We start from the raw sequence: 125,518 nt of genomic DNA, 5'->3' as shown, positions 1-125,518 counted from the left end.
TTTCAGCCAACCAAATTGTCAGACCCGTTTCTAAGCCCCAGAGCTACTTTCAATGCAGAATCCCTGCTCAGTGTGCCCACATCAATAAATTTGCCCTGACCCAACTTTAGGTTTCTTCTACCATTATTTCACACACTTTGTATCCATTCCCACACATACTCTCTGGATTTCTGTCTGTATAAATTAGAAAATCTAAGTAGTTCTTTTGGAATGTAGTGCACCTCATGGGTCACACTTTGCACCTCACTTTTAGTGGCCTGCTGGGACTTGTGTCTAATTACAGGTTGCTATAGATAGAATGAATGCTTGTGCATTCTAAAGAGAACCCTTGCCTCTTCTGTTATGCGACATTACACTGAGAAGAGGACTGTCAATAAGGAGGCAGGTCCTCACCAGACACTGAACCTGCTACCTCCTTGATCTTGGACTTCCCAGCCTCTAGAGCTGTAAGAAATACATGTCTAGTGTTTATAAACCACTCAGTGTATGGTATTTTGTTACAGTAGTCCAAAGAGACTAAGACATTGCCTAGAAGCAAAGAGGGGAGGTGGGAGTGGGTCCTGAGGAGAATCAGTATCATCTTTCAAGGCAACTGCCTTGAAAGAGGGGAGGCCATTATAGTTTCCCCAAGCAATGCAGAGTTAATCTCCACAGGTGGGAATAGAGAGGCTGCTTCTATGGGCAAAGACGAATCAGAATGAATGGTCATAGGCTCCCAACTCCATCAATTTTCTCACATGTCGGCATTCCAGTTTTCAGGACCTCATTCCTTTCCAGTCAGTGCCTTTATCTTAACAGTAGACACCTGGGAGGCTGGGAATGCCATCTGTGTTATAAGTCAGCTACTCCCATGATGAGGTTCGGAGTTTGGCTCTCAGCAATATCAGCTGTGCCATAGGTGATAAATGTCTCTTTCAGGGCAGACACTGTGAGGTCATTTATATGATGTTTGAGCTGGGAAATTGAATTCCTGATCTCATCTTTTTCTTCTTCTACTTTGCCCCATGATGCCAGGAGCAACCAGCCAATCTCATTACATATTTGTTGGTTGACAAAAATGTTTTGTTCTTCTTACAAGTTGATTAGGTTGATGAGGGTATCCAATGGTGATATTTTGCATCTCTCTATTGCCAGGTCACACCGTGGACTCTCAGTGCTCTCTTTACTAATGGAGACAGTCATTAGTGTGCTTAATTCTAATCAGATTGGACAGTCAATTCCAGAAGCCCCAAAACCAATTCAGAAAATTAATCTTGAAGATTCTAGTCCTCTAAAACCAGACTGGTACCAAAATCTATATTAGTCAAGGTTCTCCAGAAAAACAGAATGATTATTTATTTATTTGATATATATTTAAGGAATTGGCTCATGCAGTTAGGGAGACTGTCAAGTCCAAATCTGCAGTATGAGCTGGATAACCCAGGAGAATGAATGGTGCAGTTCCAGTCCAAAGGCTGGCAGCATGGAGACCCAGCAAAGGGGAGGGTGCAGGTGAAGTCTGAAGGCAGTCTAGTGGAAACATCCCTCTTGCTCTAGGAAGCTGGTCTTTTTGCTCTATTCAGGCCTTCAGCTGACTGAGTGAGCCCTACTCACATTATGGAGGACAAGCTGCTTTACTCTACCAATTAAAATGTTAATTTCCTATGCAAACACCCTCACAAAAAAAAAAAAAAAAAAAAAAGCCTAGAATAAAATTTGACCAAGTATCTGGGCATTCTGTGGCCCAGTCAAACTGACACATAAAATTAACCATCACAACTATTATTTCAAACATATCACATTATTCAAAATGAATTTTATAAAGACAATGAGGGAAAGGAAGCACTTGGTAATCCAGAGAGCAATCACGGGCAACAGTTTCTCAAAGATTCTTTTTAAAAAAATTTTTTTTAATGTTTATTTATTTTTTAGAGAGGGAGAGAGAGAGAGAGACAGAGTTCAACTGGGGGAGGTGCAGAGAAACAGGGAGACACAGAATCTGAAGCAGGATCCAGGCTCTGAACCAGCAGCACAGAGCCTGACGTGGGGCTCGCAACCGTGAACCACAAGATCATGACCTGAAGTGAGACACTTAACTACCTGACCCACCTAGGCGCCCCACAAAGACTCTTTTCTATAATTACAATGTTAATAGGGCTTTAAAATAAATTTATGAATGTTTAAAAATACTGGTTTCTATATATTTCATATTATCTTCATATTAATGTAATCCAGATGTCAGCTGGGGGCCTTTCTCTGCCCCCTTCAGGCTTAGGCAAAAAACCTAATGTTTCAAAACCTAATAGTTCCCAGCCTTTAGAAGTTTACAACCTGGTTAAATATTCCTTCTAATTTCCAATACTTATAAATTCTCCTCACCTCTTCTGCTTCTTGAAATCTGCTATGTTGCGTAGCTCTGTGGGTTTAGACAACAGTGACCCCAACATGAGACTCATCCTCTTTTTTGATTTCAAAACAAAAAAAAACAAAACAAACAAAACAAAACAAAACAAAACTGACACCCATCCTGAGTTTAGTAGATTTTACTGGAAACACTAGGCTGAGAAAGGTATCTCACAACACAGCCTGTATCTTCCTGCCACTTTCAGGTTCCCTCTCTTCTCTACCTTTCACTCTCCCCTTTTCTGCCCAAAATTTCAATTTTTGTACCTAATTTATGCAAAGCAATTTTAGCACCCAGTGAATTAGTTGTGTACTCCTCAAATGTTGTTACTGGGTTGTTTGTACTATTTCCTTGGCAAGGGATAGGAATTTAGCCCAAACCAGCTTAGGGGAAAAGAATTTATTGGTTCATGGAATTAAAGGAGAGGTTTAGCAACCAAACTGCAGGAAGACGGATTTAGCTGTATTCAAAAGCCACCGGAAACAGGGACTTAAATCTGCTTCTTTGGTTGCAGACTGGCAATAAATCCCATTCTTATCTTTCAGCTTTCAACCATATGGGAGGGGTGCCTTACCTTCCTTATGGTTCGAAGTACAAAAATGCTCAGCAAGGACTCCCAATGGCCCAACTTGCCTAGGTGTCCATACCCCCATATGATGTGTGAGTTCTAAGAACATAGCACCTCCCAAGGAAACCAAATACTTGAGGAGGAGGAGCTATTTCCAGGAGACATAAGAGATTTCACCATAGACATTAATACTCTGGAATAGTTTTAGCTGTTCTTAAGTAAAACATGGGATAACAATTTCTCTAATTTCCACACCAACAGTTTAAACAAAGTGGCATCAGATCACAGAGGAGGATGGGGCAATGAATATTGCATGCCAGGTAGCAAGGAGAAATACTTTCAGTGGCCTCTTGAGGTGAGCCTTTAGGATTGAGTGTGATTTGTGGAGCCAAGAGGGGATTCCAGGGAGAGAGACTTCCAAGCTTGAGCAAATGGACATAAATACCTCCTCTTCCAGACCTCTCTTTTTATATGCTGGAAAAATGTATTTGAAGCCACCACAAAACAAAGGATAAAAGTATCCTATTAGAGCAAGGATAGAGGATTACATGATCTTTAGTTGGACTGAAACAAAAACTGTGTGAATAAACAGGTGACTAAATCCCCCTACAAATTGACTTTCTCATGTTACATAAAGATAATAGTACCTTAAGGCTCGAGTTACGATTAGATGAGATAATCCCTTAGCCAATGCTTTAACACAACGTAAACGCTCAAAAAAAAAAAACAAAAACAAAAAACAAACCCCACTAGATATCAGCAATTGCACTCATAAATGTACCTGGAAAGTTGAATTAAATGCTGAACTCCGGTTACATTCCATTTTTTTAAGTATTTAGAGTGAACTTATGCAAACCAGTCATCATGACGGCATAATATTAAAAAGTACTCCTTTTAATAGTCCAGGTATGTACAGTATCACAAAACCGAGAAAAACCAGGAAGCAGAAATAACGAGTGGGTTTACATGCTGTAGTTCTACTGTGACTTGAGATAGGTTTGAAAGAGGTGATCAAACCCGCCAAGAGCTCCCCTGGGATCTGCGGAGCGCCAGGACTCAGCTATCCCGGGAGCCCGGGAGCCGGGATAGCTCAGCGGGAGCCGCGGCGAAGTCACCGCCTGGGCCCCTCCCACGACTCAGACGCGTCACAGCTCTGGGACTGGCCCCACCGACCGCAAGGGCTCTGAACCCGGCAGGGCCACCCCCTTCACCTTCCGGCCGGCGGCCGAACCCCGCCCCCAACAACAGGCCAGTTTACGCACCAAGCGGCGCAGCCGTGACGTCACTTCCTGTCGCCGGCGCGCACGTGGGAGGAAGTGCTAGTGCCCGCGGTTGCCGCTGCTGCTTGTGTCTCTGGTTACGTTCGTCCGCGGGTCGGGCGGCCGCCTCCGAGCTGGGCAGCTGCTATGGGAGTCCCGGCTTTCTTTCGCTGGCTCAGCCGCAAGTACCCGTCCATCATTGTCAACTGCGTGGAAGAAAAGGTGAGGAGGCTCCTGACGGCCACCCCGCTAAAGCCTGGCGCTCCGGCACGTCTAGGCCGCGGCCCTTGGCGCCCGCCGCCTGCCCCTGGGTCACGGTGCTCGGTCCCGCGCGGCTCTTTCAGCCCTGCGGACTGCGGTGGCCCGACACGCGGTTGGGCGCCGGCACCCAGAATCTGGACCCGGGCCAGCGGGAGGGGCGGGGCGAGGGCCGAGAGGGATACGAACTCGCCGGAGGGCTGTTACTCCCTCGCCCGCTTTCTCCCCCCGGACCGGAAGGCCCCGCCCATGGCTTTGTTTCCTCCGGCACCGCGCGTTGTCGTTTCTGGAGAGACTCAAAGTCTTTTAGGCCACTTCTGGCGAGTCCGTTGAGTTAGCTGGTTAGGGCTGCACGGATGCTGATCCCGGCCTTTAACAGCCTTGTAAAGTAATCCCCGGCGGCGGATTTTTGTTTACTGTTCGTGACAGAAAGGTTTTCTCCTAGTGTGAGAGGCTATTTGTTGCTGTTTAACCCTACGTCGAAAGCAGCACCTTAGAAACGTCTAGGACAAGATAGAAGTCTGATAAGTGCCCCCTTCTCTAGGCAGTATGCTTGTAAAAATTTTCGGAATTCCTGAGTGCACTCGAACAATACACTTTTTGTTGTTACTTTGTTAATATACATGTAGACTTGTGCTCATTCTTTAGTTTTGTGTTTACTGTTTCCGTGTTTCCAGTCCAAGTTTGGTTTTGTACTCTGAATTAGAATTTCTGGATTGGGAAGATTCAGGGACACATCATGCTTCTCACCCCTTCGTTTTTGAAGGAAGTACGCATCCGTCACTGTGAAAACATTTCTTTTGCTAAAGCTGTTGAGGTCTTGATTTTTGCTGATTTTCTATACAAGGAGGAATCGAAAGCTTTGTTTTGATGATATTCCTTGTGTTTTTGTCAGAGAAACTGTTAACCCGAATGCTCATTTCCTTTGTTTTTAAAACTTTCATCAAGCTTTACTAACTTGGATCTTACTCCGTTTCTACTCTGCAGTGATAACCACTTTTAAGTGTTTTCGTTCTAAGTATCATGTTTATACCTGATTTATTTGTTTTGGATCTAGCTGTGGAATTCCAGCTGTGATAGATGAGGGTTTAGGCGCTCATGCAGCACCCCCCCCCCGCCCCCCCCCTTCTAATATTAGTACGTCACCATGTTTCTTCTATGGGTAAACTTGATAGCTTTAATATGCCTTTTTTTTTTTTTATTGGCTCTCCTATATAAAGTATACCTTGAGTTTTCATCATCTAAGCTTAAGTATTAGCTTTTCTACCCCTGCTGCCCTTGTTCTTTACCCCAAGCCTGTCAGCTACATTTTTCCCTTATTGGCATCCAAAATTAAATTGTCAGGGCATTGGCTATACTGGTTTGTTTTAAAAGCTGAAAAAATCAAAAAGTGTTGTCGATTATTGTCACGATGCTGATTTAGGTTATGTGCTACTTTTGTCTTAGTGTTGCTAAGTTGCTTCTCTCTTTTCCTGTTTATATGGTTCCTCATCCAAACTGCCGGTTGTCTCAGGTATTCTATCAAGTCCTCTTCTTGGAGACTGCTTTTTGAGGTCTTTTATTTCTGTGCTGTCACACCTGGTTATTTATTTAGGCTTGCTGGAAAACTGCTTCTTGAGGTTTTTAAAAATTCCTTTCTTCTGTTGGAGGTAGTTTTCTGGTCATCATCTTTGTTGGCTTAAATCCTTCCTTGGTTTTTATTTTTAGTTGAATTCTTAAGAAATGTTATGTGAGATGTGAGTTTTCTGAGTCCATTCTATCCTTGTACACATCATTAGCTAAGCATAGTTTGAGTTTGAAAATTTGTTTCCCTCAAAACTTTGAAAGCATTGTTCTTTTGACTTCTGTCATTCATTGTTGTTGATGAGAAATTCGATGTTAATGTGATTTACTTATTTAACCAATACTTATGTAGTGTTTTACATGTACTAAGTGCTGTTCAAGGCACTATACAGAGAAGTTTATTAAATCCTCATAATAACCATATGACTGCTACTGCTTATTATTATTACTTACTACCGGTGAGAAAACTGAAGCACAGAGCACTCAAGGTCACTTGGCTAATGGGTGTTTAAAGCCAGTGTCAACTGGGAAGGACCACGTTCTTTATTTCTATGTTCTGCTTTTATTCTTTTGTAGTTGATCTATTTTTCTTTCTGGATTTTTAAAAAATCTTTATCTTTGGTAGTGTAAACTTTCATGATTATGTACAGGTTTTTTTTTTAAAAATTAAATTCATTTTGAGCAGTACTTGGTTGACTTTGAGTCTGGACACTTGTGTTCTTCAGTTCTAGAGAATGCTCTTTGATTTTTTTTTTTCTTGGCCTTTTCCTCGGCCCTCTTAATTCTGGATACTGGTCCTCCGATTGATTTTTCTTTTCTCTCTGTTCTCCACTTCCCCTCTCCCTTTTGCAGCTTTATTGAGGTGTAATTGACCTACGGCAAACTGTGCATATTTAAAGTATACAGTTTAATAGATTGACAAATGTGTACGTCTATGAAACCATCACCACAAGTAAACATAACTTTAAGACATTCCATCTGCCCCTTTGTTTTTTCTCCTTAAAACCCCTCCCTGTTGCCAATCTTTTTTTTTAATTTTTTTTAAAACATTCATTTTTGAGAGTGAGAGAGACAGCACGAGTGGGGAAGAGGCCAAGAGAGAGGGAGGCACAGAATCTGAAGCAGGCCCCAGGCTCTGAACTGTCAGCACAGAGCCCAACGCAGGGCTCAAACTCACGGACCTGGAGATCATGACCTGAGCTACAGTAAGATGCTTAACAGCCTGAGCCACCCAGGCGCCCCTGCCTTGTGAATCTTTAATCAACCCTGGTGTCTCTAAGTTTTCCTTTTCTACAATTGTATATCATTGCTTTGATACATTGTTTCTTCTCATGCAGGTATGGAGTGCCTGCTACCTTACATACCACAAATATTGAGATACTGTTTTTCATTTTCATTCAGTAACATTCTAATAGACTCTTTGGCTTCTTTGGCCCATTAGTTATTTATAACAGTGTTACTTAGTTTTCAAATATTGGGGATTTCCAGACATTTTTTTCTGTTCTTGATTTCTAATTTAGTTCACTGTCAGAGAACATACTTCGCATAATTTTAGTCCTTTTAAAGTTTATTTGCTTTGTTTTATGGCCCAGAGTCTGGTCTTGGTAAATGTCATTTTGCCTTAAAAGAGATACAGGTTCTGCTGTTGTTGAATGGAGTGTTCTATAAATGTTATCATGCTGGTTGATGGGACATGGAAGACTTGAATAACATTTACTGATTTTGTCCTTTCAGTTACTTGATAGGAGCATGGAAATCTCCTGGTATATATAATTATTTGGATTTGTCTGTTCTTGTTTCAGTTCTGTTGGTTTTTGCTCCTTGCATTTTGTAGCTTTTTTATAAGGTGCATAAATGCTTAACATTGTTATGTATTCAATGAATATGCTCTTTTATCATCATAAAATTATCTTTTTTATCCCTGGTAATATTCTTTGCTCTGAAATCTTTGTTCAATATTAAGATAGCCAGATCTTCAGACTAGGGTAGCATGGTCTATTTCCACTCTTTTTTAGTCTCTTTGTGTCTTTATATTTAAAGTGTTTGTGTTTATAGGCAACATACAGTTGGGTCGTGTTTTTTAATGCTATTTGATGATATCTGCCCCTTTTTTATTGTGGCAAAATACACGTAACATAAAACTTGCCATTTTAACCATTTTTAAGTGTAGAATTCAGTAGCATTAAGTATATTCACAATATTATGAAAGTATTGTCATTATTAATTTCTATAACTTTTGCATCATCCCAAACAGAAACTCTGTACCCATTAAACAATAATTCTCTGTACTTCCTCCTCCCCTACTTCCTGTCTTAAGAATTTGCCTACTTTACGTACCTAATGTAAGTGGAGTCATACACTTTTCATTTTGTGTCTGGTTATCACTTAGCATAGTGTTTTCAAGATTTACACATGTTTGCATGTATCAGAATTTCGTTCCTTTTTCAGGCTAATACCCATTGTATGTATATATCACATTTTGTTTGGACGCTTGGGTTATTTTTACCTTTTAACTACTGTGAATAATGCTGCTGTGAACATTGGTGTACAATGATCTGTATACATATCAGAGCTTAGGGTAGATGTCCATAAGTGGTCCCTACTGTCAGTTCTTTGGGGTGTATACTTATGAGTGGAATTGCTGGATCTTTTGGTAATTCCTTTTACCTTTTGAGGAACTGCTTTTTCTAGTCTCTACCTTGTAAGCGAGGCACTTAGAATATTTACGTGTATGGTTAGATTTAAATTTGTCATGTTTTCTGACTCATCTGGTCCTTGTTTCCATCTTCCAATTCCTCTGCTTCTTTTGGATTGAGTATTTTTTATGATTTCATTTTTTCTCTTCTTTTGACTTTTTAACTACTCTTTATTCATTCAGCCATCAGTTTCTTCACTTTGCATCCTTGGCTTATACAGTCCTTTGTTCATTAGATTTCTCATCTTGAAAAAGTGCCTTAAACTCTCCTAAAGTCTAAAGAATTAGTGCTTCTTGCATTCCACTGCACTGCTCCCTACAGTCTGGTCATTTCTGTGTGAGAGCTGAAACCAGGCAGAGTGTTGCCTTGTTTGACCTCAGTTGGGAATGTGCATGTTGGTGGACTCAGATTTTTTACCGCTCTGCTAATGTTTGTGAATGAATGTGGGAGTGCTGCAAATACTGATTTGGGGGTTACCAAAAAATGTTTAGTAAGGAGGTGAATTTGCAAATACGAAATTCATGAATAATGAAGATCAGTGGTATGTATATCACACAGGGTGGTTGTGTGAATTAAATCACTTTAATATAAGTGCTTCAAACATTGCTTTGTACAGAAACACTTGATATTTCAAAATTTTATTGCTAAATTAAGTTTCAGGAGTTTGTATGCCCAGGTAAAAGTGGGGATATTTTTGTGTCTAACTCTTGTGTAGTGTAAAATTGTGCTCTGTTTTCACATAGTGAAATCCAGGTTTCCTACCCTGCTTTTTTTCTCTTCTGTATGATTGAGTGAATACTTTTTTTTATGACAGGCACTACTTTAAGGGCAGGAAGGACAATAATTAAGGAGGCTATTGGTCCCTGACTCTGCATTCACTTTTCATCAGTGTAATATTTTGGGGGGAGATGACTACGTTTTTAGGCAGCTTTATTTAGATATGATTCACATACCATACAATTCACCCATTTAAAATTTAGAATTCGGTGCGTTTTTTGTATATATTCACGGATGTGGGCAACCGTCGCCACAGTGTTAGAACATTTTCATCACTTCAGAAAGAAACCTGTACCCTATAGCTACCAACCCACTATTCCCTGCCCCTACTACTCCTATCCCTAAGCAACCACTAAGCTATTTTCTGTCTCTAGATTTCTCTACTGTGCCTTTCATGTGAATGGAATCATACAGTATGTGTTTTTTCTGGCTGACTTCTTTCATTTACTAGGTTTTCAAGGTACATCCATGTTGTATCATGTATCAGTACTTCATTCTTTTTTATGAGTAAATAATGCTTCATTGTGTGGATATATACATATACCACATTTTATTTATCCATTTGTGTGTTGATGGACATTTGGTTTGTTTCCACCTTTTGACTTTTGTGACTAATGTGCTACGTTTGTGTACAGGTTTCTGTGTGGACATGTTTTCACAGGTATATACTTAGAATTCCTGGGCTACGTGGTAACTCTGTGTTTGGTTATTTGAGGAACTGCCAGACTATTTTCCAAAGTGGCTGCAACATTTTAATTACCACCAGCAGTGTTTCAGGGTTCTAGTTTCTCCACATTGTGGCTAACATTTCTTATCTGACTTTTTTATTTTGGCCATTCTAGTGGGTATGAAGTGGTATTTCACTGTAGTTTTGATTTGTGTTTCCATTAGGACTGAATGATACTGAGCATCTTTTCATGTGCATGTTGGCCATTTGTATATCTTCTTTGGAGAAAAGTCTATTCCTGTTCTTTGCCTGTTTTTAAATTGGGTTGTCTTTTGACTGAATTATAAGAGTTTTTAGAATACATGTTCTGAACACAAGCCCCTTAATAGATATATGACTTGCAAATCTTTTTCCCCATTTTGGATTGTCTTTCCACTCTCTTGACAGTACACTTTGAAGCATGAAGTTGTTAATTTTGATGAAGTCTAGTTGCTTGCACTTTTGGTGTCATATCAAAGAATCCATTGCCAAATCCAAGGTCATGAAGATTTATGTCTGTGTTTTCTCCTGAGAGTTTTATAGTTTTAAGTTTTAGCTCTTAAATTTAGGTGTATCATCCATTTTGAGTAAACTTTTGCATGGGTCTAACTTCATTCTTTTGCATGAATAAACTATCCAATAGTTACAGCACCATTTGTTGAGAACTATTCTTTCCTAATTGAATGGTCTTGACACCCTTTTTAAAAATCAGTTGACCATAAGTGTATGGGTTTATTTCTGGTCTTTCATTTCTATTCTGTTGATCTCTATGTTTATCCTTGTACCAGTACCATGCTGTCTTTGTTACTGTTGCTTTGTAGTAAATTTTAAAATCAGGAAGTATAAGTCCTCCAATGTATTCTTTTTGAGGATTATTTTGTATATTCTGGCTTCCTTGTAATTCCATATGAATTTTAGAATCCACATCAGAGTACAGACTTTATATTTCTTTGGTTAATTTTAGTTCTAGCTTTTGGATACTGTTATGAATAGAATTGTGTTCTTATTTCTGAGTTCATTACAAGTGTGCAGAAAGTATTTTTTTTAATATCATATCCTGTAACCTTGCTGAACTCATATATTCTAATAGTTTTTTAGCAAAGTCCTTAGGATTTCCTATATACAAAGTCACATCATGCAGTTTTATTTCCTCCTTTCCAATATAGGTGCTCTTTTTATTTTTCTTGCTTAATTGCCCTGAGTGAAACCTCCATGACAATTTAGAATACAAATGACAGAGGACATCCTTGCCTTGTTCTTGACCTTAAAGGGAAACCAACTACTTCATCACCATTTAATATGTTAACAGCTTTTTTATAGATGCCCTTTATAGAAGGAACTTACTTTCTATTACTTTCTACTTACTTTCTAGTTTGTTGAGTGGTCATTTGGTTTTTGTTTTTATCACGAAAGGGTATTGGATTTTCTCAAATGCTTATTCTGTACGTAATGAGATGGTCATGTTATTTTTGTCTTTCATTCCACTCTTGTGACGTATTGCTTTAATTGATTTTTTGATGTTAAACCAACTTTGCATTGCTAGGATAAATCCCATTTGGTAATGGTGTGTAATTATTTTTATGTATTGCTAGATTCAGTTTGCTGATATTTTGTTGACTTTTACATCGTAAGAGATACTAGTCTCTTACAAAACCAGTAGTTTTGTTTTCTTGTGGTGTCTTTGTCTAGTTTTGGTATCAGGATAACATTGGCCTCATAAAATGTGTTGGAAAGTGATTCTTCCTTTTTTGTTTTTTGGAAGAATTCGTGAAGAATTAGGGTTAATTCTTTGAATGTTTGGTAGGATTCGGTGAAGAAACCATCCAGACTTGGACTTTTCTTTGTGGGTATATTTTTATTACTGGTTTTACCTCATATTGTAGGTTTATTGAGATTATTTCTTGTGTCATTTTTGTAGTTTTTCTGTTAACTTGTGCATCTCATCTAAGTTATTTAATTTGTTGGTGTACCATTTATGATAGTTTTTGTTTCTGTAAAGTTGTCAGTAATGTCCTCTTTTGTTTCTGATTCTAGTAATTTGAATCTCTTTTTCTAGGTCAAACTGGTTAAACATTTGTCAATTTTGTTGATCTTTTGAAAAAAACAACTTTGGTCTCATAGATTTTTTTTTTCTCTTTATTTTGTGTTTTATTAATGTCTGCTATAATGTAATTTTTTCTGGCTGTCTTTGGGTTTAATTTGCAATTGTTTTTCTAGTCTCTTATGGTGGAAGTTTAGGTTATGGATTTGAGGTCTGTCTTAATATAGACATTTACGGCTATAAATTTTCCTCTGAACACTGCTTTGGCTCTATAGCATAAGTTTTGGTATGTTGTATCTTCATTTTCATTCATCTCAAATTATCTTCTGATTTCTCTTTTAATTTCTTCAACCCATTGGTTGTTCACGAGTGTGTTGTGTAATTTCCACGTTTATGAATTTGCCAAGTTTCCCTCTGTTATTTTCATTTCATTGTGGTTGGAGAACATATTTTGAATTATCTCTCAAAAAAAATTTTTTAAAAAGCTTCATGTATTTAAAAAGTATTTTTTACAATAGCTTTTTATTTTGTTTTATTTTATTCTATTCTATTTATTTTTTAAGTAGGCTTTACGCTTAATGTGGAACCCAACGTGGGGCTTGAACTCAGGATCCTGATATCAGGGCCTGACTTGAGATCAGTAGTCAGATGCTTAACTGACTGAGCCATCCAGGCGCCCCTCTTTTATTTTTTAATGGAAGTATAGGTAACATACAGTGTTGTATTAGTTTCGTGTGTACAGTGTGATTCAACAATTGTATACATTACTCAGTGCTCATTAGGATAAGAGCATTCTTAACCCCCTTTATATGTTTTACTCATCCCCTCATCCACCTCTCTCTGGCAACCACCAGTTTGTTCCTGTATTTGAGTGGGGGTTTTTTTTGTCTTTTTGTCTTTGTTCATTTGTTTCTTAAATTCCACAAATGAGTGAAATCCCGTGGTATTTGTCTTGCACTGTCTGACTCATTTCACTTGGCATTTTACCCTCTAGGTCCATCATGTTGTTACAAATGGCAAGATCTCGTTTTTTTTAATGGCCAGGTAATATCTCATTGTGTATGTATACCACAACTTCTTTATCCATTCATCTATGGATGGACAGTCAGTTCACTTCCATACTTGGCTGTTGTAAATAATGCTGCAGTAAATGTAGGGGTACATATATCTTTTTGAATTAGTGTTTCTGTTTTCTTTGGTAAATACCCACTAGTGGAATTAATTGGATCATATGGTAATTCTGTTTTTAATTTTTTGAGGCACCTCCATACTGTTTTCCACAGTGGCTATACCAATTTGCATTCTCACTAAGAGTACACAAGGTTCCTTTTTCTCCACATCCTCGCCAGCACTTGTTTATCTCTTGTGTTGTTGGTTTTAGTCATTCTGACTGGTATGAAATGATATCTCATTGTGATTTTGATTTGCATTTCTCTGATAATTAGTGGTGTCGAGCATCTTTTCATGTGTCTGTTGGCCATTTGTATTCTTTCTTTGGAAAATGTCTATTCAGGTCTTCTGCCTATTTTTAAATTGGACTATTTGGGGTTTTTTGGTGCTGAGTTGCATAAGTTCTTCATATATTTTGGATATTAATCCCTTATAGGATGTATCACTTGTAAATGTCTTCTATAAAGTAGGTTGCCTTTTTGTTTTGTTGATGGTTTGCTTCACTGTGCAGACACTTCGGTATAGTCCCAGTAGTTTTTCGTTTTTAAATGTTTATTATTTATTTATTTTGAGAAAGAGATAGTGAGCAGGGGAGGTGCAGAGGAGAGGGATTCATTCATTGGTCTGTTCTATTGATTTTTTAGTCTTTATTTCACTTATTCCAGCTGTAATCTTTATTCCTTTCTTGCATTGGGTTTGGAAAGCTTCATGTATTTTGATGCTCTGTTATTAGTTGCACACTTTTTTTTTTTTTTTAATTTTTATTAGTTTGAAAGAGAGCATGTGCAGAGTGTGTGTAAGTGGGGGAGAGGCAAAGAGAGAAGGAGAGAGAATCCCAAGCAGGTCCATGCTGTCATTGCTCCACGAGAGACTTGATCTCACAAACCAGGAGATCATGATCTGAGCCAAAATCTAGAGTTGGGCACTTAACCCACTGACCCACTCAGGCACCCCTATGCATGTATGTTTTTAATTATTACATTTTCTTGATGGATTGACCATGTTACCACCATAAAATATCACTATTTCTGGTAACTTCTTTTGTTTTAAAGTTTGTCTGATAACTAGTATAACAACCATTCTAGTTTTCTTGTGGTTGCTGTTGCATGGTATCTTTCCCCATCCATTGACTTTCACTTTTTCACAAACTGAGATCATGAACTGAGCTGAAACCAAGAGTCAGATGCTTAACCATCTGAGCCATCCAGGCAATGCCCAGCCACCCCCAACCCCCGCCCAGTAGTTTAATTTTGCTTTTGTTGCCCTTTTACTGAGGAGACATATCTAAAAAACTGTTTTTTTGCAACCAATGTCAAAGAATTACTGCCAGTGTTTTCTTCCAGGAGTTTTATGGTTTCAGATCTCACATTTAGGTCCTTAATCGATTTTGAGTTTATTTTAGTGTGAGGTGTAAGAAAGTGGTCCAATTTCATTTTTTGCATGTAGCTGCCAGTTTTCCTAACACCATTTGTTGAAGAGACTGTCTTTTCTCAATTGTATATTCTTGCCTTCTTTGTCATATATTAATTGACTGTATATGCATAGGTTTATTTCTGGACTCTCTTCTGTTCCACTGATTTATATGTCTTTTTGTGACAGTACCATATTGTTTTGATTACTATCACTTTGTAAGTATATCTTGAAATCTGGGATTGTGATACCTGAAGCTTTCTTAGTCTATCTTAAAATTGCTTTGGCTATTTGGGATCTTCTGTGATTCCTATCTAGCTCTGTAAAAAATGTTGGCATTTTGACAGGGATTGCATTAAATCTGTAGATTGCTTTGGATGGTGTGGACATTTTAACATTATTGGCATACTCCTCTCAAGTTCTACAAACATATTTATGATAGCTATTTTAAAATCTTTTCTGTTAAATGTGACATGTGGACACTTTCACAGGCAGTTTTTGCTGCCTGCCTTTTTCCTGGCGTATGGCTCATACTTGGTCTATTTTTCTACATGCCTAGTAATTTTTTGCTGCAAACAGGATATTTTAGATAATATAGCACTTTCTAGGTACTGGTGCCTCCTCCCTTCCCCATTCCAGGGCTTGTGTGTTCCTTGTGTATTTACTAGCTAGCTTATTGTAGTGAGATATGTTTCTTTCTCATGGCATTATGCATCTAATATTGCTCCTTGGGGAGGTGCAGTTTGGGGCACGCCCATAACCACCCTGAGCTGACCGTGGTACAGGTAGGGCTCTCTCCCATCTATCTGATCACACCCAACAGTTAAACTTTACTAATTATGGCCCATTACTCTGTCAGTTTCAGCAGTGCCCTGGGTCATAAATTTCTCTACAAACTAATGCAGTCACACTGGATCCTTCCAGGGATTAGTTTTTGAGATTAAATTGGGTATTTGTCTCAGCCATCTTATTCCCTGGTTCTCTCCTGCAAACTAGCTGGTTTAGGAAATCTAACTAGTGGAGTCTAAAACTCAGTTCTGTAGTGTGGTATTTGACTTCAATAGTGGGAACTTCCAATACAGGGGAATCTAAGGCGTAATTCACGATTTTTCTGATGTTGCTGTTAAATGCTATGCAGGCTTAAACAAAAATACATCTACTTAACTATGACTAACAGTAGTGGTTTCTGCCTCACATTTGAGGAGCCAGAAAGCCTTGTAAGGTTGGTATGAAATTTTTTTTGACGGGTTTACGTTAAAGCTTATGGAATGTATTTTTATACGGACTCACTATTTGTGTATTTGTATCATCTTTACTTTTTAAAGTATATTTATCTTGATTCCTTGACATTTTTATCAAATATAGGATAATTTATCAACTGCCTGTTTAGAATGTATATACTCCTTTCTCCATGAAGTGGAGGAGGAGTGGGCATCCTGCTAGGCACAACTGCCTAGACTGCCAGCCCTCTGGGTGGGTGTGCCCCTTGTTCCTCCAGGGACCCACTGATCAGCCAGGGTACTGCATTGCCCTTCCTCTCAAGCACCCATCTTGCCTGGTCCTTGTGGAGCCTGAGTGTAAGCGAGGGGGTAGTGAAGGGTCTGAGTGAGCCTCCCAGCTGTTACTGCTGCTGGTGCTGATGGATCATCTAGAGGCTGTCCCTTGAGCTCCCCTCTGGGCTTGGAGCCCCTTGTGTTCTCCCACTTCTTGGCAAGAGCTCCTCCCTGCATTTTTCAGACTGTCAACCCTGAACAATACCAATAATTAGTCTGTTTTATACCTTTCTATAAATGGTACTATATATATATTCTTCTGCAGCTTGGTGTTTTTGGTTTTGTTTTTTGTTTGTTTTTGGCCCAGCAATATACTTGTGACCATCCTGCCCTATTTTTTGAATCTCACTTGTGTCTGGCATTTAGTATATGGACATCCACATAATCCATTCTGTGGGCTCTTTTTTCCCCCTAATTAAGTTGACCTTTCATTTTTATTTCTTTTTTTTTAAATAGTTTCGAGATGTAATTTATATACCATAAAGTTTACCTATTTAAAGTGTACAGTTCAGTGGTTTGGTTTATATACAGAATTGTGTAACAGTCAACATTATCTATTTTAGAACATTTGTATCACTCTCCAAAGAAATGCTGTCCCCATTTGCATTCATTTCCTATCTCCCTCAACCTTGCCCCACCCTCAGATTGAAACTCCTCTATTTCTGTCTCTATAGATTTATCTATTCTGGATTTTTCATATAAATGGAATCTTCTGTGGTCTTTTGTGACTGACTGACTTCCACTTAGCAGAATGTTTTTGAGGTTCATCCATGATGTAGCATGTACATGATGGGCTTTTAAGTTCACGGTTTTTTGCTATTACAAATGATGTTTTATGTGTGTTACGGAACTTTTTAAAAAATGATTTTATTAACAGTGATTTCATATGATCTCATTTTTATCATTTGCTGAAACTGTTAGAAAAAAAACAAAGGTAGTATTAATTACAAAGATACAATTGAGTGCCTCCAGGAGTGAGTAAGATGTAGTGCTTATCTTTTTAAGAACTCACAGTGTAGTTGAGTTAGAATGACTAATTGTAAAACCATGGAAGTGCTACAAGTGAATAAGCAAAATTCTGAGGAAATACAGAAGGAGGAGCAGTTTTCTGAGAGATCTGTCCAAAGAGTTATAAAGTAAGTGACATTCGATCGCAGTCTAGACCGTGGAAAATTAATAAGGTTTCAGGAAGTGGGTGTTGGTATGGAGGCAGAAGGAGAAGCAGTGTGCAGAGGCACTGAGGGATGCATGAGGGTTTTCCAGGAACTTAGAAGAGATAGGGTTGGTCTGAATGGTACTTTGGTAGGACAGAAAGCTAATAAGAGTCCAGGCTCATTGGTCTGTACTTGGGAATCATTGAAAACCTCAGGCAAGATGAAGATGCAGCCACATTCGTACTTTAGAATGAAAACTCTGACCGCTTGTGGGGTTGCCTGGAGACAGGAGAGTCTAAGGGTGAAGCAGTCCATATGAAGGCCATTCAGATCTTTGAGGTGAGTGATGCAGTGACAGCCATGGCAGTGGGGCTGAGAGGAAATGAAGTGGAGAGGCATCTTTTGGGTTAAATTGACAGGACTTTCTGATAATGGGTGGGAAGGGAAAAGAATTCTAAGATGACTCCCAGGGTTTCTCACTTGGACACTTGAATGATTTGAGAGTTTGATAGCTGCCCACTTTCCACAGACAAAATATCTGCTTCAATTTGCTTTAAGGAGTAAAATAACATCTTACAATGTAAAGATGACTTAAAGTGTTTTGTTTCCAATTCAGAGGTGAAACATGGGTTCATACTGACCCTAGGATGTGTTAATTTTAGACTTGAACAATCAAACTACTCTTATCACTTCCTCATAGCCAAAAGAATGCAATGGTGTCAAGATTCCTGTTGATGCCAGTAAACCAAATCCAAATGATGTGGAGTTTGATAATCTCTATTTGGATATGAATGGAATCATCCATCCCTGTACTCATCCTGAAGACAAGTACGTAACCCATTTTTGTCACTGGTACTAAAAGTTACAGAGGAGTACTGTATTAAATGACACCGTCTGCTTGTCCTTCTAGGCCAGCCCCGAAAAATGAGGATGAAATGATGGTTGCGATTTTTGAGTACATTGACAGGCTTTTCAATATTGTGAGACCAAGACGACTTCTTTATATGGCAATAGATGGAGTGGTAAGTTCACCTAGAATCCTGTTTTTGTTTTTGCTGGGTTTTGAGTGTGTAGAATGAAAGTCAGCTAAATAATAGTAAAGGTTGACTGTGGTGAATTTGAGACAGCGTGATCGTTCTGTCAGTGTTTTGTGCCAGATTGTGAGATGCTGGGGATTAGTGGTGACTGCTCTTGCTTTTGAAGGACTTAACACTAACAGGACAGAGATAAGCAAGGTTACTTACTTGTGGGCTTTAGGTACTAGATAACACCTGCAGGGTGCTGAGGGAAGAGGAAATCAGTGCTACTAAGGGAATTAGGAAAGAGGAGTAATTTTTGTCTCCTCCCCTTCCTTTCCGCCTGCCTTCCTTCCTTCCTTCCTTCCTTCCTTCCTTCCTTTTCCTTTTTAAATTTATTTTGAGGGAGAGGTAGAGGGAGAGAAAGAGAGAATCCTAAGCAGGTTCCACACTTGGTGCAGAGCCCAAATCTCACAGCCATGAGATCATGACCTGAGCTGAAATCAAGAGTCTGATGCTTAACCGACTGAGCCACCCAGGTGCTCCACTTTTGTCCCATTTCTTGAAGCATAAAGAATAACAGGTGGGGAGGGGAGTGGAATTGCTGGAATAGATGGGAAGAAAGAAGACCTTCCAGATTTCTCAAAGCCATGCCTTTAATCACACTGACAAATTTGGGAAATCATAGGTGTTTTAGATCAGAAAGGGAAATAGAGCAATGACTTGAGAACGCCTTACTTCAGGAATTTGGGTTTTATCTTATAGGCAGTGAGCAGTCATCAGAATGCTTTAAGAGGGCAGTAACTTACTTACTGACCTAGGATGATAAACCAGCTAGCTTAGCTTCTAAATGACCACATTATATATCAGAGTTCAAGGAAAATTAAAGTAGATTATAACCCTAAAATTTATTTAGCTGTATACAAATAGACTCTCTTTCTTTTAGATTTAGTAATCCTAATAGATAATAGAATGATTTTGAAAATCTAGAAAACTTGGGGTACGAGAAGATGAACTTTTCTGTAAGGTTCTCTTTATTCAATGAAAAATCTTAGCTACTTGATAACTTATTAAGTTTCTGTTAAAGTGCAATAAAGAATAGAGGAGATAAGAATATCTTATTTGGAGCATATTCTAATTCATATTAGTGAAAATTCTTGAAGAAAATCTGTCAGTTTACATCCAGTGTATCCTTAACTGCTAGGTCAAGTATAAACTATGTGCATATCTGTATGAGTGTCTGTATGTCTGTCTGCATGTTTGTTCACTCGTGTCTATAACATGGTTTTGTTTAAATATAAATGTAGATCAAAGAACTTGGTACTTAGATTAGATGTAGGAAAGGGAACTATTTAAAGAGAATTTAATAGTTTTAATACAAAATAGAACTATTTTGTAGGAAAGGGAACTATTTAAAGAGAATTTAAAATAATTTATTTTATGTAGACAGGGTACTCAAGAGTTCCTTCCAACCCCAAAACGAAGTTCAGGAACTTAAAAACTTTAGAGTCCAGTTCACTTCATTCAAACTTATACAGTGATTTTAAATTACATTTGGTAAGAGTGATTTAAAAGTATTGCCTGTTAAAACCTTGTTCCCTCTCTACCTGCTTTGTAGAGATGGAGTGGTAATCATTCCTACCTTATTGTGGGAAATACAAAATAGAAGTGCCTTGGGGCGCCTGGGTGGCTCAGTTGGTTACATGTCCGACTTCACCTCAGGTCATGATCTCGCGGTCTGTGAGTTCGAACCCTGCGTCGGGCTCTGTGCTGACAGCTCAGATCCTGGAGTCTGTTTCAGATTCTGTGTCTCCCTCTCTCTCTGACCTTCCCCTGTTCGTGCTGTGTCTCTCTCTGTCTCAAAAATAAATAAACGTTAAAAAAAAATAAAAAAAAAAATAGAAGTGCCTTGAGGTCCTACAGATTAAGAAGTAGTTTTCTGTTGCTTTCATGGGGCATGGTGAATCCCATGTGGAGACCATCCTTCCTTTTAGGCATGGATGTAAGGTCTTCCCAGTCTTTATGTACTAGTAACTACTCATCACATGCTGGCTGGGTCTTTGAATAAAGTGAGCTGCTGTTCTTGGGTGCCTTGAAGGACTATAACCCAGTGGAAGTGGCATTGGGTCGTGGGCTCTGCAGTATTAAGTGGCTTCTTAGGATGTTTGTCTGTTTGACATGTCACTCACCTGACTGAGGTCAGCTTTTAGGCTCTTGGTCCAAAATTTAAGTTCTCAGGAGTTATTATCTGTTATGAAAGGATAATGTATATTATTTTTCCACTTTAGTATACTATTTTTATAAGGACAACTGATTGAAAATAATGTACAGATTTAGTTGGACATATTTCCAATAGCATCACATGACTATGAAATAATGTTTTCAGGCACCGCGTGCTAAAATGAACCAGCAGCGTTCCAGGAGGTTCAGAGCATCAAAAGAAGGAATGGAAGCAGCAGTGGAGAAGCAGCGAGTCAGGGAAGAAATACTGTCAAAAGGTAAAGAATATGCATCTCGAAGTTGGATTTCTTACGAAATATATATAGAATGGGGAGGGTGTGTGAACTTTCCCTCGGAACAGGAATGATTTTAATTTAATTAGGATCCAGAATATCCACGGAAGATTTATGTTCACTGTCAAAAATAGTTAATGGACTCCGTCACTCCCACTAACAAACTTTTCTTTTCCAAACTCTGTAGTAAAAGGGAAACTTGGGAATAAAAAGGAAGGAATTCTGGTAGGGAAAGGAGATGGTCAATCCCTTTCAAGGTGAGCACAGCTCTTCAGCTAACTTTTATGTATCTGTAAAGGAGAGATACATTAAAAGTGCTTCTTACTTGTTTTTTCTGTGTGGGCTGGTAGAAAGCTACAGTTTTGCATACATTTTCCTCAAATCAGTCTTGGTAGCTTGCTTATTGCTTCTTTTTGGAACTCAGAGGTCTGTGAGAGGAGGCCCAGGATGATGTGATCCATATTTACAGGCTTTCACACTTCAGTATAGGTGGATGCAACAGGCATTGAGGCAGTGAAGTACCCAGGGTTCCCTTGATTTGGGGGAGGTTTGGGGGATGATTTTTGTAGTTCCTCTAGAGCCTTGGAATTCCTAGTGGGTACATAAGGGAGAGAAGTGGGTACTAATGGGTAGAAGTTGCCAGAGTCTTGGAGGGGAAGGAAGGTCAGGGAGTCCTGATACTTAGTGGGACCGGTTCTCTACTGAGACACTTACCTGTGAACTGGGTGTGGCTTTAGCAGGATGATTTGTTTGGTGTTTTGTTAGGTAAGGCAATCTGCTAGACCAAGAAAGCTATGATTCATTGGGTGAGGATAGTGTACTTTGCCAGTGAAAAAGGATACGCTAGTATGGTCAGCTCAGGCCTGCAATTATGATACATTTTCTGTTTGAATTTGCTAGACGTGTGCAGCTGCATAGTAACTATAGCTGCATCTTGTGATTACTATGCTAAAACGTGTTTGTATTTATGAAAGATAGTCTTTGATTTTAAAGATGTCTTGTTTCTTGAAGATGTTTTGAAATATATTTGTCTTGAAAAAAGTAATACGACAAATAGGACTTTTATATCCCAAGTGATAATTTTATGTCTTATCATATAAAGCTGTAATAAACTCAGCACTTTAATTTTGTTTTTCTAAGGTGCCTTTATCTCAGGAATTATCGTCAAAATGAGAACTCCTAACCTGTGTGTGTTTGTGGTGTGTTTGTGTGTGTGTTCTGCTGTTGAGGGCATCATGAAGAATACCATAATTTTCATATTTCTATATTTTAGTATCTTTTTGTATACCGTATATTGTTTGATGGTCATGTTAAATGTTGTATTAAATTTGAAGGGATGAATCTTACTTTCTTCCCAAAATGGGGAACATTTATTCCTCGGGTGACAGCACTTCCCTTTCTTTTGTATTTGAACTGGTTGTTTTTCTTGTTCTGGTTTAATACTGGGTAATTTACCTCACTTTTTATGGGGAGAACAAAATATTGCCTCTTTTTTCTCTAGGTGGCTTTCTTCCTCCAGAAGAAATAAAAGAAAGATTTGACAGCAACTGTATTACACCAGTAAGTAGTCTCATACTTTGCCAGCTATTGCTAACTCTTAAATGGTAGGTTAATTTATTTCCTTCTATCATTTTAGGGAACTGAGTTCATGGACAATCTTGCTAAATGCCTTCGCTATTACATAGCTGATCGTTTAAATAATGACCCTGGGTGGAAAAACTTGACAGTAAGTTTCACATTTTAGTACTTGAGAAAGATAAGAGTGATCATTTTAGGCTGTACTTTGATTTGACTGATACTGTCTTTTTTTTTCCCCCCTGTAAAATGCTGTTGACTGTTGGAGGAAAGAGAAGCTTCCAGGGTTATTAGAGATGGGGTGCCCTGCATGGTCCAGTTTTAGACTGCTGAATTTTCTCTCAATGCCAATTTTGTCCTCTTACCATCACTATGAAGCTGTAAAATGGGACCTGTGATTGATAGATAGATAGATAGATAGATAGATAGATAGATAGATGTGTGTGTGTATATATATATATATATATACAGGAAAGCAATTTTTAAGTTAAAATTTCTGTTGTTATAAATTGAAATGCAGCAAGATTAAAGTTATGGGACTGCCTTTAAAGAATAGCTGTGTTCTCCTAAGTGTTTAAGTAAAATTTAAGTGAAGAACTTTTATGTAATTTTAAGTACAAAGATGGTTTCACTATAAACTAGATATAGTAAATTACATTTAATGGGTATCTTTTATTGATTACTCCCAGGGCTTATATAGTTTGTGGCTATATCCTTGGGTAGCAGTGAGAATACTAGAAATTTATAAGCTGATCAATTCTTCCTTAGCTAAATTTGACCAAAACATTTCATTTTTGTAGTCCATGTAATAAGTTTACCAATGAAACAGTTTTGGTGTTTTTTTTTTTTTTTTTTTTTTTTAATGTTTATTTATTTTTGAGACAGAGAGAGACAGAGCATGAATGGGGGAGGGTCAGAGAGAGGGAGACACAGAATCTGAAACAGGCTCCAGGCTCTGAGCTGTCAGCACAGAGCCCGACGTGGGGCTCGAACTCACGGACCGCGAGATCATGACCTGAGCCGAAGTCGGCCGCTTAACCGACTGAGCCACCCAGGCGCCCCCAGTTTTGGTGTTTAACACACACACACACACACACACACACACATTATGAAAATTTCCCAGTTAATGACACTATCTTAGTAGAATTATCCCAATTTATTTTAAGGTATTCAATTTTGATTTTTTTGTGCTAGAAAATTGGGGATGAACTGAAAGTGTTAAAAACTGTTTTTTATAGGTTATTTTATCTGATGCTAGTGCTCCTGGTGAAGGAGAACACAAAATCATGGATTATATTAGACGACAAAGAGGTAAAACTTCCTTATAAATATTATGTTACATGTTCTATTAAAAAGATAAACCACTGTATAGAAAATATATTCCTGTGCTATAAAACACATTTATAAAAATATAATACATCTTTCTCCCCCCTCTTTAGCCCAGCCTAACCATGACCCAAACACTCATCATTGCTTATGTGGAGCAGATGGTAAGTTTATTCTTTGGGTTTGATTCTCTTGGATTAAAGCAAAACAAGCTGATGGGTTTGTGTGTAGTAATGGATTATTCCTGATTGCCTGGAAATTCTAAAATGTCTTGCTTATTTTATGTTTGAGAAGGAACTGGTATTGTTTAATCTGTGATTAATGTTTATTTATATATTTTTCAATCTTTTGATACTGCTGCACATACTGTTCAAATGGAAGGTTTCCCCAAGTGTTGACTCTTGAATGGTAGTCCACATTCTGTGCCCATGTGTCTGGAGGACAACTTGTTAGCTGAGAACAACTAAGAAGTTTTGGCTTTTTGGCTTTGCCACTTCTATTTATGTGTTTGGGCTTTTCTTTGTGTTGGTGTCTTCTGTCATGGTGGTGTCCTCTATCGTTGTTTGTGGTAGGGTCTTCTCAAAGTGCTCACTGTTCAGTGTTTTGTCATTGTTGATTGATAGCTGATCTCATTATGCTCGGCCTTGCTACACACGAACCCAACTTTACCATCATTAGAGAAGAATTCAAACCAAACAAACCCAAACCATGTGGTCTTTGTAATCAGTTTGGACATGAGGTCAAGGACTGTGAAGGTTTGCCAAGAGAAAAGAAGGGAAAGGTAAGAACTTTGAGATGTTAGTTCTGTCATTTAAAATTTTTCTGTTTTATTTTTTGTTGTAATAAAGTCTATGTAACATAAAATATACTGTTTTAACCATTTTTAAGTTTACAGTTCAATGGCATTAAGTATATTCAGGTTGCTTCATTTTTAAAATGGATTAAAAAAAGACTTTAAAGAGCACCGACTAGTTGATTCAGTTTTTACCTACTTGCTCTGTTACCCCTCACAGAAATGTGTCTTTTGGAACTCTTTAAAGGAAACACGGTTTGAAAAGCATGCATGCATTCATTCTTTCTACTCTCTCCGTTTTTTCTAACATAACTTATTATATCTACACGAGTCTTAGGTCTCCTATTAATAACACTTCTTGCACATGATTTGTTTGTAGAAGTATTTGTTTCAAATGGTTATTTTTCTTAAAAAGAAGTATAAATCAGATATATTAATCTTGATACTATTAAGTTACCTCTAGTTCCTACATATTTTGGGTTCACTTGTCACTTGATTATATTCAGTCCCCTTTGAATGGATTTTTATCTGATTTAAGAATATGGTGCCTCTTTAAAAGACATGCTGAGTGAAAAAAGAAGGTAAAAAATATACTATATATTCACAGAGGAGGGTCTAGAGGCATATACCTTGAAATGTTAATATTGGCTGGCTCTAGGTCGGGGTTGATAAGCTACAGCCCTCCAGATTTGACAAATGATCTAAGAATGGTATTTACATTTTTAAAGAGTTGTAAAAAGAAAAACATGAAAGAATATGCAACAGAGACCATGTGTGTGTCCTGTAGGCTAAAATGTTTACTATCTGGTCTTTTGCAAAAGCGTTTGCTGATCCCTGGTCTAGGTGTGATTGGGATTATGGATAATTTTTTAAGATGGTTTGGTGAGTTCCATTTTTTTTAATACTTGTAAAATTTCTCTTTAGAGAAAGTCACAATATTTATTGAGTTGGGAAAAATGAGAAGGTTTAGAGTATACTTGTTTAATCTTGATTCACTTTCCTGCAGCATGATGAACTTGCAGATAGTCTTCCTTGTGCAGAAGGAGAATTTATCTTCCTTCGTCTTAATGTTCTTCGTGAGGTATGTAGCAATAAACACTGGGATCGGTGCTCTGAAGCAGGGTGGCTTTTGATAGCTATAATGGCAGCATTTCTTTCTCGTTGTAGTATTTGGAAAGAGAGCTCACCATGGCCAGCCTACCATTCACATTTGATGTCGAGAGGAGCATTGATGACTGGGTCTTCATGTGCTTCTTTGTGGGAAATGACTTCCTTCCTCACCTGCCATCATTAGAAATTAGGTATGTGTGTTTGTGTAAGTTTTCACACTAGTGTTTTAGCCGTCTTGCCTTTACAGTGCACACTGGTCCTAATGCGTAATGTTTGTTTCCTGGTGGCAGGGAAGGTGCAATTGACCGTTTGGTTAACATATACAAAAATGTGGTACACAAAACTGGGGTAAGTTCACTCTTGAATAATTTCAAAACAGAAGTATTTGCTTTTATAAGAAGATCATTTTACATGTATTTTATCACTTACAGGGTTACCTTACAGAAAGTGGTTATGTCAATCTGCAAAGAGTACAGATGATCATGTTAGCAGTTGGTGAAGTTGAGGATAGCATTTTTAAAAAGAGAAAAGATGATGAGGTAAAGTGTTTCTATTGCAGTAGCTAAATTGCTCCTGTCTCTAATAGGCTATGATGATCCTGTGATTGTACTTTTAACCTCTTTGAGTGCGTTCTTATATTATTATAGTGTATCAAACACCAACATAATCATGAGTGGTCAGTGCTTTATTTTATAAAGGTTGTGATGCTTGCTGTGTGGAACTATGTATTGTACACTGTGTGAGTTGCATTGTAATTTTTTCTTTCTTCATGATCTTAAGATATAAATCTAAACACCTGTCTGATCAGTAGGCTATGAAATGAGGATGCCAACATTAGAAGAATGCTGGGATTGAACTTGTGGCTGCCATGTTTTATAGAAAATATTTATGCCCTGGAAGACAGGTTAAGACCAAGGAACTTTGTACTCTGGTAGTAGAGTGTAGGGAATCAGGGTTGGACTGCATCAGCCAAGGCAGAAGCACTTGGAAGCACTTGGAAATTGATTACATGTGATAGGGTAAATGCTTAGGTGAGAAGTCTGGGTTTCTGGCTCAGGCAGTTGGGAGATTCCTGGTGCCATTCACTGAGATAGCAAGCACTTGGGGTAGAGCAGGTTAGGGTGGGGACAAGGTGGAAATTGAATTGATTTTGGAGATACTAAGTTTGAGAGGCCATAGGACACTGGAGAGGAAAAAGTCCATGAAGCAATTAGATGGATTTGTGTAAAGCTCAGGGCAGAAGTCTTTTGAAAGGAGATTGGAGAACTATTAATTAGCAGGTGGGGGGTACTTCAAGCTATGGGTGTGAACTTGAAGTCCCTGGGAGCCTGTGTGGAGTGAAAGTGCCTCCAGCAGAAACCTTGAGAAACATGGACATTTAAGGAGGGAGAGGGACCAGTTCTAGAGAGAGGGGAGGAAATCCCTAAAGAGAAGAGAAGCCATTTGTGTTGTCTGAGGTGTCCAAGAAAAATGGACAGGCCCCTCACTAAGGAATCTACTCCTGAAATCATTTTTGCACTATATGCTAACTAATTTGGATGTAAATTTTAAAAAGTTGAAAATAGAACAAGTTAATTAAAAAAAAAAAAAAGGACAGGCCCCTAGTCTGTGGCCAGGGGTTTGGAGGCCCTCGGAGTCAGTGAGGAGGAAGGGCAGCAGCCTGAAGGCAGAGGGGCTTGGAGGATGGTTGTGGGGGAGGGTTAAGGGGGGCAAGGCAAACAGTGGGTAAAATAAGCAGATAATAGCTTCTTAGAGAATGAAGGAAGTCCTTTCAGATCTTAAGCAAATTCATAGGCCTATTTTGAGCAAATAGCAATATAGTAATATTGCTACATTGCTTTGTGACCTCCTGTCAGATTCAAACATGTCATTATATCTGACAATATTTTCTTCAACTTTCTTTACTGTAGCTGGTGATCTCTTTCTTAGAACTTTGGGTACCATTTTATGTAGCAAAGTGAGTGGACTGTAAGCATTCCTTCCAAAGCCTTTGGTACTTGGTAATCCACTGTGGTGGCAAGAAATTTTCACATGTAAGGTTCAAATAACAGAACTAACTTTGGGATATCAAATGTCTACCAGAATAGCCATTTTTAATTAAATCATCAACAATTACAGTGGCTCCACTTGACCCACTTCCATTTACGCTTAAGAAAAAAACCGTATGTACTGTGTACTACTTGATATAAAAACTTTTATTAAAACCGCGCTCGTACATGGCTTTAGCAGACTTTGTACTAATAAATATTGGTGATATTTGGCATTAGAGCAGGATTATGGGATTTGATAGATACCAAAATACTTAATATGGTTTCCAACTGGACTAGCAGAGAGGGTATTTTACAGCTTTGGATCTTTTTTGGTGTTCCTTGACATCATACAGTGTTCATCAGCAAGGTTGGTCTTTGGGGAAATTTATGAACCCTCAGAAATTCAATGTAAAAGTATCCGGGTATATGTTTTTTCCTGGAAAGTGTGTCTGTGGCTTTTGACTGATTTCCAGAAGAGTTCATAGCACAAAATAGATGGTAGAAAAGTGATGCTTCAATATTTGTTACTAAAATTGAGCAGTTGAAGGTGATGCTTTTTATTTTATAAGCTTTTATGTTTGTTTTGTTAAGCACAAATGCTCATTTATTCAGCAAATACTCAGCAAATATTTATTAAGTATTTATCATGTGCCAGATAGTATTCTGAGTGTCATTGATATAACAAAAAAATACAAAAAGCTGACAAAAGTTCCTGATCTTATGGAGCTTACATTCTTCCAGAAGTGGACAATAAGCACAAAAACTAAGTAAAGTATGTAATATGTTAGTGATGAGTGCCATGAAGAAAATTAAAGCAGGTGAGAAAATATCTGGGAAGGTGGATATGAGGTCATTGCAGTTCTAGAAAAGGTGATTAGAGAAGGCCTCACTGAGAGATGAATTTGAATAAAGACCTTAACAATGTGAAGAAGTAAACTATACAGGTGTTTGTAAGAAGAGCATTTCAAGCCGGGGGGGAATAGGCTGTGCAGAAGCTGTAGGGAGTGTACCTAGGATGTTGACAGAACAGTAAGGACCCAGTATGTCAAGAGCAGAGGAAACAAGAGGGAAGTGACAGGAGAAGAGATCAGAACAATGATTCAGGGCCCATTCTGGGAAGATCCTGTAGGTCATTATGAGGACTTAGCTTTCATTCTACATCAGTGGAGGGCTTTGAGTATAGAAGTAACAAGATCTGGCACATGTTGTGAAAGGATTGATCACTCTAGCTGCTGTATTGAGACTATATGGAAGTAGTGAGCCTAGGTAGGAGGCTCTTTTGCAGCAATCCAAGGGAGCCAGCATGGTGGCAGTGGAGATGATAAGAGGTAGTTGAAATTTGAATATGTTTTTTGGTAGAGCCACTGGATTGGCTGATGTTAGGTTGAGAGAAGCAAAGGTATCAAGAATGACTCCAAGGCATTTTTGTCTGAGCAGTTGAAAAATGGTCTGAGTAACTGATAAAGAAGACTAGGAGGTGGTGGAGAGGTCCTGGTTGGAGACTCATCACCATTTAGATGGTGTTTAAAGCCATGAGACCAGATGACTATTCTCATGAGAGTAGAAAAGTCCAAGTATTAGGCACAGAGGAACACTAACATTAGAGGTTGGGGAGTCAAGGAGCAAAGGCGTGCAGCAAGAGTGAAAGAGGAGAACCAGGTGAGTGTAGTGGCTGGGAACCCAAGTGAAGAGCATGATTCAAGATGGAGAGTCATGGTCAGATGTGGACTGAAAACTGACTAGTGAATTTTACAGTCTGTAGCTCACTGGTGCCCTAGACAAGAGACATTTCATTAAAGATGGAGAGGAAATCTTGTTTAAAGAAATTGGTGCATTTCATATCTTCGGAGGTTTTAAGGTAGTCATTCACCATATATCCAACATTCAGCTTCTCTTTTGACAGAAAGTACAAATTAAAGATCTTATTAAGGATGTTATTTTGCAGTTGGCATTACTGATCTGGAAGGGCAGAGAAGTGCAGCTAGTAAGGTGGCGGTCAGTACAGTAATTCTAGCCCCTGTTTTGGGCTGTCATAGAACCTCAATTGACATTCCAGTGCCTTGATTCTCACAGAATCTTGGGCATGGGGGGAATGCTGGGGCCAGGGAGGCCTTTGAATGGCCAAACAGTTAGTGGGAAACAAGATCAACCCCAAATCCTGTTTAATTGAAACCGTGACTACATTTTGAAAATGAGCAGAGGGGAAGAATCCATGCAGAGTGGACCCTTTCTTGTGGATTAAATTGGCTCAGAATGAGCAGGGCAGACATCTGAATTTCCTTCCTTTCTTTCATTAGATTGACTTCTTAGAACCTGGTGTGTGGGGCAGGGAGGTGATGTTTGTATAGAGCCCCACTTCTCTCTTTACCCACTCTGTGCCATGCATGCTACAGAATTAGGAACTGTCAAGCCCTTTTTAGGTAACACAAGCTCATTATTAAATTGTCAGTTTGTTTTTAAATGGACATCTTGGTTATTAACTGTATTCAGCTAAAACTTAGAATTATTTGTTTTCTTACTTACTTGCATCTTCTCCATATTGACAGCCTATTTGCTCCAGGGTGAGACCAAGAGTCTTTGTCATGACTTGCATTCTTTCCTGAAATGATGTCAAAAGCTTAAGTGAAAAAAATTAAGAGGAACTAATTATATCTAAACTCCATTTAGAATGATCTGTGTCCGTCAAAGGTTCTGATAAACAGCACTTTGAACATATGGTCCATTGCCTAGTTTAATTATATATGTCTAGGTTTCTGGGGTCTTCCTTTAAAACTTAAATTGTTTCCCAAATCATTCCTGGTAATGTTTAACTCTGACATTTTTGTGTAATTATTTGACAGAATATGTGGATTTTATACTTTTAGGACAGTTTTAGAAGACGACAGAAAGAAAAAAGAAAGAGAATGAAGGTGAGTTTTAATTAATTTCGTAAGATGGGCAATAGCATAAGTTTACTGTTTGGGAGAAAGATGTTCATTGCAGTTGCTTTATTTCTTCTCTAATAGGAGTTGGTTAGGGATGTAATGTCTACCCAGCTGCTGTCTTGCCTAGAGAAAGAATGCTAGTGTTTTTTCTAAGCTCTGGAGTCTGAAAGGATGCACTTGATGGGCATGGGGCACTTAGCTATTTGAATTTTTTTGTCATTATCAGGTATTGTTTGTGTAATAAAAGCAGTCAACCCTTTATATCCTCTTAAAAGTTACTGCATTCTGTCTACATCTGTCAGGTTAATCTTCCTGAAACTGTTGTTTCTCTGCTTGGAAATGACCAGTGATTTTTGTAGTCCCCTCAGAACCCACTTCTGTCTCAGTCTGGCATGCAGAACGTACTCTGATCCGGTCTGATTGTAGCCGCCCGGCTTTTCCCTCCTGTCTTAATGTATCACGTCCCTCCTGACTCAGAGCATTGCCTGCACTTGCAAGCTCTGAGTGGATTTCTGACTTCACGACTCCCTCACATCTTAGCTTTTCCACCAGGGCCTCTCTTAAGGCCTCCACCCTCATCCAGGATTAGCAGTCCTTTCTCTGAACTCTGCTGCTTTTGCTTGTGATATTTGTTTTCTTACTTCTTGCATAATGCTCTGTAGTTACTTCTTTAGTTCTTCTTTTTCTTGCTTCTTTACTAGATTTTAAACTCATGGAGTTTAAGGACTGCCTTTTATTATTATTACTATTATTATTATATTTTTTAAGTTTATTTTTATTTATTTTGAGAGAGAGATAGAGAGCAAGTCGGGGAGAAGCAGAGAGAGAAGGACACAATCCCACAGTCTGTGCTGACAGCGTAGAGCCTGATGCGGGGCTTGAACCCACGAACCGTGAGATCATAACCTGAGCTGAGATCAAGAATCAGATGCTTAACCGACCGAGCCACCCAGGCACCCCATTTATTTTTATATTTTATTAGAAGTAAGCAAGTTGGGGACTCTGGAAGGGAGAAAAGTAGAGTTCCTTATTGTTAGAGGTATGTTCAAAACCACTAGATTCAGAGGGCATATTTGATTTCTACCTTATGTATTGCTATTTTCTTTCAGTCAGTACTTGTGTAACAAGTGTGTTGTATCAGTCAGCCACAACTGTCACTAATTACAGCTCTAATTGGAAGTGAAGAGTTAAATTCTAGCAAGGTGAAGGGTAAATAAAAATGGTTTTTCCTAAGTATAGATTAAACTCTTGATTAGTTTTTTTAACCTTAATAGTTATATTATTTTCCTGTGCCTGAAATTGTTTCTTGAATGTGTTTTGAAATTGTCAGGAATTGTAGAATAGCTTAATGAGACATCAGTAGATTCTGTGTATCAGAACAATGTATTATGTACTTTTAAAACAGTTATTAAATGTTACAGAATATTGTTTACAGGGTGAGTTACCATCAGATCAAATTGTGCTAACAGTTTGTAAATGCTAACAGAAATCCAGTTCCTCCTTTAAGTGCTTACAGTGAGACTCCTGTTCCATTGCCTTCTTTTCTTCCTGTCATCTGTGTTGTGATGTAATTTTAATTTCTACATTTGTTTCCACTTATGTTAGAGAGATCAACCAGCTTTCTCTCCTGGTGGAATATTAACCCCACATGCCTTGGGTTCAAGAAATTCACCAGGTTCTCAAGTAGCCAGTAATCCAAGACAAGCAGCCTATGAAATGAGGATGCAGAATAACTCTGTAAGTGACTTACTTTCATGTGGCATTGAAAAGTGGTGACCATCAGAGGTCTCTTGCAGTTGTGTGTGAATTTTGTCACTCAGCCTGGAGTTGTTTTGTAGTTTTCTCAATTTCTTTTGCCTTGAGATATTTTTAACTTTGCTGAATCCATGATTATCAATATGTAAATATCTAAATAACATGAAAGAAAAGAAAATGCATGCAAATATAGATAGCTAAGAGGCTGTAGGGTTTCTGTAATGCAACCAAAGGTACTGGGTGCTAGAAGCTTGAAGGGGACAAGAGAGAAAAATGGGTTTTCCCCTTTCTTTCCAGGGATCAGTTATAGACATTTTACAGAATAATCCCAGTCTGTCAAATATAAGCACTTCTCACTGCCCAAACCCTTACCCTCCAACTCAGGCATGGAATAGATTTGAATATATATTTTAAGGTAGCTCTCGCTATCCAAATTCTGGTTGCTCTGTACTTAGAAACTCAGGAACTGAATGGATTTGCCACCTGCAGTCCTTCCTTGTTTAAACTTGGTGATCCAAACTGAAGAAGCAGATCATCTCAGCCAGCAAGGCTGTACTCTGTCCAGTAGCTTCCTGTTGTTCAGTGGCAACACTGAGCACAGAGCACATGACAGGGCAGCAGCAGGGGTGAGGGAACAGACCACGAATTGAAGGACAGCAAATAATCAAAACGATTGCTTATTTCAGGTTGGTAGGCATAAGAGAGAAAATGTGTACTATAGAGAGAGGAAATATGTTTTGTAAGGCTTGAGATCTAATTAAATTTTTGTTATATATTCAAGGAAATTGTATAAGTTTTGATATTTAAGTTTCATTATTCTGTTATCCTATTGATGCTCAAATCCTTTATTACAGGGCAGTCCTGTTTGTGGAATCTTTGCCATACTAGGAGACTGATTTATATTCTCGCCAGTTTCCATTTTGAAGTTTTAGAACCTTAGATTTCGAATTTGGGAACTGAGATTTTGCATCTCCTGAGAGAAGCAGCCTGGGTTTCTGTTCTGTTTTTTGTTCTGTTTGATTTTTGTGTTCTTGTCTTATTCCTTTCACCATTAACAGTGGGATATGGAGGGTCAGTGAAGGATTGTGATGAGACACTTGAATAGAACAGAAAAGGCTGATGTCCATCATTTAATAGTGACTGCCTTCTCCACAGAGTGGAACTAAGTGACTTGTATTGTCAGACACCATGTTGATGATACAGTGCTTTTTTTCTTAATCTCAGGGAGTACGGCAGAGTTAAACTTGGCCAGCTGTGATTGCTTTGAGAAGGATTCCAGTATCATACTAAAGCTCCACAGGACTAGACCCACCATTGATTAATAATGTCTGCCATGGGAGTAGGAGTAGGGAGATTGGTGATTAGGTTGCTTATTTGATCCTATCTTAATTCCCCTTGACACAGTTATTTCTGTTGGAGTCTTGGCGTAGAGGGTTTTTCATCTAGGATGTTATAAATTTAAGGAAATCACAAGGCTGAATTACCAGTTCATTTAAAGGGTGCCTTTTGAGTTACAGAGTTTGTGCCTTTTTTTTTTTTTTTTTTTTAAAGCTGTTGGACATGTCCAGTATTGAGTAGTGTCTACTTGATGGTCAACGTTGTTAATGTTTTACTAGCTGGCTTCTGTTTCCTCATAAATCTGTGTTTTTAAGTTTTGCATTCTGAAAAGTATGGTTTGACTATATCTGCAGCCATTTGATAAGATTTGATTGCAAAAAAGAGTTTTTTAAAAAGGAATTTGAATAAATTGGTATAAATCTGGTATGTTCAGGAAAGACTATTTTTGTTGGTAGAGAGCAAAAAAAGAGCAGTAGAGATTTGGTATTAAAGAACAAGCTACTTCTTTTTGTTTTCCGTTGCAGTTGTATTTGTTATCTAAAGATAGTTTTCTGTTTGTTTTTTTTTTATCTTGTTTGTCAGTTTGGGAAAGTTTGCTTTTTATCCAACTTCTTTGTACTTAGATGATTGCTATGAATATCATCTCATAATTTAATCCAAATGGATTTAGCGTTGGGTTTGAAAAATAAAAGTGATGACTTCTTGAAAGGTGACCCACCTTACGCCATGTAGGCAGCCTGTGTTGTTGATCTTTCATACGTATCGTTCATATCATTTTCCTTTAATCCTCGCAATAACCTCCAAAGAGAACATTATCCCATTTCAGGTTGAGGCTAACAGAGGTAAGTTGTCTAAGGCTGTATAACCTGTAAAGGTTGGATTTGGTATTTCAAACTCAGATCTGTCTGACTGAAAATACCCATCTCAGTTTCAAGTACAACCGCACCTTCCTGAATTTATTTTTATAGTTTTGTGTGTTTTTTTAATGTATTGGCCATATAGTATCATGAAAAAAATGGAAATTATACATTTTTAAAAGAAAGTTATAAGCTCTGCTTTGTTGTAACTTTTTTTGACCTATGGTGTAAACTATATTCATAAAGTAATTTAAAAATAATTGAGTTTACTCACAACATCTAATATACTCTGTATAACAGAAGAAAAACCTTATCATTAAAACCTTTTCTGCCACTTGTGTTTTTGGTCATAACATTAAAAACTAAAGTTGCAGAAAATTTTAATTTTTTAATGAAATACTGAAATACTTTATAGAGTGTTCACTGTGTTTCCTGAGTTAGTTACAAAGGGAAGATAATACTGAATTTAAAGTGGTATCCAAGTCTTTGAAATACTAAATCTCCATTTTTCTAAGTTACTGATAGATTTTTACTTGTACATTGAATTTTAAAACATTATCAATAATTTTATCACTTACCTGGCAGAGTGTCTTTAAACTGTTGATTTCCTGATGGTTGCGTGAGGTTGAGCACTTACCATTTAACTTCGTTGTCTCCAGCATTGATTATATTGTATATTATTAATTTATGTATTTATATTTTCCCCCTCCCAACTTTGCTATTTGTTTGGTATAAAGTGGTTGTGAATTCATAATGTGAGGAACCACCAAAGAAAAAATAATCAAGCCCTATAATTTTTAAAAATTTATAAGATTAAATTCTTTTTTCTTCTGAAATAATTTTTATTCTAATAATGTTCAGATTCTTTTGAGTTTAAGCATAGGAAGCTTGGAACTATATTATTCTTTTTTGAAGAAGTGGCGTAGGCCAAGATAATAAGTCTTTGTATTTTCTAAATATGTTTACCATATCTATTTAATAGCTTTAAAAAATGTATTATCATGAAACATGATTGTAACAGCAGTTGGATGTAACTTCTTGTGTGAAATGAATAATTAAATCCTTTCTCTGTAATGTTATAATTGTTTGCAGAGTCCTTCAGTGTCTCCTAATACAAGTTTCACTTCTGATGGCTCCCCATCTCCGATAGGAGGAATTAAGCGAAAAGCAGAAGACAGTGACAGTGAACCTGAGCCAGAGGATAATGTCAGGTGAAACCATTTTTTGGTAACACTTTGTTATCAAATTGCTGAAATAGATGCTGTCTAATTAATGCTATTTAGCTTAGAGCAGCATTGCCTTCAGATGCTTGCCTGTGATCTTTTTATCCACCAGTAATTAATGTGGAGGGTTAGAATAGTCAGTAAATTCCAGTGAGATGTGTAAGCTATAGCTGTTAAACCTAAGTATCTAGATTAGTATGCGTGCAGGTTTTTGTCCTCCAAGCCACTTTTCCCTCTGAGACCAGGCACTGGATCGGCTAGACATGAGGTGTTTAGCTCTGATTATGTGATCTGAATGTTACTGTTTTGAGATTAAATCTTCAGGCTGCTTAACACAGAAAGTTCAGTTACACTTGGATACTTAATATAGTTTGCTTTAATCTCAGTTGGAAAGGTTCTTCCTCAAATGAAATATGCAAAAGAGATAAACATGTATATTTTTTAAAACCACAGACTTCGATCTGTACAATTAGATTTCATGACAGGGAAGTTTCCCTTTAGCTGTATACTTGAAATTTGTAATGAGAAATTTTGATTCTTTATCCAGAGATTTGAGATCATTATGTAAGATTAACAGCCTCTCATGTAATTAAATCCGTATTTCAACCCTGTGTTCCAAGTGCAAAAGGCAAACAATCTGAATGATTGTAACTAATTAAGAATTTAGCAAAATGATGTATTTCAAAGTTAAACAATAGTGGTCCACAACTCATGCTTCTTTTATAGGACGTGGATGGTATGTTTGCATTTATGATGAGAAACTTCTCAAGTGTCATATATGGTTCTGTATTTTCCTAACGTCCTTTGATGTCAGATTCTGAGATCTTTGGTGACTTGTGATTGAACATTTACCTGATCCTCTGTTTCTGCAACTCTGGATTTTCCTCTTAGAGTATGTTTTCTGTTTTATTGTGTAGCCATCTTGATCAATACCAGCTTAATAGTTAACTTGATTTATTAGTACTTTACTGTGTAATCCCGGTACTGAGAATAGTCAAGGTAGAACTGCTTCTATTAAGAAATGCTTGGGACCCTTAACATGTATTTCATTAATATTTTCTGTAAAACAATTACAGTCCGCATCATAGAGGGTATTTCTCCTAAGTGATGTCCTGTGAATCCTTGGGGCAGGTGGGAGGGAATTAAAATTGATGTGGTGTATTCTGGAACATGACTGCAATTTGTAAGATGTGGCACATGGTAGAAAATAGCCCTTAATGAGAATCATCTTGATGTTCTTGATCTGTCTTGATTTGTTTTTTTAGTGTTCTTTGGCTTCTTTGTGTTCTTCGATAAAATGTTTAAATCTTTCAGAGAATGAAAAATGAGTATTTAAAAAAATATATATATACTTTTGAGTGAAAACGTATAGTTCACATGTATTGTCAGTGGCAAATGAGAATTTAGTGAATTAGAAGTGAACCTACTTCTAAGTTTTACCAGAACATGCATATGTGTGTTTATGTGTCCTTCCCTTAAGCCAACAGCTCTTAGCTGAAAGAAGAATAAGGCCCATGGATGGGGAAAGTAGATATAAACATAATTTTCTGCCTGGTTCCTAGATTATCTTATAAACCATTTTTACCTTTTAAAAAATTACACATGCAACTCTTTTTTTTTTTTTTTTTAAGTAATTTGATTGACTTCCTTTATTTAGTTTAAATGTATTTTACAAACGGAGGACCTTGAAATATCTTCAGTATTTGAATCTTAAAATGTCGTTTTAGAATTGGTCCACAATCAAAAAACATGTAAAACAGTATTAACATTTGAGCAAACAAATACTCAGTATCTACTTTAATAAATAGTTATTCTTTTTCCAAAATGTTGTTTTCTAATGGTCTTACTAGAATCATCATTTGGGTTTTTGATGTTTATCGCTTAAGTTGATAATAAGTCCTGTGTAAGTGGGCTTTTAGAAGTGATTAAGTAATTAAATGAAGCTGTGTTAGCATTACTGCTTAACTCATTAACATTTCACCTGGATATTAAATATAAAATGGTTTGGGTGATAAATCGGTGAACAATTACTGAAAGTATTAATTCGACATGAATCGGCTTTGCCTGGATTTTAGGCTATGGGAAGCTGGTTGGAAACAGCGGTACTACAAGAACAAATTTGATGTTGATGCAGCTGATGAGAAATTCCGTCGTAAAGTTGTACAGTCTTACGTTGAGGGGCTCTGCTGGGTTCTTCGATATTATTACCAGGTACAGAGAATATTTTCCTCTAAACCTACCTAATCATTTAAGGAAGGTAGTAATTTCTATAATCATGTGTATTATTGAGCTGTGTTATGAAATTAAATCCAGACTCATTTTTTTAAAAGCTTCTTGTTCAGAAATTCATTACCTTAAATAATATTTGTTTGTAAACCCTTTGAAGCTTCTCAAGTGTTAATATATAAACAAAGATAATTTTTGTTGTGCTTATTAAAGATTTCGGCGTCAAGTAGTATGGTTGAGTGTACTTTGTCTTTAATGTGATTAAACTATAATGGTTTTTTAATTGGAAATTAAAAATAACTAAGTAATTAATAGACAGTCACTAAATGACTGAACAAAGGACAAAGCCTAGAAAATACTAGTAAGAACTTGGAAGACATTTGAATGATACCATTTCCTCCGTGTAATGTAGTGATGTTACATGAAATGCATGATAATTGGAGTAATCTGTATCTGACTTTAAGCTTTTGATAATTGAGATGTCAGATTGTGAGAGATTAGGTAGACATAGAGGGGATTGTGACACTAGTAGTTAATACCTGGTTTTGTTCTTGGAGAGCAAAACAAGTTAGGTTTGGTGTGATCTGAGAAAAGAGGGAGTTTGTCATTAAGTGGAAAGTGTAATTTGGATGCATTAAATTAGGTTGTAAAATGCAAATTCATGTTTTACTTTTGTCCTCAAGATTTTAATTCCCTAGGCATAGAATCAAAACATATTAGGAGGACTTTTCTATCAGTAAAACTTACTGTTTTCTTTTTGATAGGTTTACTTAAATATTTTTTTTTTTAATTTTTTTTTAACTTTTTTTTTAAATTTATTTTTGAGACACAGAGAGACAGAGCATAAATGGGGGAGGGGCAGGGAGAGAGGGAGACACAGAATCGGAAGCAGGCTCCAGGCTCTGAGCCATCAGCCCAGAGCCTGACGCAGGGCTCGAACTCACAGACTGTGAGATCGTGACCTGAGCCGAAGTCGGACGCTTAACCGACTGAGCCACCCAGGAGCCCCTTAAATATTTTTATAGTAAAGAGAAAGTTGTCACAATGAAAATGTAATAGGGAATTGTAAAATGAAACTTTTGTTGGCAGTTTTACTCAGTCACTGTTTCAGTGATGTCCCTTACCATCTATATGCTATAGGTAAGTGCCAGCTACCACCGCTCTTCATTCTGTTTGGTGATGGCAGCTGTAGAATTGAAAAGAAATACCACCAAGCACATTTTAAGGATAAAAATCTTCACCAAATTTGTTTGTAAATATAAAGTTTGGTGTTAACTACTAATTATTAAAAATGCTTTGCAGTAGTTTGTGGGGGTTTTTTTGTGGGTTTTTTTGTTTTTGTTTTTTTCCTGGTGGGGGTGCCTGGGTGCCTCAGTCAGTTAAGTGTCTGACTCTTGATCTTGGCTCAGGTCATGATCTCATGGTTCGTGAGATTGAGTCCCTCATCAGGCCCTGTGCTGATAGTGCGGAGCCTGCTTGGGATTCTCTCTTCTCTCCCTGCCCCTCCGCAGCTCATGTGCATGCACGCGTGTTCTCTCTCAAATAAACTTTAAAAAGAAAAAAAGATTTTTATTTTTAGAGAAAGCACAAGTGGGGAAGGGGCCAGAGGGAGGGAGGAGGGGAAAGAAAGAGTGTGTGTGGGGGGGTAGATCTTAAGTAGGCTCCACACTCAGCATGGAGCCCCATGTGGAGCTCAATTCCAGGACCCTGGGATCATGACCTGAGTCAGAATCAAGTGTCAGATGCTCAACCAACTGAACCACCCACGTACCCCATGCAGTAGTTTTTAAATCAAGGAGCCATTGATATAAAGTAAAAGTTCAGTTAATCAAAACAACTTTTAGGACTTATGGGAAAAAATTAATATATGGAATGTGCACTGGAAATCGTGTTTTACAAATAGAATATTATAGGTTAATAATACTCTAAGTTTTGTTTGCTTTACTGTGTCCATACTGAACATAGATTTTTGGGTTTGGGTTTTTTTGTTGTTTTTTGTTTTTTTGTTTTGTTTTTTGGTGATGATTCTAGGGCTGTGCTTCCTGGAAATGGTATTATCCATTCCATTATGCACCATTTGCTTCAGACTTTGAAGGAATTGCAGACATGCCATCTGATTTTGAGAAGGGCACTAAACCGGTAAGCCTAGTTATTTAGAGTCATAAAATTCATAGAATTTTGGCTTAGATAAAAATTGTGTATTTTATCTTAAACTTTTTTTCTTTCTTGCAGTTTAAACCACTGGAACAACTTATGGGAGTTTTTCCAGCTGCAAGTGGTAACTTTCTACCTCCATCATGGCGGAAGCTCATGAGTGATCCCGTAAGTGTCTTAGTACTGAGTTCTCTATACTTTTCACCTTTTTATTTTCTACTTTCCTTGGTCATCAGAACCCTTACCCAGCAAATAAAATTAATTTGTGTTGGGGAGAAATTCTTTTTTTTTTAACGTGTATTTTTATTTTTGAGAGCAAGCACACGTGAGTGGGGGAGGGACAGAGAGAGAGGGGAGCAAAGGATCTGAAGCGGGTTCCATGCTGACTGCAGAGAGCCCAATGTGGGGCTCGAACTCGCAAACTGCGAGATCATGACCTGAGCTGCAGTCGGACACTTAAATGACTGAGCCACCCAGAGGCCCCTGGGAGAAATTCTTGTAACAGTTACTTTGTTCTCAGCCTACCTGTAAGTTATTATTTTTATTTATTTCCACCATGTGTAGTGGCTTCCAGAGTTCAGACTGGGCTACCTTAGATCATCTCTGCGCTTGTTTTATCTGCCAGATAGAGAGCAGGGGAGACCCTGGCATGAAATAGGAATTATTAGAGTCTGTAAACTCTTCATTGACTGTCTTGGGTTCACAGTTGTCAGTTCTAAAATTTTTCTATAGTAATGCCTTCCCACCCCCCATTTTTTAAATAAAATTGTTAATTTTGTTTTACTACTGGGGTTAATGACTTGATATCTTAATAACGAGTTTTTGAAGGAATAAAACCTCATTTTCTCATCGGGCCTGATAACATGAATGAAAGAAATGTCAAATTCTTTATAACTCATGCATGTGTGACTTTTGTTTTGAATCTTTATTTTTCTCCCTGATACAGGATTCTAGTATAATTGACTTCTACCCTGAAGATTTTGCTATTGATTTGAATGGGAAGAAATATGCATGGCAAGGTAAAATTTAGACGTTATTCCTTTTTGTTAAAATAATTTTCTCTTTTTGGTAAACTGTAAGAAAACATGATTTATGGGATGAAAGAATTTCTGTGAAAGAGAAATATTTTGGGACACCTGGGTGGCTTAGTCAGTTAAGCGTCCAACTTTGGCTCAGGTCATGAACTCACTCATGGGTTCGAGCACCGTATCAGGCTCTGCACTGACAGTTTGAAGCCTGCTTGGGATTCTCTCTGTCTTCCTCTCTGCCCCTCCCCTATTCACGCTTTCTCTCTCTCTCTCAAAATAATAAAGTTTTTTTAAAAAGATAAATATTTTAGGGCGCCTGGGTGGCTCAGTTGGTTGAGTGTCTGACTTCAGCTCAGGTCATGATCTCACGGTTCATGAGTTCAAGCCCCATGTCATCCTCTGTGCTGACAGCTCAGAGTCTGGAGCCTGCTTCGGGTTCTGTGTCTCTGTCTCTCTCTACCCATTCCCTGCTCATGCTCTGTCTCTCTCTGCCTCTCAAAAATAAAGAAACATAACAAAAAATAATTTTAAAAAGTAAATATTTTAAGAATTACATGTGAAAATTTCATTTTTTTCCATCCAACCTGGGATTATCAGTGATTAGTAGTAATTAGTAACATTCTGATAAACAGTAAATTAGACTGAAAGAGATTAGTCATTCTGTCTTTTGTCTCTTTTGTGATTAAGGGGACTTGGGACTTGCTCATTGGCACCTTGTAAGATTGCTGAGAAATAAAGAAACATGGTTGTGTCCATGTGGAGATTCACTTATACCCCATGGAAATTTGAAGATGAAAAATGTATAAGAAATTTAGTTTTAAATACTTGACAGTAATCGTTTCCTGTTTGTTTAGTTAGCTGTTATTTTCTCATTCCTTCCGTTACAGTTTTTATAAGAATGTCAATTTTAAATTAGTACTACTAAATTTAAGGTGCTGTTTACCACTCAGCAAATGTCTGATGATGACTGAATGTAAAACACAATAAAGAATTCTGTCACACAGTAAGTCAACTATTATTTCATGCCAAAGCCCTTTTCAGCAATCATTTTAATCTTTTCTTCCCCCATATATTTTTCTAAGATAATCAATTTGGTAACGTTATGTGTTTACTTTTTCCTTGGTTATTTCCTCTGGTGCAGATGACCAATAACATGACTCAGAATTGTGAGACAAAGGGGTATCATTTGAAAATCATTTTATGAGATTTTTAGGGTTGACTTTTGGTTTACGTAGTGAAAGACATTTCATTATTTCTTTAATGGAATGATAATGGGAAATGCAACCCATTGATTGAGGTTAGCAAGTATGCTCTGTGGTCATATTTTGTTATATGTAAATGGATTGGAGTCTTAGATTGTTTTTGAAGGTGCTTTGTGGAGAATGCTTTGATTACAGGGAGTGGAGGCATAGGAGAATAAAAGGCAGTGAAGTAAAAATATAAGTATATAAGTATACTTATGTAAATGTCAAGTAAGTAAGTATATAAGTGTGCAGATGTCTTGCTTTCTGTATATACCATTGTAGTATAAATCATCCGGAGGAAAAGTGAGGCAATGCACAATGGCTACAATTTCTTCACATCCTTGCTAACATTTTGTTATTTTCTTTTCTTTATTCGGTAAATGGCTTTTACGTATTTAGGTATTTTTTATTGAAGATAATTGACATACAATACCCTCTTTCAGGTGTACATCATTTGTACATCAGGTGTACAATACAAAGTTACTACAGTACTATTGAGTGTACTCCTATGCAGTATAACATACCCATGACTGACATAACTAGAAGCATATACCTCTCAATCCACTTCATCTAGTTTGCCTGCCCCCTCACCTGCTTCCCCCTCTGGTAACCAACAGTTTGTTTCCTATATCTATGAGTCTGTTGCTGTTTTGTTTTGTTTGCTCATTTGTTTGGGTTTTTGTTTTTTTTTTTTTCTTTTTAGATTACACATATAAGTGAAATCATACAGTATTTGTCTTTCTCTGTTGGGACTTGTTTCATTTAGCATTATACCTTGTAGGTAACATTGATGTTTTTGGAAATGGTAAGCTTTCATTCGTTTTTGTGACTAATATTTCATTGTATACATCTTCTTTACCCATTCGTCTGTCTAAGGACACTTGGGTTGCTTCCGTATCTTGGCTATTGTAAATAATGCTGCAGTAAACAAAGGGGTGCATATATCTCTTCAGATTGGTGTTTTTGTTTTCTTTGGATCAATAGCCAGAAGTGGGAATTGCTGGACCATACATTCATTCTAGTTTTAATTTTTGAGAAACCTTCATACTGTTTCCCATAGTGGCTGCACCAGTGTCCATTTCCACCAACAGTGTATGAGGGTTCCCTTTTCTCCACATTCTCAGAAACACTTGTTATTTTTTTGTCTTTTTGGTAATAGGCATTCTTAACGATGTGAAGTGATATCTCATTGTGGTTTTGACTTGAATTTCCCTGATGATTAGTGATACTGAACACCTTTTTATGTGTCTGTTCACCATCTGCATGTCTTTGGAAAAATATGTGTTCACATCTTCTGCTCATTTTTTAATTGAGTTGGTTTTTTTGGTATTAAGTTGTACAAGTTCTTTATATATTTTAGATATCAACCCCTTACTGGATGTATGATTTGCAAATACCTTCTCCCATTTAGTAGGTTGCCTTTTCATTTTGTAGGTGGTATCCTTCGCTGAAACACAAGCTTTTTAGTTTGATGTGGTCCCCCTTGTTTATTTTGGCTTTTGTTGCTCTTGCCTGAGGGCACTCGCCAAAAAAAAAAAAAAATTATTACTAAGACTGAAGTCAAGGAGCTTATGGTTCCTTCTAGGATTTTTTTTTTTTTTTTTTTTTAATTTTAACTTGCATCCAAGTTAGTTAGCATATAGTACAATAATGATCTCAGGAGTAGAATCCAGTGATTCATCCCCTACATATAGCATCCAGTGTTTATTCCAAAAAGCATCCTCCTTAAGGCCCCTTGCCCATTTTAGCCCATCCCCCCTCCCACAACCCTTCCAGCAACCCTCAGTTTGTTCTCTGTATTTAAGAGTCTCTTATGTTTTGTCTCCCTCCCTGTTTTTATATTATTTTTGCTTCCCTTCCCTTATGTTCATCTGTTTTGTATCTTAAAGTCCTCATATGAGTGAAGTCATATGATATTTGTCTTTCTCTAATTTTGCTTAGCATAATACCCTCTAGTTCCATCCATGTAGTTGCAAATGGCAAGATTTAATTCTTTTTGATTGCCAAGTGATACTCCATTGTATATATATATCACATCTTCTTTATCCATCCATCTATCGATGGATATTTGGGTTCTTTCCATACTTTGGCTATTGTTGATAGTGCTGCTGTAAACATTGGGGTGCATGTGCCCCTTCAAAACAGCATACCTGTATCCCTTGGGTAAGTACCTACTAGTGCAATTGCTGGGTCGTAGGGTAGTTCTATTTTTAATTTTTTGAGGAACCTTCATACTGTTTTCCAGAGTGGCTGCACCAGCTTGCATTCCCACCAGCAGTGCAAAAGAGATCCTCTTTCTCTGCATCCTTGCCAACATCTGTTGTTGCCTTAGTTGTTAATGTTAGCCATTCTGACAGGTGTGAGGTGGTATCTCCTTGTGGTTTTAGTTTGTTTCCCTGATGATGAGTGATGTTGAGCATTTTTTCATGTGTCGGTTGGCATTTTTTCATCTGATGTCTTCTTTGGAGAAGCGTCTGTTCATGTCTTTTGCCCATTTCTTTACTGGATTATTTGTTTTTTGGGTGTTGAGTTTGAGAAGTTCTTTATAGATTTTGATACTAACCCTTTATCTGATACGTCGTTTGCAAATATCTTCTCCCATTGAGTCGGTTGTGTTTTAGTTTTACAGCTTGAAGTGCAGAATTGTGATGGACTTTGTTTTCTTTTTCAGTATTTCTTTGGCTATTTGGGGTCTTTTCTGGTTCCATACAAATTTTAGGATTACTTGTTCTAGCTCTGTGAAGAATGCTGGTGTTACTTTGATAGGGATTGCATTGAACATGTAGATTGCTTTGGGTAGTATCGACATTTTAACAATATTTGTTCCTCCAATTGATGAGCATGGAATATTTTTCCTTTATTGTGTGTCTTCTTCAATTTCTTTCATAAGCTTTCTATAGTTTTCAGTGTATAGATTTTTCACCTCTTTGGTTAGGTTTATTTTTATGGTTTTTGGTGCAATTGTAAATGGGATTGATTCCTTGATTTCTCTTTCTGCTGCTTAATTATTGGTATATAGAAATGCAACCGATTTCTCTGTATTGATTTTATATCCTGCAATATTGCTGAATTCATAAATCAGTTCTGGCAATTTTTTGGTGGAATCTTTTGGATCTTCCACATAGAGTATCATGTCGTCTGTGAAGAGTGAACGTTTGACTCCCTCCTTGCCGATTTGGATGCCTTTTATTTCTTTGTGTTGTCTGATTGCTGAGGCTAAGACTTCCAATACTATGTTGAATAACAGTGGTGAGAGTGGACATCCCTGTCATATTCCTGAACTTAGGGTGAAAGCTCTCAGTTTTTCTTCATTAAGGATGATAATAACGGTGGGTCTTTTGTATATGGCTTTTATGATTATGAGGTATGATCCTTCTATGCCTACTTTCTTGAGGGTTTTTATCAAGAAAGGATGCTGTATTTTGTCAGATGCTTTCTCTGCATCTATTGAGAAGATCACGTGGTTCTTGTTCTTTCTTTTATTGATGTATGATGTATCACATTGATTGAATCAGCCCTATATCCCAGGTATAAATCCCACTTGGTTGTGATGAATAATTCTTTTAATGTATTGTTGGATCCAGTTGGCTAGTATCTTGTTGAGAATTTTTGCATCCATGTTCGTTAGGGAAATTGCTCTGTAGTTCTCCTTTTTAGTGGGGTCTTTGTCTGGTTTTAGAACCGTCTTTTAGGAGTGTTATGCTTTAAGGTCTTACATTCAAGTCTGCAATTCATTTGAGTTTATTTGTGTGTATGGTGCAAGAAAATGGTCACTCTTTTGCATGTAGCTTTACAGTTTTCCCCACACCATCTGTTGAAGAGACTCTTCTTTTCCATTGTATATTCTTGCCTCCTGTGTCATAAATTAATTGACCGTATACGTGTGGGGGTTTTCTGGGCTCTCTCTTTTATTCTGTTGGTCTATATGTCTCTTTTCATGTCAGTACCATACTGTTTTGATTACTGTAGCTTTGTAGTATAGTTTGAAATCAGGGCGTGTGATACCTCTGGCTTTGTTCTTTCTCAGGATTGCTTTGGCTGTTTGGGTTTTTTGTGGTTCTATGCAAATTGTAGGATTCCTTGTTAACTAGTTTGTGAAAAATGCTAGTGATATTTTGATAAGGGATTACATTAAATCTGTAGATTGGTTAGGATAGTGTGGGCATTTTAACAGTATTCTTCCAATCCATAAGCATGGATTATCTTTTCCATTTATTTGTGTCTATTTCTGTTTTTTTGGTAATAGCCATCCTAATGGTTATGAAGTGGGATCTTACTATATTTTTGATTTGCACTTCCCTAATGATTAGTCATATTGAGGATCTTTTCTTGTGCTTAGCTACATCTTTGGAGAAATGTCTATTCAAGTTTTTTGCTCATGTTTGAATTGTGCTTTTGTTGTATTGCAGGAGTACTTTTATATTTTGGACACTAGTCTCATATAAGATTTTGCATTTATTTTCTTCCATTTTGTGACTGTCTTTTTACTTTGTTTGATAGTGTCCTTTGATGCACAAAAGCTTTAAATTTTGATGAAGTCCAATTTTTGTTGGACTGTTTTGTCATTGCCTGTGCTTTTGTTGTCATATCCAAGAAATCATTGCTGTATCCAGTGTCATGAAGCTTCCTCCTTGTTTTCTTTTGAGAGTTTTATGGTGTTAGGTCTTAACATTTAGGTTTGATCCATTTTGAGGCAGTTTTTGTCTACGGTGTAAAGTTAGGGTCCAATTTCATTCTTCTGCTGTAGATATCCATTTCCCAGCACCATTTGTTGAAAAGACTGCTCTTTTCCCATCAAATGGTCCTGGCACCCTTTTTGATGATCATTTGACCATGTATCTGAGTGCCTATTGATAGGCTCTCTGTTTCGCTGCCTGGTATTCCTAATCTTATGCCAGTACCAAACTGTTTTAATTCCTGTAGCTTTAGAAAGTTTTGGAATCAAGTGGTGGGAGTCCTTCAACTTTATTTATTTTTTTCAAGGTTGTTTTGGGTATTTGGGGTCCCTTGAGATTCTAAATGAATTTTAGGGTGGGTTGAAACTCAGGCCTTTAATATTTTTATATTTTGTGTAAGTATTTTCATTTATTAGACTGTAGCAAGAACACAACATATTTTAAGGTAAAATTTAGTAGGGGTGCCTGGGTGGCTCAGTTGGTTGAGCGTCCTGCTTTGGCTCAGGTCGTGATCTCACCATTCGTGAGTTTGAGCCCCACATCGGGCTCTATGCTGACAGCTCAGAGCCTGGAGTCTGCTTCAGATTCTGTGTCCCCCTCTTCTGTCTCCACCCCACCCCTGCTTGTGCTGTATCTCTCTCTGTCTTTCAAAAATGAATAAACATAAAAAAAATTTTTTTAAGGTAAAATTTAGTACTATTACAATTTTTCTCATATGTCTTTAAAATTTATCCAAAGTAATGGTAACATTTAAGTTCTTGCCTAACTTGAGTGCATCTTAAAATGATAGAAGATAAAACATATCTGGGTACATTTTCAGCATTTATTGAACGTGCAATGTTGTTCTTTTATAGTATTCATGTAATAATACTCCAGCACCTGTGTGGCTCAGTCAGTTAAGTATCTGACTCTTGATTTTGGCTCAGGTGATGATCTCATGGTTCTTGAGATCAAGCCCTGCTTCAGGCTCCGTACTGACAGCGCGGAGCCTGCTTGGGATTCTGTCTCTGCCCCTTCCCTGCTGAGCTCTCTCTCAAAATAAATACACATGCTTTAAAAAAAAAAAACATTTGTTGAACATGTGTACTTTCAATGTTGTGTTTTTATATTTAGTTAATTTATATAAGAGAAATATAGCATAGTCATTTCAAATGTTGTGTATTTTATATATGACCAGAGAATTTAAGTATTTTGATCAAAGTCACAGAGCAATAGAACTAAGATCTGAACACAGAGAGTATGAGCACTATGTTTACCTAAGTTTTACTGCTACTTAGGTTACCTGTAAATAAGCACTCTGGAAAATTTTAGGTGTTAATGTCATTTTTACTATCAGCTCACTCAGGCTTTATCTTTATCACATCTGGGTGTAATGCATTTCTTCCCACCCTGGCCATTAGGGCTGATTTTTTGCTTAATAACCTTATTGTTGTCATTAGCTGCTGACCAGTTGGAGTTGGCTTTTGGAGTTGATGAAATGTCTGCTTGATAATTTGGGTTTTAAGTGTATGACTAAACAAAACTTGAAAAGCTCCCTACATTTTTTTTCTGTGTGGATGTTTACCAGTAAATGAAATAGCCTAACTCAGATGATAGATGTTAATATTGAAATCACTTTTCACACTAGAAGTTAGTTTCTTTTTAACTTTAAAAAAAATACATGTTTCCCTACTAGGTAATGAAATTGAACTTGTTTCCAAACTTTGAAAATATGGTAGCTAAGTAATTAATGACAACTTGAGGAGCCTTTCATTTCTCATTCTAAAGGGAATAATCACAAGTAGAGCAGTTTTGACTGTCAGTAGTTTCAAAATTATTTAGCTCTATTTAGCATTACTCTTTGCCATTTATTTTAAATTTTTTAGCCAAAAGACTATTTATATTGTATACAGTACAACATACACATTTGGTTGAATAACTTCATATATTTTTCTAGTAATAGACATTGTGCTACTGGTGTGCTTCTTTGAAAATTATGAATTTAGATTGAAATAAAACAATTACCTTAATTCTGGCACATTCCAGAGAACAGTTTTCAGCCTGAATACTCCCCACGGTTATTTAAGCAAGTCTCTAAAAACTTCTTGCATATAAATTAGTTATTAGGTTTTAAAATGTAAACAAAATACTGTGAAGTTTTAGAGCTGGAAGACATTCCATGTATTTATTCTAGTTGAGTATTTAAATGTTGAAAACCAGGTCAGAAAGATGAAAGGACAAACTCAAGCCCTTGGCAGATTAACTGGCTTGCCCAAGGGCATCCTCGTAAGTAAGGCGAGAACAAAGACTCGTGTCCAGGTGGCTACTTGTTCAATTAATTTAAAAATTTTATCATCATAGAGTTAAGATTCTGCAAATATGGCTCTTACGAGCCATTTTAAGGATGGAAAATATATAGAACTTTTGTCTTCTCTCACCACATGGGAAGTATTTGCATCTGAGATTTGACCAAATAGAGTTCAGTTTCGAAGTGTTTTTACATCAGCAAGGATATTCTACTAGAAATGTTTATTTGGACCAATGATAAATGGAATTTGGATGATCCTAATAGCTGGGTGGTTGGTGTGCATTTTTTCCCCCAGGTGTTGCTCTGTTGCCTTTTGTGGATGAGCGAAGGCTGCGAGCTGCTCTAGAAGAGGTGTACCCAGACCTCACTCCAGAAGAGAGTAAGAATTGTACTTTCACTTGATCTCAACATTGAGTCTGTATCATACAGACTTTACATTTCCCTGTGAAATTAGACTCTTCTTCCACTTGTCAAATTTCACATAAAGGCCCAAACCTTTGATGTTTTCTTTATAAGGAAAGTCAGCTTCTTAGAATTTATTATCCATAAATTGAATAGTAATTATAATTTTTTTAACTCACAAGTGTTTGTTAGATTTATTAACAAGCAACACTTCAAGAATATCCTTTGACTTTTTGGTTCTTGTATGATATGTACACACAAAAGTATTTTTCCATACTGGGTTGTATTAGTTTCCTCCATCCTCCTTCCCTTCATCTCCCCTCAATAACAGTTTGCTTGAAAAGTTAGATTCAAACAAAGGCATTTTCTCTCAGATTGCTAACCTAAAATGTTATTTTATTACAAACAGTGGCATTTTGTCATTAATACTGATAGTTAAAAGTATTGGGAAATTGGGAAGCTAGATTCTATTGGGAAATTTATTTAACACCAGTATGATAAACCTATAGAAATAATTTCTCTGTCAGCCATCCTTAGAATAGTCTTTGTTATCAGATGGTATAATTTGTTTGGGTTTCCTCATGAAATGGTTTTATATTTCTTAACGCAAATGAGTTCTGTACAGATAACTTTGTCCCTTACCTTACAATACTATATTCAGATATCTTTTAGTGATAATTTTTTCCGAGTCATTGATCTTTGAAACCTTATTGTCAAAAATTATTTTTCTTTCATAGAGGCTTCACACATTTTGGCCTATAACTTTTAAATTATTTTTTGTAAACTTTATACTTAAGTTTTAAAAATTTAGGTTTTTAGGTTTAAGTTTTAAAAAACTTAGGTTTAAGTTTTAAAAATTTAGATTTCTTGGGGTACCTGAAAGGCCCAGTCGATTAAGCATCTGACTCTTGATCTCAGCTCAGGTCTTGATCCCACAGTTTGTGAGATTGAGCTCTGTGTCAGCCTCTGCACTGACAGCACTGAGCCTGCTTGGGATTCTCTCTCAAAATAAACTTTAAAAAATAAAACAAAATTTAGATGTTTAATTTTCTCATAAAAGTTGTGCTTGTAGATGTAATTGTTTGATCTTTATTCTTTCCTTACTTTCCTCCCAGCTAAAAGAAACAGTCTTGGAGGCGATGTCTTATTTGTGGGGAAACATCACCCACTTCACGACTTCATTTTGGAGCTCTATCAGACAGGTTCCACAGAGGTATGGTCTCTTTTTCCATCATGAGGTGTTTTTAGACAGTGTAATTATTTGATTAATCAGAAATGCATTTTTTAAATTTTGATAAAACAGAAACAAGTGTACCATTTTAACTTTTTAAAAACCCTTAAAAAGTGTGTGATTTTTTTGGCATTAAGTCTGTGTACAGTGTTGTGCAGCCATCACCACTGTCCAGTTCCAGAACTGGGTATCCATTAAACAATATTAAATGATACATCTCCATTCTCCTCTCCTCTTACTTTTGGTAACTTCTGTTCTACTTTCTAAGAATTTACCTGTTCTTGGTAACTCACATAAATGGAATCATGCAGTATTTGTCCTCTTGTGTCTGACTTACTTTACTTAGCTTAATGTTTTCAGGGTTCATCCATGTTGTAGCAGGTGTCAGAATTTCATTCCTTTAATGGCCATTGTGTGTATATACCACATTTTGTTTATCCATTCATCTGTTGATGGGAACTTAGGTTGTTTCCTCCTCCTGGCTTTTAAGAATAGTGCTTCTATGAGCATTGGCATACAAGTAGACGTGTGAGTCCCTGCTTTCCATTCTTCTGGATATATGATCAAGAATGCATTTTTCCACAGCCAGTGGATGTACCTCCTGAACTATGTCATGGAATGCAAGGAAAATTTTCTTTGGATGAAGAAGCCGTTCTTCCAGATCAGTAAGCATTTATTTGTGTAAATTGGTACAACTGGGAAGAAGTTTAGTTAGCATTTTGTCTTTGTTGCCTACATGTTTTATTTTCTAGTAATAGTGAGAAAACAAAACAGAAAACCTGCTGCACTATGAAAAAGACTTGGGGTGAGAGCCCAGCTCTTCAACCCAGTGGCTATGTCACTGTGTATAGGGAGCCCTGGGGTTTCCTAAAGCCCTTTCAGGAGATCCATGAGGTCAAAATTATTTTCATGATAATACTAAGATGCTGTGATATATTTGCTTTTCTCACTCTCTTTCTGTCTTGAGTGTACAATGGAGTTTTCCAGAAACTGAATGTAGTGTGATAGATATCTTAGGAGATTAAATCAGAAGCAGATAAGAGAATCCAGCTATTGAGATAGATATTAAACCAGATATTAAAGAAATTTTCAGAAATGTAAGACAATGACACTTCTCATTATTTTTCTTTCATTTTGTAAAATATAGTTTTTCATTAAAATGTTATTTATGTTATAGGTTTATTATTGTTATCTTTAAATTAGTATTTTAGAAATTTTGTAGTTTTAATTTTTAAAAGGTATATATTGATAGACATAACCAATGTAAGCAAAAGCTTTTTGAGGTCCTTGATTTTTAGGAATGTTTTAAAGGCGTTCTGAGATAAGAGTTTGGGAATTCTTGGTCACAGAGTATGTGTATCTTCTTTTCTACATAATATTGGATGGTTTTCCAAAGTGATTACACTATTTTATAATCTCAGTGGCAGTTTGTGAGAGGCGTTGCTCTGCATTCCTGTAAACCTTTGGAATTGTCATGACTTTAATTTTTGTCAATTTAGTGGATGCCTGTTGGCTTACAGTTGCCTTTCTCTGATTACTAATGAAATCAAATGCCATATGGTATATTTATTAACCAGTTGGTTTTCCTCATTTATAGAGTACCTGTTCTATTCTTCTGTTTGGTTATTTATTCCCCTGACGCCCCTTTTTTGATTTGTTTGTATCCTTTACAAATTCTGATACGAGCCTTTTGCAGAAAATAGTTTTCTGTTAAGGAGATTGCAAACAAGGAAGACAGGGTCCTTTTGAAAGCTATAATTGGTTATGTTGTTTTTGTTGGTACATTTTAATGAGTTCTCTTTCCTAAAGTAATATCTTACTTCCACGTATCCAGAAGGCTACAACTTAACTGTCTTCCTTGTCTTTAGAATAGTATGTTCTCCTGTCCCCATGTTACGAGATCTGGCACAGAACACTGCAATCAGGTAAGTCTTCCAAAATTCACGTCATTTGACCAAAACACAGCTCTGTAACTTGCAAATAAGTCTAAAAAGACCTCTGAATCACAAGGAAATGGCAGCTATTAATCTACCAATGCTTTGAGATTCAAGAGTCCCTGTGTTGCAAACCTTGGAACAGAGCCTCTTGACTTTAAATTATGTATATTGTTAAAGTTACTGATTGAACAAGCTTGCTTCTCGGCTTTCTGGTTTCCCTTGACAACCTCTAATTCTTCCCGGATTAGTAGGTGGGAGGTAGAAAGTAAGAGTTTGTAGGAGTAGTTGTATGTAGGAGCAAACAGACCTCTACACCCCAGAGGCCCACACAGCTTCACTGTGTTACAGCAGATTATTTTAATTATATTTACAGTTGTGGCTCTGCAGAGTTTAAAAACAAAACTATTACATCCTTTACTTTGGTTGAGATAGAATGATTTTATAGAAATTTTTACCAACAATTAATAGATAAACTTAAAGGGCTAATTTCTGCTACCTGGAAAACTTACTTATATTTCATTTCTTGCATGATGATAGCATTTTCTGTGTGTAAAATATAGTATGATTGTTTAGAATTAAAAACCAACAAATTACTATTTGCTTAATTAGTGTATGTAATTACTAATCTTGACAACAGGGTTTTTGTTACTATCATTTTCTGCAGTCTTCAGGCAAGACTAAGGCAAACACATCTTAGTGAATCGAGGATTTTGTAAAAGCCTGTGTGGGAAGGCTATTTCCCACTCATACTATTTCTCTGATTCTTGGGAAGCATTTTAGATTTATCATTATAAAGTGAAAGCATTTTCATTTTCCTATCCTTAATGGATTTAGGTAGCACCTGCAATTTTAGGAGGTATGTATGTATGTATGTATTTATTGTGGTGATAGACTGAATGTGATGTTTTCTTTTTCTTTTTTCTTTTTTATAATATAATTTGTTTCCAAATCGGTTTCCATACAACGCCCAGTGCTCATCCCAACAAGTGAGAAGGACTTTTATTTTAAAAAAACTGTCATGAATTTGGAAAATCTTTCTAGATTAGTTGCTTTTATTTATCTTTACGCACATGTTTTGTTTATCTTTACACATAATTTGTTCTAGCTCTTTGTCTTTGAGCTCTTCTGTTATGGGTGGAGTTAGAATTGTGAGCCAAGCTCTTGAGCCCTTCATGAATAGTCTGGTTTGGGCAGATCCATTGAGGATGCTCTGTGTTCACCCTGGGGTCTCTGCCTTACAGTGGTGCTTCAGGTCATTTAATCCCACTGGATCCGTCTTCAGATTGTCACATGTTTGCTTGTGCTCCTCTGTTTTTCTGCATGTTTTCAAGAGCCTTTCTGCCCAGCCCTCTAGAAGTAGTTAACTTTACTTACCTTTCTAATTAGGATAGAGAAACTTGTCCAAGGGAAGAATTACAAAATTGACAAATCCTTTAGCTTCTGTTTGTATGGTGGTGTTAGTGTTGGTTGGTTATGAGCCTGAGGGGCCTTTGGTATTATTTGGTATCCATTATGTTCACAAGATTATCTGATGTATAAGATAAATCCCTACGTGTATATTCAGGTACATGTTGAAAAAAGCTTCATAATAAAATTGATTTGAGTTAATTTCCTAGAGATTTGTGAAAGACCACATTAATTTTTACCTTATGAGGTAATTTTCATTGTTTCCCCTGAGGGGTAATGAGGTGGATCCAGTTTACTGCATATTTTTGTGTGTGTGTTTGTTTGTTTGGGGGCTTGTTGTTCATCCCAGTGTTGTGTTTGCTCTGTAAGGGAAAATCTACGAATGCAGCCTCTGGTGCCAACTGCAGTTATTTCTCTCTGTTTTGACTCCTGGCATCTTTTCCCTTCTCTGTTTGGGTGCATCTGGTATTCCATTCCACATCAGAGAAACCATTGAGTGTAGGTGGGTTCTTCCCATCGCATTGGTCTTACTTGTAGTAGGAAAGTGTATGAGAGAGGTTGTTGAAGTGTTTAAGTTCCTAGAAGGACCCTTAGAAAATAGAGGCGGCTGTGACCTAGGAAATCTTTTATTCTTTTCTAATTCTGATCCCATAAATCAGTCAGTATATTAGTAGCTTAACTTTGAATAGAACTGAGCTATCCCCTTTAATTTTCCTCATCCTGCATTTCACCATTGTAATTTGCTTAGCTGTAATATCTTTAGAATATTGTTTGTTAACTTTAAATATATAAAACCTCATAAGTATATACAACCTCATATGATTTTAAAATTAAAGGGAAGTTCTCTTCCACTGCAGCGGCACAATTTTCTGTTCTTCTGGAGTAGACACACACACACACACACACACACACACACACACACACACACACGCGCCTCTTTGTTTTACCTCACATTCAGTGTTCCGTACTTCTTTGTCCAGTGCCTGTCACTTGTTCTCCTGGCTGATCTCTCTTTTCTGTCTCTGAGCAGTTGCCCAGACTCAGGAGCCTCTAGTTCTATATTACATTCCATGTGCTTAGCCTCTCATTCTCCAATAATCCCTGTATCTACACCACTGTTCTGGAATTTTTTTCCCCTGTTATTTTTTATCCCTGGCTCTTCCCAGTGGGCCTATTTTGTAGGGTTTTTTTTTTTTTTTCCTTTATTTTATAGTTTCTTCTCCTGAATTACTATAGTGACTTCCCAGCTGATTTATTTGATTTAACCTTCCCACTGACTCTGTTGGCATATGCTATAAGTCTTCTCTCTCTTAAAAGCACTACCAGTCCTCAGAAATCTTTGCTCTAGAGTGCCAGTGGAATTAAACTTTGCTTTGTCGAGGTCTGTCAGTTTGGCAGAGCCATTGCTCTGTGCTTAAATCCGCACAGTTGCTCACAGACACATCCCTCCTCCTTGTAACCATGCTCTTCCCATCACTATCACACTGACCTCTGTATCTTCCTCTCATTGTTTGGAATGCCCGTTCCTTTATAGCCTATCCTTCATAGCTTTTCTTCTGTTCTACAAGGTGATCTGTAATTTATATGATCTTCTTGTGTGTTATTTTCATCAGCAGCATTTAGTTTTCTTTTTTTCTCATAGCACCTAGCATAGTTCTGAACCTGTGTAAAAGCCCAGTTGTTCATAGTGTTCATAGTGTCAAAGCCCAGTGTTTTACAGAGCCTTCCAGGAGCCCTTATTTCTTCAAAGAAGTGTTTCTTAAACTTTCTGTAGTCACCTTTGGATGACTCAGGCAAGGGATAGAGTGTTTTATCTCTTCAAGGAGGTTTTTTAAAAATGTGAGTTTTTTAATGTAACTGTTACTGCAGTGTCTATAATGCTCATGGCTGGCAAGCAGGTGATTTGAAATCAGAAGCCTAGAGGAAGTGGAGTATATACAGTCAGTCACAGACTTGATGGTGAAAACTCTTGGAAGGGTTTATCTTCCACTACCTGGTTAGCCACTTCTGACAGCATGTCAGAAAAGACATCTTAAGTCCTATAAACTCTTTAAGTGCTTTAAAATGTCAAGTATATGAATCATGAAGTTTTCCCTACAAGAATAGTTTGCAGTGGTATGCTGATTTAGCATTAATTACAGAAGGTATCAGGGAAAGGTGGGGTAAAAATGGGGAGTGCAGGCAGTAACTTGATATTTAGAGTTTTCTGCTATCTTTGTGAAGTGTACTAGCACTCTCAAACAGTAATAGTACTTAAAATAGCATTTCTAAGGGTAATTCTTAAAGTGAATTGAGTTGGAAAGGGGTGTTGTACATTCCTTTCCTTTCCTGTTAAGACTTTGCTGTAGTATTTTCTTCTAATAGTGTCTAAAGTGCTACTTGTGATACAGATAAAAGCACTGCTCAATTTTGTTATTTTCAACCATGCTTAAGTTTACAATTTTTATATTTTTGTCCTTAGTGTGTTTGTGATAACAACTACGTGATTATATGAAATAATAGGGAAGTTCCCTACCAAGGGAGGGGTCCATCATACTTCTGGGGCAGGGCTTCTCGGTGGGTAGAAGTTTGTGCTGGATGAGTCAGCACGGTGCCACCTAGAAGTGGTGAAAAATAGTCCTGTTTACAGAATTAGATGAAGCTGGATGAAGCAGTGTACGTCTAAACACAGTTCTCTTACCTTAGCTGGACAGTCTGTTGAATGTATAAGCTGTTCTGTTAACTCATTTCCTCCCTGAAGCTGCTTCTGTCTTATGTCCCTGATACTGCTTTCCTTCCCCTGGTGCGCTCTACAGTTAAGCTCTTTTGTTTCTGGTGGTAGAAATTTGTCAGAGTAATCTGCATTTTTTTCTTTATTATTTCTATTATTTTTACTTATATATTTTATTATAATAAAATAATTTCTATTATTTTAGTTTCTCTGCCTATAAGAATTTTAATTACTTACATAAATAAACCTGAAAAAAATGAAGGAACTTTAAAAGCTTGGATCTCAATACAGTTCCCCTTTGGGACTTTGCCTAATGAGTTCCCGCCTCTTTGCATGTTTCTCTTTTTAGAGATGTTTGTTTAAGTTGCAGCTGATGTTATCACATTGGAAAAATACAGTTGAGTTGTGCTTTAGCTTCTTTTGTTCTTTAATTTCTAAAAATGTAATAGTTCTTAGTATATATTTTTGGGAACAAATTACTAAAAAAAATCTCAACCAGTGAAAGCTTAATTCATTTCGGAGAGAGTAAGTCTTCAAATTGTACTCAAAGGTCCAAGGGAAAAGAATGCTTTAATCTTTGAGGTCAAAAATAGTATCCCTTGTCCCTTCAATAGGGACCTCCAAACTTATTTTTAGATGCACCCTTTCTGTCTCCTAATGGTTTGTTCCCTCCCTATTAAGTATATAGATCACTTTGTGGAGTTTGGTTCTGAGAGGAAGTAGGGGAGATGTTGGAGATTTTTTTTCCTATTACCTTGGAAATGTTTTCCCTTTTAGAGCATGAGCATGAAGGATGGAATTTTTTTTTAATGTTGATTTATTTATTTTGAGAGAGGGTGCAAGCAAGGAAGGGGCAGACACAGAGGGAGAGAGAGAATCACAAGCAAGCTCTGCACTGTCAGCACAGCACCCAGTGAGTGACAGGCTCAAACTCATGAACCTCGAGATCATGACCTGAGCTGAAACCAAGAGTCAGATGCTTAACTGACTGAGTCACCCAGGTACCCCAAGGATGGGATTTTTAAAGCAGTTTTGTTGAGGAACAGTTGACATACAGTAAACTGCATCTTTCATAAATAAATGGATTTGTTTTCTCAAACACTGATTTCAGCTGTCTTACTAAATCTCTGATTGTAACCATTGTCGTTCAGGAGAGATTATCCCTGTGACCCTGGGGTTATCTCCTTACCTTTGCTGTTTCCTTCACTTAGCTTCCAGTCTTCCTGCACATGACTTGCAGATCTTCATCTCAAGCCCTCACCTCAGTGTGTTCTTCATTCCACTTGCAGCCCTGCCATTTCTTTTGCCTGCCCAGCATTCTCATCTCAAGCACACATTGAAGGCCCTTGTCTAGACTGTGTTGAAGACCTTCTTTTGGTTCTCTCCCTCTGCTCTCTGACACACTGTTGCCAGGAGGTTCTGTTTGAATTGCCTCCTTGATTATATTTACTCCCTCACTGCCTGAAGCAGCTTCATGTTGTGTTCAGGACAGCCTCCTGATGACATTAACCCAGTTCAGGCAGCCTGTCTTCCTGCCCACTTCTGTTCACAAACTTTTTGGTCCAGTCTAGCTCTTTCCAACTGAGGTTCCACCTGGGAGTTAAGGCTTGAGAACTTAAAGCATTCATTGCGTGTAACAAGTTGGTTTGTGTCGTCCTGCTCCTTTAGAATGGAACTAGTTATGAATCTTTCTTGGGAGAATTGAGGATGTAATCACTCAGATCACTTTCATACAGCTGCTGTTCCAATTCAACTGAGCTATTCCTTGGTCCTGGGACCCCTTTCCACATCTTGGTTACATTTATTTCCTCTCTCATTTGGTAACCAGTCCTGTCCCACCTTATACCAAGGCCTCTTGGATGATGTTTTCCTTGGTCCCCTGTGAAAGAATACTCTTCCCTCTTCTCCATACGCACATGCTTTGATCCCACACAAAGACATGTATGGAAGGCATGTGCATACACATGCTTTGACTCAGCATCTTTTCTGCATGTGTTGTTGCCTTTTCCACTTTCCTTCCTTATGAAAATATTATTAAACATTTCTTATTTCCTTTAACAGAAGGGGAAGCAGGGTTGCTTCCTGGCTGCCATTTGTGCCTCCACACTACTCTGAGACCATGTGTGCTGTGGGAACTCTTAAAGCTTGTTTGGTAAACTGCCGAAAAGCCCTGCTGACACAAAGATACCTGCTTTGAGACACTTTAGTTGCAAGTGTTGCTTTATTACCGATTTTCTGTCTTTACTTTGTACCTAGAAGGCCCTAATGAACTCCTGTACTTAACTACCATTTTCTCTGCCACCCTTTTAAACCTGTAACACTGCCCTAAGCCACCTTGCCCAGTAGAGAACATTTGAGATAAAGGCGGTTGCCAGTGAAGAGTGAGTTGTAAGAGGAATGGATTGAGTAAATGAAGTATTGTTCAGCTGCTCTTGAACTCCGCATTTTTATTATAAATGAAGTTATTTTTCTGTACTTAAAATATATAGTTAAATCCCAGTGCAATGAAAATAGACCCTAATAATATAAAGTGGCAGTATTTGAAGAAAAAAAAGTTAGCTGTCTCAAATGTCAACCAGTTCAATAAAACCTTTTTGAATAAAACCTTTTTCAACTGATTGCAGTCATGGAGGAATTTTGGAAATACTAAAAAAACACAGAGAAGGAAAGACGATGATAATACAGTGAACATCACTGATAACTTTTTGGTGAATATATGTCTAGTCTGTTGTATATGTATTTTCCCCATGTCAGTGGGTGTTCTCTTACTAAATTTTTTGTAATGTCAATTGAGGATTCCGTTTTTAGGGAGAACCTTAGTTTCTTTAACCACTCCGCTATTACTCATACACTTCGGTTTAGTTTTTCAACATGAATACTAATGTTGTGAATATCCTTAGGTATAAACCTTGTATGTATCCAGAGTCTTAACTGCTGTGTCAAAAGGAAAACTTGTGTACTTACCAGGCTTTGGGACACACTCACCCCACCAGAAAGGAAGCTTGATCAAGCTTATATTCACAGTCCAAGAGTACAGACTTATAAAAAAGTCACTCTGTAGTTTTCAAAGTGTGACCATTCCTGATGGAAGAGAAACATCCTAATAGAGCATGATACAGGGTTCCAACTGGGAAATTTAATGTTTTTTTCTCCATAGATTATTTGTGTTCACTTTCTGAGTTTGCAAGTGTTTCTGGTGGCATTTGCATCTTATTTTTGTGACAAGAGCCAATCTTCCCTAAGATGCTAGAGGGAAAGTCTCCGCCCTACACTAAACAGAATGAAAGGCGTTTTTTGAAATTTTTTGTTGTTGCAAACCTCTTCCATCTATCTCCAGTATCCTGTTGGTATTTCTCGAGAGTTGAGGCAGGGTCTGTCCTTTGTCTGTGGTCACCCACAGTTAGTGAGAGCATGGCTCTTCCCACACAGAAAATTACATGAAGGCTGTGTACTAGCGATTAGCTTGGGGAAGGAAATATTCAGCCATTTGATGAAACTATCAGTTAAAAGAATTTTTGGAGAAGACTTTGGAATTTTACTCTTTTTTTAAAACATGAAAAGTACCTCAGTTTAAAATAGTTAAGCCAAGGTAATATTAAAATCACTAAATTGTATTTTGCTCTCTTCTAGTATTAATTTTAAAGACCCACAGTTTGCTGAAGACTACATTTTTAAAGCTGTAATGCTTCCAGGAGCAAGGTAACAGCGATGTGGCCATTAAATATAAACTGTCTAGTTTTATTTTGTATGAACAATGTTTATCCCAGTACTGAATATTGTATTTTCAAATGGTCAGAAAACCAGCACCAGTACTGAAACCAAGTGACTGGGAAAAGTCCAGCAATGGACGGCAGTGGAAGCCCCAGCTTGGCTTCAGTCGGGACCGGCGGCCTGTCCATCTGGATCAGGCTGCATTCAGGACTTTGGGGTGAGTGGTAGGTTGCTGTCCTTTGTATATTTTGCTTTTTTGGAATCATTCACAGGCATTAGGTCAATGTTTATGTCATAAATACTTAAGAAACCTAGTTGGCAAATATTTTAATGACTTTGATGCTTTTATGCTCTTCTTCATTTTTTAAAATTCACTTCCGTTTCTTTGGTATATGTATTATGCTTTATGTATTGCTTGAGAATTCTGTTATTTTCCCTTAAGAGGTTTTGCTGTCTTTCTGACAGTTATTTCAAAGGAATAAAACATTCTCTTTACCCTCAAAGTTTTAGCTGAATTAATATGCGGCAGAATCTGTTTAAAGTGTTACTCAATATGTTACCATATATGTAATGCGTAATACATAACAAGTACGTAGTATGATACATGATCAATACAGTAACTCTTAACTTTGATCCAAATTCCTACTCCTTGGAATTTGTCCTGAGAAAATAATTTTAGAGAAGCATAAAGTTATATGCCCAAATCTCTAATGAATTGTTATCAATAATAGTAATACTCAATGAGAGGAATAGTTTAGTAAACTAGAAGATGTCACCATGGTATTCTGTAGGTGTACATATTATAATTTTGCAGACTATGACAACTATAGGGTAATGTTTGATATAATTGAAAATAGCAAGATACAGAGCAGCAATGTATACAGTGATAGCAACAGCATGGGTCCTTAAGGACAAAACTGAAATATGATACAAAAAAGAAAAGTAGACTCACTTTTTGCATGAAGTAATTAATAAATTAATTAATTTAGTAATTAGTAATTAATTAATACATACTTAAATAATTACCAATTAAGAATCTTGGTGTGGCAAATGAACATATTCTGTCACCATTACTATCCGTGGTACTATTTTGAACTTTGTTAATTATAAATCTTTTAAGGTTGTGTTCTCTTAATCACATCTAGTAGTAAAGAGACCACTACTAGCATTTATTTAATTTGTGTCAGCTATGATGTGGTGGCTAGATCTATAATTTGTTTTCTGGTTGGTGGGGTCCTTTTACAGCCATGTTATGCCAAGGGGCTCAGGGGCTGGCGTTTACGGCAATGCTGCACCACCACCTGCGACCTATCAGGGAAACTTATACAGGCCACTGTTGAGAGGACAAGCCCAGATTCCAAAACTCATGTCAAGTAAGTTTTTATTAGTTGATTATTTTACATGCTAAATTAAATATTACAACAAAGGTAAACCAACCTAATCTCATTGCTAAAAAGATTTATCAGGGCAGAGATAGTGGACTTAAAAAACATAATTTAGGAGAACTGTAAGAGAATGCTTCATGTAAATTTTGAAGATACTTTTATCTTGGCTGTGTATAGTTAATTGAATAATATGAACTGGATTTCTTATTTTCATCTGTAACTCTACTAGAGTGAACGTATGCAGAAAGAAATATGTGGAGAGATTGGCTACTTACTTCATTAATACAAGTATTGGGGCAGTTAAATCAGATGCTAGATATGGAATTGCAACCTCTTAATCAATTGAAAGCTGACAGTATCCCTTTCTCACGATGCATATTGTATCTCAGGATTCCTTAGGATAAAGCCAGGCATTGCTTTAGGTAGTAATACTCCTTTAACTGGTTCTATGAAAATCTTGGCCCTTCCCTAACCCCTGGTAACCAGTTTTGTGCACAGAAGTGGTCTGGAAATGTTACCCATTGAAAATAGTTACATGGCATTTGAATTGGCAGTGGACAGAGGGAAGAAAGAGTTAAAGGTTAGACTTTTCATAGATTCTGTATTAATTTTAAACTGTATTCCCATATTGTTATTTTTGAGTTCCGTGGTTGTGTTTGTTTACCAAGAAAGTAGAAGTCATGTGCCAGGTTCTCAAAACCATTTTCTTTGTAAGGTCATTCCTAGTTGTCTGGTTGCTACCCAACCAAACAATGGCAGCATGGCAGCAGGGGGATTTGACTGTAGCAAGATGCTAACATTTGTTAAATCTAAGTGTCATTTATTTAAGTTTCTTTCTGAATGCTTGAAATATTTCATGAAAATTAATTAACAAAAATAGAGGGAGCTGCTGTAAGAAATCTTTTTCAACCGAAGTTGTAGGGGTGCCTGGGTGGTTCAGTTGGTTAAGTGGTTGAGCACCCGACTCTTGGTTTCGGCTCAGGTCATGATCTCATGGGTTCAGGAGTTCAAGCCCAGATCAGGGTCTGCGCTGACAGCACGGATGGAGCCTCCTTGGCATTCTCTGTCTCCTTTCTCTGCCACTGTCCCATGTGTGTGCTCTCTCTCTCTCTCTGTGTCTCTCTGTCTCTGTCTCTGTCTCTCTCAAAAATAAACATTTTAAAAAATGTTTAAAAAAACGGGGGGGGGGGGGCGCACCTGGGTGGCTCAGGTGGTTAAGCGTCCAACTTCTGCTCAGGTTATGATCTCACGGTTCATGAGATAAAACCCTGCGTTGGGCTCTGTGCTGACAGCTCAGAGCCTAAAGTTGCCTTGGATTCTGTGTCTTGCTCTCTCTCTGCTCCTCCCCCGCTCACACTCGGTCTCTCTCTCCTTCAAAAATAAACATTAAAAAAAATTTTTTTTAAATAAAAAAATCAATCTTGGAGTTGTCAAAGAAATACCAGATTAATGTGAAGATTGTTGGGAAGTATTTATGATATGTGCCTACCACTGTTTGCATGCTAATTAAGTTATAAACCCATATTTTAACCTAAAGCCCACCCAGATTTTCCTAATCTAGTATCCAGGAAGAAATGGGTTCTAAAGGTGTCTCTCTCAGAGCCCTCTGTGTTCAGTGTATTCTGTCTCTCTTTCTCTGTATGCTATGTGGCTTGACATTGAATGGAGCATTATCAGACTCCATGAAAACCATGGAGTTCAGCGGTTTTATTCTATTTAATGAACACAGAAGGGGTACAGAATTTAATGGGTCTTGTGGGGATCTGCTTGGTGCAGTAATTTACTTAATTCCTTTCCCCCCAAGATTCAGCAAATAACATTTCTGTATATTTCCATATATATATTATCAAGCCATGCCACATACAACAAGAGTCTCGTCCCTTTGAAAGAGCTACCTATGCCCTGAAATTTTACTAGTAAATGCTGAAAGCACATCCAGCTTATTGGTTTTTTTTTAATGTTTATTTTTGAGAGAGAGTGCATGTGCATGCTCATTTGGGAGCAGGAGAGGGGCAGAGAGAGGGAAACAGAGAGTCCAAAGCAGGCTCAAGTTGTCAGTACTAAGCCCAATGCAGGGCTTGACGGGGACTGAACTCACATACCTTGAGATCATGACATGAGCATAAGTCGGATGCTTAACTGACTCAGCCACCTAGGCACCCCTCCACAGTTAAAGCCAGCTGTTTATTGACACATTCCTTGCCAGTTCCTTTTTTCTAATGGCTCTTCACCATGCACTTCTATCCATAATGGTATCACAGCTTCCAGGTGGGGAAAAAAATTGAGACACAGAATGCTAGAGCCAAGTATAATCTCCATAGGTTCTTTCTCAAGATGATGGTTATGTGGCATTCCTGAGGTTGTTGCGTCTAGTAAACTTTGAGAGATTTGGAAAGAGGTTTGAGTAGCAAAGGTAAAAGCATGTGTTCTCCATTATGCAGCTTCCTTCCATTTCATGTTTCCTAAGGCCCAGTCACTGGGGTTGCTGCCACCATAATCACCCAGCTACTTACTTAAAACTTTTTAAAGTCTTTTTTTTTTTAACTTGATTTATTTTGAATACATAAATTACAGTAAAACCTTAGTTTGCAAGTATAATTCATTCCAGAAACATGCTTGTAATCCAAAGCACTTTGTATATCAAAGCGAATTTCAAGAACCATTGGCTCAGTTGTGATCATGTGACATTCAGCATCACGTACTACTCGTATCAACTACTCATTTTATCAAGTTAAAATTTATTGGAAATGTTTGCTTGTCTTGCAGAACAGTTGCAGAACAAGTTACTCGCAATCCAAGGTTTTACTGTATATCAATACCGTGTGACATGAGTTTGATGTGCTAGTTGTATTTTTTTCAAATATATGTCAAATACATAACTGTAAAGACAAAAAGCTTGTTCACAGACCCCCAGAAATTGATTGTGTGTATCACTCATGGTATACACTTTGGGAAATGTTGCCTAGATCTTTTAGGGAATCCTAGGCCCACATGAGAATCTGTAAACAAAACATGGATTCCCTTCACAGAAAATCACTCACTCAGTGTGCAGTTTGTATAAATCTGAGTGCTTCATTCTCAGGTCCCCTATCAGTCTGCAGAATTCTTCTCCAACAGTAAGAGAAAGAAGGAAGTCAGAAAATTCTTTTATTTATCAGGGTCACACCAGAGGTAGAGAATTTCATGTCTTTTGGGGCCTGCAAGTTTATAGTTCTTAGTTTGCCTTCTTTAGGAACAGTTACCTCTTACGAGCATCTGTGCATTTTACTTCAAATAGTGGGTTCACCTCTCCCTTTTTATTACTTTGAGTAACTCCTCTTTTGCCATTGTTACAGTTCTTATGAGATCTAATTTGTTTATACTTAGAAAGAGACTTTAATTAGAATCTATTCCAGTTAGTCTCTATTTTAATTACATCATTAAAAATGGGAAATAAGTTTTATAAAGTAAGGATTGACTTAGAGCAAGACACAAGTGGCCCTCTCTGCGTGGTGACTTGTAACATTGAGCTACCTGAGGATTAGTGCTGGAACTCTATACTTAACATCTTTTCAAAGGGGATGGGAATGGTAGGAATGAAAACGTTTATGGGAAAAAAATCAGGAAGAATACGCTATTTAAATTGAGCCTACTACAGTGGGGCATTTGGGCTTAGAAATACACAGCAAAAAGTCAGGTGGTATTAAGCTTAGAATAACTGGTGCAAAATTCCAGGAGCATAATGGGGACAGGTTACAAGGGTGGAGAGGCTGGTTTTTTCCTCCATATTTGTAGTGGCATTTTAAATGAATTTTAACTGTAGTTCTTGTTAATTAAAATGTGGCAGGTAATAAAACAGACTCCCATAATCCCGTGATCCTGCAATTTTAAAGCGGTAATTTTTTTCATTATATTCTTCTTATATGTAATTTTTGAAAATTGGATGATCATACATGTATTTTCACATATTTTTTTATTAAAATGTAACATATAAAGTTCTGAGTCACAAGTGTACAGTTTGATTAATTTTTATGAAATGAACACACTCATGTAATCACTACCCTGGTCAAGAAGTAGAGGGGTGCCTGGGTGGTTCGGTTAATTGAGTGCCTGACTCTTGATTTCAGCTCAGCTCATGATCTCACAGTTGTGAGATCCAGCCCTGTGTGGGGTCTGTGCTGCATATGGAGCCTACTTGAGATTCTCTCCCTCCCACCCTCTGCTCCTCCCCTACATGTGCGCGCGCTCTCTCTCTCTCTCTCTCTCTCTCTCTCTCTCTCTCTCTCTCAACAAAATAAAACAAAATGTAGACGGGGACCAGTCCCCAGAAGCCCACCCTTCCCCCCATCACGTGCTTTCCCAGGTGCCACTCTAGCCCATCAAAGGTAATTACTATCCTGACACAGGTGTCATAGATTTGTTTCATCTGTTTGTTTTAACTTTATATAATGGGACTCTTACTCCATTAACCTTTTAAAAAATTTGCCCTCTTCTGTTTGACATTTTGTTCTGAGATTTATCCATATTGTTGCTGCAAATTTCATCACTTACACTGTTCCATCAGTGACTACATCACCATTTCCCTCTCCAGTTGGGGTTGTGTTTGGGTCGGTCAGTTTGGGGCTGCTGGAGTAGCACTGCTGTGAAATTCTTATGTTTCTCAGCACACATAATATAAACATCTCTGATTAGTATGGACTAGTAGTAGAATTGCAAGGTCAGGGTTCTGCACACATTCACCTGTAGTGAATAAGTTTCCCAAATTACATTCAGTTTATACCAGTTTGCATTCCTTTATCAGTGCAGGGAAGATCCAGTTACTCCACGTTCTAATCAACCCTAAATATTATTAGGCTTTTCACTTTTAGCCATTCTACTGGATGGGTAGTGGTCTCCCACTCAGATTTGAATTAGCATCTTCTTGATGCTTACTGTAGTTGAGCTTTTTTCATATTTATTGACCCTTGAACATTTGTGTGTGTGTGTGTGTGTGTGTGTGTGTGTGTGTGTGTGTGTGTGTGTGTAATATGCCTGTTTGAGCCTTTTGTCCATTTTTCTACTGGGTAATCTGTTCCTTTTGCTTTATTAGGAGTTCTTTTATATTCTGGTTATGAGATTATTTTTATATTGGGAATACCGTTTTCCACTATCACTGTTAGTTTTCCTTCTCACTTTAACTGGCATCAGGTGAGGAATAGGTTTATGCCAACATTTGGGAACTCTGGGTGAAGAGCAGTGGGAATTCTTTGTATTCTTGTAGCTTTTCTGTAAGTGTTGAAATCACAATAAAAATTGAGGACAAAAATATTCATAGATGTTTGATGTGTGTTGGTGTTTTTAGAAGTAATATTTTAAATGTCGTTTTCCAGTTGCTTGTATGTAGAAATGTAGTTGGTTTTTTAATTTTTTTAAATTTTTTAAATGTATATTTGTTTTTGAGAGAGAGAGGAGGGGAAGGGCAGAGGAGAGGGAGACACAGAATCTGAAGCAGGCATGGGGCTCAAACCCACAAGCCATGAGATCATAACCTGAGCCGAAGTCAGATGCTTAACCAGTTGAGCCATGTAGGCACCCCAAAACGTAGTTGATTTTTGAATTTGACTTTGTATCCAACAACCTTACTAAAATCATTTATTCTGAAAGTTTGTATATTCTGGACTTTATGCCTACATAATCATGTGATCTGTAAGTGGTGACAGTTTTGTTTATTGACTTTCTAATCTTCATGCCTTTTGGGCTTTTTTGCTTTATTGCACTGTCTAGGACCTCTGGTGTAATTGGGTAATGGTAGACATCCTTGTTTCATTCCTAGCCTTAAAGGGAAAATTTGTAATATTTCACCATTAAATAATGATGTTTGCTGGGTGCCTGGGTGGATCAGTCAGTTGTGTCTGACTCTTGATTTTGTCTTAGGTCATGATCTCACAGTTTGGGGGATTGAGCCCCTCATTGGGCTCTGCACTACAGTGTGGAGCCTGCTTGGACGGACTCTCTCTCTCTCTCCCCCTACCCTGCTTGTTCTCTCTCTCTCTCTCTCTCAAAATAAATAAATTTAAAAAAATAAATAAGCAAATATGTGTACTGTAGTTTTTTTTTCTTTTAGATAAGAAATATTGAACCAGTTTTTTTCTGTTTCTTGTTTCTAGTGGGTATTGAATTTTATCAAATGCTTTTCCTCCATGTTGAGATGGTAATGATGTTGTTTGTCTTTCCTTCTGTTATGTGGTTAAAGTAACTTGGCATTAACCATTGGTAATGATATACCAATACCAGGTATTATCATTTTTTAAAAGTCCTTGCTAATTTGATAAGCAAGGAATAATATATCTTTGTTTTAAGGGATAATTTTTAAAATTGGTACTTTGATCCTAATTTTTACTAACCAGTTTTTCCTTAATAAATTTCCTATTCATGTATAAGAGCTTCTTAAAGCTCTTTTTAAAGTAGAAGAGTGCACAGTTACATCTCCTTTCTAAAACCACAGCTCTGTTGGTTATGGAAAAGACTTGGTGGTTGTTTTAGTTAGGGAAGGATGAAGATCTGAACTGATCTATGGCAAAGTGGATTCAAAGTGGAGAAGATAGGAGAGGAACAACTGAAGGGCTGGATAATTGAATATGTTACACGAGGGAGAGAAGATGAGGCTCACTTTTGCACTGTGGACACCTGGGTGACTACTGAGAATTTGGAAATCCAGGAGGGTAAAGGAATACGGAAGAATATGCTGAGTCTGATTTTTGTGCACGTTGAAGTACCTGAAGACATTGAAGTCATGTGCTGGTAGTTAGTAATACGGTCTGATTCTTGCTCAGCAGAAAGGAGAGGGTTTGGAGAGAGAAAATTGGGAATCAAGCCAGAACTGTAAAAGCTTTAGAAGGATTTGGATAAGTAAATGAATTTTATTTGCCCTTGGTTATAAGAAAACCTAGAAAAGCTTGGGGTTCTGAGAGTAGACTTCCTTGAAGGCAGCCATGTCATTTCACAAGTTATTCCCTGATAATAATTGTCCTAATCTAGAATGGTCACTGCAAGATAGTAAATTGGTCACAGTTAATATGATGAGCCCAGAGAAATGGTGCCTACTATCAAGAAAGGAAATCCCGGGGCCCTCGAGTGTCTCAGTCAGTTAAGTGACTGACTCTTGATTTTGGTTCAGGTCATGGTCTCATGATTTGTGGGATTGAGCCCCGTGTCAGGTTCCACGTGATTAGCGCAGAACCTGCTTGACATTCTCCCTCTCCCTCTCTCTGCCCCTCCCCAGCTCACACATGGTGTGCTCACTCTCTCTCTCTCTCTCAAGAAATAAATAAATAAATAAATAAATATTTAAAAGTAATAAATGATAGATCAGCCTTCTTTTTTATAGAATCTTGAGCTGTAAAATTTGATCAGAAATAGTTTTAGTAAAATGGAAATCTAATAAGCCATTTAATTTTTTTTTAATGTTCGTACTGTCATAGCTGTTTTCTTCATGTGGTGCAAAATAACAAGAGAGACCATTTGGTCAAACTCTATCTGCTGTAGGTGTTTCTTACTGTTGGTTTGTGATTTGTCTTTGATGTGTCAGTTTTTGGCTGATGAGTAATTGGCCCGGGTACTGAAAACTTGTTGGAGTCAAGTGCAGTCTTGAGCATTCCATGTGAATGAAGCATTTCATTTCTCCAACCCAGAGAACCCAGTATGTCACTTCACTTCATTTCAGTTGGTAAACTTGTCAATTAGCCGCATTTGAAAAGTGATTTTTGATTAGTGCAATCAGTAAACATGGAATCTTTCCTGTGATTGCCATGCTGATTAGGTAAATTGTCACTTGAGGAGCTATTGGTGAAGCCTTGGTTTATATGGCCTTAGAGCTTTAGAAAAGAGATAAGTTTTTAAAGACCAAAGGAAAAAAATAACTGTCATTTTTCCTCTCTCGCCTGTGCCTTTCTGAAGTGCAATTCACTGCTTCAGAATTTTTTTTTCTCCCTCTCAAATGGATCTTCTGTTAGAGCCATACAAATGAATGATAATAAGTTTGTTTTACCTTCTACTTCATTACTTATCAGCCAGGAAATATTTCTGCTTTATGAATACTTAAGGGCTATATATATTTCTCAGAGCCACACGAAGAGATCTGTTTAAAAGTAGCCTTAAAGGTTTTCTTTGATCCTTTTTATTTTTCTTTTATGGGTTGAAAGCAAGAGATGTTTTAATAATTGTGTTAGAATTTTTACGTCATAGGAAATTTGCTTAGATTTTAACAAAGAACTATAGTTTTTGCATGTGCTGAGTTTGCTTATGTAAAAACACTTGTTCTGGAAGTGAGAAATAGTAAAAGCAAAGTAGAGTGGGAAGTACCTGTAATACTAAAAGTGATGGAATAGGGACTTTGGCCATTTGTCTAGGCACTTAGAGTTATATGAGTAGACTATTGAGAGGGTTCCTTCTTTCCAAAGAAAGTATTCATGGCTAATGAACTTTATATTCCAGTTCTACTTACAGATCTTGTGCTTAATCTAACCAGTAGCGTATTTGAACCTAATCAACATGTGTTCTTGATCATGGTGACTTTCCCTCCATTGGTACTGTTTCTAGGAGAAGATATACAAGCTTTTTTTCTGTCTTTATTGGTCATGAAACATTAGGATAAGCATTTCTGAAGGTTTCTGTTAATGTAGATGTATCTTTCTGTTACCTTCACTTGATTTTAAATTTATTAGGGATCCCGTTTGGAAGCTTCTGTTAAGTACCATGCAGAGTTTGTATTCTATGGAACCAGAATCACAGAATTCAGTCTTCATGGTAAAAAAAAGGTCATGTTTCCAGGGTTAATTACCACTGTGATCCTGGGACATGGACATATGAAGTACAGAGCTAGACAGGGATCAAATGAAATTTACTGTATTTCCTTTGACTTTTGTTAAGCTAATTTTCTATATGTAAGACACTTAAAATACTTCTGGAAACATTTAAACTAATTCTCACTAAACTAATTTGTGTGCAATATATGAATAGACCAATGGACTTCAAGTTTAACAAGGTAATGATCAGAGAAAGTGGCGCAAAAGTTGATTTTACTTTCAGTAGATCTCTTTCTCATAAATGGTAATGTGTTGAAAGTCACGTATGTTTTGAGGTAAGTGTGTCTTATGTTTTTCCATAGGAATAAACCATACAAATGATGATTGCTGTTTTTGTAAAAATTTCTGGTTTTACCTCTTAGGATTATGATTTTTTTCTGATTGTGTTTGGTCTGTAGTAGTGATTCAGAAGTTATTCTGGGCCTGTAGAGATCCTTTTTGCCCTGTTTTCTGTGGGTTGTGTGGTAAGCCTCGTGAGTTCCCATTCAGGTTTGGAATTTCTAATGACCACTGTGAAAACTCCTCAGCAGTGTTCCTCAATTTGACCATTACTAGTCTGGTTTTAAGAGAAGAAAAGAGACTTAATTGAAATTGACTAGAGATACCACATTTTCATTCAAAATGGGTTTCTGCATGAAAGTAATGGTGGTGAAAGTTTCCTGCTCCTTTGTAAGAGAAGCATCTCTTCTGGGTTTGGCTGCTGGACACTCAGGCTGGCCGAGGAGCAGTAGGCTATGGTTGCACCCTGCCCTGGCCAAGGGTCACCTCTCCACGTAGGAAACTTCCTTCAGGTGGCATAGTCAACCTTGTCGAGGCCAGGGGAGTCCAAGGCAGTAGTAGTGGGTTGTTCACACTGGAATCATGTGAACAGCCAGGTCCTCTACTTGTACTTGTTCCATATTCTCCTTTGTGGGGCTTTTAAGCACAATTTTACTTTTCTTTTTCTCCGTTTTTTGTTTTTTTTTTTAAAGTAAACCTAGACTGTGTTTTTTTGGTTCCTAACCAGAGATGAGCTTTCATTTCTTCTTTCCTTTAAGAAAGTAATTTTGGGGGCGCCTGGGTGGCTCAGTCGGTTAAGCGGCCGACTTCAGCTCAGGTCATGATCTCATGGTCCATGAGTTCGAGCCCCGCGTCGGGCTCTGTGCTGACAGCTCAGAGCCTGGAGCCTGCTTCAGATTCTGTGTCTCCCTCTCTCTGACCCTCCCCCGTTCATGCTCTGTCTCTCTCTGTCTCAAAAATAAATAAACGTTAAAAAAAAAAAATTTAAAAAAAGAAAGTAATTTTGAAAAGCATGTTTCTAGTTTGTGTTTCCATTAAAATGTGAGCCTGAATACATTATGGTAAGCCTTGTTGTCCTTGGGTCTTGGGAGTCTGGAGGAGGTTACTGTCCTCACACAGTGAACTCATTAGACAACTCCTGGAACCAGCTGTTTTAATTAGGTCACACACGGACCCCACTAAAGAAGGATGGCCAAGGTGACTGTGAGACTGGAGACGGGAATGGAGTGGCAGTTGGTTAACACTGACCTTCTGAGCCACTGAGTGCCTTCCTCACCAGTGTTTGGGGCTGCTCCTTTCAGCTCCTTTACTTGCAGAACCAGCAGCCATGTAATTGTTTCTTGGAGTTAGATATTGGCAATTCAGCTTTGTGTTAGGGGAAGAGGTTTGACTCAGAAAACAATAGGAAAGTGGGCGGTCCCTTTACTAGCATCTCTCTGGCCTGTGTTGGGAGAGATGTGTGGGTTACACTTTATAATAGCTAGGTGAAGCAGGGTTCCTTCCAGTTGCCGTGCTTAGGGGGAAAATTTCAGGATTTCTATTGAAGTTACTGTTCTTTCAGTTTGTATTTATGGAAAAGAACCTAAATCTTTACCTTTCTTTTGCACAGTATTTAAAATAAAAAATGTGAAAAGTATATACCTTAACATACACATGCACACATACATAGGCAGGGAGAGAGAAATGAGAGTATAATGACCAGGGTTCCTAAAACTATGTTTCATTATCAAAGGAAAAATAATAAAGCAAAACATTTACTGACCCAGTTGATTTTATATCTTTGTACATTTGCATTGTGTATAATTATGCTAGTTTATTTGGTTTATATTCAATCTTAGATTTTTTTCAAGAATTTTTAATCACAAAAATATATAGGTAGCTGAATCATGATTACTTCTTAATTGGATTGTGTTTGTTGTTTTTGTTGTTTTGTTTTCTTTTTTTGGTGTTGAGTTGTAGAAGTTCTTTATATATTTTAACCCCTTATTGGATATATGATTTGCGAATATCACTAGGTTGTCTTTTTTGTTTTGTTGATTGTTTCCTTTGCTGTGCAGAAGCTTTTTATTTTGATGTAGTCCCAATAGTTTTTGTTTTTGTTTTTGTTTTTGTTTCCCTTGCCTCAGGAGTCATATCTAGAAAAAGGTCTTGTGTCCTTTGTCAGAGGAATTACTGCCTGTGTTCTCTTCTAGGGTTTTTATGGTTTTGATTACATCTTAAAATTTTCTGTTAACCCTTCCCTGTTTATTTTCCAGATATGAGGCCCCAGGATTCCTGGCGGGGTCCTCCTCCCCTTTTCCAGCAGCAAAGATTTGACAGGTAATACTAAAGCAGACATGACTTTTAAGTATTTTTCCACATCAACATTTGAGGTTTGGGCTTTCTCCATGGTTTGAAATGTACTTTGTTCCCTCCAAACAGTTTCTGTTGTATCTGTTCTTTAGACACAGATGGCTAACACGTTGAAGTAAAAGACTCCTGTTTATATACTTTCCTACTTTTCTTGGTCCTTGGCCTTTTATTTTATTGAATGTTTTAAGGTACCCTGAAAAATGCAACACAGAGAGCTTAAAATTGTATTAGATTTTGGTCAGGCTAAACAAATTTCTTTTTAGAAGGGTTGCGCAGCTTAATGAGGCATAACTAATGGTGTTCCACTTTTATCATTTCTGTGCAGGCAACACAGCATTAGTACAGACCGACCATTGATTCTTGCTACAAACCTCTTGAAGTCCTAATCAGCTTCTTTGGTACAACTTTTTCAGTGCTGACAAGCCTATTGTAGGGCAGTGTCACTGTAGGTCAGTAGTTATTAGTTGCCACTGAAAACAGTTTCTTTAACTACTTAAGACTGAACTGAATTAAACGCAGAAGGGACTCAGAAGAGGATTATGGGATCTGCAGTCTAATAAGTACCGTGGACTAGGAAGAGTGTGACATGGTTTAATAACGAGGGATGTTTGACTTGTGTTCTTTCATTGATAAGTTGTGTGCTCCTAAGTCAGGTGGTGTCTGCACAACAAGACCGCTAGGCATGTTATGAATAATTATAGTAACATCTGTAGAATAATTTTTTAGAGGGCGTCTTTAAGATCTATCATTTTATGCTGGTTTTGCCAGCATCAGTAAATGCGGAAACCAATGAAGCCCATAGTAAGGCTTCCCTCTTTGCCTTCCCAGTTCTAATCTGTTTTGTTTTTCTTGCCTTTACCGTTTTAGCATTCTGATGTGTTCATATCTGAAATGAATAAAATGTGTTAGGAACAGGGTTATAAATGATGCTCCCCTTTTAAGAAAACTTTCTTTAGACACTCTCAGACATCATTTCATTATTTTTTTCAAGAAGATAAAAGAAATGTTACTCAGTTGCTTTAATAGTATCAACTACTTGGTGCAAGCTGCTTTTTCATTTTCAGATGACTGATACAATGCCTGTATTTATGTTTTGTTCAGTATAAGTGCTCAGAGAACACCATATGCACTACTTCAGCATCCTCAGGATAGGACCATTTTCAAACAAATTAAATGAGCAAGAAGTAAATCTTTCCTAAATTACAAATGACCACATTAGAACTGATCTCATTTTAAATAACCATCCTTCTGCATTAAGTTTGTTGAGTTTGATTTTCAGGCAATTTCTCTACTTCTTTCCCATATTGTTAATAATCACTGACATTTATTGTCTGCCTATCATGTGTCTGCACTGTGTAAATATACCTTTAGAAACATGACTTCATTTATTCCTCCTAGCAACCCTTTGAAGTAGATCTTGTTTGTTTTTACAGATGAGGAAACCTAGGCCCACAAATCTGACAACTTACCTAAGGTTTCTCTTCTGTAGCATTCTTACTAAGAAACTTTCACTTGAATGAGCAGAGTTCATCAGAACACTGACTTGAGCATAATGTTATAGTAAAGCCGCCAGGACTTAGAGGAAGTAAAAGGTCTCCTTCCACTTCTGAGGAGGTGCTCATTTTTCATTCCCAGCGGCTCTCCTTCCCTGTGTACACTAAAAGATTCTGTAAGATCATCATCATTGTCCTGATATCCATCGGGTTTTTGTTCTTTTGCTCTAGCCAAGTACTGGTATTATCCTGACTGCCTTTGTGAACCCTGCAGATTAGGAGCAAGTTTTGTGGGGCATTCATTTTTGGTTTAGTTTTAGCCTGAAACTGGAAATCATACCTTAAGGCAAATGTTGAATGTGAGCTTAATAGAAGTCTGTCTTATGTCTTAGACTGTGGTCTTTTAAGAAACATACCATTTATTCCTAAAGAAAACAGTTTGAATTTGGCATTCCTAAACTTGTGCATTAGCCTGTTAGCAAATGCAGTGAGTACATCGCTCACTTCTGGAGCACTTACCAGTCTAACCATTCTGACTTCACAAGATGTAGAGGAGAAGACACCGGCAGTCACTTTGACTTTGCTGAGATGTCACAACTAGTAAGTAATAGAATTCTTACTGGAACCAGTTTTACTGATCCTTATTAGTTCAGTAGTTGCCTGCCACATGATTTTGAGTGTTTGGTTGAGAGCCCTACTAGAAAAGAAATACATGGTTTTTTTTATGAAATACATGGTTTCTTGAATTTTTTCTTACTTTGAGATAGTATCTGTAATCCATATGTTCATTTAAAAATGCAATAGGAACACTGCTTCTCCCCCCCCCCGCCCCCCCACACATGCACACACAGACAAGCCAGTGCTAACTTTGAGTTAATGGTAAACAGAGCATTCGAGTTCTGCCCTATTGTCTGTAATTCTTGCTAGTGGAGGCCTTCTCTTTTCTGGCCATAATCAAGGTGGCCATTTAATTTTTAACATATGGCCATTAAGTTTAGTTAGTCTTTGAAAATCTTTAAAAATTTTGCCATATATATAAATTAAAAATATCCAAAGTAGTTACTTCGCATTGCCAGCTACTTTCCAAAACAGAAATTTGGAAACTTAAGAATATTGTTGCCATAGACAAAAAGTAAGAAAGAGACTCCTAACTATAGAGAACAATCTGGTGGTTACCAGAGGGTACGAGGTAAGGGGGGAAATAGGTGATGGGGATTAAGGAGTGCGCTTGTCCTGATGAGCACAGGGTGATGTATGGAAGTGTTGAATCACTATATTGTATACCTGAAACTAATATAACACTGTGTATTAACTATACTGGAATTAAAATTTTTTTAAATAAATATTAAAAAAAAAAAATAGAAAGTTGACAGTAATGTTAAAAAAAAAAAAAGTGTTGCCATCCATGATGCCAAATGCCTCAGATAGGTTGCCTCAATAAATAGCTACTAATTTAAAATAGTTGAAATCTGTCAACCTCAATGCTTCTGTCCCAGATTTAAATAGAAGGCAAATTATACTTGTAACTATTTGCAAATTAATATAATTAATATAGAAATACGGTAAACTTGTGGAAAGTAAGGGATTCTCTGCCAGTAAAAAGGAAAAGAGGGTAATTCCTGTCCCTCTTACTGTTTTTTCTGTTTAATTTCAACTAAATTATTTTTATTAAAAAATGACTAAAAAATGTTTTAAGTAATTATTATGAACAAAGAGAGGACTTTGTGTTTTTAAATTTTGGCTTTGTTTCTAACCTATTTTTAGAACATAAAATAATGTAAAAATGCATTTATAATATATTCCATCCATGTGAGCAGATTTTCCAGAAGCTCAATTGAGTGAGTTTGATCATTGCAGAACTGAAAAAAAAATTGATTACAGTTAACACAATGTGTGAGTTGCATTTTTGGTATGTGGGTTTTGTGTGAATGGCCCAGTTTTGATGAGCCTCCTTGGTTATAGTACAAAACATTAACCCCTCCCTCATGCACAGACCAGAAGAGACCATTCCTATCTCTGTAGAGCTGTTCTTGCTAAAATATATTTGTATTAATAACAAACCTGAAAAATAATTAAAAGCCTGAATATATGGATATTCTTTCTGAGATACAGATTTTTTAAATTTTATTTTGATTCACTTACAGCAAATTTTATATTTATTAGAGCTCTGGTTTCACCACTAACTAGAAAACAGTATTGGCTGGCTTCTCTGGAGTTCTTCAGAGTCGTTCTTTGAGCCATCACACAAAAAGAATTATCTTTGGTGTTTAAAAAAAAAAAGCAAGTTCCAAGTGAAGGCAAGGAGAGTAGGAGGGTGGAGAAGATGGACTGAGGCTTGAATAGCTGTGAGAAAATTGGACTACCCAGTAAGCCCAGCTCTGAGCTCCCATCCTCGAAGACCTGGGAGGTGAAATTCTTGTGCTGTATGGTTATCATTAATACGAGTCAGTGCTTTAGCAATTTTAAAGTTTGACTGTAATTTCTCCTAACATCTGTAATGGCCCCAAAGCATGTGGTGTTGAAATATATTGGAGAATTTTGCTTCTGTTTATTCTTTTTAGTGACTGTTCTATAAAATGGAAGTTGAGGAAAATGTCTCAAGGAGAAAGTTGTATCTTAAATGGTGATTGCCTTTCTTAGAAGGTGTATCTTTGCTACATTGTTTATGTGACGGTTTTAAATTATGATTTAATACAGCATACCTGTAGCTTTGTATCTGCAAAGTTAAAATAGGTACTTGAAGACAATTAAAACATTTCTTTTGACTAGTAATCTGGGCCGGCAAACTGGGTTATAATAGCTGTTGAATCTGTGTTCCCATGTAAACTGTACACCAAATGCCAGTCAGCCCATGCCAATTAGTGCTCATGTTGCTAGGTCACCATGGTCAATTGTAAGCTGCATCAATAGAACTTGAAAAGATTTCCTCCTGATCAGACCTTTTGACATATTGAGCAGAATAATGGATGGGAAAAAACAGCCAAGTCCCCTACCCTAGATTCAAAATACTGAGCAGTAAGAATTCATTTACAACCTGCAATTAACTAGAAAGAATGGACTCCAAGAACGAGTCTAGACATTTTTAAAAATCAAGCCCATTTTCCTATCTTGTACATGTTTACACTTCGGATAGCATCTTAAATGTAGCCACCTCGGTGATCTTGAGTCCAAATCTTTGGGTGACCAAACAGAAATTTCACAGTTGAAAATGAGCAAAATATTTTAAGTCCTACCTTTCTGATTCAATGGAGTTTAAGTACCTTTTTAAAAAATGGTGATACTTTATGAAACATGTTAGACTACGTTGAATATGAGGGACATAAATGTCACTCTAATACTGTGTGTCCCATTTGACAAATGGCAAATTAGGTTGTCCTAAGATGTGGAGATGATGCTGGATAGTTTGAGACAATGGGCTGTATAACAGATATGACTTCTAATGCCAACATGATTCTTCTCCACAGAGGCGTTGGGGCTGAACCTCTGCTGCCATGGAACCGGATGCTCCAAACCCAAAATGCAGCCTTCCAGCCAAACCAGTACCAGATGCTAGCTGGACCCGGCGGGTATCCACCCAGACGTGATGATCGTGGAGGGAGACAGGTGATACAGCGTGGGCCATGGGACAAAAAGCCTGCTGCTCACTTTATACTTAGCATGTTTTCTTAAAAACATTTCTGGAAAAGGTCACTGATAGAGTAGCTCAGCTGAACTTGGCTCCCTCATTGTAAAATGTATATAGGGTGGTAATCTGCCTTACTAAAATCTGTTACACCATGAAGAATTTTCATCCCCAAGGCTCTTTCAATCATAGCAGTCAGTGGTATTTAGCACAAATAGGGCCAGTTGCCAAAACCTATTTTTTTTTTATCATTTAAGGATGTTGTTCTTTAAATAGAAACTAGATCTCATGATAGATATTAATGTTCTAGAAACTGAAAGTAAGAATCTATCCTTTTAACCTTTTAACCTTATTCATCTTAGAAGTCTCCTATCTTGATTCATAAAATACCCTTTTTCATGGAAAGAAATCTCTCCTTCATCATATGTTTTTTGTTTTTTGTTTACTAAATTTAAATAGCCATACTTGATTCAGTATAATAATTCCTAGACAAATTTATTTGGTATGTGTAAGCTTCACTTTCTTCTCTGTAAAGCATCCGGTTTTAGCATATTTAAGCCAGAGGTCTGTTTGTCTCAGTCTATTTGTCCCCCAGCCATTTGACACCCTGGTCAGTATTTACATGCTCTGCAATCAAATCCTAGCCAGAGAACAGGGTCAGAATGCTGCAATTTAGTGTTTTAGTGTGTGTGGTGTTCATGGAGTTTGGCATCTGCGGTGATGTGAAGTGGTTTTAAAATTGCTTACCTGGTATTGCCTGCAGGTCTTTTGCAGTGCTTTGAATATTAATTTTCATATGCAGGTTCTTGCCATGCATCCCTTTATGTAAGACTGCTCTTTTGACAGCTAAGAAAAAAAAATTATACTTTTTTGTGTGTGTTCTTATAAGTGTTCACTTCACAAGAAAATAATCATTTTAATTATCTTCTGAGAGAATTTTGTTACAATCCATTAAAGTCTGTTCATAGACTTTGAACACTGTCAGCCCAAGATGTCTAAAAATCCCATCAATGGTTTGAGACTATTTATGTTAGAGAGTTGATGGGATGATACTAGGCAGTCTAAATAATGAGTATTATTGAAATGGGGACATACTTATAAACTAGAAAAAACCCTGGAGAATCTTCAGTCCAACCACCTCATCTTCCAATTCGGAAACTGAAACCACGTGGTGCCTGCACTTGGGCAACAGAGTTGGGGCCTGGCTGCCCTGTCCTTCTGATCCTGGTTCATTCATCATGTTTCCCATCTCCTTCAGAGGCCTTCCTTGTAAGGGACTCTCTGCTGTTATAGCAGGTAAAATAATTATTCACTTAGAAGATATAAACTAGTTGGTAAGTTTGTAATTCTTTTAGGACCTTTTAGAAATACATTTCTTTTTCTCAATCTCTCTTTTCATGGAGATACTTTTTATTAAATCACAGGTTTTGAAACACTATTAATTGCAGAAGTTCATTGTTAAAGACAATGTTAATTATGATCCCCACTGTATTTTAGTGAGGTTTATATGACTCATAATTTAAACTACTCCGTGACAACATGGGGGCAGGACAGTCTGTTTCAGAATCCTGGAAGCCTAGAAAGGAATTTTGATGGAATCTTATGTTGTGCAGAAATGTTATTTGCAAGTCTACTAGGATATGTTATGAATGTCACCGGTAATTGTTCATGTAACAATCTAATGTGTTACTTAATACTCTACAATTTATAGCTAAAAAAAAAAAAAAAAAAAAAAAAAAATCCCTAAAATAAGTAGTTCATTAGGCCTCAACTCACTTAGCAAGCTCTTGCCTTGGTTAAGCAAAAATGACTTTTCTAGTGTAATATGTCTAAAGATGATGTAGGCATCTTACTACAGTGTGGCTTGAATTAATGCCAGGGATGGCAGGGAAGATTGAGAACCACAGAACACTTAACTATAGTTCATTTGTGTACATTGTAGGGAATTTCTTAAGTGCCTGTTATGGCTCATTTGGGTAGTTTTCAGCAGTAGCATTTGTGCCAGAGTCCAGCTTTGCAATGAGCTTTGCATAAAACTGGGGGCCCAAAGCACCTATTTATGAGACACCTTCCATATGATATACTTTTAAGACCTATTCAGCTTCTTTATGGTGTGTTTTTCCAGAGCAATGTAAAATTAATTTCTTTGCAGAGGTGTTAATCCAGAAAATAAACTCTTGCTTTTGCTTATTTTCAGGGATATCCCAGAGAAGGAAGGAAATACCCTTTGCCACCACCCTCAGGAAGATACAGTTGGAATTAGGCTTTTGTAAAGCTTTCCCAAATCCTTTCATCGTTCTACAATTTTATGCTATTTGTGGAAAGATTTCTTTCTCAAGTAGTAGTTTTTAATAAAACTACAGTACTTTGTGTATTTCTTTTAACTGTGTATATTTCTACTGATCTGATCTCACTGTTTATGTTGCTTTCCAAAGATGTGTGTTGCATAATACAGTGGATCTGAATTTATTATTGCTTGTAAAACACATTTGATGGAATAGGAATACTGGTTTTTCATTATGGTTAAAAATCAAACCAGCTGTGGATTTTAAAACACAGTGTATTCTAGATCATCTGAGATCCATGCTGATTTTTAATGCACAAGAATTAGGTATGAACTCTTGAGTTGGAACCCTCAGCCAACTAGAGTATATATTGTTCAGTATTTCTTTGGAAACATTTCATTAATGTACTTGTCTTATGAAAATTTCTGAACTTTAGTAAAAAAAAAAAAAAAAAAAACCAAAACCTCTGGTCTCCTGTGTCCTTTTTCTTTTATAAACATTGAAAATCTTGGCCAAATGTGTTTTTTTTTAAGTCATTTTTTTTTCAGAAAACTATTTCTATAATTAGATATCAAAAGAAAACCAATGTAGCAAGAAAACCCAGCCATCTCCTATATTAATAAGTATGTCAGCTATTGATTTGACTATACCTTCTCTGTGAGAATAAGTTAACATACATTTTATAAACTTCATGCAGACTTGTACTCCAGTTTTAAGGACTTGTTTTAAATCTTTAAGGTGAAAAGTTTAATTCATAGCTAATTAGTCTGTACTCCTTAGCATGTTTTTTACGTTATAATAGATTTGTTTTCACTCATTTTTTTTCTTGCTACTTAGCACACTGTTATTACTCCTTATATTTATGCTTGCATTCGACACATGGCACTTGCACATGCATTTTCACTTGTTTGCCAGGACAAATTTACACACACACACACACATACACACGCGCGCGCACGCTTGCTGCTTTGTTTCCATTTGCCTGTTCTAGCCTAAGTCGTAGAAAAAGGCTTCTCTTTGACCTTTTGACTTAGGACATTTTTGCTTTAATATTTCAGCTAAGGCACACTTGTTACTCTTAGCCTATGTGGAAAAAAGGCCACCTTAACCTTGAATAGGAAGTTATTTTGAAGCTATTGAGTTCTTTGCTGGTGATGGGTGAATAGAGTAGGGTCCTTTATTGTTGAGACAAAGCATCTCTCTGCTGGGCATTAACAACACAACTATTGTATATTAACCTTCACAATACATTAAAGTGATAACACCTTCTGTTAAATGTCTCTATCTTCCAAATACTACAAATGAATAGCCATCTAAATCAAGTATTGCATATTCCAAAGGAGCCCATATAAATGTCTTCCTGTCTGTAGCTTTATAGATACCCCAAACGCACACTTTGACAGAACCTATATTTTCTCAGATCTTTTAGGTTTTAATTTTAAGCTATCATGAGCTTGTCTATAAAGTAATAGTTTTTGCTTGGCCTTTCAATTACGTGTAACTGTTAAGTTTGAAAACGAACGTTTAGAGTATTTTGAAGACATTTAAGCAAAAAAGCCTAATGGAAAAGCTGTGCCTGCCTCCTAGATTCCCTCTTAGAGGTTAGGTGCCCCGCAGCACACCTGCCAGCCAACTGAACCCTCACTTAACGGGCCTTCGTTCCTTCGCCCTTGCCACCTCTTCTTGCTTACTCTTCCTCTCCTTCCCACGTCTGAATCTGCCAGAAAAAAATGCATTCTATTCAAGTGTAAACGCTTTTTAGAACTTCAAATAGAATATTTAAAGCTATAAACATTCCCTCCGCATTCAGGTATAAAAATAGTTAATGGGCCAGATTTAAATAATTATATTATCTTTCAGTAAGACACAGTAATTCAGGGTCTAATATTAAAGATGCTTAAAATCTTGGAACATGAAAACAGAGTGACTTTATTGTGGCGCTAAGGGTCCTTAATGCGCAGTTGTCTAACCTTTAAAGATCAAATGAGGTGATGCACGTTAAAATACAAAGCCGTCTACAAACTATTAGCCATTTGGCGTTACAAAGGCAAATTGGGTGTAATGAGCGAGAGGTTAATGTTCTTGCCAGGGCGCAGGGCGTCTGGACCGGCGGGGGTGCGGCTGATGGTTCCAAGCTCCGGTGTTCCCCCAGGCGCGTTGGAGGTCGGGCGCACCTCCGACCGCGTCGAGGGCCCCGGGGCGCGGCGACGTCGCAGCCAGACGGGGATAGAGGCGACGCCCGGGAGCCGCGGACCTGGCGTGGCGGGAACAGACGCGCCGCTTTTCCGAGGCAAGGTCCCCCAGACCCACGGGGGACTGGCGGGCGGGGGAACGCTCGGCCCTCGGCGCACGTGGGGGTCGCGCCTGGGGTCCACCCGCTCCTCTCGGTCCTCGCGGCCCCGCCCGCCGGAGTCCCCCGTCCCGCCACTCTCCGGCCCGCCTCCCCTCCCCCGCAAGCCGCCGTTTCAAGCAGGGCGGGCACGGGAAAGTTCAGACCCCCGACCCGCAGGGTGGCCTGTGTGTCGCGGCCCCCGCCTGGCCCAAAGCGGATCATTGCAGCAGCAGCAGCAGCCGCCCTCGGTTCCTGGAGGCGGCGCCGAAGCTTCCCCAACCAGCTCGTTTCGCCTTCTCAGTTCAGTGCACGAATGCAAATACCGGACCCGTGAAGAGATGATGGAAATCTTCTTCCAAGGCTGCAGTTTTAAGTTCTAAGTCTGAACGTAACAGAAGTGAGCTAAACTTAGAAATCTAAAATTTAGACGTTGTCTGATGAGTCAACACTCCCCGTTCCGGACGGCAGAAAGCTGGCTGGTTCCGTCCGGCTAGTCCGGTACCTCTTCCCGACCGCCCCAGAGGATCATGGAGCTGAGATCCCGCCACACTGTTCCTGGCGATCGACTGTCCTACTATTACTGACCAGGAAAAAAGTCAACAAACAATAAAATGACAAACGGCCCGTTCTCGATGGATTTTTCCTCCACGCAGCGTAACGTTAACTGCTTGTGTTGCTTGTTTCGAATTTCGTATTTATGGAATGAGGGCCAAAAGAGAACATGGTATGATTTTTGTATTTGAAATGGGAATAGAGCTTATTCACTACTGCAAAATAACTCTAAGTTTGCACAACTTAGAGTTAGGCAGTATTAGTGGTTAAACCTTTATTAGAAGTCACTTAAACAATGACTGAAATAGAGGTTACAAGGGATTTTAAAAAATGGTCTTTCATTCAGTTTTGGGTACACATTTTATCCAATTGCAGATAATGTATAAAGCAAAAACAGTGAAACCAAAAAAACCCTCCCAGAAGCTTCCACTACGTCCCAACTTTAAAATAATAAAAGTAATCTTGAAATTACAAAATTATCTCAATACTTACTAGGGAGAGGGAATTCCTGAAGGGATGTGAATGCAATTCCCATCTGCCATTTTCTCTGAATCTTCTCCAGATGTTCACCAGTTTCACTAGCAGTAAAAGGCTATTCCAAAAAAAATTTTTTTAATAAAATGTTTCCTAACTCTCTGTCTCATTGGGTTTGGACATGGAAGTAGCAGCATTTTAAAAAAACTGGACTGAAATAGTTAACATACAGGGGTTTGTCCTCACACGTTAGTGTTACATTAAACAGTTGGGCAACATCATTTATGCTTTGAACATCTGAAATTTGTCTTGCCACTACATAATGCATTATTTTATGCACAAACTGATATCTAACAATGCAGTCCGTGGGTCTTTATGTGATTGTGGTTCGCAAATTTATTCCAAAAGTCTTTCTAAATCAGTATTCAATGCAGCTAACAAAGCAACTCTTTGGAAGGTGCTTGCACTTAATGAACAGGATTCTCTGATTTGCTTTAAATTGAAAGTAAACAACTGATAGCAGGATGGAATTTGAACACAACATCTGTGTTGATAAAAGTCTGATTGACTACTTGCTCTGACCATTAGGTTTTAATTCTGAGCAAAGCCTTAAATAGAAGACAACTGGGTTACACCCTCCACGAGTTCCATATACAAAACACCCTTCCTGTGTCCTTTAACACTGCACTGTCACACACCCAGTGGTTCAATTTGCATCCCGACACAGATTACAAAAAAAGTACCTGCAATCCCTGCTGTTCCTTTCTGAAACTTTGATTCTGGGTTTTTGTTTCCGTGCATCAACTGGAAAAGATAAATTTGTTGTACAACCCCAAAACATTTTTTTAAAAAATACCACATCTGCAGTTAGCATTTCTGGAACCAAGTTTTGCTGTGGCCTCTGCTAAACTTTAAGGGGGCTTTGTTCCACTCAGACCCTGCGCGGGCCCTCCCTTTTGGTTGTGAAGACACTTATCCTCCTCTTCAGTTAATGAGTTTCACCTAGTCTGGCCATTTGTGTTGTTATAAAAGATCTGCAAAGCACTAATTGCAAAAGAAGGAAAAAAAGCTCTTGCTTTGCGCTAATCAGAATGTGGAATTCTTTAGCAAAAACATTTTCTATTTTAATGTTTCAAGAACCAAACCCTATCCTAATTTCAGGATGTGCACACATAAACTCAGTGCATTTCTGGGTGTAGAACGTCAAGCCATCTGCAGCAGTTAGTTCTGGCAGTGGTTCCCTTACTATTGAGAGCAATGCTGAAAGGAAAAAGATACGCCTACAGCAAATACACTTTCAGAAAATACTGTATAAAGGCGGCTGTTTTTTCTTTTCGATTCAGAGTTCACTTAGTCTAAGAGACTCTTTGCTCTAGAAATAAATTATATCAAGGGAAAAAACTGTCCATGAAGACTTATTTTCTTTGTTACTTGGAGCCTTTAGTCCATAAGCTATTATTGTTAAGTATTGGGCTGTAAAATATATATACATATTGCAAATCTTGTGGACTTTTGGAACATGTTTTCTGGAAGTAAAATTTCAAAATTCTGGTACTACTGTGAGGAAACCAAATCAATATAAACAAACATTTCGAAACTTGGCACATCAAAAATAGTTATGTTAGCTTGGCAAACATTTTAAAAGTTAATTCAATTAATATGCAAAAGCCCAAATTGGGAGAATTTTCTTTAGGTGTGACTGCACCATTTTCATAGTATTATTTTCTGCTCAAATTATTTTTCATGTAAAATGTTTTCAAAAAATTAGTTCTTTTCCAAAAATGCATTCACAGACTTTTGATAAAGGCTGATCCCCTTGTTTCTTCAGTGGTTGCTTTTTCCCCTCTGTCAAAGGGACTGGAGTTTTATGATTACTATTACTTATTATGTAAAATACAGTTTAAAGAAAGTGCATGTTTAATTTCTAAAACACCTTCCATAGGATTCACTTTGCACATTCAGAAAAAACACCTGAACAATGAAGTGAAATGAAATGTTTCAGCCTCAAACTAATTCTAAAACTTCAAATGTATAGGAGTTTTAGGGTCTTTGGCAACCATTTGTTTATCATTTATAAATCATGCTTTATCCATGTTATAATTTTCATTCATTTTATATAAACTAAAGTCCTTCAGCTTGCTTTTGGTGTTTTTACTCCAATACCAGTTATTTAAATTGTGAGTAAACTGAGCTGCACTGTCATGTGATGCCAAAAAGTGCAAAAAAAAAAAAAAAAAAAAAAAAAAGCCAAACCAAAATAAAACCTGTACAACTTAGTGAAAAAGAAATGACCACTTGACTTTTACAAAAAAAATACTTCGGATTCTTTTAAGTTATATTTAAATATCCATTTGAAACATAGGAAATATAAATTGGCATATTAAAGAGTAAATACATTATTTGTACAATAAAACACCAACAAGATCGGTGTGCAACCCCTATTGAGTTCGAGATGTGGGAAGATTGTAAATATTTCTTATTCTTTACATTCTGATTACAATTCAATAAATCACTTTATTCTCCTTGACATGCTTTGAAATATAGATTAATTGATGTCAATTTTAGCAAATTTGCTTGCTTGTTCTAGTATTCTGGTAAGGTATTCAAATTCAGACAAGCAAATAATTTAAAGAAAATAATTTGTCTATGAAAGGATAGCGTGCATTTATTTTATCAGTTGATCTGTGAGACCAGATTTCACATAAAAAGTAGTTTGCAACCCTTCTTTCTTATAATGAGCTGCAATCTTACGGAAGGAAATATCCTCTTTCAGGGTAATATAGGAACACTAATTCGCCAAATAACGATTAAAACATTCTAAAATCAGCATTAAATTTAAAAAGCTGTTATCAATGCATATAAGCAATGTTTTGATTTTTATTTCATTTCTCTATTACCTAAATGGCAATGATTCCCCTGCAATAATGTTGCTATGTGCATGATCCACCTTGAGCTACAATTTACTTTCAATCAAACATTAATGAAATTGCACTTAAGGGGGAGGCCTTTGAAAATTAATCTCTCAAGTTCCACTCCAAAAAAGCATTCATTGTTAAAGCTGGGTTGGTTTTTAGAGCTACAAACACCAACAACGTTTCCTACTTTTAAAACTCTGAGAGCTTTGGTTAGGAACGTGGTGGATGTAGACACAGCCAGCTTTCGAATAATTTAGGAACTTCTGGAAAGAAGAAATCACCACTTCAGTCTCCTGGCGTGGTATTATTCAATTCCAGGGCCGTCGCGGTCCCCCAACCCCCAGCGGAGAGGTCCAGAGCGTGCCCCTCTCCTTGACCTATTCGTTAGTTTTTGATAGTCGCGTACACAAGGGTCCGCTTCGGTGTGTTTTCCCCATCCGTTCTCGAAGTTCCTTGCACACCCTCCGCGCCGCAGGCAGGACCCCAACCCGGGGCGCCCGCGCGGTCACCACGTCCTGCCATAGAGCAGGTTGGCGCCGAGCACGCCGCCGCCGTAGTCCCCTGCCGCCGCGTCCAGGGCCGCCAGACCGCCTCCCGGGCCGTGCAGCGCTGGCGGGCTGGGCGACAGCTCTTCGAGCTCGGGCGCCGGCGTCGGGGCCGGCGGCTGCGGTCCGGCCTGGCCGGGTGTCGGAGTGCCGGCACCGTTCTGGCACGGCTTGCCGTCCTTGACCAGCACGGGCACCGCCACGCGGCGCGGGGACGGTGGCGGCGGCGGTGGCGGCCCCAGGCCGCCCTCCTGCTGCAGCTGCTGCGCCGCCTTGTCCTTGGCCTGCCGCTTCATCTTGTAGCGGTGGTTCTGGAACCAGATCTTGACCTGCGTGGGCGTCAGGTGGATCATGCTGGCCAGGTGCTCGCGCTCGGGCGCCGACAGGTACTTCTGCTGCTTGAAGCGCCGCTCCAGCTCGTAGACCTGCGCTTGCGAGAAGAGCACGCGGCGCTTCCTTCGCGGCGCCGCCGCCGCCGCGTGCAACGGCGCCAAGGACTTGGCTGCGTCCGCGATGCCCGTCAGCGACCCCATGCCGGCCACATTCACGCCCGCGGATGGTCCCATGAACCTGGAGACTGGGGAGGGGCCCGAGGGGAAGCCCTGTGAGCGCCAGGCCCGCCGGAAGCCCGCTCCCGCCGCCGCCCCGCGCTCTTCACACCCCGCCGGCCGCGACGTCCGCGGGACCCCGGGTGGGTCCCGGCACCCTCCGCGCGCCCAGGGGCCTAGTGCCCCCCGCCCCCCGCCAGGTCCCACGACACCCCCCCCCTCCGCGCGCCCCCGGCTGGGTCCCAGCACCCTCCGCGCGCCCGGCGGCCCAGGGCCCCGCGCTGGGTCCCCGGACCCCCCGCCCCGCGCGCCCCCGGCCGGGAGCCCAGCACCCCCAGCCACGCGCGCGCGACCTGGGCGGTGACAGGCAAAGCCCGCGCCGTCCGCCTGCCCTCAGTCCCCGCGCTGCCCGCCCCGCTCACTTGACGAGTAGCGCGGGTCCGGGTTGGCGCCGTACCAGCCGGTGGCCGCGGCTGCCGCGCCGCCCCGCATGCCGTCGGTGTAGGCGGGCAGCTCGCCCACGTTGCCCAGGCCGCCGTTACAGTAGCCGCCCATGGCGCCGTGCGGGAACTGCGAGACGCCCGGCGGCATGTGGTAGGTGGCGGCCGCCGCCGCCGCCGCGGCCGCCGCGGCCGCCGCCGCCGCCGCGTTGTGGCCCGCCATGGCGTGCGGCGGCTGCATGCCCGCCACCGCCGCCGCCTGCGAGGAGGGGCCGAGCGGCGGCGCGCGGTAGGCGGCGGCGGCCGCGGCCCCCAGGGGCGCCCCCAGGCCGGGCGGCGCGCCGTCCATGGCGCCGCCGAACTTCTTGTAGGTTTCCTCGATGGGGCTCAGGATGTCGGACACGGAGAAGGGCGTCGTGTGCTTGGGGCTCAACGACATGGCTCGGCGGACGGCCAGGTAGGGGTGCCCGGGGCGGGCGCGGGCGGGACGCGGCGGCCGCTCGTCGCCGCCACCCCGGCTGCGGCGGTAGCGCCTGTGACGAGGAGTCGGCGGCGCGGCTAACCCCCGAGCCGCGGGATCTGGGGTTTATTTTAGTCCGCCGCCAGGTTTACGACAGACTCGGGGGGCGGAGCAACATCCCAAACGAGCAAACAATGGTCATTGACATCTTTTTCTCTACCCTCCACCCCCTGTAATGGAGGCAAAAAAGGTAAAGGGGGCAGTTGGGTGTTTCTTGAGAACATCACCCCCCTTTGCTTTCTCCATCCTTCCCGCCTGGATCCCCGGCAGTTACCCCAGCCCTCGAGCACCAGAAATAGAAAACTCTGAGGTCGGCGTCCAGGCTTGACGTCGAGGACTCGGCGCTTCTTTCCATCCAGACCGCAGTTTTCCAAAAGGGACTTTGTAGCAAAGTCCGGTATATTGGGACAGCGGCGATGTGGTGCTGAGTTGGAGGGGGGTGTGCAGGGCTCTCCTGGTCCTCCCCGGTGACCAGCCTCTCATTCGCGCCATCATCTAAAGTGTTAAAAAAAAAAAAAAAAAAAAAAGGCTCTTGGGTCCCACCATAAGAGCGCATAAAGAGATGAGGTACAATGACCACCCTCTGCCTTTGTAAGGCTTCTAATTTATGCATCTTTAGACCCTTAAGCGTCATTTTGCGGGTAACCAAACAGGCACTTCTAAATTAGCTCCAAGTAGCCAAATCCAAAGAAGAGAGAAAACATGCACACAGAGACACCCACAAATACACAGATGCTAACTTGTAAGTATTCTGTTTTTATCTGTGGGGATGGAGGTTGGATAAGAAAAAGAGTACATTTTTATTTCTTGGGCTGTTTCGTCTTCAATTTGCACATGTAAAGTTCATCACAGTTTTCTTTCCCTTTGCTGTTGCTGCTGCTTTCTTCCTTCTCCCCTCCCTCCCGCCTTCCCTCTCTGGCTGTCAAGTAAATATCCAACTTAGGGTTTATTCTCCTATCACTACCATGATCAAAGAAAAGAAAAGAAAAAAAAAAAAAAAACCTTGAAAACCTAAATATTTCTAGTTGTTTGAAAGGGGTCTTTTTGTTGTCAGAAAATACATAACCTCTTCAAGGAATATGAAGTGGATACAGAAACCAGGTAAAAATGATAGTTTCTTTTGAAAAATATGAAACCATAGATAAACTGATTTAAGAAAAAAAACCAACTTTGTCACTCTTTAATTTGCAAATTTACCTGCAGAGCAAAGAACTTAGTCTAAGTTCTCTCCACCAAATGCTGAACATGGCAAAGAATAAGACAAAAGAAGTGTGTAAAGCATATTGTCTAAATTTTGAAAACAACCTTGCAGTTAAAAAAAAAATGAAAATGGGGAGATGAAGATACTGTTTTTAAGTTTTCCTGGATACTGGTGGGGCAAGAGAAAGGAAAACAAGGAGAATGCTTTCTTAAGCCAGATTTTATTGTTTAAGAAGAAGAAAAAGATGTGTGAAAATGATTCCAGTTTAACCTAAGGGTACATGTCTTGAAGGCAAGAACAGTGCTACCTATTCCTTTTCCTGTTTGGCTTCAGCCCTTTGGTTGGAATGTCTTCCATAGCTTTGCTCTTATTGTTTTAATCTTTGTTTTGTTCATTTCAGTGAGTTTTGCAAAGAATCTGCCCTCTGTGGGGCTAAGGGGTATGGGGAGGGATCAGTATGGTCATCTATGAGGACAAAGTGTCAACCAGGCAAGTGTGTAGAGTAGTATTTTAAAATACTAAAAGAAGGAAAGGCGAAGTTACATGAATTGTTTGCAGTTGTCAGTTAATTGACTTGGCAAGATCAGTATTGCTACAATTTAACATGATGTTACTTTCACAGACTTTTACAGGTCTTTCCTGAACATGAAACATTTGGGCTAGGTCTTCATCCTCACCTGCACTGGAATTGCCTATTCATTTTTTTAAATTAGTGACACACAAAGAAGCATTTACATATGTACTTGTGATTGCTGGAATCCTGAAAACTGCAGTTTGGCTTTTAAATTCTGGTTTAATTCAAATAGTATTGTTTACTTGTATTCGCTTAAATAAAAAATAGAAAATCTTTCATTTCAAACTTTTCTCAGCGACAACAAGGTAAGTAAAAATATTTGTGTTAGGGCATCTATGGATTTAAAAAGTCTGTTGTGAACCATTATGTTTTATTTTTCAAGTTCAAACATGTCTCAGAAATGAAACCTAGTGTCATAATGTTCATGTTGATTAGTTACCTACTTGAAAAAGTGTTTAATAAGATTTTTTTCCAGATAATTATTTACTCTTTGTTCACGCTGTATACTTCACCTTGTGTAGTTTGTTATAGAACCACAGGATAGCAGTTCACATCTAGTTGTTGCTTATTTTGTTTTTCAACTGTATTTGTTCCTACTACGGGTTCATTTACATATGGAAGGCTCCCATTTTTAAATAAAAAAACCCACTTTATCCTGTCTGGAGGCTCTCTGCTGAGAGTTACTTTCTGGTTGCTGGGGAACTTGATGCCCTGAATATTACTCCTTCACTAGAAGTCAGTAGTTGTGGGGTAAAAAAAATCCATAATCTTTAACATTTTTCTTTCTCAATTATTTGTGTCTCATTTTAGAAATTATGTACTTTTATGCTGGAAACACTATTTGGATATATGCAGATGATTCTGAAAGTAGATGTAGTCTGGAGGATGTATATGTACATTCATATACAGACAGATTAAAACAGTCCAATTGATACTCCATTAAAACTTTTCATCAAATTCACTTCATCCGATTATTGTCTGCCTAAGTTATGTATGGAAATTTATACTCGGTAGATTCTTAAATACTATTGACTAAATTGGATTTCACAGGAAATGTATTTTTAAGGATTTTTTTTTGGGGGGGTGGATTTTTCTTTCCTTAAAAACAATGCTGGCACACAGGGCAGCGGCGGGGGGTGGGGGGTGGGAAGCAAATACCACCAAAGGGAATACAGTGAAAAGAGAGGGCCCTCCCATTGCTCTGCTCTAGCCTCTCACTTTCTCTTTTCAGATGCATTGTTACCTGTTTCTCCTGGGGTAGTCTGTACAATTTGAAGCATACGACCATTTTACACACTAGAGGTAGCATGTTCTGTATGGTTTGGTACCTTGTCTTTTTCATAGTTTAGGTTTTTGTAATTTTACAAATCCCATTTAACACTGGCAACTTGATAAATGGGTTGTGGCAGAGAGAGAAAATTTTCTGGACAAAAAGTTTAAGATCTCTTGGCTTCTTGACAAAAATGTGGCATTTGTTGAAAATCTCTGATGTGTCCATTACCCTTAGGGCCAAAGATATTTGGGAAAAAAAAATCTGAAGTAGAAGCCTTTTCCAAATTTGGGATTTGCTCTTGTCAGATAGAAGCTCAGAGAAAGGGGCCTGCGAGCTGTTGAGAAACCGTCTGATATATCCAGCCAATACTTAAAGGGAAATGTGTTTTTTCTAGGTTGTTGCTCTTCTGTCTAGCAAGTAGATTTCTAATGTGTCCCAAATTTCCTTATAAAGACAGACTGTGTTTGAAAATGTAACTTTTGCTTGACGTTCAAGAAGATAAGTGACTTTTAGAAATGAGACACTTGCATTTGTGATTAGTTTAAAATAATTGTGAAATAATTTGGTTAATAGGATGCCTATTTTGTGGAGGTAACTTTAAAATGCCATCCTTGCAGTTGGGAAGGAATAAAGAAACATGTCAGGATAGTACTTTGTAGCAAAATTTGAGGTTATAAAGAGGAAACAAAACAGATAAAACATAAAAGTTTTTAAAAATTATTTTAACATTTTTTTTCTGAGGTACCTGACTGGCTCAGTCGGTGAAGCATAGGACTCTTGATCTCAGGGTTGTAAGTTAGAGCCCCACTCTAACTTAGAGTGGGTGTAGAGATTACTTAAAAATAAAATCTTGAAAAGTGCTGATTTCATCAATTTCTGAAATTTAGTCCTCATTTCTTTTTAATCATAAAAATCTTTTGTTTTAAATGTTCATTTCAATTATTTTCAATCTTTTATGATAACTTTACACTTGGATTTATGCAACTTTGTTGCTTCTCTCCCCCTTTCCCAACGGGGTACCACAGAGGTAGGATTTTGCAGTACCTGTGTGCCTGCCTGCCATGCTTCCCTCTCCGAACCCTCAGCCCATCTCTCCACAGTACACAGAAATGCAGCTTGGGAGCTCGACACTAGGGCTGAGGAGAAATGGTAACCTCTCTCTGGGAGAACAAGAGGAAGAAACTAGAGAACTTGACACCCCTCACCTCATCCCTACAGTCACCCTTTCATATTTGCTTCACCAAATGCAAACTCTGCAATTAAAAATACCTTGAGTTACTCTTTGAGATTCAGATTTTTAAAAAAATTTTTTTTAACATTTATTTATTTTTGAGACAGAGAGAGACAGAGCATGAATGGGGGAGGGGCAGAGAGAGAGGGAGACACAGAATCCGAAGAGGCTCCAGGCTCTGAGCCATCAGCCCAGAGCCCGATGTGGGGCTCAAACTCACGGACCGCAAGATCGTGACCTGAGCTGAAGTCGGATGCTTAACCGGCTGAGCCACCCAGGCGCCCCGAGATTCAGATATTTTAGATTGAAGATAGTTTTCTGACCAATGAATATATTTTAAATTAAGATGGTTATTAATACGATGTGAGAATGAACGGTAGGTGTTAAAGATATTGCTTTTGAAATAATCATAATAAGGAGGTCCGGTTAAATGATTCCTAAAAAGCAAAAACTAGAAGCCTCCCTTCCTGGGGTCAAGATGTACAACAAGGTTTTATAGTAACAGAGAATAACATTAGGCTACCTAGGGATGTAAATACATGAAAATTGACTAGTATGTCATAACTCTCTTACCCTAGGATTTTGAGCTTGAGCTAGAAATTTGAATTTTTGTGTGTTTAAAAAAATATTTTAGAGTAAGTAATAAAATACTAGATCAGGGAAACAATGCCAATATTGAAATATATTTTTTATTTCTGAAAAACAAGCTTACTTAGAATGTATCTTGCTTACATAGAATGTTTAAGACCTTTTAGAATATAATAGCATTTCCATTGAACAATACCTTTGACATATTTTCACATGTTTTGGAATGTCATTAAATAGCTTTTTTTATAGGAAAAAAAGAATCCTTTGAATTTTAGGCAAAACCACATTTCTATTTATTATTTTGTAGGAGGAGCTAGTCATTATAAAGATTTAACCCTATCTCTACACATACCCCATTAGTGAATATATATATCTTTTTTAAAAATATGCACTTTTATAACTTTTCTCTCATATGCTCTCAGTTCTTCCATATCTAAGGAACTCAGTGAATTTAATGTAAAATCTCTTACAGCAAATTCCATTAAATGTGTATGTCACCTTACATTTATAAATTGAATTGTAATTATAAAGGAAGATATCAGTCTTTACACTTAAGTCAGGTAATTAGGTTATTTGCTGCCATCACTTGAAGGAGAAATTCCAATTTTTGATATTTTAATAAATGGTTTATCTGTTGCATTTATTAATAGAGTTTTACAAAATACATTTTAGAAAAAGTAACTATGACAGTAATATAATTTGAGAATAATCTGCCCAAGTTTGTCCTGTGTCCTGCTAATGATGAGCTATTTGACAGATAGTTGTATGTATCTGCATTCTAGGCTAGTGTTTGCTTCATAAATCAATATGAATTTGGGTAGATTTTAAACAACTTAATTATTGGTTCAGTAATTTGCTTTTAAAATATATATAAATAATTTCATTAATCTACTTTATCCACACATTGAATGCCATAAAGAGAACTGAGTGATAAAGTTTGTGAAGTAAACGAATAATGGAATCTGACTCTTCAGTAAACCTAGTATTTGTTAAGTTCTGGAAAATGAAGTACAGCACTAAATTTAAAATGTAGTTTGATTTACCACACAGGGAATGACAACAGGTAAGACTGCAAAGGTCATTCAGACTGGTTCAAACAGAACTAGAAATAATAGAAGTTTTACAAAAGTGCTACAAGCTACAAACTGTTGGAATTCGGTGAAAAATGCCAAATAAGAATTGCTTGAGAAAATCAGTACCAGTTTGAATCAAAGCAACTTACTGATATATGGTATAATATATAATTATCTAATAGAAGAAATAGATTACTCAAAATCTCTTCCAAAATAAAAAGCATATATATCCAAAAAAAAAAAAAAAGTTTAAAAAACAGAACTAACTTGGGGCACCTGGGTGGCTCAGTTGGTTGAGTGTCCAACTTCTGCTCAGGTCATCTCACAATTCACGAGTTGGAGCCCTGTGTCGGGCTCTGTGCTGACAGCTCAGAGCCTGGACCCTGCTTCACATTCTGTCTCCCTCTCTGCCCCTCCCCCGCTCAAGCTCTGTCTCTCTCTTTCTCTCAAAAATGAATAAACGTTAAAAAATAATTAAAAAAAAACCCTAACTTAACCATAAGAATAAATGGCAAACTTCAATGGCTGAAAGATTTTTAAAAATTACACAGTATAAAGAAAGGAAGTTTAAAATTGAGCTTATAATCGTTTAAAGTTCACTTTTTAATGGCATAAATAAATCTTGAACTGTGAAGCGTATGTTAAGGCTGAATGTTGTGCATAGCACAACACATTGTGTTTATGCCCTGTTATAAAATATTCTGAAAGATCTGAATAAAACTTTCACATATGACATTTTATTTTTCTGTAAGTTCTCTGGTATGTGCAGTGATTTTTTCTATAGTTAATTCTCTTAAATGTAATATTTCTTTAGAATAATTGGTGTAGTGCATATATGATTGAGCTGCCATTGTGGACATAATTGATGGCAGACTGCCTTGATGCAGCTCTTATGAACAATTTACGGAGATTAAAAGGGTGATGGAAATGGTGGCTTAGGAATTGCTTTCTAAAGACACTGGAGGATCGAAAAGAAACCTGGGGTTTCCAATGCCCTCTGAAATCATTTTCACATAAAACCCTGGTTTAGTAGGTATAAGTGTGGTATAAGTGTTCTGCTCATGAAAAATAATATTTATGTGGGAAAAAGAGATTATTTGGTCATGGATCTTAAATGAACAAATTGGAGTGTCTATTCTATACCAATTTCAAAAGGGGGAAACAGAATATTCTGTATATTCGGCATTCCATGTGGGGTTGCCTTTCGCTTCTTGGCAATTAATGAATATATGTAAATACAAAAATCAAACACTTTTCATAGTCAAAGTCTAATCATGAATAGTCCTTAGCTTTCTTCCACATATAAATTGCCAGATTTCTATGTGTTCAAGGAGTAAGTGGTAGCTCTCTTACATAGATATTTTGACATAGAGACTGAGGAATTAATTATATGATGCAAAAGAGAAAAGCTTAATTATACATTTATTCTTCCTCTACATTGATTCATAAAGGATATGAGGCAGTTTATAAATAAATAGATTTATGTACTTTTAACATTTAGTGAGAATCTGAACTTCATAAATAAAGATCCTATAAGAGAAGGAAGTTAAGATCTAGGTGAAAAAAAACAACTATATAGGCCATGAAGCCTACTATGTTCCTACAGTTGAACTTCCCACTTGTCTCTAAGCTTCCTAACAGCCAATTTAAAAAGCCTGTTTCCACTCTTTTTATTTTTAGGGAAAAAAAACCCTGTTTCCTCTAACACTTCACTTAGAAATTCCTCATGGGGTGGGGGGTTCACATAGAGAGCATAAAGTACTTAATAGTTCCGTAACAGATAGAGTTATTATTCCCTAAGGTTAGCTCATTATGGTGGCCATGCCTAAAAATTTGAGCCCGCAACACCAATCAGTTTAATTAAGGTAACTCTGAAGGGTGGGAACAAAATAATATGGTCCAGATGTGCAGCCTTCTGATATTCCAGAAACGAATTCCATACTTTCCAAAGAAGACCTCCTAAAAGCCACCACAGTGTTCAACAGTTTGGTATTAGAAAGTTTTTACACTGAGGCTAAGTTACTGTGATTTATACAAATTGAACCTACTTCAGTCTTCTCATGCCAAATTCTGTCTAGCCTTTTTCTGTAAAGCCCTCTAAATATAAGAAGGTATATTATTATGATATTATCTTATGTTTTCTTCTTTTCATACAAAAATAACCCCCAGAACAAAAATATCTGGAATGGACATGCACAACTGAATTAGCCAATAATTTGTCAAGTGATTACTATATGTTGAAGAGTATCCTGAGTGCTTTAGAAAATTGGGAAGAGAGTCCCTCTGATACCAGAGAGCAGAAACTTATTCGTGGCATATGTATCTAGATCTTGAAACAGTACTTTTAAATTATATGTACATTATGTATTTATTATTTTAAGTTATATGTACACATGTGTATGTTTATGTACATGTGAATATATATGTGTGTTTATGGATGGCTGTGTGTATGAAAATACATGTCAAGTTCTAAACAATTGACTTACTAATGAACTTTATTTAGAGTATAGCCCATTTGTAGGGTGGGGATAAGGCTAATATATTAAAACTCACTAACATTTATTAATCTTTTGCCAGTGTGCTAGGCACGTTTAGGTGTTTATTTCATGTAACAGTTACAATAGAAGAGAACTTAAAGTGTGATTGACATTGGCAGTGAATTCAAATGAAAAAATATTTTGAAAAGGAGTGGGGAAAGATATCAAAGAAAATTGTTTATACTGCTTTCCAGCATCTCTACAAGGTTGATGGATCAGAATTTATGCAATATTTGAGTAGCTATTGTTAATGAGACTATTCTTACATTGTTAGACTATTTTGATGGCTATCTAGAGAAGTTTACAAACTTACTATTCAACTTGATGTTTGTTTTGTATACATTTTCTCTATAAAGAGAGCAGAAAGTTTGGAAGCTTTAAGTGACTATAAGTAGGGTTTGTAATAGAGCAGTGATAAAAGGTGTTTCTTTCCTATACTGACTACAGAATAAAGTAATTTCCTTAGAAAAATTAGCAGTATAATTTCTCAGATTATAGTGAATTGTAAATATTTAATTTGCGAATTACAGGCATTAATTATTGATATCAGCTTAGTATTAAAATTATTAAAGGAACAAATAGAAGCTTGCTGCCAGACAAACTGAAAATAATATGTATGTATATAGAGCAATTCTGTCCAATAGAGATGCAATGTGAGCCACATATATAATTTTAAACTTTCTAATAGCTACATTAAATAAAGTAAAAATAAACAGGTGAGGTTAAATAAAAGTACATCTTATTTAACCCAGCATATACAAATGTCCTTTCAATAACCAACATAAAAATTACTGAGTTTTTAGTCACTAAATCTTTGTAATTTTACACTATGGAATGTATATACATATTTCTTTATGTGTCTAGACCTTATATTCATACTTTAAAATGATATAATGGTTATTATCACATATATATTCATTTCCTTTCTTCATTCAATTATATTTTATTTCACTTTCCACATCAGTACCTATACGTATGTTCCTTGTCAGTACAAATATATGCTTTTATGGCATTGCACATAGATGTTAATTCCTTCTAATGATCATATCATATTCTGTGATACAGTTTTACTATACATTTCATCAGCCCCTGTTAATGAGTTTAGCCTCTTCTCGCCTCTCCTCTCTCTGTTCCCTCTCTTCCTCCTCTCTTCTCTCCCCACCCCTTTCTATTACAAACAGTGCTGCAGTGAACACACATGCAGATCTTTGTGTACCGGTACAAATATTTCTGCAGGCTATATTTCTAGAAGTGAAATTGGATCAGAGGTAAGTTTATTGTATAATTGACTTACTAATGAACTTTTTAGAATATAGCCCATTTATAAGGTGGGGATAAGGCTAATAATACACCTACCATTTTGGCAGGTGTTGTAATTGCCCACCTGGCTGGCTCAGTCAGTTAAGTGTCCAACTTAGGCTCAGGTCACGATCTCATCGTTCATGGGTTCGAGCCCCACATCAGGCTCTGTGCTGACCGCTCAGAGCCTGGAGCCTGCTTCAGATTCGGATTCTGTGTCTCCGTCTCTCTCTGCCCCTCCCCTGCTTAGTGCTCTGACTGTCTCTCTCTCAAAAGTAAACATTAAAGAAGTTTTTTTTTTTTTTTTTTAAGAAAAGAAATTACCCTCCAAAAAGTCATCTCAGTTTACCTATCAGCAGTGTATGGTGTACTTACTCCTTTCTCCCTGCATCTCTCACCAGCACTAGATAATCATTAATTTTTTTTTTACCAATCTAGTTTTACATACATAATTTAGTATCTCTTTATTGTTATTTTTACTAAAGTACTACAGTTTATTTAAAAAACAAGAAAATTTGCCAAGAAATATATAAAGTGTGAAGGGGAAAGTCCCCTGAAATACATCCAGGGATACCCACTCTTAAATAAGTATTCGAGCTTAAAATTTTAGCTTACAACTCTAATATATTTGCATTTTTCTCCTTGTTGTGTTTCTTTGAGGGGGTATATGGCATAATACAAAATGATTATGCTTTAGAATTAGATTTCAGTTGAATCCTACTGTAATCCAAACTGTAAAATTTGGTTGCAAACTTTACTTGACCATTCCGAACTCAATTTTCTCATGTGTAAAAATGTGAAGGTTAACTTAAATGTGTTTAAGTAATAGATGGAATCACCTCTCAGGTCCATAAAATATTCACCTTATTGCTTTCTTTTGCTCTGCTTTCTTTCTGAGAACAAGAAAAGGACATATTTCCTAAAATACTATGTTTTATTGCAGCAGTTAGAAACCCACAATATGTCAAAGAAGATAACTGAGAAGTAACATTAGTATAGAAATGGATTTGGACGTGTGGAAAGATTTATTCCTTTGAGGACTGTTACCATCCTCCAGCACCTCCCCTTCACTTATTAATCTCTTCTTTTCCATGACGTCCTACAGCCAAAGTGTTGAATAATATTATCTTCTCTTTTGGGAAAACATGAATCTTCAGGCACAAAAGAAATACCTTTCTGTTCCAGAAAATTATCTGGATAATCCTGGAATCAACCAAACTGAAAAGTTTCTTATGCAGATAATTTCCCTTTGGGTAGTTCTATGTCAAGGTGGAAACATCTGGAAGGTTATGTCTAAAAAACCCTCAATGGGAACTCTCCAGTACAACAAATGGTATACTACTAAAGGATACCTCTGTAACTAGAACAATATTTTGCAAGTAACTTTATTCCAGTATTGTTTGGCTGCTAAACTAACAACTACAGAATCTTTGTCTGGAGACGGAATGGCTTTTAGCCCTTTTCCACACATACATGAATATGTGCTTTATCCACTCAGTCCCTTATCCAATAAACATTTGAGAATTGCCCACAACATGCTAAGCTATAGATAACAAAGAAGAAGACAGGACAGGTTCTGTGCTCAATGAAGTCCTGTGGTAGGAGCAGGGAAGGGTGAAGGAGAGAGAGTGATAAGTGAGCAACATTTACAATTTATTTTTTATTTTAAAGTGCTTTGGTAGTTATGCATAAGGGGCTATGAAATTACAAAGGAGGAGCCACTAACTCAGTCTGAGGAGAGGAAAAGGGTTGTGGAAAATCAAGGAAGATTACCTGGCTGAAGTGATATATGGGATGAACTTTATAGACCAGTGAGTTAGAAGGTAGAAATGGTATTCCAGGAAGAAGAGCATGTTTGAAGAGGCATTTTAAGTCAATGAACATTTAGTGAATGTCTGCCACGTCACCACATGTGAAGCCATCTCCATTATCCACCATTAGCAGTTGTAGACCTGTCAACTTAGTTAAAAAAAAAATACATAGCCCCATGTAGAAATTCATTCCACTAATTTGCATTTAAACCCATATTGTATTATTCACAACTATTTTTGGATTCAGATTATAGGAACCTACCTTGAAGTAGCTTATGTGAAGAGGGGGATTTATTTGAATGATACTGGAGTTAGTTTCATAGGCCAGAGAAGGATAGGCATGCAGCTGGGTGTCAGAAATGGAACCAGAAACTTAAATGTCACTAGCACACTCATTTCCCGATATCTTTCTGCATGTTGGTGGTGTTTCTCCTACTGTAGATCAGTTTCCTCTATGTGGCAAGAAATGGCCAGTAACAGTTCTGGGCCTCCTGTTCTGTGGTTCCTTTCTCAGAGTCATTTCTACTTTAATTCTAATGTTGGCTTAGAGTGCTTGTCCACTTTGGCCACAATTCTAATAGGCAGCTACCACAAGAACTATCAGGTTCAAAATATGTGTGTGTTTGAGAGGAGGATAGAGAACAGCTCCCAACTGGAAGAAGGGGCATAATAGGCAAAACAAAACCTGGCCACCAAAACTTTATGTCGAATCCAACAGATTTTATCCAGTACCTTTTTTTCGACTTCTGTGCTACGGCTGATGCTACTGACTATCGTCACTTTGGGAGAAACTTCCTTAGTTTCTGGTACTGCTTCCCCTTTGACCTCATGCTCATTCTGTGATTCCTATACTGACTCTATCTCCTCTTCACACCCCTCACAACTAAAAAACTGTTCAAACCCAGTCCTTGATATTCTGATTAGCAGATCTCAAACTTTGATGGGTGGATTCTCAAGCTGGTTGCTGCCACCACTTTTTCTGAATAGTCAGCAGGGAGAAGAAGAGTACAGTAGCTCTGCACTTCTCTTCCAGTTTACCAGACATCTTACCACCAGCTCAAATCTCTGTTCATCTTATGGGTAAAGGGAAGTAAAAAGCCAGTCTTTTAAAGAAGGACTGGATTCCCCAGCTTTACATTCAGAAAATACATTGTTCTTATAGCACTAGCAATACCTCTCTGTAGATGACTATTTCTTAACCATCCTACTTCCAGAATACATCTTGGGATGTAGTCAGCCAGTCTTATTATCCTGTGGATATTCCAAGGATAGTCCTGCCTCCTAACAACCCACATAACCATTCACACATCATGGCCCAGCTTAAATTCTCTCTTCCATAAAGACCTTATGGCCACTCCAGCCCTCTTGATCTCTGTACTGATGCCCTACCCCAACTTACAGTTCCTAGTGCACAATTAGATTTATCAATTACATTTATTGTCTTTGTTGTTATTTTGTCATTGTTGGAGAATATTATGTGGAAAGAGCTGGATTCTTTTTTAAAAAATTAGATATATTTGACACAAAACATTGTATTAGTTTTGGGTATACAACATAATGATTTGATATATGTATATATTGTGAAATGATTACCACAATAAGTTTACTTAACCTACACCACTGCACATAGTTACACATTTTTTTGTGATGAGAACATTTAATCTCATCTTAATCAACTCTCAAATATATAATACAGTATTGTTAACTATAGTCACTATTCTGTAAATTACACCCCCAGGACTTATGTATCTTATAACTGGACCTTTGACCACCTGTGTTTATTCCCTCATGCCCCCCACCCTTGGCAACCACCAATCTGTTCTCTGTATCTATGAGTTTGGCTTTTGTTTGTTTGTTTTAGACTTCATGTGTGAGATCATGCAGTATTTCACTTAGCATAATGCCCTCAAAATCCATCCATGTTGTTGCAAATGGTGGTATTTCCTTATTTGTTATGGCTGAATAAAATTCTATTGTATATATACATGTTTATATATGGAAATATATATATTTATATATTATAATATATATATATACATATATATATGTGTATATACATATATATATGTGTATATATATATATATATAATTTTCTTTATCCATTCATCTGTTAATGGGCACTTAGGTTGTTCCCATGTCTTGACTATTGTAAATAATGGGGCAGTGAACATGCAAAACTAATTATCTTTTCAAGATAGTGATTTTATTTCCTTTGGATAAATACCCAGAAGTAGAATTGCTGGATCATATAATAATTATATTTTTAATTTTCTGAAGAACCTCATACTATTTTCCATAGTGGCTGCACCATTTGCATTTCCTCCAACAGTGCACAAGGCTTCCCTTTTCTCCATGTCCTTGCCAGCACTTGTTATTTCTTATCTTTTGATAATAGCCATTCTAACAGGTGTGAGGTGATATCTCAGTGTGGTTTAATTTGCATTTTCCTGATGATGTTGAGCACCTTTTCATGCAACTTATACACAAAGGATTAATATTGCCACTATAAAAGTGCCTTCAAACAAGTAAGTCAATAGAGAATGGATAATTTACAAAATAAATAACACAAATGACTAATAACCACCTGAAAAGGTGCTCATTCCCCAGTAGTATTTAGAAACCTCCAAATTAAAAAGGCCATGAAAAGCCACTTCTCTCTCCCAGAAAGATTTACATTCTATCTAGAATTTGGAGAATTCCAAATAGGACCACAAAGGCACATTATTGATGAGAATATATTGGACAAGGACACACACACACACACACACACTCACACACATATTCTGTCCTTATGGTAGCATAATTTGTAGTATTATAAATAATATGAATTCCCATCAACAGGAAAATGCCAGGTAGTCACTGAAAAGAGTGGGGGAGGGCAGCATTCAGCTGCATTCATAGCCATGAACAGATATCCGTGATTTTGCGAGTTGCAAAACCATACACTATAATCCAATTTTGTTAAAAAAAAATGGAAAGAAAGAAAATAATAAAAAAAGAATCATGTATTTAAATATACACTTAAAACTTCATCAATCTGTTTATATGCCTGAAACATTATTTGGAAGGAGGCACACCGAACAGTTACACAGAATTACTCCTAGGGAGCAGAAGTAGAGAAATAAAGTAAGGAATTTTCACTTTTAAACATGGCTGCAATTTTTTTTTAATGTTTATTTATTTTTGTGAGAGAGAGAAAGAGAGCGTAAGAAGGGGACAGGCAGAGAAAGAGGGAGACACAGAAACCTAAACAGGCTCCAAACTCTGAGCTGTCAGCACAGAGCCCGACTCTGAGTTTAAATCCATGAATCGCGAGATCATGACCTGAGCCGAAGTCGGATGCTTAACCGACTGAGCCACCCAGGCACCCCAACTTGGCTCTAATTGTTAAGATTACCTGTTTTTAATATATTAATCTTCTTTCTCCAATTAGTTAACTCTTTGGTTCCAGATAATATCATCTCTTCCTCGTAGCACTTACCACAGTGCTGATTATATAAACTTGACTCCACTCTTTCTTGCTTACATGTTTCTGATTAGTAGTGTGCTGTATTTTTTATCCCTACTCCTCTATAATAACCTTAGCCCTATTCCCTTCTGGCTGTTTGTCTTTGGTTTTCTACAGTTTTCTGTTTGTCTTTGGTTTTCTACAGTTTGAATATTATATGCCTAGGTGTAGATTTTTTTCAGTATTTATCTTACTTGGTGTTCCTTCAGCTTCCTGGATCTTTAGTTTGTGTCTGCCATTAATTTTGGAACATTCTTGGCCATTATTATTTCAAGTATTTCTTCTACTGTGTTCTCTTATGTCTTCTCCCTTTGGTATTCCAATTATGTGTATGTTGTATATTTTTAAATTGTCCAACAATTCTTAGATACTTTTGTCTTTTTCATTCTTTTTTTTTCTTTTTATATTTCAGTTTGGGAAGTTTCTATTGACACTTCTTCAAGCCCACTGAGTGGTTTTGATTTCTAGTATTTCCTTTTGATTCTTAGAGTTTCCATCTTTATGCTTCTCTTACCCTTGCATTCTCGTTTATTGTGCATTTTTCTCCCTTAGATCTCTTAACATATTTATCACAGTTATTCTAAAGTCCCTGTCTGATAAAAAATCTGTGCCGTGTCTGAGTTTGATTCTGATGCTCATTTTGTTTCTTCAGACTGTGCTTCTTCTTGCCTTTTAACATGGCTTTTAGTTTTTTTGTTGTTGAAAGTCAAACATTATGTGTTAGGCAATAGTAATTGTTAAATAGGCTTTTAGTGTAAGATGTTAATGTTAATCTGGCTAAGATTTGGGCTGTGTTTAATATTTTCTGTAACTATAGATGCTGGGGGCTTCAAATTTCTCTAGTGTCCTTGCTTTTGTCTCTCCTGTTGTTTTAGGGCTTAACTAAGGACTCTCTTAAATAGAGTCTGTGTCTTGAAGCTCTTTCGGCTATAATCCACTGCTTTTATAGTGGAGCCCTGATGGTGTGGTGGTAAAAAAAAAAAAAAAAATCTAATTTTCTTAATGTTTATTTATTTTGGGGGGGGGGGTGGGGCAGAGAGAGAGGGTGACAGAGGATCTGAAAAGTGCTCTGTGCTGACAGCAGAGACCCTGATGTGGGGCTTGAACTCATGAACCGTGAGATCATGACCTGAGCCAAAGTTAGATGCTTAACCAACAGAGCCACCCAGGTGCCTCTCTATAATCTTATTAAATCTCAGCCTTTTAGTGGACCTCTGTCCCTGAGTGTGACTGTCAGAAATGTCTCTTAGCTCCCCACAATCTTTGGTGAGGCAGGAAAGCTAGAGAGGGCTAGAGTTGGAGAAATGTTCTTTCCCCAGGTTGGAGAAGTCTCTGGTAAAGTCCTTCCCACTGGAGAGTGGGCATTTGTAGGGGAATTCTCTGTGTGTATTTCACAATGTCACTTTTCCCCTTCCCCTGCCACAGTCTTGAGGGAATCTTTCTTGTTTTTTTACCATAAGAAGCTGGTTTCCCCTCCCCCCTCAAGAAGTGTAGATGCCCTCAAGGCTGAGCCCCCCAAGATATTCTCACTGTTACACTAGTCTACCCTCAGCCTCTAGAAGTTAATCAAATTTACCATTTAAGGGTCCCTACCAGTTTATGGCTCTAGCATTTCTGCTCCAGGTAAGCAGAGCTCAGCTGTGACATGCTAGGTTTTCTATCTTGCCAGATATCAAGGTGGCAGACAGCCTTGCATCCTCAATTCTCTAATGGGTCCAAGAAAAGCCTTTGGTTTTCAGTTTGTTCAGCTTTTTGCTTGTTGTAAAGAGGAGAGTGATGACATCCAAGCTTTTTACATGTTGGAAGTGAAGTGTGCTAAACACTTAGTAGCCACAAAGTAAACTTTATTAGACTGTAGAATTTTGTATATTTATTTTAACAACTTATTTTTTGTTCTGCGAATTGCCAGCTGACATAAAAGTTTTTAAATGGAAAATTAAAGCCACCTTCAAATATTTAGAGAGTTATAATATGAAAGAGAGATTGGATTTGTTCTTAATGGCACCAAAAGGTCTATTAGTGGAAATTAAAATTTCCATGTAGTCAAGTCTTAATTCAATGTAAGGAACTTGTAGAAAAATTATTTTATTTTATTTTTTTAAGTTTATTTATTTTGAAGGGGGCAAGGGCAGAGAGATAGAGAGAGAGAGAATCCCAAGAAGGCTTCCACACTGTCAGTGCAGAGCCCAACTTGGGGCTTTATCTCCTGAACCTGAGCTGAAATCAAGAGTTGGACACTTAACCGACTGAGCCCCCAAGGCGCCCCTGAAAATCCACTTCTAACTGTGAATTATTTTGGGAATGCCAGTAAGTTTTTCCTGCTCTCATGGGTGGGTACATGGAAGCATAAGCTAAGGGACAACTCCTCAGGTACTTGCAGTAAAGGAAAAACTATCTTGGATGAGAGGTGGTACTATATAGCTTCCAGTGTGGAGGTTCTTTGATTTTCAGTGTATCCTGTTAACCTCCCAAAGGAGAAAAACCTCCACTTATTTTTCAATTTTTGTCTAAATAGAGTTTAAATCAATTTGTACAAGTGTAATGGTGATGGCATGGCCTCTGAGGAAGCCGATGTACAGTGTCCTGAACCCCATTCCATGTATCTAATATGTGTATATCTAAGGGTTAGGCATTGGACTCCTCTTGTAGCAGGCTGCTGTGTGTGGGTTACCAGCCCTGCTGACAGCCATGCCTCCAAATGAAATGCCAGTGGGCACACTTGCATGTGTGCTGGGCTGTCATGACGTTGCTCACAAGTATGCCTGTAGAGCAGAGGAGAAAGAAAATGCCTTTGCACAAGTCTCCCCTTATGCAGGAACTTACGTGCAGGGAAGAGATGGGCTCAAAAGGTCTTAAAATTTTTATCTCCACTATTGGGAAACTGCTGTATGTAGCATGCTTGCTGAAAATATAGTGCTTGTTTGTGGCATGGCTATTTTGTATTGCTTTTGCACTAAAAGATTTATTGTTAATGATAAAGAGGGAAAGACCTTGGTTGGTTGTTTTACATCTTACTGTTATATTTTGAAGAAACATTCATGTTTCCAGAGGTTAAAAAACAAATCAGGTCTCTAAAAAGTTGTTTTCAAGGGCTAAGAAATATGATTTTGAAATAACAATGTTTCTGAATTGTATACAGTTCATGGTTTCTGAACTGTATACAATTCATTGGGGTTTTGTTTCCCACTAATCAACCCATGACATATTTATGAATATATTTTCTCATTTTATTTTTCATTTTATTTTCTAGGAACCACTTATATTGACTTCAGTATACTTATTAAAGAGATGAGAAAATTTAGGTTTTTATCCTGACTTAAGTCACATTTGATGTTAGTAATAGCGTTGATAGGTTTTATGTAAAGTGATCCCTTTCTAGCATTCATAATTAAAAAAAATTAAATTAAGTTGCCATTTGTAAACATTAAACTTCACTCTTTTTTGTATGTTTAGTTCTCTGAGCTTTGACAAATGCTTACAGTCATGTAATCACCACCACAATCAAAATATAGAATATTTCCATTAACCAAAAAAATTCAGTCATGCCCTTTTAAAGTTTTAAATTTTACTTTTAGGTCTATGATCCATTTTCAGTCCATTTTTGTGAGGATGTGAGGAAGTACAGATGTAGTTATTTTACTTTTTTTCTTCCTTTCAGCCTTCCTTCATCATTTCTTCTCTCTCTTCATCCCTCTCTCCTTCCTTTCTTTTCCCCTTTTTTCCTTTCAAAAGTGGATATTCCATTATTTGAGGACCATTTGCTGAATTGCCTTTTTTGTTGTTGTTGAAAATCAATTCACCATATACGTGTATATATAAAATTTCTGAGCTCTCACTTTTATTTCATTGATCAAAATTCTATAAATTTTAAATTCATTAGTGTGGTTAAGACCTAACACTTACGGCCATTGTTATCCCACTACTTGAGCTGTGACGTACCAAAAAAGTATAAAGCAAAGATTTGTATGTATATATATGTATACATTTTGACTTTTAAAAATATATTACTGTAACTCATTGACATTTATATTTCCAAGCTAAAATACTGAGATTACATTTGAATCAACACCTTTGGTACTTACATTCTGAAACTAATTATGTTGCCAGTATAATGAAATGAAAATGTTAACATGTTTAAATCTATCTTGTGAAACTATTTCAGATATCACAGTGAAACCATTTTTTGCCATCCTGGTTGTCTGGTCCCATAATTACTTTGTAATTTTGAGAAAATCTATTTCTTTTTTTTAAATATTAAATATAATTTATTGTCAAATTGGTTTCCATACAACACCCAGTGCTCATCCCAACAGGTGCCCTCCTCAATGCCCATCACCCACTTTCCCCTCTTCCCCACCCCCCATCAAACCTCAGTTTGTTCTCAGTATTTAAGAGTCTAATCTGTTTCAATATTAAAAGTATTCAAGAGTAAAACATTACTAAGAAAGTAGAGACATTTCTTTCTTTGAACTCTTGGCAGAAAGACTCTTTGTTTTTGTCTAACTTCCTCTTGTCTGTCCTGGGTTCAAGTTGACGAGTGTATCAAGATTGGTGGGACCCCAACTTCTCCCTTGCCTACATCCAAAGCAAGACTACTTTGGTTCCTTTGAGAAAAGCTGTATTCCACCAGATATTTTGTTTTTCAAGTACTCTCTCTTCAAGCCCATATTTAGCAGTAGATAGGTTTTGTCTCTATTGTTGGAGGTGGTGGGAGTACAGAGAGCAAGAGATGGAATGTCAACCACTAAAATCTCTGCTCTTCCCTACGTCTCCAGGGGTTGGGGCTCTAAGTCAGTCTCTCATTCTGGGAATAGCCGTGACTGAGGAAAGGAGAGGAATGAGAGGAGTTGTTATTGTTGTTGTTGTTGTTTACCTTGACCCAGAGAACTCTGATCTATTCTTTGCCCCAGTGACTCTTATTCTCTATCATTGGGTTGGCTTTCTATAGCCTTGGAAATGTTCCTCTGTCATGACACTGGATGAGCATGGTCACTCCCAGACCATACCTACCTCCCACTCTATGTCATGCACATGACGAGCACAAGATTCCAGAAAGTTGCAGATGGGCTTACAGATAGGGATATTCACTGCACCTGCTAAGAGTCTCATTAGGTTGCTTCCACTATTCTGTGGTGTTTCCTGCTTACCGAAGCTTGGCCTTCTGTCTTTCAATTGACAACTTGCAGAGTGTGCCTCTGAAGGGACTCTGCCCCAGCATGTTCTGACAGCTCCCAGAAGGCAAGCCATTGCCATTTCCCTCCCTCCCTGATGAAGCGATTTGTTTTACCATCTCCTCTGCCTAGGCCAGGGCACAGCTCATTAAGTCAGTCTTGGTGGTTTCCAGAGTTCCTTAGCAATTTGTAACACCCCCCCTCCCACACTCTCACCCCATTCCAGTGTTACAACAGACCCTTTCATCTCCCTTTTCTTGAGGGCATTGCAGCCAGGAATAGCTAGCTCAGTGATGCTAAATGAAAAAGCATTCTAAGCCCCCTGATTTGGTTACACAAACCAATTGTGTTCATGGTGCCTTACTTGTAGGGACTGCTGTAATTGGAAGACATCTCCCTGCACCCTTAATGACAGAACACTTGGAGCAGCAGGCAGCTGGGGCCAGAGGCGAAGGTGACTTTACCTGCAGGCTTCATTATTCTGTTTTGCTTTCCAAATTTCAGTCTTCTAGGGAGGCATCTGTGCAAATGATCCTAGGGCCTTTAGTCATGCCTTCCCTGCCTTCTCTTCCAGGGCATAACTCCCAGAGTCAGCCATTTAAAGATTTGGTATGTCATTTTCCACTTTTCTTTATGCATTTTTCAAAACATACATGGGGTGATACCACACAGACAGTAGTCTTCTTTATTTACTCCTATGTTGATGGCATTGTCCATGTTTTCAACTGCATGAAATTCTATTGGATTGTTATAGCATGGTTTACTTCACCAGATCTTTATTGACAGGTGCTTATGCTGCTCCAATTTTCAGGTACTACAAATAGCAACCCCATGAACATCCATGTATGTACATCTTTGTTACCTGAACATGATTTACTCAGGACGTATACTTAGAAGTGGAACTGAATAGAGTTTATGTTTTGATACACATTACCCTTTAGGAAAGCAACACTATTTATGTTGCCAGCAGCATAAGGATCACCATTTCCCTACACTCTCACCAGCTTTGGGCTTTATTATTATTGTTTTTTATCCGTCTCACACCAAACCTATACCAGGGGAAACATAATATGTTATTGTTTCCATTAGCATCCCTTTGATTATCAGTAGAGTTGAGGATCATTTCATGTAGTGAATAGTATTTGGATTTTTTTTCTGTGAATTGTCTGTTCATATTTTTTTCTACTGTAATGTTCATCTTTTCTGTATTGATTTGTAAGACTTCTTTATATAGTAAAGATATTAACTCTTTGTTCTTGTGTATATATTGCAGATATTCCCTCCAGTTTGTTTCTCTTTTAATTTTGATTCTAGTGTCTTTTGCCAAATGAAATTTAAAATTTTTATGCAGTCAAATGTGTTGGTATTTTCCTTTGTGGCTTCTGGTTTTTCAGTTTTCCCACTCAGTGATTATAAACATATTTAAATGTATTTATTCCTCCTAACAATTTTTAAAAATCTTCTTAACATGGAGAATTTGTTTTGTTAAGGGAAGGATTATTGTAGGATGACTTCCCATGCTGAATGAAAGAGGGTACTATGAAGTCACTTCTTCACAGGTTTGGTGAAATAGAATCTTATAAGCACCATAGAAGTTGAGTGCAGCCAAGAGCCTACTTTGATGACATTGGATATATCCACACAGTTTTAATACAATTGCCCCAAATGTTTCATAAGTAAATGAAAGGTAGAACCCATGTTTCTCTTGTTATTAAGTTGAACAAATGTTTTGTTTCCAGTCTTGACCAAATATATAACAACTTTATAATTTTTAGGCCACTAACCAATTGGCTTAGATTTTTCTGTATAAGGGAAAAGAAACCTGGGTAAGCAATATGTTATTAATTACTGTTGTAGCCACTCTGAGAAACAGTATGGACACCCTCTCAATATTTGTTTCATATGTTGAGACTGATGACACCACACACACACCAAGAGGGTATGGAAAAGTTAATCGAAATATAAGACAGGTCTCTGAGGAGAGTAGTGCAGGCATCCAAGAAGATCCAAAGTGGCTTGAGAGAGTAAGGAAAGGAGACTGGCATGCTATTGTGGTTGGGGCTGGGCCTGGGGCTAGGGAGAGGATTTCTGTGTGGGGCCAGAAGCTTGTTTGGTTTGAATCTTCTTTTGGAGTCAAAGGTTTTTTTTATCAGCTCTCCCAAATGTGGAGCAGAGGGGCAAAGGCAGGGATGTGTCTTACAGGCCCATAGTGTCAGACTCCTTAGTATAACCACCAATCACTGAACAGTAACATTTATATATCCTGAAAGGTGGGGACACCAGTATATTAAGGAATTTACACTCCCCCCAAAATGCTGGTTTATACCAAAGGTATTTATTTATGGAGTTGCTAATAGCCAAAACCAACCAAACACCTTCAAAAAAATTAAAATATTTGGGGTTCCTGGATGGCTCAGTCAGTTAAACATCTGACTCTTGATCTCAGCTCAGGTCATGATCTCATAGTTCATGAATTCAAGCTCTGCGTCAGTCTCTATGCTGACAGCTCAGAGCCTAGAGCCTACTTCAGATTCTGTGTCTCCCTCTTTCTCTGCCCCCCGCCCCCCACTTACTCTTTCAGAAATAAACATTAAAAAATTTTAATAAATAAAAATAAAAATATTTGTGTCAGGAACTGCAGATAATCATGATGTCTGTGTTCACCACACCTAACCTAGGCTTCTTGATAGGTCAGTCATTTATGTTGAGACAGATTTTAAATGATTTCCTCAGCCACATGGACACACATGATCTTATACTCCTCTAATAATGCCTCAGTCCTGAGTTTTCCATTATTTGGTGATTTAGTTACTAATGTCCTATGAATCAGATGTCAGCAATACATTTATTTCTAGAATCCTGAATATCTAGAAACTGTGGCTATTTTTCTTTGTAAAAATTCTATTCATTGATATATGATTTTCTCATTTCCTCCTGAAATCACTCCATTATTCTCAGTAATTTTATTCTCTCTCTTTAGGCAGCAGTTACTGCCCTTGACTGCTTGCTTTTCAGATTTTCTGTCTTTCTTGGTAACCACTTTCAATAGTACAAACAGACATAGTGGAGCATTTACTTCTTAGATATTCCTGCTTTTGTTGTGAGTGTAAGTGGTTATTTGATGTCAGTGGGTTCTTTGATTTAGATTAGTTACATATATCTTTGTGAATCTATTTAGTTCTGAAATAAATGTGGTTTTATGTTCAATACTAATTTTCAGGGCCTGAATATTTGGTTGGGAAAACTGAAGAATCAAATGTTACTTATTTTTTCAACACTTAATGCGATGCCAGGTAATTAATTTTTGCCTTCTGTAAAAGCTTGTCAAACACCAAGATCTTGAGTCATGAATTCCACTTGTAGTTATTTGTTTTTAAAGAGTTAGTATTCTGTCCTTTTATTTTTATACTATGTTTTTAATCCTTTGATCATGCTTTCTACACAGGTTTTTATTGTATGTACAAAAATTTTCTTTCTTTTTCAAGGTATTACTCAAACACCTTTCACTGCCATAAATCCTTTTTTTAAAAATATTCATATTTATTTTTGAGAGAGAGAGAGTGTGTGCACACATGTGAGCGGGGAGGGGGGGCAGAGAGAGAGGGAGAGAGAGAGAATCCCAAGCAGGCTCCACTTTCAGCACAGACCCTGACATGGGGCTCGATTCAAGAACCATGAGATCATGACCTGAGCCAAAATCAAGAGTCACATGCATAACCAACTGAGCCACTCCTGAATAAATCCTTTTTCTTCCATTATTATACTTGTTGGAATTACAAACCAGAGATTTCTGAGAGATCAACATGAATTTCACACTGAGATCAAGTTCATGGAGTTGAGGGATTTCTTTACTAGATGTATTTGGCAAATATAAAACTTGTTAATATAGAACTCTCAAAAATTAAAAATAGGAAAGTAATAGGTTTTGGTCCAGCTTTCTTGGAAAATGCTGAACAAATTTTACCTAAAATAGCGGCAATAATTTTCCAATAAAAAGAGTGATGTTGGCTCCCTGTACTTGAAATCAGAAACTCTTTAGTAAAATGCAAAGGGATTGTGCTATCAATATTAACATGGATTAGATTTGTTTCTTAAGTCCAATGGAATCAAATCACTAAGCTCTGGGGGCTCTTGGGTGACTCAGTTAAGTGTCTGACTTTGGCTCAGGTCATGATCTCCCAGTGCCTGAGTTTGAGCCCTGCATCGGGCTCTGTGCTGACAGCTCGGAGCCTGGAGCCTGCTTCAGATTCTTTGTCTCCCTCTCTCTGTCTGCCCCTTCCCCACTTGTGCTTGCTCTCTCTCTCTCTCCCTCTCTCTCTCTCTCTCTCAAAAATAAATAAACATTAAAAAAATAAATCACTAAGCTCTGAACTCAGAAAAGTTTCAGCAAGTACTGTACAATCCTGATATAATTTACACTATAACATGACCAAGGTAAACATAACAATCTTCTATTAAAATTGCATTCAACATACTGACGTTATCAGATGTTATCAGACATATGTTATCAGACATATGTTATCAGACATAGCTTCCAAGAAAAGGTTAAACTTTAATACAATATGATGATCCTCTAACATTACTATTTAATGTTCTAATTTATGCCTAAATTATGTGATCTCTTTCTAGATTCTATTCTGTGCCATTAGTTCATTTGTCTTCCCAAGCACTAAACCACCCTGTATTATTTACTGTAACTTTATAATAAATTTTGATATCTGATTAAGTCCTCCTATCTCACTCTTCTTCAATTATCTTGGCTATTCTTGGCCCTATACATTTCATATAAATTTTAGAATCACTTACTAAATGTTGATAGCATATACAAATGAATGACTAAAACCCTAAGAAAAGACCACTGGAAACTGCATGTTTCAGGGGTTCCTATGCTGTTCCACTAACTGGTTACTATGCAATGACAGATGGGAATGAGAATAGCAGGATACCACATCAACTGGTGCTCCCTGAGCCATTTGCCCTGTAACACCACCACCACTGCCACCACTAAGGAGAATACAACTGCCTGTTCTCACCACACGCAAACTTCAGATGACACAAAACTTCTGTGACTTCTTTCCCCTTCTAGGGGGAAAAAACCCTTGATTTTACCTTCAAAAAGAAATGCTGGAATGGAAAGGCAAGGAAAGAGGGCACAAAGAGTGTATTTTCATCTGCGTCTCAGTCCTAGCCCAATGGGAACATTCATTTTGTAGCTTATCAAGAGAGTGTGAAACAAGTTGTTGCAAAGCATGGGGAAGGCCTACACTGGAGTCAAGTCTATCTTCTCAGGTAGGAAATTAATACCATAATTGTATGGTTTATCACCACACAAACATAGCACACGCACAAAACCCATCTTTAAACTTCAGTGTGAACAGAATACCTGATAAGTCCCAAAACATAGAAACAATTCAGGAAGAAACAGAATTAAAGATAAAAATCCTCAAAAATATCCTTTAGATTAAAATAAATGACTGAGCAGAGTTTAGAGGGGAGCCAGTTTAAAGGTGTTGATATAGTTTGGGGACTTTTTTAAAGTTTATAAGTGACATATTACATTATGTTAGTTTTAGGTGTACTACATAATGATTTGATATTTGTATACATTGTGAAATGATTACCACAGTAAGTCTAGTTACCATCCATCACCATATATGGTTACATTAGAATCACTTTGTCCGTTTCTATTAAAGTTTTTACAGTATTTGGAATGGATCAATTTGGAAGAAGACTTATTTATAATGTTGGTTTTCCAATTCATAAGCATGGTATATCTCTCCATTTGTTTAGGTATCTCAGTAATGTTTTATAGCTTACAGCGTAAAGATCTTACACATATTTTGCTAAATTTATTTCTACTAAAATGATTTTAAATGTTATTATGTATGGAATACCAAAAATTTTTATTTTCTGACTGTTGCTTATATATAGAAATATAGTTGTATACAAATACTTTAAATCCAGCAAATTTGCAAAATACACTAATTCTAATTTATTTGTACACTATTTTTAACTTTATACACACACAATCTGTGAATAAGGACAGTTTTAAATTTTATTTTTCCATCCTTATAATACCTCATGACAACACAGCCTAGTTCAAAATTTAAAAAATAAGTCAGTGTAATTAATTCACTGCATCAACAGATGAAAAAAGAAAAAGCATGTGATCTCTTCAATAGATGTAGAAAGAGCATTTGACAAAATTCAAATTCAATATCCATTCATGATAAAAATTCTCAGAAAAGTAGGACTGGAACTCATACAATTCAATAGAAAAAAATCCCAAACAATATGATTTAAAAATGGGCAGAGGATCTGGGTAGACATTTTTCCAGAGAAGACATATAGATGGCCTACTGTTGTATTCAAAGGTGCTCAACATCATTAATCATCAGGGAAATGCAAATTAAAAAAATCACCATGCGGTATCACCTCACACCTGTCAGAATGGATATTACCAAAAAGACAATAAATAACAAATGTTGACAAGGATGTGGAGAAAAGGGAACCTTCATACACTATTGGTGGTAAAGTACATTGGTACAATCACTATGGAAAACATTATATTCTTCAAACAATTAAAAATACAGCTATTATATGATCCAGCATTCTACTTCTGGGTATTTATCCAAAGGAAACAAAATCACTGTCTTGAAAAAATATCTGGAGCCCTATGTTCACTGCAGCACTGTTTACACTAGCTATATATATATATATATATGTGTATGTATATATATATGTGTGTGTGTGTGTGTGTGTGTGTATATGTATATATATATATACACACACACACACACACACACATATATATATACATACACATATATATATACACATATATATGTCTTTTGCATATATATATATATATATATATATATATATAATTCAGCTATATGAATAGAAGGAATTCTTGCCATTTATGACAATATGGATGGATCTTGAGGACATTGTGTTAAGTGAAATAAGTCAGACAAAGGCAAATACTATATGATCTCACTTATGTGTGGAATCAAAAAAAAAAAAAAAAAGACTCAAACTCTTAGAGAAGAGATTTGCAGTTACCAGAAGTGGGGTGTGGGAGTGGGTGAAATGAGTAAAGGTGGCCTAAAAGTACAAACTTCCAGTTATAAGATAAATAAGTCCAGGCTAGGTAATGTACAGCATAATGACTGCAGTTAATGTGTACTATGTTGCGTATTTGAAAGTTGCTAAGAGAGTAGATCTTAAAATTTCTTATCACAAGGAAAAAAGCTGGCAACTATGTGTGGTGATGGATGGTAAGTAAACTTAATGATAACCACTTTGCAATTTGTACATATCATCATGTTGTACGCCTAAAACTAATACAATTGTATATGTTAATTTTATCTCAGTTTTTTAAAAAAGCTACTAGAACTGAGTTTAGCAAGATCATAGGATACAAGACCAATGTTCAAATATTAATTATATTTCTATATATTAGTAATGAGCAATTAGAAATTGAAAATTTTAAAAGGTACCATTTATAATAGAACCATAAAAGAAATAGTTAAATAGAAATCCAACAAAATATGCTCAGGATCTGTGTGCTTAAAACTATAAAACATTGATGAAAGAAATCAAATTTCTAAATAAGTGGAGAGCTATATATCATGTTCATTGGAAGACTATTACTAGTAAGATGTTATTTCTCCCCAAATTGATTCAACACAATTTCAATCAAAATACCAGCAGAAATTTTTATAGAAATTGAGAAGCTGATTCTAAAATTTCATAAGGAAAGGCAAAAGACCTAGAATAGCCAAGATGATTTTGAAAAAAAAAAAAGAGAGAGAGCGAAAAGATCGAAGTTGGAAGAATTAACATTACCTGTTTTCAAGACATACTATAAAGCTACAAGTCATCACGACATGAAAAGACAGACACATAGATCAGTAGAACAGTATAGAGTCCGTACATAAACCCACACGTATCCTGTCAATTAATTTTCAAAAAAAATACAAAGGTGATGGAATGGAAAAAGGCTGGTCTTTTTAACAAATGGTGATGGAATAAGTGAACAACCATGTGTAATAAAGTGAACTTTGATTCATACCAAAGTCAAACACATAATAAAGGTAAATAAATGTAATACCTAAAAGTATAAAGAAGAAAACAGAAGATTTTTGTGACTTTGGGTTAGGCAAAGATTTCTTAGATATACATGATCCATAAAAGAAAAAAAAAACCCACTAAGTTGTAAAAAACTGGAAACAGTTCTCACCTGGGGAATGTATAAACAAACTGTGGTACAGTCATACCACATGCAACACAATGGATGCATATCAAATGCACTATACTAAGTGAAAGAAGCCAGCCTCAAAAGGCTATAATTCAATTACATGACATTCTGGGAAAGGCAACACCATAGTGAAAGAAAACAGATAAGTAGTAATTTTAGGGGAATGGTTTGACTACAAAGAGATAGAATAAGGGAATTTTTTGGTGAGGCGTAATGGACCTATTCTGTATGACTGTATACATTTGTCAAAACTCTACATGAAAAAGGGTGAATTTTACTACAAGTAAGTTTTATTAAGGGAAAAATAAACTTCTACAATGGGACAGATTCATAAAAGTAAAATTGCTGTGTCATCTGGTATGCATATATATTTTTTTAATGGTTTATTTTATATTTTGAGAGAGAAAGAGTGAGAGCAGGGGAGGCACAGAGAGAGAGGGAGACACAGAATCAAAAGCAGGCTCCAGGCTCTGAGCTGTCAGCACAGATCCTGACGTGGGGCTCGAACGCATGGGCGCAAGATCATGACCTGAACCAAAGTCTGACATTCAACCGACTGAGCCACCCAGGCGCCCCCATAGTTTTTATTCAATGCTAAACTGCCTTCTAGGAAGATGGTCCAATTTAGATTCTCTGTCCCCATCCTTGCAAGGATTGCTTATTATTCCTGGGCAACAATGGATTTTTAAAAATTATTTTAATATTTGTCAAACTGATAAAAATATCTTGATATTGTTTTATTTCATATTTAAAATTCATTTTATTAAAAAAATTGTTTTAATGTTTATTCATTTTTGGAAGACAGAGAGAGACAGAGCACAAGCAGGGGTGGGCAGAGAGAGAGGGAGACACAGAATCAGAAGCAGGCTCCAGGCTCTAGGCTGTCAGCACAGAGACCGACGCAGGGCTCGAACTCACAAACCATGAGATCATGACCTGAGCTGAAGGTGGACGCTCAACCGACTGAGCCACCCAGGCGCCCCTCATATTTAAAATTTTAAGTGAAACCAAACATATTTCACATGTTTATTAGTCATAAATAGTCTATTTTTCTGAGTTACCTGTTCATGTCTTTTGTTCACTTTTTTGTTAAGACATTTTTCCATTTTTTATTTATAAGTATCTTTTGTTTGCTAGAATAGTAACTTTTTTTTGTCATTTGACTTTAGCTTTATTATTTTGGATTTTACTTTAAAATTTTTACTGACTATTGTCTTATTTCATAACTTTTGTGATTATTTCTTGTAGTGTAACATCACCAAAGAATATGCTTTTAATGTACTTATGTGTTTTCCGTAACCTAATATTCAATCAACTTTGTAGATGTTTCCTGGATGCTAGATAAGAAGGTAAGCTTTGTTATTTGAAAAAATGTTTAAGACTTTTTTTTAAAAGAGCAGTTTTATTAGGTTTACAACAAAATTAAGAGAAAGGTATGGAGATTTACCATATACCTACCCCCTGATCCTACATATACATAGCCTTCCCCATCATCAACATTATTCACCAGAATGGTACTTTTTTTTTTTAAAGATTTTATTTTTAAGTAATCTCCACACCCAATGTGGGGCTGTAACTTACAACCCAGAGATCAAGAGTTGCATGCTCTACCAGCTGAGCCAGCCAGGCACCCCCAGAAAGGTACATTTTTTAAACTGAGGATGAACCTACATTTGATACATCATAGCCATCCAAAGTCCATTGTTTACTTTAGGGTTCATTCTTTGAGTGGTAAATTCTATGGTTTTGGACAAATGTAAAATGACAAGTTTTCATACAGAATATTTTTACTTCCCTAAAAATCCTCTATGCACTACCTATTCATCTCCCTTTGTTCCCATCCCTGGCAACCACTGACCTTTTTGTTGTCTTCATAGTTTTGCCTTTTCCAAAGTGCTGTATAGTTGGAATAATACATTATGTAGGTTTTTCAGGTTGACTTCATTCATTTAGTAATATGCATTTAAGTTTCCTCTCTGTCTTTTTGTGGCTTGTTAGCTCATTTCTTTTTGGTGTTGAATAATATTCCATGGTCTGGATAAATAAAGGATTATTATCTTTTCACCTACTGAGAGACATCTTGGTTGCTTCCAAGTTTGAGCAATTATAAATAAAGCTTTTATTAACATCCATGTGGAGTTTCTTGTGTGGACATAATTTTAAACTCCTTTTGGTAAGTGTTCCTTTGAGCACAGTTGGTGGATCTTAAAGTAAGAAACTGCCAAACTGTCTTCCAAAGTGGTTGTGCCATTTTGCATTCTCACCAGCAATGTATGAGAGTTCCTATTGCTCCACATCCTCACCAGTATTTGGTGTTTTCAGTACTCTGGATTTTAGTTATTCTGATAGGTGTGTATCTATTGTTTATTTTATTTTATTTTATTTTATTTTATTTATTTTATTTTATTTTATTTTATTTTATTTTATTTTATTTTATTTTATTTTTTGTTTTGAGATAGAGAGAAAGAGAGAGAAGAGAGAAGAGAGAGAGAGAAGCAGAGAGAGAGGGAGAGAGAGACTCCCAAGCAGGCTCTATGCTGTCAATGCAGAGTTTGACACAGGGTTCGATCTCGTGAGATCGAGTTTGAATCTGTGAGATCATGACTTGAGCTGAAATCAAGAGTTGGATGCTTAACCAACTGAGCCACCCAGGCGCTCCTCTTGTTGTTGTTTTCATTTGCATTCCTTGATGACATAGGATGTATGATATCTTTTCATATCTTCTTTGCTGAGGTCTTGGTATTATCTTTTGTGGAGCATAAGTTTTCAATTTTATTTAAGTCCAGATTATAAAATATTTCTTTTATGGGTCATATCTTTGACCTAAAAAGGCATCACGATACCCAAGGTCATCTGGGTTTTTTCCTTTGTTATTCTCTAGGAGTTTTATAGTTTTGTGTTTTATACTTAGGTCTGTGATCCATCTTGAGTTCATTGTTGTGAAAGGTGGGGGGGTCTGTGTCTAGATTCTTCTGTTTTGTTTGCAAATGGATGTCCAGTTGTTCTGCCACCATTTGTTGAACAGACTATTTTTGCTCCATTTTATGGCCTTTGCTCCCTTGTCAGAGATCAGTTGGTTATATCTATGGTGGCCTATTTCTTGGATTTCTATTTCGTCCATTAATCTATTAACTTCCCATTATTACATAAATGCCACATTATCTTGATTACTAGCTTTACAGTAAATCTTGAAGTTGCATATCATTGGTCCTCCAACTTTGTGTACTCTGTGTCTTTTACCTCTCCATATGAACCTTAGAATCACTTTGTTGATATAAGTAAAATAGTGTTCTGGAATTTTTATTGTGATTGCATTGAATCTATAGATCAAATTGGGAAGAACTAATGTCTTGATAATATTGAGTCTTCCTATCTGTGAACATGGACTATCTCTCCATTTATTTAGTTCTTCTTTGATTTCATTCTTCAGAGTTTTGTAGTTTTCCTCATATAGCTCTTGTACATGCTTTGTTAGATTTATATCTAAGTATTTCAATTTTGGGGGTGTTAATGTAAATGGTATTGTGTTTTTAATTTCAAGTCTACTTTTTCATTGTTGGTATATAGGAAAGCAATTGACTTTTGTATATTAACCTTGTATCCTGTAACCTTGCTGTAATCACTTATTAGTTCCAGTTGTTTTCTTTAAAAAATTTTTTCTAATGTTTATTTATTTTGAGGGAGAGAGAGACAGAGTGCAAGCAGGTGAAGGGCAGAGAGAGGGAGACATGGAATCTGAAGCAAGCTTCAGGCTCTGAGCTGTCAGCAGAGAGCCCAACATGGGGCTCAAACTCACGAACCGTGAGATCATGACCTGAGCCAAAGTCAGACACTTTACTGACTGAGCCACCCAGGCATCCCCATTAGTTCCAGTTTTTTTTTAATAAAAAAATTTTTTTTTTATTTTCTGCCTAGACAATCAATCATGCTGTCTGTGGACAAAGAAAGTTTTATGTCTTCCTTCCAATAGGTATATCTGTCATTTCCATTTCTTGCCTTGTTGCACTAGCAAGGACTCCAGTATTGTGCTGAAAAGGATTGGTGTGAGGGGACATCCTTGCCTTGTGCCTGATCTTTGTGGGAAATCTTTGAGTTTTTCATCATTAAGTATAATGTTGGCTGTAGTATTTTTGTAGATCGTCTTTATCAAGTTGAGAAAATTCCCCTGTATTTCTAGTTTCCTGAGAGATTTTATCATGAATGGATGTTGGATTTTGTCAAATGGTTTTCCTGCGTCTACTGATACATTCATGTGATTTTTTTCTTTCTTTAGTCTGTCTATGTGATGGAATCAAACATTAATTGATTATTGAATGTTAAACCAGCCTTGCATACTTGGGGGAAAAATCCACTTTTGGTCATGATGTATTCTTTTAATTCTTTTAATGCTTTTTAGGATTCAGTTTGCTAATATTTTGTTGAGGATCTTTCCATTCATGTCCATGAGATACTAGTCTGGTACTTTTCTTGTCTTGTAATGGCATTGTTTACTTTTGGTGTTAGGGTAATGTTGGTCTTATGCAATGAGTTAGGAAGTTTTCCATCTGTTTCTATCCTCTGAAAGAGATTGTAGAGAATTGGTATAATTTCTTCCATAAATGTTTGGTATATTGCATCACTAAGCTCATTTGGGCCTCGTACTTTCTGTTTCAGAAGATTATTAATTATTGATTCATTTTGTTTAATAGATATAGGCCCATTCAGATCATCTATTTCTTCCTGTGTGAGTTTTGGCATGTTATGTCTTTTAAGCAGTTGGTTCATTTCATCTGGATTATCAACTGCAGAAAGTCAAAGATAAAGTTATAGGTTGTTTTTTGTTTGTTTGTTTGGTTTGGGTTTTTTTTGTTTGTTTGTTTTTGTTTTTGTTTTTTGGCATTTATTCAGTTCTCTGAGCTTCCTGGACCTATGTTTTAGTGTTTCAGTAATTTGGGGAAATTCTTAGTCATTATTCTTTTAACTATTTCTTCTGTTCCTTTCTCTCTTATCCTTCCAGTGTTCCCATTATGTGTATGTTGCACCTTTTGCAGTTGTCGCACAGTTCTTGCATATTCTGTCCTGTATTTTTCAGTTTTTGTTCTCTTTGATTTTTGTTTTTGAGGATTCTACAGATACATCCTCTGGCTCAGAGATTCTTTCCTCAGTTGTGGCCATCAAACACATTCTTCATTTCTGTTACTGTTTTCCTTTTTAATCTTCAGCACCTTTTTTTTTTTAGGCCTTTCATCTCTTTACTTACATTGCCCATCTGTTCTTGCATGCTGTACCCATTAGAACCCTTAGCATTTTAATCACAGTTGTTTTAATTTGTATTTATTTATTTATTTTGAGAGTCAGAGAGAGAGAGAGAGAGATTGAGAGAGAGAATACAAGCAGTGGAAGGGCAGAGAGAGAGGGAAAGAGAATCGCAAGCAGGCTCCATGCTGTCAGCACAGAGCCTGACACAGGGCTCAATCTTATGAACCATGAGATCATGACCTGAGCCAAAATCAAGAGTTGGACACTTACGCAACCGAGCCACCCTGGCACCCCAATCATAGTTGTTTTAAATCCCCACTCTGATCATTCCAACATCTGCCATGTAAAGTTCTGCTTTGTCTCTTCAAATTGTACTTTTTTGCCTTTTGGTGTGTATTATCATTTATTCTTAATAGCCTGACATGATGTACTAGTTAAAATAAACTGCGGTATATAGGCCCCTAGTGATGTGGTAGTGAGGTGTGGGGGACAGAATTGTTCTATAATCCTATGATTAGGTCTCAATCCGTTAGTGAGTCTGTGCCTCTTGTCTGTGAACTTCACAGGTGTTTCTCAGTTTTCTGAGTTTATTTTCCCCCCACTTTGTTGGGACAGGATGGCTAGAACCAGCTAGAGTTGAGTTCAGTATTTCCCTTCCCTGGGTCAGTTCATTTCTGATAATACCCCAGCAGGTTACACTCTGGTTAACTAGTTTCCCCCGAGGGCAGGCCTTGTTAAGAACAGAATGGTCTAGTGTATTTCAAAATGGTTCTTTTCCCCCTGCTCCTCCTGGAAGAAGGAGGGGATTTTTCTCTGATATTTACTGTAGGAATGTGGTTGACTTGCCAGTGGCAAATCTCAGTGTTGTGAGCCTCTATGACAGGACCCACCTCTAGCTTTTAACTCTTAGAGTTGTCTGCTTTGGGCCTCCAGCAATTCTCCAATTGTAGTTCTGGTGTTTTTGCCCTGACAGTGGCTTCCACTCATGAATGTGTGCACCAGGAAGCCTTGACTTTGTCTATTCACCTGTCTTTCCAACCTTGGGGGCAATAGTTTGCCCTGTGTTCTTCCTTCTCTTATTGATCCAAGAAAAGTTGATTTTTCAGTCTGTGCAGCTTTTAACTTGTTAGGATGGAGTGGTGATTTCTAACCTGAAGAAATTGTCTTCAGCTGAAGGGAGCTCTCTTGTCCCAAATTAAGTCCCCTCCCTGGGGGCAGTCTGTAGCCAATGACTGGTTGATAGATACAGGAGTACAAAGTTATGCTCCACTTGCCTCAATGGGGAAATATTTTGAAGGACCGTGACAGCTCCAGAGCTTTTTCCCAAGATCTGCTGAGGCCTTTGTTGTGACTGCAACATAGTTCAAGTTCTCCTTGTGCCAATCTGGTTTCCACCATTCCCTTACAGATGGTATTCCTGAGAAGACACTCCAGTAAACCTCTTGCATGCAACCTCTGTCTTAGGGTCTGTTTCCAAACCACGTGATCTATGAGAATTATCTTTTGTCAACTAAAGACAAAGAGATTCACTAAAAGATTCTTCCCTGTTCCTACCCTATTTCTTGCTGCCCCTGTTCATATGTAAATTTGATAAATTTATTCTTGCAAGTGCAAGATACAAATATATAACTTTTGTATGTTTGGCTGTAACTGTATTTAGAAAGTACCAGTTCATGAAACAAATTCACTTTGAGTTGTGCTCTTTTATCTGTTCTAATACTCTTTGCCCATTTTAATGTTTTGCCTTAAATTCTAATCTGTTTAATATTAATATTGTACTCTTGCTTTTTATTTTTTGAATCTGTCTGACAGATGCTGACTCGACCTTTTAGACTTTTGGTGTCACACTGTTGTTACTGAATCAGAGAATTTGTCTTTTAATGTATTTTAACTATTATTATAATTAACTGTAATTATCATTGTTATATCTGATCTTGCTTCTGTCATCTTGTGTTTTCTTGTTTCTTTCCTTTTTTTTTTTGTCTCTTGTAGATGGTTCTCGATGTGCACAGTATGTGTTTTCTGTTCATCTTCAGTGATCAAAAGGGCATATGTACTGTTTTAAATTCTGCTAATAATTACCTTTGAGTTTTCCAGAAGCCGTTTTTAAACTTTATTTCTATAATCTTCAGAGATAAGAGGGAAACACCATATATTACTCTGTTGTGTTAAGTAA

The 125,518-nt window shown here is 37.5% G+C and overlaps 2 protein-coding genes across 2 annotated transcripts; one reads left to right on the top strand and one right to left on the bottom strand.

Moving 5' to 3' along the window:
* Positions 1-4,244: 4,244 nt before the first annotated feature.
* Positions 4,245-81,342, top strand: XRN2 (5'-3' exoribonuclease 2). The gene is made up of 30 exons (XM_060610948.3): positions 4,245-4,432; positions 18,239-18,366; positions 18,449-18,560; positions 20,941-21,052; positions 22,569-22,627; positions 22,704-22,793; positions 23,881-23,953; positions 24,082-24,132; positions 24,592-24,749; positions 25,768-25,842; positions 25,929-26,062; positions 26,162-26,219; positions 26,303-26,410; positions 30,766-30,810; positions 32,431-32,562; positions 35,868-35,986; positions 38,074-38,209; positions 40,256-40,363; positions 40,457-40,546; positions 41,325-41,397; positions 49,909-49,992; positions 51,131-51,228; positions 51,832-51,911; positions 53,115-53,171; positions 60,931-60,999; positions 61,097-61,228; positions 62,257-62,384; positions 73,753-73,816; positions 78,807-78,945; positions 81,162-81,342. The coding sequence occupies exons 1-30, from the start codon at positions 4,358-4,360 to the stop codon at positions 81,225-81,227; spliced, it is 2,853 nt and encodes a 950-aa protein (XP_060466931.1). The 5' UTR covers positions 4,245-4,357; the 3' UTR covers positions 81,228-81,342.
* A 6,685-nt stretch (positions 81,343-88,027) lies between these two features.
* NKX2-4 (NK2 homeobox 4) lies at positions 88,028-89,506 on the bottom strand. Its single transcript, XM_060646520.2, has 2 exons — positions 89,038-89,506; positions 88,028-88,644 (listed from the first exon to the last, which is right to left on the bottom strand). Exons 1-2 carry the CDS (start codon positions 89,492-89,494, stop codon positions 88,028-88,030), a joined length of 1,074 nt encoding a protein of 357 aa, XP_060502503.1. The 5' UTR covers positions 89,495-89,506.
* Positions 89,507-125,518: the final 36,012 nt, after the last annotated feature.

Source organism: Panthera onca, chromosome A3 (assembly GCF_046562875.1).
Source record: "Panthera onca isolate mPanOnc1 chromosome A3, mPanOnc1 haplotype 2, whole genome shotgun sequence".
NCBI lineage: Eukaryota > Metazoa > Chordata > Mammalia > Carnivora > Felidae > Panthera > Panthera onca.
The sequence above is the reverse complement of the archived record's forward strand: the minus strand, read 5'-3'. Positions and strand labels throughout refer to the sequence as shown.

Bases quoted from the DNA above. Each gene is read 5' to 3' on its own strand.
- XRN2 (XM_060610948.3), top strand. From the start codon at position 4,358: ATGGGAGTCCCGGCTTTCTTTCGCTGGCTCAGCCGCAAGTACCCGTCC. The intron at 25,843-25,928 runs GTATGTAGCAAT...TTCTCGTTGTAG, and splicing joins GTCTTAATGTTCTTCGTGAG to TATTTGGAAAGAGAGCTCAC. The intron at 35,987-38,073 runs GTGAAACCATTT...CCTGGATTTTAG, and splicing joins GAGCCAGAGGATAATGTCAG to GCTATGGGAAGCTGGTTGGA.
- NKX2-4 (XM_060646520.2), bottom strand. From the start codon at position 89,494: ATGTCGTTGAGCCCCAAGCACACGACGCCCTTCTCCGTGTCCGACATC. The intron at 88,645-89,037 runs GTGAGCGGGGCG...GCCCCTCCCCAG, and splicing joins GGACCCGCGCTACTCGTCAA to TCTCCAGGTTCATGGGACCA.